This window comes from Carettochelys insculpta, chromosome 5 (genome assembly GCF_033958435.1).
Source record: "Carettochelys insculpta isolate YL-2023 chromosome 5, ASM3395843v1, whole genome shotgun sequence".
Lineage (NCBI taxonomy): Eukaryota > Metazoa > Chordata > Testudines > Carettochelyidae > Carettochelys > Carettochelys insculpta.
In genome coordinates, this window is record NC_134141.1 from 22,461,687 (window position 1) to 22,597,052 (window position 135,366).

General features: G+C 41.7%; 4 protein-coding genes across 8 annotated transcripts; 3 read left to right on the forward strand and 1 right to left on the reverse strand.

Annotated features, from left to right (window-relative positions):
- Positions 1-46,265: 46,265 nt before the first annotated feature.
- OSTF1 (osteoclast stimulating factor 1) lies at positions 46,266-67,454 on the reverse strand. Its single transcript, XM_074994066.1, has 10 exons — positions 67,223-67,454; positions 58,911-58,957; positions 56,600-56,650; positions 56,439-56,502; positions 51,784-51,837; positions 51,101-51,208; positions 50,517-50,566; positions 50,319-50,397; positions 49,754-49,852; positions 46,266-47,232 (listed from the first exon to the last, which is right to left on the reverse strand). The coding sequence occupies exons 1-10, from the start codon at positions 67,254-67,256 to the stop codon at positions 47,174-47,176; spliced, it is 645 nt and encodes a 214-aa protein (XP_074850167.1). The 5' UTR covers positions 67,257-67,454; the 3' UTR covers positions 46,266-47,173.
- A 166-nt stretch (positions 67,455-67,620) lies between these two features.
- NMRK1 (nicotinamide riboside kinase 1) lies at positions 67,621-88,944 on the forward strand. Of its 2 annotated transcripts, none has more exons than XM_074994760.1 (9): positions 67,621-67,755; positions 75,772-75,839; positions 76,608-76,698; positions 77,653-77,701; positions 79,316-79,469; positions 79,574-79,645; positions 82,888-82,994; positions 85,718-85,802; positions 88,456-88,944. In XM_074994760.1, exons 2-9 carry the CDS (start codon positions 75,811-75,813, stop codon positions 88,481-88,483), a joined length of 615 nt encoding a protein of 204 aa, XP_074850861.1. In that variant the 5' UTR covers positions 67,621-67,755; positions 75,772-75,810; the 3' UTR covers positions 88,484-88,944. The 2 variants fall into 2 exon arrangements, with proteins under 2 accessions (XP_074850861.1, XP_074850862.1); XM_074994761.1 differs by lacking the exon at positions 88,456-88,944 and adding an exon at positions 84,767-84,823 and having other exon boundaries at positions 85,718-85,747.
- Positions 88,945-92,729: 3,785 nt separating this feature from the next.
- Positions 92,730-120,949, forward strand: CARNMT1 (carnosine N-methyltransferase 1). 3 transcript variants are annotated; one of them, XR_012645636.1, is made up of 9 exons: positions 95,573-95,982; positions 96,977-97,172; positions 98,538-98,701; positions 105,588-105,728; positions 113,181-113,359; positions 116,376-116,489; positions 117,013-117,116; positions 117,415-117,588; positions 120,310-120,949. XR_012645636.1 is itself a non-coding variant. In XM_074994759.1 (8 exons), exons 2-8 carry the CDS (start codon positions 96,984-96,986, stop codon positions 117,529-117,531), a joined length of 1,008 nt encoding a protein of 335 aa, XP_074850860.1. In that variant the 5' UTR covers positions 92,730-92,857; positions 96,977-96,983; the 3' UTR covers positions 117,532-118,569. The 3 variants fall into 3 exon arrangements, 2 of the variants coding, with proteins under 2 accessions (XP_074850860.1, XP_074850859.1); XM_074994759.1 differs by lacking the exons at positions 95,573-95,982; positions 120,310-120,949 and adding an exon at positions 92,730-92,857 and having other exon boundaries at positions 117,415-118,569; XM_074994758.1 differs by lacking the exon at positions 120,310-120,949 and having other exon boundaries at positions 95,574-95,982; positions 117,415-118,570.
- A 4,051-nt stretch (positions 120,950-125,000) lies between these two features.
- C5H9orf40 (chromosome 5 C9orf40 homolog) lies at positions 125,001-131,575 on the forward strand. Of its 2 annotated transcripts, XR_012645527.1 has the most exons (3): positions 125,365-125,446; positions 126,319-126,421; positions 129,773-129,906. XR_012645527.1 is itself a non-coding variant. In XM_074994067.1 (2 exons), the coding sequence occupies exons 1-2, from the start codon at positions 125,057-125,059 to the stop codon at positions 129,929-129,931; spliced, it is 549 nt and encodes a 182-aa protein (XP_074850168.1). In that variant the 5' UTR covers positions 125,001-125,056; the 3' UTR covers positions 129,932-131,575. The 2 variants fall into 2 exon arrangements, 1 of the variants encoding a protein (XP_074850168.1); XM_074994067.1 differs by lacking the exon at positions 126,319-126,421 and having other exon boundaries at positions 125,001-125,446; positions 129,773-131,575.
- The last annotated feature ends 3,791 nt before the right edge of the window (positions 131,576-135,366 follow it).

Sequence of the window (135,366 nt, forward strand, 5' to 3'; positions counted from 1 at the left end):
CTGAGTCCCCAGGTCCAAGTGTGCCTCTGGGTGATTGCAATACTACATGGTTTTAATGCTGTACTTTAAACCTCTGGCACTTAAAAATCACAAAATCTTTTTCAAAACAGTGAATTTGGTGTTCTTTTTATTTGCCTTGTGTTTTGAGAGTCCTTAGGAGACCCTTTGGAGACCCTTGGTACGTACTCTCCAGCTTTTCTCTGCAGCTGTGAGCCCTAGAAATTTATGTATAAAAATGAAAGCTGAGATTTGCATCGGCCTCCCAGAGCTCTGCTTTAAGATAAACTCTAAATATTGTGAGAGTTGGCAACATTAAAAATGCTCATGTTAGCTGTTTTAGGAGTTTCTTTTGTCCTTTAGGGACAGCTGAATAGCTTCATACCGCCTATGGATTACTAATGGGCTAAATATTCACGGTACTTTGTATTCATTATCTAGTACTTTCTATTAGAGGATTTCAGTGTGTTTTAGAAAGCTGGTAAGTTTTTTATTCCTATATTACAAATGGGGAACAGACACACAGAAAGACAAAGCAACTGGCCCTAGGTAAAACAGTCAACAACAAAATATAACTGCAAAAATAATATATGAAAACGGCTTAAAAGGAGTCCTGTGAAGAGATTTGGCTGTGTGACTCCGCTGAGGTTCATGTGGGTCATGTGCCAAAATCCCTGGCGCAGTTTGTAAGATTTTACCCCCAAGAATCTTATTTAAGCAACAGTGAAGTAATTGCAAATGCTAGCATGTTTCCTTACATGCGCTGTGCCTATGTCCTGTTGCACACATGGCACAGTATATCAAGCCTTATGGTAGTCTGTAGATCCTTGTCCCATCCTGTACTATGGTGGATAAACTGGAAAAGTCAATATTTATTACACTCCAATATTTTTGCTCTTCTGAGGAATTTTCTGTGCTTGAAATGTACATCTCAGCAAGGTACCATGCCTTACTGGTGTAAAAAATGTTGACAACCTTGGGAGTCTTGCAAAGAGCAGAAAGGAAGCTTAAATAATTTCCTCGATTATTGTCCGTTGAAGTCTGGTCACTTAGATGTCTTACATTTGCAAAGTTTCCTCTTTATTATTTGATTTGTTCACAAGGACAAGAGAAACTAATACATGTTAATGTGTTATTCTGCTCTGTGACTGAGGTACAGCTGTGCTCCCTCCTTCGTATTGTACATACTCTGTCTAAATCGCCTGTTAGTGGACTGTTCATACAGCGGCTGTCAAATGCTAACTTTGGCATCTCGGATTTGTCTCTGTTAAAGGGCTGGCCTCCTTGGAAACGACTCATCGTTAGTGATAAAAGAGAGATTGTTCATGTGCTTAGTGCCAATTTTGCAATTACTGGATAACGTTGGTTTCTGACTTATTTATTATAGAATTAAAAGACCATTTTGTTGATGTATACACACTATGAACAAGCATCTAGAAGTTGTTCCCCCTCTTTTTAGGAGAGAAGAAAGCAAACTCAAACATAAAATACAGCCAAGCCCTCTTATGCGCTGTTCCTATTGCATATCTGCCACACTAGACATTTGTGTATAAATAGCCTTGGGGAAACATTCTGCTGTTTAGTTGCATGAGATGCAGTCCACTGACATGAGTAGGGTTGCACTGGATGTGTTTAACCAGAATTTAGCCTTTATGTGGAGGAAAGATCCTTTGTGTAAAGAAACATGTCACTTTCAGATCTGAGGTTTTATATTGTCTACAATACAAATATTGTACACAAACTTTGTCTGCATTAACCTTGTTTATATAATACATTTTTTTCTTTGTAACTTCTGTTCAATTCTCCCCAGTTCACTAACAGAACTAGATTGTCATTTTGTTCTTGTCTTTTTACAGGGCATGTTGTTTGCAAAGATAGCACTTGTTTTCTAACATTACAGGTTTTGAGAGTCAATTTCAAACTAAACGTGTGGCTTGATTTTGAGGGACTGAATGGTTCATGGTATTGGAGAGAGAATGTTTCATGTCTATTATCTGTTTAAATCAAACTTTGTTTAGCGTAGGTCGAACCTCTCTCGTCTGGCACTCTTGTTCAGCAACCTCCATAATCTGGCATGATGTCAGTTAACTGGATGATCACTTATCATGGGTGTGGCCAAGTTTCCTGCAGTCCCATAAAGCATGTTTATAAACATCCAGTCCTGGCTCTCAGTGTTCTGTGTTGTTGTTTAGCTATACTTTACCTCTAAATGTCTTATAAGGGCCCAGTAAGCAGAGGAAATGTTGATAATGATGCTAGACAATATTGACTTCCCATAGTCCGGCAAATACTCTTATTTGGCACCAGTCAGGTCCCAAGGCTGCCAGACTTGAGAGGTTCAACCTGTAGTGATAGAAAGTTGTTACTGTCTGATGGCTGTCCTTTGTATTTGTGTGTGTGTGTGTGTGTGTGTTTATGTTGATAGCTCCATATTCTTGTTTGACATTAGGGATGTTAGTGTCATTCCCAGCAGACAGGTGTCTTTTGATTGTTGTGTTTGTGGTAGCTCACAGAATGTGGTAGAAGCTGTTCAAATATGGAGGAAGATGTGGTAGAACGGCAAGTGCACCCTTTAACACCTGAGCAAGCTCAACAGAGAGGCTAAGAATGAATATCCGGATTGTGCTGTCCATTAATCCAGTGTAACTGAAGAACCTCGCCATTAACATGTATGGAAATAGAATCACCCTCTGCTCCAGGAGATGGCTTCTCCATATCAGAAAGTAAGCTTGTTGCAGGGAGTCATGGTCCGGTACCAGTTATGGACTGGCTATAGAACTTGCTTCTGGGCAAGAAACGTACCACGTGTTTGTAGTGAGACCCTTCCACGTGCTGCCAGGCATAGCTGAAGTTAGCCAATATATGGTATTTTACACAGTGTCCCCTATTGGTGGAACAGTATACTGTTTTAGTATTCCATTAAACAGCTACCCATCTTGCACTGGTCTGTGCATACATAGATTACTATACGTTGTTTGTATTAGAGTAGAGCCTCAAGGTGTCTACCAAGGTTAGAGCCCCAGTACGCTCAGCTCTGTACCATGATAAGAGACAATCCCAACCCCAAAAGCTTACACCATAACTAGACAAGAGAAAGTGTGGGAGGGAAAAATAGAGGCATGGAGACTTCTCTGAGGTAATGCAGCAATTCACTCAGTAGCAGAAGCCAGGGAACTCCTGAGTCCTAGTCGGGGGAACTGTCCCTTGGACAACGCTGTCCCTAGACAGGAGGTTGGTCTCCAGGGAGATTAATCTGACAGCCTTTTGAAGAATAAAGCTAATCTTTTTTTTTAAAGCTGGGCTGTAGGTAACTTGCTATTTCATTATACTAGTCGCTTGTTCAACAGTCCCTGGTGAGCTACAATCACGCCAGACTTCTACATGGGAGGGAGACAGGACTGAGTTCAGTAAAACATTGAAGCGTGTCTTTAAGCACTTGCCTGAGCAGGGTGGATTTAAGCATGTGCTTAAATTGATTTGCTGAAGTGCTACCATACTTGGCTTTCTCCCCAAGTGAGTATATATTGGAATCCTGTCACAGTTTATCAGAGAACCATATAAGGCACTGTGCCATTGTTCACAACCTCCTAGCCCCCACAATAGGTCAGAACTGAGGAGTACCACATCAATGAGAAGAATTTAAAATTCATTGTTAAGGAAGTTAGGCTTAAAGACATTTTGGGAGCCATGTTAAAAAGCTGTTTTGGATTGAATTATGATGAGGGTTAAATAGATAACTAGCCAAGCATTTAAACAACGTAATAAGCAACTGCTTTACTGGAATAGTACTTTATAAGTATGTCAACACTTTCATACATTGTAGAATCAGAATTATGTTATAGTTGGAAATACTGAATAATGCTATTGGCTAGCGCAAGGAACTATATCTGGAGTTGGAGGAGGCAATTCAAAGAAAAAGAGATAAGTAAGTTTTTAACTGGAACATTTTAAAGATCAGTCGCAAAACAGCTTTCCAAAGCTCTGGTGGGCCTGGGTTTATGCACTAACTTTGTCTGGATTATTTACAGCTCCATGTGAATGCACTATTTATATTCTTAGAGCTAGATTGTATACCCATTAAAATTAATGAGATTTTTTTCTATGGGCTGCAATGGGAATAAGTAGACACCTAAGTGATTAAGGAGTCCAGAATTTGATGATTAATTTATTCCTTAGGTGTTTTTTTTGTCTGCATTTATTTTTTGTATATTGTGGATTATATCAGTGTATAATATCTGTATTTCAAAACATGATGTAGAGTCATGGGACTTCTGGGTCTACACTTTTTAATACACAGGCTTCTCTCATTGAAGATTGTCGAGAGCATTTTCTTCTGAGTGTCCCGTTCTTTCTCTAAAACAATAAATAGTAGTGCAAACGATGCAAGTTCATATTGAAATAATTTGCCTATCAGTTCTAATACTTAATAGTGATATTGCTCAAAATTAATGTAAACCTGCCTGCAGTTTTTAAATTAATGTTCACCTAAGCATTCCTAATAATTGAGTAATGAATATAAATCCATGTTTCCCAACCTCTCATAAATTCATTTTGTTTACAAAAATATTTGGTGTAACAGCCTTCACTGAAGGCTAGATCAATATTAGCTAATGTCCATTGCCCTCTTAATTAATAGTGGCTATTGCCTTTCACTCTCAAACATTATTAACCTTAAGATAAAGTACTTAGTGCCCCAAAATAGTTTGGCAGGGAAGTTTCAATAAAGAACAGTAATATAACACAGGGCTGTGGATAAAATAATTCTATCAAACAACACTTATCTTTAAGTTGAAAGACGTTTTCCTTTTTCAGTGAACTGCGCACAACACTGCTGTATAAACCAGACCAACTAATACAACTGCTTCAGGCGAGAGTGACAGCAGATTCTGCTTCGAATGTATGCCCCATTGACTTTTTACTGTTGTATATATTGATCTAATTGTATACCATCAGTTCAGACGTTACAGTCTTATTTGCAGCCAGGACCAGGACTGTAGAGCTACGTCTACACGTGAAGCCTACATCGAAGTAGCTTATTTCGATGTAGCGACGTCAAAATAGTCTATTTTGATGAATAATGTCTACACGTCCTCCAGGGCTGGCAATGTCGATGTTCAACATCGATGTTGCGCAGCACCACATCGAAATAGGCGCAGCGAGGGAACGTCTACACGCCAAAGTAGCACACATCGAAATAAGGGTGCCAGGCACAGCTGCAGACAGGGTCACAGGGCAGACTAGCGCTTCCAGGGCAACAGCTAGCCGCTCCCTTAAAGGGCCCCTCCCAGACACACTCAGCCTGCACAGCACGCGGTCTGCAGAGCCATAGTCACGCACACCTCGAGCGACGCAGTCATGGACCCCCAGCAGCAGCAGCAGCAGCCAGAGGTCCACCCAGCCGCCCCTGTAGAAGCAGTGCTCGCCCTGCTCCATGCCATGCAGGAGGCAGCTGAGCACATCCTTGCCGCAGAGGAGGAGCTGCCCGCAGGGGAGGAGGACGCAACCCCCAACCCTGCAGCACCCCGACCCCCCCACCGCCTCATAAGCCACCGGCTGTGGAGCTACCCCACCAGCACCGACTGGTGGGAGCGGCTGGTGCTTGGGGAGTGGGACAACGACTGCTGGCTCAGGAACTTTCGCATGAGCCGGCAGACATTTCTGGAGCTATGCCAGTGGCTCACCCCCGCACTCAGGCACCAGGACACCGCCATGCGGCATGCCCTCAGTGTGGAGAAACGGGTCAGCATCGCTGTCTGGAAGCTGGCCACTCCCGACAGCTACCGATCCGTGGGCCAGCAGTTTGGCGTCGGCAAGGCCACCGTTGGGGCTGTCCTCATGGAGGTAAGAGGACCCATGGGGGGAGGGTGGGAGGCAGCCCTGGCAGGGCAGGGGGGCCCAGGCAGGGGAGGGCCACACACACCCTGCTCACCCGTCATTGGTGCTCTCCCATGTGCTTCCCCTGCAGGTCGTCCACGCCATCAACGCCATGCTCCTCCACAGGCTCGTGAGGCTGGGGGACCCAGATGCCACCATCACAGGCTTTGCCACCCTGGGCTTCCTCAGTTGCTTCGGGGCTCTGGATGGGACTCACATCCCCATCCGCGCCCCGGAGCACAGTGGAGGATGCTACATCAACCGGAAGGGCTACCACTCAGTGGTCCTCCAGGCCTTAGTGGACAGCCGGGGCCGTTTCCAGGACATTTATGTGGGCTGGCCTGGCAGCACCCACGACGCCCGGATTTTCTGGAACTCGGGCCTGTGCCGCTGGCTGGAGGCGGGGACCCCACAACTGGTGGGTTATCAGCCCTACTTCTCCACCATGTGCCACAACTTTAAAACAAAATGTACAATCCACAATTAAAAGTTGTGTCAGATGTGACAAAAACAGCCTCTACTGAATAAAGCGGTGGGGAAGCAGAAAGGAGAAATGATAGCTTTGCATGGTGTTGCTTAAATAATTATTTAGTGTAGATTTTGTAATCTTCTTGACTTAAGATGAAAGATGCTGTTTTGACTTTTGTGGGGAGTGGTAATACCTAGATTGGCATGTACAGAATAAAGCACCGTTGAAACTCTTTACCTACCTTAATCAGTCTTCAGTGGTAGTTAAGTGTTATCTCCAGGTTACACACAAGGAAACTGAGGCATGGAAGCAGTGGTGCAAGAAAACAGACATTCTTAATAATAGGGGATAGAGAAAACAGCACGTTCCCTGCCCTCCCCATGTGACTCCACTCAGCCTGGGATCCCCATGCTCTTCTCTTCCCCATCTCACATTACTTGGGGTGGTGTTCAGGGGTGTTGTGGCAGCCAGAATAGCTGCTGTCAATTCTACTTTCCCCACTGCCCCTCCCAGTAGGGAAAGGAGCAGAATTCTCCTGGCATTTTAACCATAAATAAATTTTAGTTACGTTTTGCAGAAGTACAGTAGAGTGAAAGTAAATTCAAATAAATACAGCAAATACAGGTTACGTTTACAGTGTACAATACTACTGTTGTTGGTAAATAAAGTACTCTGCATACATTTTTCTTGGTTTCTTAATATCTAATCTTGCTTTTATTTAGTGTTATGCATGGCTAGGTATACTTCTCTATTATCCAGAATGTTTGAATAGCTGGCAACACCCTGGTTCTGGGGCTGCTGGATATGAAAAACAACAAGAAGTCCTGTGGCACCTTGTAGACTAACAGATATTTTGGAGCATAAGCTTTCATGGGCAAAGACCCGCTTCATCAGATATCACCAAGTGAGTCTTTGCCCATGAAAGCTTATGCTCCAAAATATCTGCTAGTCTACAAGGTGCCACAGGATTCCTTGTTGTTTTTGAAGATACAGACTAACAAGGCTACTTCTCAGATATGAAAAAGTTTACTGTGTTATATTGTGTAACTTCAGACATAATAACTGACCATGTAATTAAACTCTGTAGTGTAATACATACATGTGGGTGCACAGAACTGGGGCTGTATAAATATACACACATTTTTATTAATTATTTGGATTATGGCACCACAGAAGAGCCCCAGTCAAGAATCAGGACCTGATTGCACCCAGAGCTTTGCTACTATCTGCCTTTTCAGTTCTTAACTGCAACCTTAGTGCCCTATTAAGTAGCTTTTGTAGAGAATACATATTGACAGTGTGTACACATTCATCTGACAAGCAGAATGACCTGGTTACAGAAGTAAGTGCTAAGATGAATACTCAGACCCTCATGACTTACAAGTAATCTGTGGTCTTTTGTTTCATACTTTGATACAGGATGATAGCTTCTAATCAAACATTAGTGCATGAGGGGGCCTGTGGTCAGAGGGGTGAGACCCTCTATGTGTGCGATGGGGAACGTTTTTTTTTATTCTTTTTTACAAGAAGCTTATCTGACAAGGCTTTGACCAGCTCTGTGGTGTTCATGTTCAACAATGAAAGAACTCCCTTGCCTCTCATAAATTGCACACCAGAGCAGTTCAGATTTTGAAAGTTTGAAACCCTAACCCTAACCCTTTGAAAGTTTGATTCAAGGAACCAGAAGTGGGGAATAAGTTGTAAGATGTCATTGCCATCTACTGATAGAAAACTGTGTGACTGTAAAAGGCATCTGGAAAGAGTGAAAAATAAATTTCAGTGCTTGGTTAACTCACTATCTCTTCTAAAATCTCCATTCTCTGCAAGGGGATAAGAACCGATAAGATTTATGGAACAGCTCATTCACTTTTAAAGGCACATGTAAATGGTTCATCATCAGATTGCTTCTTGGAGCTTATCTATATACAGAAATAAAACAGCAGTCATGTAGCACTTTAAAGACTAACAAAATGATTTGTTAGGTGATGAGCTTTCATGAGACAGACCCACTTATTTAGATCAATAGCATTGCCAGTCCAGACTGATGGTTATATAGCACAGAATCAAAAAAAAAATTGCAGTAAAACTGGCAGATCAAATCCATAGGACTGAAGGAGGCAGGTAAGGGTTAGGGGAGATTTGTTAGAGTAGAGATTTACCCAGCTACATCTCTGCTACTATGTATTGAAAAATACTGGTACGACTTTTTGTGCAGACACTTTCATTCCAAAGTACGATTGTCCACATGGAGACTTATACCAGTGGAGTCATGCATGTACATTTTCTTGCATAGACAATCTCCTGGAATTATATGTGCATTTGTAGAAATTCAATGGACTTGTGAGAGTTCACCCAAGGATAGAGAACAAGATCTGCCGTAGGCACAACTATCTGTCATCACTGTGGCACATGGTCCATACAGTGTCTTCTGGAAGAGGGTGCACAGGACACAGATAAGTATCAAAATAATATATATAATAGTGAAGACTTTTTGAAAATAGCTGCCTGTGGTAGGCTCCTGGCTAGGATCCTGAATCCTTTTTATCTAAACTTTCAGCATCAATCAAGAAAAAAGATCTTGGCCATTATCATTATTATGTCAATACTTATATAGAAGGCAATGCTCCTCAGTGTAAGTGCAGTACAAACATATGCAAGGACAGGGGGTGGAATTTTGACCCTATTGAAATCACTGGGAGTCTTTGCATTGACTTTCATGAGCCAAGGTTTCACCATTAAAATTTCTCCATGCCCCGTGGAAGCTTGATGCTCATACAGTGTGTTGAGCAAACCTTAAAACAGAACATTAAAAAGTATAACAACAACTTAGAAGAGCAAGTTATTCATGTGATGCTTCAATCCGTTCTTCATTGAACGTACCTGCGGTCATCCCAAGGCAGCTTCCTTTGCTTCTGATTAAATGTGATTACATTGGGCTTTCCCCAATATCATTACAAACAGTCCAGAAATAGATGCTGTGTTTAGATACTATCAGGGTGGATATGGCATTAACCCCCACAAAAAAACAGATGTGATGGGAAATAAGTTTCTTCCAGTATTTAGTAAGTGCTCTGGTGGTGCTGTTCGTGACTCATGCAATTATAGCTTTATTGAGCCCCAAGCATATTATCATAATAATATGCAATATCATAAAAATAATTATCTCCAAGATTTTCTTTTTTATTCAATTCTGACAGCCCAGCATGATGCATCATTGTCTTTTCTCTCCTCCTAGACTGAGAATCCATAGAAACCAAATTACAAAATTTCCATGATTCTTGATGAAGAATAATTCTTCCACATATTGGTCATGGTTGATATGGATGGTAGTTTCACAAATAAAAAAGTTGCAGCTTGGAAAACGTAGCAGCAATTAGCACAAAATGTATGCAATTAATAAGGTTGGGGATGAGGTGGGGAAAGCAACAGGGGTAGCAAAGGGAAATTGTCTCTTTCAAACTCTTCCTGAGTGTTAGTGTTATGAGAGAGGAAGGTGAAATCAGCCAGTTAAGTAGAATTTAAATGCCAGGCAGAAAACAGAAATAATAATGTTTGGATAGGTAGATGTGAGAATATGCTGTGACAGAGTGAGATACGTCTACAGTATCCTCCAGTGAAAAGTGACATACTGCTCTAAGATGGGAACAGAAACTTACAATTTTCCCACTGCAGTGATGGGGGAATTGTTTGGCTTTGATCATGCCTGAGTACAGGTTGTACCTCTCTCTTTTGGCACCCTTGAGACCTGACCAGTACCAGATGAGAGAATTTGCCAGACCGTGGGAGGTCAAATTTCTAGCACATTACTAACACTTCCACTGTTTACTGGGCTCTTAGAAGACATTTAGGAGTAGATTACAGCTAAATAACAGAACAGAACACTGACAGCCAGGACAGGTGGCTGTGAACAAAACTTTATAGGACCACGGGAAACTTGGCCACACTCATGGTAAGTGGTTGTCCAGCTCACTAAAATCATGCCAGATTATGGAGTTTGCTTGACGAGAGAGTTCTGAATGAGAGAGGTTCAATCTGTATTATGCATTTATGCTGAGAAGTCAATAGATATATGTATATTAAATATATTATTTTTATACCAGCAAATGTGTGTTTATAATCAACAACAAACACTTGTAAACAATTAAAACATATTAACAGACACCTTGCCTTTGAGATAATAGTGGGATTAGAAAGAAACTGCTTATATAATATGGGCTAATCTTGATGACTGAGGTTTATGTGGTCTTCCACTTAACAGACTGTTCAAACTTATATTAAGACAGAATTTGGATGTGTGGGTTGCTGTATAGTTTAGCTTTCATATTAAGCTGGAGGAGGAGGCATGAGTGGTGTGAGAGTATCCACAAACGGCAAATGGCTCAATTTTAAAAGATGGAGGAATCATCACATCCATTTGGATCTACCTTCTGGCTGGTTGTAAAGACCAAAGCAAAGTTCTACCTTTTTATATCTACCTCTAAAGAGGAGGGTGAGAAATTGTGGTCAGTGGTGTCAGATGGCAGAGCAAGGAGTAATGGTCAGAAGTTGAAGAGCGAAAGGTATAGGTTAGATATTAGGAAAAACTTCTTCACCAGGCGGGTGGTGAAGCATTGAAATGCGTTGCCTAGAGAGGTGGTGGATTCTCCATCCCTTGAGGTTTTTAAGTCCCGGCTGGACAAGGTCCTGGCTGGGATGACTTAGTAGGGGTTGATCCTGCTTGAAGCAGGGGGCTGGGCTAGATGACCTCCTGAGGTCCCTTCCAGCCCTGTGATTCTGTGATATCCTATAAGTATGGTCTGTGCTCTTTCAGTATAAGGGCACAGCAGCTTTTCAAAAGTAGTGGAATGGGAAGTTACACAAATGCATATTGTATTCAAATCCCTGCTCATTTCCCATCTCCCATCTGGAAAAGGAGAACAGGAATTTGGTTTTCAATTGTCCATAACCCACTGATTGTACTCTTATGTCACCATGTTTTAGGAAATGTATAGGAATGAGGGAAAACTTCTATAATATGAGCATGTAGGTATTATTATGTAGTCTTTAGGAATCTAAAAACTTATGTTTTTTACAAGTATTTTGTATCTATGCATGCTTGTAATGTTAACATGAAGCCAGCTGGTGACATTTCCCTGCTGAAGTAGTTTTCCACCTGGGATGCATGCCTTTATTTTCTACCTTACATGCATGAAATGTGATTTGACATCACTTACTCTATAAAATAGAGATTATTGGTAGAAGCTGTTTCTTAATATTTAACGTCATAATTTAAAACTTGACAACAGACAATTCATAAACACTGTACTGCCTACCCAAGGCATCGAAATTCAAAAGTAAGCCCCCCAAAACCATGAGATTAGATTTAGAATCATGAGGGATGTTAGGTAATTAATTTAGGTCTGTTTTTACGGACTCGTTGGTTTCCGAGTGTCTTGGATGCACTTGCTTTGAATTTTCAGGTTTTTCATGACAATCATAAGGGCTCAATATATGTGTTTTTAATAGTCTCAGGGGGTGGCCATGTTAGTTTGTAGCTTCACACACAAAAAAACCAAGCAGTCTGTGGCACCTTAAACACTAACAATTTTATTTATTGGGAAGAATTTTCATGGCTAAGACCCACTTTATCAGATTTGTGTTTTTAAGACTGCTCAGATTCTCCAGCAGATAAGAATTTAAAAAAAAAACCCAAATATAATGAGACTTGCAAGAAAGTTGTGAGAACTGGCAACACTGTTGATGGACAGTTGAGGGATTCGTCTATACTTACCCAGTCTCTCTCCCCTACTTGTCCTATTTGTTTCTTTAGCAGCTCCCACTGGAGCTGATTACTGTTGCTGTCCGTAAGGAGGATCAAATGGAAGAATTTAAGCCAGGCCTACAGAGCAAGTTCATTGAGAAGGAAGTACACCGGTGGTAAAGGTGTTACATCAAGCACAAAGCCCCTGTGTTAGACATAGCAATACATTAGAAACTATATATTCCCTTATGTAAACCTCCATTTCACAAAACTACATGCTTCCTCTGCTGCTCCCCCTGCCCCCAACCAGTGCCTATCTGGCACACAGGAAAAGGTAGTAGTAGCAGTAAGCCTCTTCCACTCCTATGTCTTGGAGCACAGGCCACTGATAACCATTTGCCAGCATCACCTGTGCTGAGTGATCTTTTCCAGCTCTGACATGGCTTTTTAGTGTCTGCCTTCAGGTTTCTATGCCAGGTGTTTCTTGGGTGCCCTTTTTTCCCTGTGGGTTCCAATTTAAGCCTTGCCTTGTGATGTTGGTGGTTGGTTTTCTGAGGGTATGGCCATCTTCTCTTCCTGAATTCTTCTAGTTATTGATTTATAGACAGCTCCCTTTCACTACTGCTCCTTTCTGGTCTGGTCAGTTCCCGCAAAGCAAGGCCTTGTCTGCCTTGAAAACGCTGTTTCCCAGTCCCATAACCTACAGAGTAGAGCATCACTAACTACTTCACTTGCTCAAAAACAGGAATCCCCACCACCACATAAGCTAACTAGTTTGATTCTTTATTCTTATACTACCTTTCTCCCAATGGAGTCACATGTCTTAAAAGCCTGCCCAATAGGTGTGTAATTACTGCACTAATTGTTACCTAATTAATATTTTAGAAGGAGCTAAAAGGACCAGTACCCAAAACCACCCCACAGCCCCACATTCTTCGATGATTCATTCTGGCTTTTGTGTGACATTCTTGCCATAAAGTTACCCTGAGCATTCAGGGTGGGCTCCACATTGGAACGTTTCATATGATAACTTATTCATATGATATTTACTTTTGCTCATATTAACTGATCAACAGGCCCACTGATGTAAAACAATCATCCCTAGAAACTAAGACAGTTTCCTAATAGCAGTTAGTTCACATGATTAACTAAAAGAAATAATCACAAATATAAAAATTAATCAGCTTTAATAACACTGTTAAATAATAGAATACTAAGTGAAATTTATGTAATGTTTTGGTTTTTTCACATTTTCAAATATATTGGTTTCAATTACAAAACAGAATACAAAGTACACAGTTTTATATTACTTTAATTACAAATATTTGTACTGTAAAAATGATGAATTTTTTTCAATTCCTCATATAAGCGATACAGTGCAATTTATTGTGAAAGTTCAATATAAAAATGTAGATTTTTCTTTTATTGCCTAACTGCATGCATAACAAAACAATGTAAAACTTTAGCGCCTTCAAGTATACTCAGTACTACTTCCTGTTCAGCCAACTGACAACACAAACAACATTTACGGGTGATAAGGCTGCCTAGTTCTTAACAACCTCACCAGAAAGTGAGAACAGGTGTTTGCAAGGAACTTTTGTAGCTAGCATTGCAAGATATTTATGAATCAGATATGCTAACCATTCATATGCCCCTTCATGCTTTGACCATTCTTCTGGAGCACATGCTTCCATACAGATGATGCTCATTTAAAAAAATTGTTAATTAAATTTGTGACTGAACTCCTTGGGGGAGAATTGTATGTCTCTGGCCCTGTTTTAGCAACGGCCATATATTCTGTATTACAGTAGTCGTGGATGAATATTTGTAAAAAAACATTAAATATAAAGTGAGCACTGTACACCTTGTATTCTGTTGTAATTTAAATCCATATATCTGAAAATGTAGAAAACACTCCAGAATAATTAAATAAATGGCATTCTGGTATTGTTTAATAGTGATGAATGTTTTTTAATTGTTGGACAGCCCTACTAGAGACACATTATGCTGATAGCATGGATTATTTTGTTTCATTGTCTGTATAGACAATACTCTGAAGTATCTTTTAAAAATATGTTTTAGAAAGGTATGAACACATTGAGTTGTTTTCACAATAAAAATCTTATCCACATGCACCCTTGACTTTACAAAATCAAGTGCTAAATTATCGACCTTAACAAAGTCGACCTGATCCCCAAGCATAGGTGCACTGTGAGCATGCTGCTCTGTTCGAAGAACGAAAAGAAAAAAAAAGCAAATAATAGGACTGTTCCTATTCTGCCCTGCACCAGGAACACCATGGCAGGCAGGCTGCTGCTGCAGGGGTGGAGTGAGGGAGAAAGACATCCCTCAGCACAGAGAGCTCACAGGGCTACCTTGTGTAGCCAGACAGAGCCCCCGGCACCTCTGCTATACTCCATCTTGCTTTCCTTAGGTGCTTCAGACACGAAAGGGTTAAAAGGAACAGCCCAGTCTTGGAACGCCCAAGAGTGCAGATGTGCTTATCTCCTAGCACAAGTCTTTGATGCTCCAGAGCAAGAGCCAGACTGACCCTGAATGGGCCGAAACCAGACAACAAAGGACAACGGACTAACAGACTGCCAGGGCTTCGGGCTGCCTTGGCTGGTACCGGTGATTAATACGCCCACTTGGTCCCAGACAGAGGAATCTCCAGCCCATTAAGAAAAAATGCCCTAAAATTGTCTCCACCTCACAGGTGCTAACTAAGCCCTTGAACTCCCTGTGAGAACCAGCATCACGGGACGATTTAATTCAATCGGCACCTTTTAGATAAGGAAGAAGCGTACGTGACCCAAGAGGTATAAGAGGAGGGTCTGGCAGACCCCTTTTTGAGCTCCAGTTACCTTTGCCTGCCGGACAGGAAGGTTTTTGCCTCCCGAGGTCCCAAGGGACGCCCGTTTCCTCAAAAAAAGGGAAAAAGACTTCTTCCCAAGGGACTGAGAGAAAACTCTGGCCATACCACGTTGGTAACGCAGGGGTGAGAATAAGACCTGCTAGGTATTTTACCTTTTGCTTTTGCGCACATTTAACAAGTATAGATCTATGAATTAAAGTATATGCTAGCTATTTGTAATCAAAGTATTAACCTTGTAACCTTGTAACCATAAGAGCTTAACTCGTTAGTTAAATAAACAAAGTAATTGATTAAGTGGTAACCTGACTCCTCCTGTTACTGTGCAAACCGAACACAAAAGAAAGAGCCCTGTTGCTTTTCAGCTGTAACAGCCTGGTCACTGGTGGGGTGTATTGAGAGCCAAGTGCTGAGTCGTGCTGCCTCCAAGGAGCAGGCTCTTGGGGCACCTGTCAGCCTTCCTGGCTGCCCACTGTGAAGGGACTCTGTCCTAGGAGTTAAAGACATGGGTGTAGGAGGCTCTCAGTACAACCTGTGGGGCACCCGTCAGCCTTTCTGGCTGCCCGCTGCAAAGCGACTCTGTCCTAGCAGTTAAAGACTTGGATGGTAGCACCCTGGGGCATCCGTCAGCCTGCCCAGGCTTCCTGCTGCGAAGGGACTTTGTCCTAGCAGTTGAAGACTCAGATGAAAACAAGGGCATAGGTGGTATCCCACCCGACCATCGGCTAACACCGTGATGCCACTCCTGGCAACTGAGGAGTCTGTGGGAAGACTCAGGGGGAATCCTAAAATGTGCAGCGATCAGCTCTGCCTTCCCATAGCCCGGGCCTGACTGAATTGCTGGGCCCCTGGGCAAGATGTTGGGGCACAGCCTGAGGAAAAAGAGGCAGAGCTGACGGAAGCCACCCCTCAGCACCACCTGGGCTGCACTGGGCTCCCTCTTCACCAGTCCTTAGAGTCACCCTCGTGGGATTCTGGCAGTGATTAAAAGGGGCTGGGGCTCCGGCTGCCACCACCAAAGCAGAAACAGAGATGGCCGGGAACCCCTGGTCGTTTTGAATTGCTGGGCCCCAAGGCAGTTTCTCTGTTGCCCCACTGTTGGTAAGCCTGTCCATAAGTCTGCACTATGAGATACATCCCTACAGTGGATTGCTCTGTCAAGAAAGAGAGCCAGTGTGAACATCATCTGGCGATTTTTGTTTTGTCAACATTTGGGTGCTGCCATAAGTTTGTCAACAAAACTTGGTAGTGTAGATAAGCCTTTGGTTATGACTCTGTTCCATCTGTGTGGCGTGTATCTGCAACAGGAACTGTCAGCAATGCTGGGTCCATATAGGTATACACACAGATGAGGCAATCAAAATTCATAGCACGTACAAGCAAATTCCCAGATGAGGAAGCAGCAATCTTTACAAGGTAGAGTGCCGAAATCTGACCTTTTTAACCTCGATGTGCGGGTCTGAGTGCTGGTAATAATTTTTAAGGTCACTAATAGTCCTACCTACAACAGCTTCATTAATAAATAAAGATGCAGAGCTTTACAGTTGGGGGGAGGGGGGTGGTAGCATAAACTGGTCTTTTATTAATCAACAGACAGCATGGCTTTGAGCAAGCTTTTGGCTGCATGGGAGAGGGGAGGTGGGGCTGAGCTCCTGCTTCTCATGCCAATAAAAATCAGCTCCCATGTCACTTTTGGCACCTGTGCCAGGGGTTACCGACCTCTTTTCAAGATTGTCACAGTTTCTGTTCAATCACTTAGCCATAGTCTTACTCAGAACTCTTACCTAGAAGGTTGCTGCTTGTTCAGCTCTCTTCAGTGCTTATGACTTCCGATTATATTTCCTAAAATGACTTCTTTTACATTTTATTTAAACTCATCTGTTGTTGTGCTGTCCAATCCTTCTGTTTAATTAGATCTGTCTGGATGTTCTGGGGATTTTTTGACATTTGGGTAAGTTCTTGGAGATACATCAGTGTGATTGGGTTTCATGTTAATTCTGCTAGATCCAAAAATATTTGTATTCAAATACTCATTTTTAATTACAGATGTAAAAACTTTGGCTTCTGTCCCATAATACCATCAAGAGAGGCAGATCCCAGAACCGGTGAGGATATCATTAAAGGTCAGCCCTATTATAATTAATATCATTTTAATGCTTTTGCTTCCCATGAAACATTATGTTCTACAGAAAAAACAAATTCCTGCATTCTAAATATGTGGCTTCAATCTGCAGCTGACCCAGGTTAATTTGGTAATATTACTTTACTCTTTCTGCTGCATTATTCACTTTTTTCATGTGTCAGCAGGACTGGAAAGCAGCTAGAAGAGATTACCTACAAAGTTTACAGGCTCAGATTCATCCTATTAGTACAAAGGTGCCTTTATCTTATACTGCTAAGCAAGAAACCTACATGCAATCAACTTGTTTAACTGCCCATTGCACATTCATATAAGTAACAAATAATGCAAATGAAACCTATGATAATGATTATATCCACCTATTTTAAAATAACATAACCTCATTATTTTAATCTAGAATGAATTCCTCCTATGTATGTATTCAGAGATGATGCATGGAGAGGTCCCTCCCTCGATATTTCTTCCAAAATTTATATGCCCTGCCATAAACCCTGCTTTATATCACCAGAACCTTTCAGTTGTCCTCCCTTCCCTTCCCAGCATCAACTGTTACACATTGTCTCTCTCAGTATTTGACCTTTTAGGTTGGCTAACTGAGCATTATGGTTATATATATATTGTCACAGTAAACTTAAATTTTACAAATTGTGTAAGTAGATAAAATCCTGGCTCCCAATGAACTTGTAATTCATTGAAGCTCTGCTATTGGGATAACTGGTGATACTGAAAAAGAAAGGGCTTCTGGGATGCAAAATTAAAGTAAAAAAATCTACAGGTTGAACGTCTCTTGTCAGGCATCCTTGGGACCTGACTTGTGCCAAATGAGAGAATTTGCTGGACCATGGGAGGTTACTATCATCTGGCCGCATTACCAGCACTTCCACTGCTTGCTGCGCTCTTAGAAGATATTTAAGGGTAAATTAGAACTAAATAACAGCACAGAACACTGAGAGCCAGGACTGGTGATTGTAAACAAACTTTATGGGACCATGGGAAACTTGGCCACAGCCATGATAAATGTTTGTCTGGCTAACTGAAATCATGCCGGCTTACAGATGTTGCCAAACGAGAGAGTTCTGGATTAGAGAGGTTCATCTTGTACTTACACCTAACTTCTCAGCTTTCAGAGTTGTAGCATGGTTCCAGTCACAGTAAAGCACTTTCCAAAGGGTCTTTAATCACTAAGCACATGTGTCATGAAGGCCAGTTTTGGTGCCCCACTCAAATTGTAACCTAATACGGTGACATCTTACAGTTTAAAAGTCGGATCCTACACAGCTTGCTCATAGAAGTAAGGGTATTGACTTCAGTAGGGTTACTTGTATGAAGAAAGATTATGAACATGATTCATGATAGCAAGACTGAGCCTCACCCCAGACATATAAAACAAATAGCATCAGCATGATATAATTCTGAATGCAATGCTACAGTGACGTATGGTTATTCTGAGACAGCTGTATACCGAAGGGATGCTGTAGTTCCATTCCAAGATCTTCATTTGTTTTTGGCTCTAATGCTGACTTGTTCTCCAACACTAGACAAATTGCTTAACTTCCCTCTGCATCAGTATCCTCATCTGTGAGTGAGGAAAATAACATTTTACATTACATTACAGGGATGTTTTGACTAAATAATTTCTGTGAAATGTTTTGAGATGCTCGTCTGGACAGTTTGGAAGTGCATAAAGTCAAAATATTAATTAATAGTTTTTATTAATTATTAATACATTAGAATACTAGTTATGAGTGAGAATAAATAGTGTTTATTAGTATATTTAATAACAAGATGAATTTCACTGTTGGCTGCCTCTCAGGCATCAGTTTCTATGAATACAGACTACAAAAGCAGAAGTAAAACTAAAATCTGGATTTGGCAGAGCTGGGAGTGCAAAGGCCTTATCTATAGGAAAGGAGTAGACTAAATGCTGGAAAGGGGAGAAATAAGTTGAAAGTCAGCTGATCTTCAGCCACTAAGTACTACTCAATGTCCACTGATATAAAGTGGAGTTGTGTTTGTGTAAGACTGCAGGATCAGCCACTAAAAAGTGCACTAATTCTCTCCTATGCTATGGAGCAAGCATTTAAGTGAGTTTCAGGAGAAATGGAAGCATAGTTCAGACAGGGGTATGTCCTGCTTTCTACTTCATAGGCTCTATCAAGACACAAAGAGTCAGTGAAGTTGACAGGAGAAACTCTCCCAACCTTCCTCAGTGAGGACAGACAGGTTAGTTGATTTCAGGTAAGTCAATTCTAGTTACACAGTTGTAGCTAGAATTGCATTTCTGAAATCGACTTCGTTTCCTCGTACAGACCTGGCCATAGATGCATATGGAGACTATACTCCTATGAAACAGCAGTGTAGAATCTTTCTATAAACAAGGAAATGGTGGGATGGAATGCTAGATTAGCCATCCAATTTGCTCCTAAAGTGTATGAAATCCCCTGATAATAGGGGGACGATTCTCTTTCTTGCTGTAGAGCAGCAGCCTGATCCAAAGCCAATTGAAGTCAAGGGTGTTTCCAGTTTGGTTCAGTCCCCCAAGGGCATCTGATCACAAAACTATGAAACCTGCCTGATACAATCCTTCCCTGTCAAGACTGGTCAGTGTTGCTGCTCACTCTTGAAGAACTAGCAGTGACTGAAAAAGAGCTTTGCAATAGATCAAATCTTCACAGTATGGCTTTATATTTAAATATTAATATAAATAAAATGATAGTAAAATAACAACAAAGTAGAGGAAAATACCCAGCCAAGCATAATAAATTCTCTTTTCTCCTGTGTAATGAAGTGCATTCAGATGAGTTTGAGGCTGCTGAGGACAAGCTCAAATGAATAGCATGTACCACTTGAATGTAGTGGAGCTTTAAGAGGAGAAAGGAAATCTACAATGTATAAATGGAATCATTAAAAAATTTCTGCCCTGCAAACAATTTCCTTCGTTTTCTTGTAGGCTGCTCAAAAATAACTCAAAACAATTTTAAAGTGATGAAAACTCTGTGCCCTTTAGTCATATAGCAAGTTAACTGGTTCTGTTACACAATATTGATAAGAAAACCTGCCTGGTTTTCCAACCTGTTCATCTTGAAAGATTTCAGGTGTTTTTAAGAAAGAGCTCTGGTTACTTTGTTCAGTTACTTTTCTCAGTCTTGAGTGTGTACAATTCATTAGATGATATCTTCACATTCCAGAGGTAGTAAAAGTGAAAGTTGGTGATCAGTACTGCAGGGGTGTGATTTGATGATCATATCAGAGTATGAATTGACCTCACTAAACATTCCTCGAGCTGAATGAAGTGATAGGAAGTAAGGGGCTGTATGGACATGAAATAAGGAAAGCAGAGATTATTTAACACATATAATGTCAACATTATCCACAGTTTGGCAGCCAGATATTGAGGATTTGTGCTCATCTCAGTCAGTGCAGACAATCTGCTTCTTCAGATTTTTGGAGGTGAACTGTGCCCTTCAGAAGAATGGCTGCACTTGGGGTTTGGAACCATTGGAATAAATTCCTAGTTCTGCACCAAACTTTCAGTGTAACTGTGTGCAAATCACATAATCTTTCTGACTCAGTTCTCCTCTTTGTAAAATGTGGATAAAACCTGTCTCCTATCTGGTCTGTTTGGGCTTTAACTATGCAACTAGCTCTGCAAAGACATGGGGCTCTGCCCATTCTGAGCCAGTTACAGGACTGTAAACTCCTCAGGACAGGGGCTGCTTCTCAATATATATATGTGTAGTATTTAATACACTAGAACCCTGATCTTGGTTGAGGCCTCAAGAAGTTACTGCAATATCTGTTAACAGTGAGTGGAATTTTATCTCTAAGTTGATAAACTTGACTTGCATGATTTTACAAGTGAGAAAGTTCTCGTGTCATAATCACCTTCAAAATACAGTAGTGCTGTAGATTTTGGTCTCTAATCCAGGTTTTTCAGAAGCTTTTCAATAGCTTCTTCATTCAGAAACACTCTGATCATGCTCAACACCCCGTAAAAATGGTAAAGCTCAGACACTGAGTCCAGATCTACACTTGCCTCCAGCTTCAAAGAGGGCAAGGTAATCAGGGTGATGGGAGATTACTAATAAAGTGCTGCGGTGAATATGCAGCACTTCATTAGGCTAATTCTCCCCCATGGCAACTTTGAAGTGTCAAACTTTGAAGTGCTGGCTTGCATGTAGCCACGGGCACTTCGAAGTGCCTTTATGCCCCAAAACTTTGAGGAGTAAAGGGACTTCGAAATTGCATGGGCACTTCAAAGTGCCCACAGCTACATGCGAGCCAGCACTTCGAAGTTTGACACTTCAGAGTTGCCACAGGGGAGAATTAGCCTAATGAAGTGCTGCATATTCACCGCAGCATTTCATTAGTAATCTCCTGTTACCCTGATTACCATGCCCCCTTCAAAGTTGGCAGCAAGTGTAGACAAGCCTTGACTGTGTCATAAGAGCAATTGAAAGACAAAGACTGCCAGCAGCCCCAGGGCTGGGAGCTGCTCCAGCACCTGGGACCTGGCTTGGGGAACCCCGGACACCCCAGGGGCTGATAGTCAGCAGTCCAGCCTTGGGTGTGGGACAACTCCAACCTCGGATCGGGGGTGGCCTCAGCCTAGAGAACCCAGGGGCAGAGCCAGCAGGGGGTGATGCTGGTTACTTAAGAGTTCCAGTCGCCCAAATACTGGATAAGAGGGAGTTTAGTGTATGTCTGGAGCAGGTTCAGCAGAGGGCAACAAAAACGATTAAAGGTCTGGAGCACGAGACCTGTGAGGGTAGGCTGAGGGATTTGGGCTTGTTTAGTTTACAGAAGAGAAGATTTAGAGGTGATTTAATAGCAGCCTTCAACTTCCTGAAGGGGAGCTCTAAAGAGGAGGGTGAGAAACTGTTCTCAGTGGTGTCAGATGGCAGAACAAGGAGTAATAGTCTGAAGCTGAAGAGGGAAAGGTGTAGGTTAGATATTAGGAAAAACTACTTCACCAGGAGGGTGGCAAAGCATTGGAATGCGTTGCCTAGAGAGGTGGTGGATTTTCCATCCCTTGAGCTCTTACGTCTTGGCTTGACAAGGTCCTGTCTGGGATGACTTAGTGGGGGTTGATCTTGCTTGAAGCAGGGAGCTGGACTAGATGACCTCCTGAGGCCCCTTCTATGATTCTATGATTAGACAATCGAAATGAAAAAAGTAAGTTTTTGATACAGTGATTCTAACTGCATATGATGAAACTGATATTGAAAATCTCTCTTTTGTGGGATCATTTGAAGCATGTGGAACCAGTTGGGGTGGTTACATATGAGGGGCTGTGTGCTGGGGGAGGGGTGAATATTTATGTTGGGGATGAAGCTCTGGTGGAATTCTTCAGGGGGGAGGGGCAGAACTGCTTATCTGAGTTTTGCTTAACAATATCAAAGGCACCCAGAAAAGACAATGGACCTCTTTATGTCATAAATGTAAAGTCAGAATGCATTCCAATGCATGAGTGTTGTGGATATCATTTGAAGTCTTAATAGTCCTAAAGCACACTGTGGAAGTTCAGTTGTTCTTCAACAACCACCACTTGCTGCTTCATGGTTGGTTGATACCTCAGCTCCCAATTACACTTGGCAAAACTCTCTAGGAGACCATGTTTGTGCATTAGCATCCAACTTTGAAACTTTGGAGTTGGATCCTTTGATCCAAAGGAGTACTTTGATCAAAACATTGCCTGCACTTTACATAATGAGACACTGAAACTAAAACTTTTAGAAAAGCCATCCGAAAAGATTTGAGAGAGACAGGACAGATTACAGAGCAATGACACTACTGTCACAGTCTCTGAGGAAAATCCAACTTGATCTAATAAAGAAGTGACAGCCTGCATGGACAAAATCCAGAAATTGTTTACAGTAGCTATGGAGTTTTTCCCCCATTTATCCTCTGGAGGGGTAAAGAAGGGAATGTAGTCTGACTGATAGGATATATTCCTGAGTACAATCCTCCTTTTTAGCATATATTTTACCTAGATTTGTTTGCAAAGAGAATTGTGACATAGTTCACTGTATCAAAATTCAGTAAACTCTTTCATATCTGGCATTCTATGATCCAGAACTCTCAGATAACCAGCCTTTTAACCATAAGTACATTTTAGTAATGTTTTTTGTGAGTACAGTACAGTGAAAGTAAATACAAATAAATTCAGCAAATTCAGTATGTTTACAGAGTACAATGCTACTGTTCTTGGTAAATAAAGTACTCTGCTTACCTTTTTTGTTTGTTTGTTTCTTAATATCTAATCTTGTTTTTATTTAGTGTTATGCATTGCTAGTTATACCTTTCTATTATCCAGAATATTTGAATATCTAGCAACCTCCCAGTCCCAGGGCTGCCGGATATGAAAACGTTTACTGTAGTGGAAGAATTTAGAGCTACAACCATGGAAGACAGAGCAGCTAAATTCAGAATTGTCAAATTTTACAAGACTTGCACTTCTGTCCATCCGTCTTGGTAGTAACTGATCATAGGTTTTAGTATATTTAGATTGGCGTGGTGGTAACTTTGCAATAGGCTACATCCTGAAATAGCAACTTAGTTGATATAAAAGATCTTGGTTGCTAAGGATAGCTATATAAGGCTTAACTAGCTAGTAGTCTAAGTACCTAAATATTTTGAATAAAATTAGGAATTTGAATTTCTGTTTGGACTTTTAAAAACTGACAAAGATCTTCCAAAGAGCTAATTAACGAAAAATGTTCTAGTGTTAGAGGTGAATCTCAAGCATAGTTTAGAAACTGGTTAAGAGAGAAATTGAAGCAAAAGAATAATTGACCAATTTTTTAAAAAAGCAAAATGCCAAGAGTCAGTGTTCCCGATAATTTTTCTCCATTCATATGTGGAATAAATTTTATGTGCACTGAGAATTGGGTGAATGTGCATCACCAGTAAAACACATGCTGCTCACTGTGGGCACTCTGCTAATCAACTGTGAAGCACCTGAATCTCTCCTGGGTGTCTGCCCAAGCCCTCAGCTTACAGGGAACACTGCTAACAGTAGCGTGCCCTAGGACCTGTACTAAGACTGGTTTATAGAGTGTCCATTAACGACCTGAAGAATGAGGTTGGAAGATTTTCAGGGGAGAAACCATTATTGAGGCTAGCATAGACTAAGGAAGTCTGCAGGAACTCAAAGCATCTAACAAAACTAGATGAGTAGGCAGCGCCAAGACAGATTAAAATCAATACTGACAGATGAAAGCTCCAGCAAAAGCTTTATTGCACCTTACACTATATATTTTCTATGAACATGAATTACTACAAATTCACACCATTCTACAAGTGGGACAATAACTGTACGGTGCCAGAAGACAGCCCTCACTTACTTAGAAAAATGAGTATGTGTGGACATGCATCCATATACATGTACTTAGACTGAAGAGCAAGACTAGAAAGGATCTCTCCAAAGAGCTTCATGGATAGGTTATTAACAGATGTTGCTGTCAGAGGATTGCAGCCAAAAATACTTTACCAGGGTAGTGCTTCATCAATACACTTTTCCCTAACAGCTCAGGTCAGAAACCTTAATCTTCTGATAGGCTTATTACGTCCAGCCAGTAAAAGCTTTAAAAACCTTTCCTTTTTCATAGAGCTCCTGGAACAATGTAAGAAGTGGGGGTGCTGAGACCCATTGAACCATACTGTAAACCCTGTATATAATGGAATCCACTTAAAGTCAGGGGCTACAGGCCCGAACCCTTCTGCCCCCGAGCTCCAGCACCTGTGCTTTTCCATGTGTGTAATCACATGCAAATTGATAGAAGTACTGCACAGAAAGACATGAAATCATGTTATTTCTTGTTCTACAGTTGGAACAGTTTCAGGTGCCATTGTCCTTGTTTTTCTTTATATTTGAATATTTTTAATTTTTATAGAAGTACATAGATCAAATGTTACCCAGAGAGGCTGGGCATAGCCAACAATATTAAGAATGCCAATATTCAGCCTTTATTCCCTAAACCTTCATAGACTAGGAAGGACCAATGGAGAAAACAAGGTGAGCTGGAACGTTGTAAGTGATATAAAACAAGTGAATTCAAAAGTAAAATTATCCTGGCAACCACAAGGCCCCTACAATAGAGAAGGACTTGGTAGCTATCAATAACTGGCTAAAAGTCATACAGCTTCAACTTTGTACTTGTAAATGGATAGCATGGCATGATTTGTTACCTGAATAAATACAGTCCGCAGTCACTTACATTGGTTTAAGTGGTCACTGAAGGTCGAAGGTATGAGTGTGAATTTATACCCATGTAAGTTAGCAGAAATTGGCTCGGTGAACTTTCTAGACTCAATGACATTCATAGACAAATTTACCATCGGGGACATGATATTTTCTTCATAAAAATAAGATTCTATCCAAATGGACTGCTGTGTTCAAAACCCAGCTTTCTGCAATGACCGGCAATCTGTCTGAAATCTAGCAGCTCACCTCTTCTCTGCTTTCCCTTTGGGCTTGTCTTTCCACCACATCAGGTGAAAATACTGCATATTAGCACAATTTATCCATCTTGTGCAAGAAAGATGCAGTGATGTTACTATAAATTCTGTCAGCATAGTCCAATGCTCGTAAGGTGAATTGATTTTTCCATTCTCTGTCTGAGAGGTGAGCTTATTTCCTTGAGAAGAGAAGTCTGGATGCAACCTTAGTAAGCACTAAATCCAAGAAGCTTTTTTTCTTGTTCTGCAGCTCGATCAGTTTCAGGTACAATTGCTCTTTTTTCATTTTTTTAAAATAAAAGTAAGTAGGCCAAATGTGACCCCAGGGATGGTGGGCATATCCAACAAGGTCAGGAGTGCCCATATTCAATGCACTACAGTTGAGGCTCCACATTAGAGACATAGCATGTTTTTATTAGTTATAGTTGACCATATAGACTCCTGCTTCTGGAGTCTTTAGGAATAAGATATGTTCTTCAGATGTTTGTTCTATTTTACACTTTTAAAATTTCTCATGAATATAAAGCTTATGATAAGTGTAATAAAAGTGTAATCATTTGCTAATATCTGTCAAAAAATAGGACATGAGCAGTCCCATCCAATTGTGAGAAAAGGAAACAGTAGCCAGGAATAGGAGCCCAGGATCAGAACTGAAGTTAGAAGCCATACATCAGAAATCAGAACCAAGTCAAGTTTCCTAGAGCAAGCAGAGCTGAGACCAAGTAACTACTTGAATCTTCACAGCCATATGACAACAATTTCTTTGAACAACCAGTGAATTGTTGCTGCTGGTCTTAAGGGCTGGTTTGCTGACTCTTACCACCAATCAGGCAGTGTAGCCAATTACCCAGCTGCATCTATTAGCTTGTCCATTGACTGACAGCTGCAGATCCTCAGTCCTGGCAATATGCAGGCACTTCAGTGGGCATAAAAGAAGGGTCTCTGACTCAAAGCACCTGCAATCTAATTCAGAGATAGCAAAGAGGGTGGAGTTACATGGAGTGATAGAATTAAAAGATTGTGGGATATGCTTATGTTATCTAAACAACTTGATAGTTCATTTTCTGATTATAACTGAGTTACCTGAATTTGGGGAATCGTACTCAAAAGTAGAAAGTAATTCTTGTATTGGGAACAACACTGGGTGGGAACTGAGGTCCCATTTATCTTACCAGAGGAAGATAAAGAGCAATCTCTCAGTTTGTTTAGCAGAAAAACTAGAGGATTTCTTGAAGATCTTGCAAAGTGGAGCCTATGCAGAGCTGGGACTTGATGTAGGAAGTGTTTGAAGGACAACAAGAATATCAACCCCAGGCTGCTTCAAAGTCTAGCCTAAGATATTCAGTTCCTCATATAAAATGTGATACCTTGTTCAGCTCAGCTGCCAAACATTTTTATTTCTGGGTGATTGTCAGCATAACTGAGAAGAGGGCTTGGAATTACTTGAACACCATGAAAATTTCTTTCTGTCTCTCTTAAACTTGGCTTTCAAACACTATTTAGTACGATATAGCATTCCCTCATGAAAGCCTCATTTCTGCAACATCCTCTGAGCCACCTGTTTTGTGCTGAGCCCCTCCCTGTATGAGTGGTCAGGGTGCAATTACTCTGGGGAATTTCAGCTCTCATATCAACTTTTCCACCTAAAAACTCTGCTCCCTGTCTCTTTTGCTTTTTCTAACATACTGCATTTATAATACAAATAAAACCTCTTCTTCCACACAACCCAATGAACAAACTAATCACAGATCACCAAAATATCATGTCCTCTCTCATACCACAGTTGCCTGTAAGATCAGTGTTACCAATCAGATACTTACATTTCTATTCCCATTAGCCAAATCAGCTCACAATAAGTTATTGCCTAGGCTGATGTACCTTTGCTAGAGAATTTGTATGATAACTAACTGAACTGTCAAGTATTGGAGGGGTAGCTGTGTTAGTCTGGATCTGTAACAGCAATGAAGGGTCCTGTGGCACCTTATAGACTAACAGAAAAGTTTTGAGCATGAGCTTTCATGAGCACAGACTCACTTCATCAGATGCTGGTCTTGGAAATCTTCAGGGCCAGGTATAAATAAGCCAGAGCAAGGGTAGGGATAACAAGGTTAGTTCAGTCAGCAAGGGTGAGGCTTACTACCAGCAGCTGATCTGGAGGTGTGAACACCAAGGGAGGGGAAGCTGCTTCTGTATTTAGCCGGCCATTCGCAGTCTTTGTTTAAGCCAGAGCTGAGGGCGTCGAATTTGCAGATGAATTGTAGCTCAGAAATTTCTCTTTGGAGTCTGGTCCTGAAATTTCTTTGCTGTAGGATAGCTACTTTTAAGTCTGCTACTGTGTGGCCTGGGAGATTGAAGTGCTCTCCTATGGGGTTTTGTATATTGCCATTAGAAACCCTGTAGGAGAGCACTTCAATCTCCCAGGCCACACAGTAGCAGACTTAAAAGTAGCTATCCTACAGCAAAGAAATTTCAGGACCAGACTCCAAAGAGAAATTTCTGAGCTACAATTCATCTGCAAATTCGACGCCCTCAGCTCTGGCTTAAACAAAGACTGCGAATGGCCGGCTAAATACAGAAGCAGCTTCCCCTCCCTTGGGCCGTGTCTACACGTGCCCCAAACTTCGAAATGGCCATGCAAATGGCCATTTCGAAGTTTACTAATGAAGCGCTGAAATGCATATTCAGTGCTTCATTAGCATGCGGGTGGCAGCGGCGCTTCGAAATTGACGCGCCTTGCCGCTGCGCGGCGCGTCCAGACGGGGCTCCTTTTCGAAAGGACGCCACCTACTTCGAAGTCCCCTTATTCCCATGAGCTCATGGGAATAAGGGGACTTCGAAGTAGGTGGGGCCCTTTCGAAAAGGAGCCCCGTCTGGACGCGCCGCGCGGCGGCAAGGCGCATCAATTTCGAAGCGCCGCTGCCGCCCGCACGCTAATGAAGCACTGAATATGCATTTCAGCGCTTCATTAGTAAACTTCAAAATGTCCATTTGCATGGCCATTTCGAAGTTTGGGGCACGTGTAGACGTAGCCTTGGTGTTCACACCTCCAGATCAACTGCTGGTAGTAAGCCTTACCCTTGCTGACTGAGCTAACCTTGTTATCCCCACCCTTGCTCTGGCTTATTTATACCTGGCCCTGCAGATTTCCAAGACCAGCATCTGATGAAGTGAGTCTGTGCTCATGAAAGCTCATGCTCAAAACTTTTCTGTTAGTCTACAAAGTGCCTCAGGACCCTTCGTTGCTGTAACTGAACTGTATTAGCTTATAAGCCTTCTGATCACCATACTTATTAACTATACTGGGCTAAATCCAGTATAGCAAGAGATAGAGTTGGTTGAAATTTGTTTTACAAAATTAAATTTTGCCAAATTATGCAGTTTTGTCAAGGCCAAAATGTTTCACAAGACACACCGATTTTGACAAACTTTTATTGGAGTAGGGAAAGGGAGAAAGAATGACTGACTCATGCTCCCTGGGCTGATGGTAAAGACACTGGGCTGAGGGAGATCCAGGGTCAGGCCCATCCTTGAATTTCGGACTCCCATATCCCAAGCCGCACACACATTTCAGTCTGAAAATGGATATGTCTCAACAATTCCATTTGTGTGAAAACATCTGAAAGGTTTTGTTTTCATTCCAGTGTGGAATAAAAACAAATTTCCAAACTTCTACAGTTATAGCCAAACTGAATTGTCATCTTCTGGTCAGCTCTAGTATCAGTCCAAAATATCTCCACTGAAGCCAATAGAATTGCTTAACACACATACTGAAACGAAAAAGAATTTAGCCTTTGGCATTGGGCTAGCTGTATTGTGCTAACAGAAACTGTTCCCTCCTTCGAGTGAGAATTTCTTAGTCTACTTTTTGGCTATGTCCTTGCAGATTATGCATGAGGTATTACAGTTTATGATTCTGTATGTTCTGTATGAAGCTATTTTGTAGATGGTATCTGAACAAACCTTGAGAATGCAATATCAGTCAGACAACACAGAGGTAAGGGGAAGCAATACATCTACTAAACTGCCACTTGGAAAATCTGAGCTATTTACTGTTGCTATGAGTGACCTCTAGTGGTTGAAATAATTAACACTTGCTAGCAGTTTGCAGTATTTTAGACACATTGATACCAGAATCTGAGAGAAGGCATGTGAAGTAATATCTTTTATTAGACCAACTTCTATTGTGTTCTGTTTCAGCTACGAGGTGCTCTTCTGAAATCTTGAGAAGGTTTTGTTTTTCCAACAGAAGTTCCTCCAAAAAGAAATATTACCTCACCCACCTTCACTCCAAAACATTTTTGTCAAACTAGAATCATAAGGACAAATTTTTCACTTGTTTACACTCTGTGGAACCACACAGAAGTCAGTAGGTGTAATTCACTGTATGATTTGCCACATGCACCACTATTCATATATATTATGAAAAATAGTTACCATTAAAGTCCAGATAGCATTTCCAATAGAAATATGTCTCAGTTTTAACCAGGGGACTTGGTCCTGCACTGCTTTGTCCCTTGTCTAGTTATTTATATCTATGCAAAGAGAGAGCAAGTCAGGTACAAAATGTTACTAAATCAGAATTCTCCTTTCACAGGGGTGACACACTTCACACTTTCTTTTCCTGATGCAAATTATTTACACAATGTTTGAAGCATTGGAAAAGCAGATCCCTTATTTAGATGCAAAGGGACCCAGTCCTAGCAACCTGAGTAATTATTTCTGTGCAGCTACTCTCATGAACAGAACAAGCCAATTTAAATGTTATGTACATTACATATGGAAAAGGAAGGTATAATGGTGAAAGATGCTCAGAGGATCAGCCCAGCTTTCTAGCACGAGTACCACATGCTCTCCATTTAGGAGCTGAGAGCTTTGATCCTCAGCAGCTAATATGAGAGAGGGAAAAGTTAATGTTAACATTTTACAGCCTCCCTAATCCTGGGGTCATCTGCGAGCTGAGTTGACCCTTCGTATCAATAAGGGCTAGAATCAGTCTGGTTTTCCAGAACCATTGAAGAGTATTGTGAGTATAAATAGATAACCTTCTTGTAAAGCTTTCTAAGAAGCCTTTAGCCTTGGTGATTATCACATGGCAATGAACTCTCCAGCTAATTAACCATGGTGGGCTTTTTAAAAAAGTTAACGTCTTCATTTTTAAATGTGTTACCTTTCAGATTGATTGACTGAATGCCTCCTCCTTATATTATGAGAAAGGGAGAAACAAGAGTGTTTGATTTACCTTCATTGGAACACCTGTTGCTTAGATACCTCTATTGTGTCCTACTAAAAAGCTGAGACTTTAGGAGGTTCAGGTCCCACTTAAGACACATGCTTGCATTCTGCCCCCTCTCTGCTGACTCACATGACCAGGTTAGTTGCAATATGTAGTGGGTACAAGAAAGCATGTTTTTGTTCTCCAATGAGTGGAACGGTACTTGTGTAGTTTGTCATTAGGAAGGAGATGGAGTGTTCTATAGTAACATGAAGGCAAGATGAAGAAGCTTGTTGGGGATCTGAATTGCTCCTTACAGGCAGGGAGTTGAGAACAGAATCTGCCATATTTCTCAGTTAAGTGACTGGGAGAAGGTGCAAGGAAACTGGCATTATAGGAGAAGCCTGGGGGAAAAATAAAGCGATGATTGCTTTTGAGTGAAGAGGGCAGCTGCTTCATGCTTTAAGATCCTTAGGTGGAAGGCTGAAACAGAAGAAGGAGCTAAGATGTACTATGTTAAAGAGGTGAGCAGATAATCCTGTGATGAAAGTAAGAAGGGCTGCCCAGTGTGTGAAAGCAATGCATCTGGATAACGGAGGGGTCAGACACTATCGCTTCTCCTCTCTGATTCATTACTGTTCTGAACATTCCAATTTTTTCTCACCTTTCTGTGCTTCTGTTCACAGGGATTAGATGTGTCTGGATTTCTCCTAATTCTATTAAAATTTTTTTGAAATGTGGTGATTGAAACTGACCTCTTCTGGGTTTTGTCTCTTAGCAGCTGCTGCTTACTCTAGAACCTGTAAGTATCTTAAGAGTATTTCAAGCAAACGTTTTCAGGTTTCATTACCTCAGTTGAATGAGGGTAAATGGGTGGGAACTCTTGAAAAATTTCTTTAGTGTAGACAAGACCTTGGAGATCAGCAACCTGTCTTTGAGTATTATTTGAAACCACCCCATGTGCATGCATGGTGCTTTACAGGCAAATTAACAATAAGATGCAAGCTATAAGATCACCCTGCAGCCTACAGGGAGAATGCAGTGAGCTCAGGAAACCCAAGGGTTATGGGCCTGTCACAGGTTAGGTAGTGTTGGACCTTTTAGTCTTTGTCTGCCTAACTCTATAGAGCTGTACTTCAAATTGTATGCTTCAAGCTAGAAGATGCTACAGGAGTTCTTGTTGTACTACAGAGAAGGAAGTCTCTGTTCTACAGCCTGGGTTGAAAGCAAGCTGGCCTTTAGCTTATGTGGTAGAGTACAGGGCTTTAGCACTTCAAGTTGAAGGTTCAATTCCTCCTGCCAAAGACCCAGGTTCCTCTGTGTTACAATTGCAAACCCTGATATTAGGTGGGGAGAAAACCAGCTTTCACCTGAACTCTGTGTTTAGGTTCCATGTTTCTGGGAAATGATTAAGAAAACTGTTTCCTTGATCTAGGGTGTCCTAAGCTGCTTGGTATGCAGAAACTGGTATGGCCCACTCTTTCTCCACATCCAGGTGCCTGATTCACGCAGCCTGATGGACCACATACTGAAAATGCAGCTGCTGCTATGTTGGCTCACTTCAAAAATATAATCATGTGTTTCCATTTCTAGCACCCCAAACACTTTTTTTTTTTTTAAACTAATGATGCTATTTCACCCTTAGAATGCTAGCTGGTTTAACTCTTGTGTCTGAGATCTTCAAAATTACGTATATTGCAAAATCCTTACTCCACTTTAACGGACAAGAACAAAGTTTTTTGTTATTCAGATGCAGTACTATGTCTTTAAATGAATTTCTCCAGGTAAATCATAAGAGGCCTGTCTCTAACACTAAGGAAGCTAGATTTTTCACACCCCACAGCTGTAGCTAATAATAACTGTTTGCTCTAATTGTGAAGTGACAAAGTAAGGCTCACGGCTTCATCAAATCCTGTTGTATTTCGTTTGAGTGCCTTAGGACTTCTGTGGAAACACATTGTGCTGAATGTGATGGCATATGTTGTTAACACCTGCATGTGTAATAGTCTCCCTTCTGAGACATTAAGAAGGGTGGGCCAGCTACTTGCTTACACATCCCTTCACACTGGAACAAATTTAAAAATTGTTTGACAGCAGAGCAGTACATTTGTATAAAATAAAGGTACTTCATACCAGCTGCCTGAAAAGGAGGCTGAAAGGAGGCCATTCCACCAAGAACCTGCTTGCTGTGAGGTAGGAAAGATGAGGCTTCTCTTCCATCTGAGAAGTCTGGACCCTACTATTCAAAAGACATTTGAAAATTGGGTGAAATTGACCCCTGTACATGGGGAGGCAGGAATGGCCTAATTTGCACAAGGGTTCCCGCCTGTTACAAAAGGTGCTACCAGTGTCATGTTGAAAATCTCTCTTGGAGCTGAGCACATGTACTCTCTCCTGATATGGATACCCAAGTCCATAGAAGGGAATGCAAGTCCAAACTGCCTCAGCTCTTTCCTCATCACAGAGCATTCAAGGAACCAAGAAGAGTAACTGCAGTTAAGCTAGCTATTATAGGATGCAAACGTCAAAGTTACCTGCCTCTCCTTATGCTGTAGAGCAAACAGTGGGTTAGAGAGAGTAACTTTCAACCCCAATATATTTTATCAATAACTTTATTTTGAAATATAATTTGCAATATTTGTCACTTTGCTGTCCTTATTGAATGTGAATAAGACAAAAAAAAATGTGCTAATGGGATGCCTAAATAAATCTTGTTGCTGAGGACTTAGCTGATCTCATGTGGGCTTGGTTTGCTCTGCTACAGCCTCATAAAATCATAACAAGTGACTAACATTATTCAAAATCCTGTATTGTCCAGTGGTGAAATCCTGGTAGCATTAAATCTGCCACTGATTTTGACTTACATGTGGCTAGGGTTTCACCTTAGATGTGTAATTTATGACTGAGTTTGTTCCTATGACCACTTTACACTACTAAGGAAAGTGGAGTGTCTGAAATTTTAAAAAAAATAAAAATCATGGAAAAAAACTGTTTGTGCTTTATCCCACGTCTAGCCTGGTGACACTGTTTGCTTTCTTAGCATGGCTGAAGACCTTCTTTTAGTAGCTGCACATGTGACTGTGTTTGCAACAACAAATACGTACTGTACACAAGGGTGTTGAGGGTAAGGGGACTTATTGCTGACATATTTCTCATGTCACGCAAGTGAAAAATTGTTTTTCCAATTGATAGACTGCTAGTGGAATTACAAAGAAAAGAGAGTGAGAAAATAAGAAAGTATATTTTGGGTACTAATGTTTGGGAAGGTGAAGGAAACTGGTAACAAGTTACTACAGAAGCAAAGCAATTAGGTTTTGTCCCCTTCAGTTTACAGTCAACTTCAAATGAGGGAAAGAAATCCTAGAGGTAACTGTAAGTCTATTAGCTAAAAGCAGATACCAATATTCAGCAAAGAGAAACACTACGGATATGTCTACACTGTCCTATGAAAGCTCACCTAATAAACCATTTTGCTAGTCTTTAAAGTGCTACTTGACTGCTTTTTGTTTTGATATTAAGGGCTGAATTGTGCCACCAGATGCCTGAGCAGGGCAACCCACTCTTGGCTGCAGAACTGCATACACGCCCCCAAGAGCATAACTTGTCCTTTCTTCCAAAATCTGGCATTTAATCCCCAGACCTGATAAGGCCACTTTCTATTTGCATTAGTCCTCCCTTTACAAGAGGAGCTTCCTGAACAATTTGTCTCAGTCCTGGCACCTGGGCATAATTCTCTGACTAGGTATCAAGGTTGTCCTCATTGTATGTATTTATTAGCAAGTAGCTTAAAAGGCTGTCTCCACAAGGAGGTGGAAATGCAACCACAACTTCAGATCAGTACCCAGGCTTCCATTTTGAACCTGGAAGTCTTGTCAATACTACAATAATTAAATTTCCTAATCAACAAACTAGTTTGCATCCAGTATAATGCAGGTTTAATCCAGGTCATTCTAGCATTACTGCACTGCTCAGCAAAGCCAACAAGTGAATGAGTTAGTTTTTCTAATAAAGCAGTCCACTGACAGAGGAAGTTCTTTGTTTTATTTATTTTGGAGTGCTGATGTTGTGCTTTTTCGAGGTTGACTGACTACTCTAAATTACCGAACTTAGATAAATTTGATTGCAAGACACAGGCTAGAAGTTGTTTCAATCAGTATTTGCAAAACACTTAGCATTCTCCAAGAGTCAAAGTTTGCTGTGATACATGTGCTTTACTTCCACTGACTCTGAAGAGAGGTATGAAGAAATATTATAAAGCACATATTTACGTGATAGCACACTAGCTAATGTTATGCTTAAAAGATCTTTTTCAAGGAGATAAGGCAACATGCAACATTTATTGATAATAACAAAATAGCATATGCTTTTACATGCACACCCTGCAGATGTTATAATTACCAGTCTGTTGCTCACCCTGACTTATTGATCAGATAAATTAGGTGCAAGGAGGAGGAGCGGGGGTCTTCCAGTCCGGACTGGTGCTCCAAGTCTTAGCAAGATAGAACTCAAGGAATAATACAAAACATCCTTTATAGGGGGTTTTTCCTCCATGCAAGTCTATGCACTTTGCTTTATCAGGCCTTTATCATTTACTCAGCATTACAAATACTATGCTGATGACCCCCCTGGGTGGTGGTTTATGGGAAAATTTTTATCAGTTGCCTATTAAGGGGTGCCTGTCCCTAACTTTGAGGATTGTCAGTCTGTCTGTCCGGTCTTCATAGTTATTTGGTGCCCCCGACTCTTCAGCCCCACATCTGGGTATGCAGTGGTCTTCATGCCTAGCTCTCCAAAAGGATTCTTTCTCTCATTTAGGGGTACACTGCATTTACATAACTGTAGCAAGGAATGGACAGTAACAAAGCTTCTTTCTAATACTATCATCACTATGCATTACAACTGAACATCAGAATACACCAACATTACACAGAGCTGGAACAAAGTTAACAAGGCTCCCTGGTTGTAAGGTGTACATTGTGTAGGTAATTAGTATCACAACATGCATTCGTAATAAATAACGTATTGCCTACAAAACTATAAGGTTACGTTGTTTATAGTGATAACTAAGTTATTGTGCATTATAAGACTACAATGTAAATAACTTCATTAGGCTTTACTATGTAGTTAACTAGCTAGAAATTGACAGTGGGCCATACAGTGTGGTAAGTAGTCTTGGAGAGGTGGTGTGGTGTCAATTTTCTTAACTGTGCACCTGAAATTGTATATTCAAAGATGTACTGGATTCTGTTCTACTTTGTGCATCACCAGGTGTATTTACTAGGTTCCAGTCAGTTACACCTGTGAAAACACATGAAAGAAGGTGGGGGTGGAGGGTGTTTAAAGGTGACAGAGGAGCAATAGTGGCTTGTAGAATCTTTTATGTTTAATGCTGATGCCAGAGGCTGGAAGTATACAGTGCAACTTTCAAAGCCCAGGTTTGTATTGTGGAGGATGACAGTTGAAAATAAAACACTCAAGCACAGCACATTGCATCTAGAAATCAATGAGACAAACATGGAGCCTCACAATGAGATTTTTACAGTCAATATTTTCAGAGTAGAACCCACACTTGAAACAACTGATTTTAATTACTAAAAGTGTATGTGCTGGAGCTCTGTCAAGCAACAGTAATTCTTACAAAAGCAACTTAATTTCCCATCAATTGGCATTCAAACACTTTACCGTGAGTGAGATTGTTTTAGTTACCACTGAGTGAAGGCCAAATTCCGATATCCTGCTTATTTTGACAGTGGGGTAACTGACTTCAGAGGAGATATACCTGGCACTCCCTTCAAGTGAGAGCAAACAATAAACAGATTCAGTGTGCTTTGCTTTTCAGAGGTGTAGCATACAATACAATGCTTCACAAAATACTAATTCTGTCATTCTAACTTTGGTAATGTGTAGCAATACACTCAGTTGTGTTGTAGCCATCTTGGTCCCCAAATATTAGTGACCTATGGAACAATCCTAAGGTGACAGTGAAAACAAAGATCCTAATCTATTAGGCATGTATACTGAGTATCCTGCTATACGGTTCTGAGGCATAGGCCACCTATTCAAACCAGGAGAAAATGAACAGTGTCCATCTTCGCTGCCTCCTCAGAATTATGAATATCAACTGGCAAGATAAAGTTTCAAATGCCGATGTCCTGTCAAGATCTGGCATACCCAGACTCATAGCGATCCTCAACAGCAGAAGATTATGATGGCGTGGTCATATGAGAAGAATGGGTGATGATAATCTTCTCAAAGAATTGTCATGTGGGTTGAGAACGAGAGAAACCAAAGCTAAGATTCAAGGATACATACAAAAATGCCATAGAAAAAATTCAACATCGATCCAAAATCCTGGGAATCTACATCAGCAGGTCAAAATACCTGGTGGTGATTGCTATGACAGGGCACATCATCCTTCAATAGTATATGTACAAGCCACGCAAAAGAATTTGGTCTTACAAGGAAAAGCTCTCAGACTCGAGAATTCAGAAACAGACTGACGTGGTTATTGCCATCGACTGTGCAAATCCAATATTGGACAGGTAAGCCACAAGAAAAGCTGCAGGCTCAAAGCACTGCCCATAGATCCTCACCACCACTTCTAACCACCGTCTCTTGAGATGAAAATGGACCGTAGACATAGACAATGAGGCAATATTGCTTATTAAGCTGCTAAAGGATGTTTCCACCCTCGTCCTGTCTCTTTAATATAAGTGCATCCATTTCAAGTGTGAGGGTTTTTTGTTTTTTTGGTTTTTAAATGAGCTCTAACTACTTTGTTGGAGAGCTCAGAGACAGTCACATTCCTCCTCTTCCCCCCGCCCCCCCAACATGTGTATCGAGATGTTTTGTAAGTCCTGCTTTTAGCGACAGTAACATTAGTTGAAAGTAAATTGCTTGGAGTCAGAAAATTATGGTTGGTGAGTGGGAGCTATGTACCTACCCACTTCTTGTGTGTGCCTGAAAATAGTGTATGCAGTCACGGTCAACTTCTGATCTTCAAAAGTTATTAGATTAGTTTAAATTATCTGTTTTGATCTCTTTGTTTGGGTTATTTACCTTTTGGATGCTTTTGAATCATCATTTCAAGCTCTCTCCTGCAGCCACAGTGGCTAAAAAAAGATCACTTAAGTAAACGAGTAAGCTCAAGTTGAGTCACGTGACTCCATGAGATGGAGCTTTACCATACGCAGTGTCTGTGAGAGTTGGAATAAAATTGTGAGAACTGGCAATGCTGAGCATGGTCTAATGCAGGGGTGAGCAAATTTTTTTATATCAGGGGGGTGGGGGGAGGCTGTTTTTATCCCTACAATTAGGAGGCTGTCCCAATAGTGGAATAGTTACTCCACTGCAGTTAATGCCAAACATCTTTCCCTGTGCAGACAAGCCCTAAAACCAAAATAAGTGCTCACAGCTAGGCTTGCACCAGTTGAGTTCAATCAGTTTAAGACAACGGCAGTAGTTCCACTATGTACACAAGACCTGAGCCTCTGCAACCCCTGTTCTGAAATCCCTTCCTTTACAAAAGCCTTGACCAGATTGTGCATTGGTGTAGTGGTTTATGTACAGGATCCAGGGAAAATAAGAACAGGAGCAGAAACAAAAATAATGTGGAAAAGTTGAGTCACTGGTGCATTTAGTAATACAAGGCCAGCTCCACAAGAGGTATTGAGGAGCTTACCTACCATTGCAAGTAATGTGAGTTAGTCTCCTATGGACCTGTATGTTGCTGGGTACTCTGAAATTTTTGTTTTTTCCTGTTCTGGTTTTGTTTGGAGACTGATGAAAGGCCACCAGAGCACTAAAAGATTTTTTTAGCAGAATAATATTGAATTAAGACATTACTGTAATTTTCAGCAAAAATTGGATTTCTTTCACAGTGATCTGTAGGCTGGATCTTCCTGGTCAGATCCCAACAAGGGAGTTTGCTGGACCAGGGGAGGTCAGGCTTCTGGTCTCTCCCAGGGGGTGGAAAAGGGGCTCCAGCTTGCTGGTCAGACTTGCCTTCTGGCCTCTGACTGGCCAACAGCTCCCTCACCCCTGGTGCTCCTGCTGGCAGCCTCTACTGCTGAGGCTCTCTGGTCCAGGATCATAGAACACTAGAACTGGAAGAGACCTTGAGAGGTCATTGAGTCCAGTCCACTGCCTTAAGGCAAAACCAGTTATGGCCTAGACCATTCCCAATAGATGTCTACCTACGCTGCTCTTAAATATCTCCAGTGATGGAGATTCCACAACCTACCTAGGCAGTTTATTCCAGTGTTTAACCACCCTGACAGGAAATTTTTCCTGTTGTCCAACCTAAACCTCCCTTGCTGCAGTTTAAGCCCATTGCTCCTTATCCTGTCCTCAGAGGCCAAGGAGAACAATTTTTTCCCCCTTCTCCTTTTAACCCTCTTAGGTACTTGAAAACTATCATGTCCTGTCGAAGTGTTCTCTTTCTCTAAACTAAACAAACCCAGTTCTTTCAGTTTTCCCTCGTAGCTCATATTCTCTAGACCTTTAATCATTCTTGTTGCTCTTCTCTGGACCCTCTCCAATTTCTGTGCACCTTTCTTGAAATATGATGCCAACTGATGCCTAATGAGTGCTGAGTAGAGCAGAAGAATGACTTCCTATGTCTTGCTCGGAACACTCCTCTTAATGCACCCCAGAATCCTGGTGTGTGGGTTTTTGATTTTTTGCAGCATCACACTGACTCGTGGTTGTGGTTCACTATGACCCTGAAATTCCTTGCCACAGTACTCCTTCCTAGACAGTCACTTCCCACTTTGTATGTATGAAGCAGATTGTTCTTTCCCAAGTGGAACACTTTGCATTTGTCCTTGCTAAACTTCATCCTGTTTTACCTCCAGACCATTTCTCCAGTTTATTCAGATCATTCTGAATTCTGATCCTAACCTCCAAAGCAGTTGCCACCCCTCCTAGCTTGGTATAATCTGCAAAATTAATAAGCTTACTCTCTATTCCACATCTAAATTGTTGAAAATATTGAACAGAAACAGTCCCCATGGAACCCCACTTGTTACACCCTTCCAGCATGACTGCAAACCATTAATAACTACTCTGAGAATGGTTATCCCATCCAGTTATGCACCCACCTTATAGTAGCGCCATCTAAGTTGTATTTGCCTATCTTATTGATAAGAAGATCATGCAAGACCATGGATGTTGCTCGACCAGTGAGGTTTAATCTGTATGCTTGTGAATGTCAGACTGTGAAGTATGCCTTACCCTTTAGCTACACAGAAACATAATCAAGATAAAAGTAAAATCTCTTGTCAAGCCCAGGATAAAATACTAATGTGGAACTACATGTTCTGTAAACTTTTGAACATCACGAGCCCATTAAAATCAGATTTAAATTTTTAGGAATTAATTATAACTTTTATGCTTGTCTGTAAAGAGCACTGGACTAATTTCATGACAGATGTGAATTAAAATGAATTGCTAGCACTGCAGTAAAGCAATGCACTAAGATACAGAATAAACAAAAATCAAGCAAATGAAATTTTATACTGCATTTGAAGTGCTACAAAAAAGTGACTTGGGGCCTTGTACTTCAGACTGCAATTTCTTTAGGCCAGAGATGTCTCTTGATAGGCCTGTGAAGTGTTCAGCATGCTTGTGGGTTCTGTAAAAGACCTGTCCATCACCATTTTGTGTGCTTACTACAAGATTTATCTGGCATTGCTCAGGTCCTTAACTCAATGTTCTTCATTTAAATCTTTGCTCTGGGGTGGGACTGGAGGGGGAGAGGTTCAGTACACAGGCTGCCTGGGGAAAGGACTAGCCTAGCCCTCTTTCACCATAGCAGTGCGCACAGCTGGGGGCAGGGTGCATAATGGCCATATGGGGCAGTTCCAGGTTGCCTGGCCCCCTGCAAACCCCAGCCAGAGTAAAGAATACACCTACCTGCACTTTCCCCTGGCTACCTGACCAAGGGCAACAGCCAGCACTGTTCCTATATGAATTGGGATGGGAGGGTACCGCAGCCCCTTCACCTTCCCTCAAGGGGTCCTGGGAAGTGGAATAGTTGGGGTTGAGGCAGTCCCAGATGCCAGCCCCTTTTGCCTGCCAGGTGAGTCTTTTCTATGTGGTTTTATGAGAAACAATCCCATTTTCTGGTACAACCAAACCCTTACCTTGCTCTAAATTATTATTAGAGGAATGTGTACTGAATTTAGTGATACTAGTGTTTCATGTTTAGGCATTTTGGAATGAACAGACGTGCAGGCAGGCAAACTCTCTCAAATACATAGCAGATATAGTCAAATCAAGGGTCATTGCAGCATTGGCAGTTTGACTATATCTTTGCAGAGGGATGGAGGGAGGAGAAGAGAGACACTTTGCTTAGGCTGAAACTGATCCTCCCCTACATAAGTCTGGAGCAATTCTGTGTAGATTTACAGATGCTGCTGGGAGAAAAATGACTTTCATATACTGTTCTTACCCCACTGCACCCCCTCCAAAGAGACTCGGGGGTGAGTGCATCTATGTATGTTCAGATCCTGTAAATTCTCCTGCATGTAATTGGAGCTGAATGAAACTCATTTCTCAACTAGCAGAGCAGGAGACTTCCATATGAACACAATTCCTCTCCTGAAGACTAGTGGACCTGAGTAGCACCAGGAGCGTTCCGTGATGGTGTAAATCCTTGCAGAACTATTCAACTATTATTTTTTAAAGACCTATGCTGTGCTCCATCCACAGAAGAAGGCCTAAGAAGTCTCCATAATCCTTATAGAAGTTAGAAAATAGTGCCACTGTAGCATGAATATTAGATTGGGCCCTGGTCTTTCTAATGGAGGATTGGAAAGCTCAGCAGGGGAGTGATCTTCAAGAGGCAGTTCTGTTAATTGCTACTGGATCTGTTGCAGATAAAACTCAACACTCTTATTTCTAGCTTCAGTGCTTGTTCGTGCAACTGATCAAATAACTTGATGAATTTTCTTAGATGTTTATGGTGATCAGATTCACTTCCTCAGAAGAATCATGTAGTACAAAGACCTGAAGAAAAAAAAAATGCTTCTGCTGGTGTGCACTGCTTTCCGCTGATCAGTTTACAGTGTGGTTGATCTCCTGTCTTGTGATACTTCCTCTCAAACTTCAGCTTTCATCTCTGGCCTATTTTTGTTTGATTTCAAAATGAAATAACTTGAACTTTTAAACTTAAGGAGTCTTCCAACACAAAGTACATCTAATTGGGAATGATGTGTGCTGCAGATTCTTTCTATGTGCCACTAGCTTATCAAAAGGCAGAAACTGACTGTAAAACACACAACTTGTCCTGGACTTAAAGAAAAAAAAAATGCAGAAAACTGCAATACCCATGAGATATCCTTTACATTTAAAGCTATTAGCAACTGCCAAACATTGCCCTGAGCTACAGATAATGTTAAAGGAAAGGGCTACATGACTGGGGTATTTAATGTGCCTTCCCCTTTCTTCATACTGTCTCTTGTAAATCATAAGGACACAAATTGCACATCAGGAAGAGAAGACAGTTGAAGATAAGACAGTTGAGTGGGAGCTTAAAAAAACGAAACCCAAACATTGCTAAGGTAATACAACAGGCATGTAGGATAAGGACTGGTGTTGAAATGCTTAGCAGTTAGGCATTTATGAGTTTACAAGAACAACACACCAATCCATCGACTCCTGTACAATGCATGGATATAAAGCTATGTCAAAGAATGTGGTCCACAAACATCAGCCTGGGAGTCAGGCCAGCAAAGAGAAGTACCCTGGGTTTTCCCTTATCCCAAGCAACTGCCCTAACCGCTGAGGAAAACTTTATTACGAAGGTAATACCTCTAACTCTGGCTAGATTTTGAATGGGCCCTGATCCAGTAGGCAAACAGAGCTCCACCTACTGGATCAGATTCCACATATGGGCTAAGCACACGCTTATTTTACCCCAATCATCCATTTTCTCTATGGCTTAGGTGCTTGAGCACCTACAGCAGGGGTGGCCAACCTTTTTTCAGTGGGGGCCATGTGGCAATTTCTTACTTTCCAGGGACCGAACAAATAGCCCCCAACTCCTGCCCCCCCCCCAATCCCCAGGATTAACCCCTCAGCCCCAAACCCAGGATTAACCTATCTCAGATGAGGAGCTCTGTGCTGCCGCTGCTTGCCCTCAGCCCCAATTCTCCTTCCTGGCAGCCGCCTCTGTCTCCTCTGCATGGATCTTCCCAGCTCTCCTACTCCTTCCACCCCACTACCTGCAGCGCAGGCAGCTTACTATCTTGCCGCACTGAAATAGTGGAACCCAATTTAATTGGTTTAACAGCCACCAGGAGGTACCCAGCTGTTAAACCAATTAAAATGAGTTCCACTATTTTAGCATTGCAGGGTAGGGAGCTGGAGGAGGAGTCAGTGGTGGCAGCATCCAGAGCCGCAAATGGCTCCTTAAAGCTGCTGGCTCTACGGGCTGGGATGAAAAGGCGTTGCAGGCTGGATTATGGCCCATGCGTTGGCTACTCCTGACCTAGAGGGAGGCGGCAGTGTGCATGCTCAGATGCAAAAAATTTATGCACCAAGGGAATTTCTCGCCTGAAAATTAAGATACTTAGTGAATGTAGGTGGCTACAGTGTTAAATACAAATTTTATAGATCAGTGGTCCCTAAGGTTCCCAAACTTGGGTGCCTAAGTGCATTTGTGGCCATGGGCCCTAACTTGGATGAAGTTGGGACTGAGCTGAAAATTTAGCTAGTTCTTAACTACTCATTTAGGATAGGTTGATTTTTAAATCAGCAATATAAGGCACCAAATGTAAAGCCTCTATTTTAAGTCAGTGTGCGTTATTTTTTAGAAAAAAAATTTCCATTTGTACCTTTTTTTTTAAAAGGTGAACTCTTGTTATAACCCTTTAAAACATTTAATTTAGTTGAAAAGCAACCTTTGCCTAAGCCTTAGCACATCTCTGCTACCTAGCAGAATACACGTAACTCTGTATCTTTATTTAAGCAGTTATACAGATGCTTAATTTTGTATTTTGTTATGTTACAATGGGTGGCTGATATATTGCTTATTTAGTAGATAAATGCTAGTGACATTGAAGAAAAATTAATTACAAAAAGGGCTGTATTTTGTTTTAAGGTTCACAGAAGTAGTTCAGGCCTATCATGGTTTGTTTAGATTTCAAAATAAAACTGTTTTTATATGAAAATGTAATAAAAATGCAATTTAACTTAAAAAATCAGTTTATCCTCAGAAGACAGATCTTCTAATATTTGCTGTTTTGAATTTGTGTGCTTTAGCAAAGGTAGGGGTCCTTTTCCTCTCATTCCTTTTGAGTCTCTGACGGTCTCAAATGAGCAAGGTGCTCTCAAAATATAGAGGATAAACTGTGAACTTTTTGTTTGAGGACCCAGATGAAGTTCTGAAAGGCGTATGCAATATAGGCAGACATGTCTCTCAAGAAGGCATTATGTTTTTGAGTTTTTAAATTCAGAGCCACCAGAGTATTTTTAAAAAAATGAGTTTTCTTACAAACCCAAAGCCAGGTAACTTTACAGCTGTTACAGATCTTTCAGCAAGCCCATGCTGCATCATGGTCTGAAGAAAGTTACGAAACTCTTTGGCCTGCTTTCACCCTGAACTCTGTCTCTCCCAGTTACCAGAGTTTTAGTCTCTGAGGCTACATCTACACTAGAGAGTTTTGTAGACAAAACTGGTGTTTTTGTTGACAAAACTCAGCATCTACACAGTTTTGTCAACAGAAACTGTCAACAAAAAGCTGTGTAGATGCTGTGGGGGCCCTTTTTGTTGACAGAGCAGATCAAAAGATCTGTCTGCTTTTATGTGTAGATGTGATCTGCCAACAGTTTTATCTCTTTTGACAGTAACTTCTGTAGACAGATGCTTCTAGTGTTGACAAAGCCTTACAGTTCATTCAGGCCCTAAAATTTTAAGACTTGGGGACTGAAGACCCCAGAGACTGCTTGAATATAATGGTTGCAAATCAAATCCTTTGGGTCTTGTATATATCTTGTGCAATTGAGCAACTGTGACAACTAAATGTGGTGCTGGTTGTTCCAGAAAAAAATGCAGCTCTTTTGAACAGTAGTAACAATTTGATCCCAGAAACAGTATTACATTATTAGTTGCTGCCTGACACACAATAATTTTAAAAAAGCATGATTAAGAAGGGAACTTTGACAATGCAGTTTTAAAGTTAGGTTTCTCAATACAATTTAATGGCTCTATCCATTCTCCTGCTCTCCTGTGTAACCCACACACCTATTTGTAGTTAACCTTCTCATGTAACGGCACCTAAACCACCTCATGGAGAGGGAATGAGTGTCCTCTACAGTCTAAGATGAGGGCTGGCTTTTTAGCTCAAACTATAGAGGTGCCTCTACTAAGCTCTAGAGGTCCCAGGTTTGAATCTGCCTGTGGGTAGTTACACTTCCACCTCACAAAATATTTCTTAATGGTGGGTTGCATGATAGGTTGCCACAGAGACCTGGAGTTTGAACAACCTGGCCCCTGCTTTGATAGGTGGCTGCTAACCTCATGTGAGTTGAAGCTGATTTCCACCCCCCACCCAGGCAATGATAACTTCTGCTGGCTGGCCCCCTTTAGCTAACATCAAGCAACTTACAGGGACAGGATCACACACAAGTTCTACTGGAGAAGTCCTGCTTCAGGGAGGAAAGAACAGCAGAGTTATCACTGTAGGAAACTCCTACTCCTGCAACATGCTAACTAAGGGTATGCCTACCCTACATAGCTTTTAGCAACATACCCATGTCGCTACAGATGTGTTGCTAAAAGTTGGGCAGTGTAGCTGTTGGATCTTTTGTTGACAGGAGAGTGCCTCTGCTGACCAATTACTGTTCACACCTGTGTTTGTCAGCAAAGCTCTTATTTTTGGAGTGGGGGTACCATTTTAACACCTCCCGAAAGATAAAAGATTTTGTTGTTCAAGTACCAGTTTAAACATAGTCTAATTCAATGTAGATGAGGGCTGTTGAGTATATAACAAGTTATCTGCCTGCAGTTAGTTGTATGGCTATTTAACCACAATCAGATATACAATGTGGAATAGGACAGTTCTTCTGAGTCCTAGTTAACCAGTATTCTCACACTGCCATTTCCTCTATTCTTCAAAGGAAACAAGATGACTCAACATTCCTATAGAGGTGGACATGTTCATGGAGTGACGTAGAGAATTTCACAATTAACCTGATTTATGTTCTTCCCTCTTCCCAATTTCTTTTGTAAGATATCATCAAAATTTATTGTGATACTGGAATTGTTTCACTTGCTAATAAACAATAAAATACTTATCCCATCTATTACTTTAAGACAGAACATTTTTATCAAGCACTTCTCATCTTAAACTACTGCCTTGATTACAGCTGTCTTAAAAGCTGCTTTCAACTGAAACACTTTCCAAAGAGTAATTTCACATGCCAGTGGAAAAGTAGTGGTTCAACTTACTTTTGCTGGCTCAATTTGTTATCATGGAAACAGACCATAACTTCAAGAGTTTTTTAAATGTTTATTGAGATTAGGCAACTTTCTCAAGACACTTTTGGTTTAATATAATACATATTTTAAGAAGCTTTTCAGCTCTGAGGTAAAGTACTTTAAAAAAATTAAAAGCAGAAAATCAATAAAATTCTTAGGCAGGATAAATAGAAAAATATTCCCTTCAATGTTCATAATCCCAACACCCAATACAATTCAAACAGCAAAATAACCCAGTCGCAAAGTCCATCTTAAGGCAAAATTCTCTGACTCTGAAGCAATTTTACCTGAAAGAAGGATTGGGCCCATAATAATAAGCAAACTGCTCAGGGTGGACTTTCCACCCCACTCACCCTCTCCCATACAGTGGAAATAAAAAGAAGCCTTACATTGTCTCTTCATGCTCAGTGACAGAGAGGATGAGCATTCGCCATACCATTATCTCATCTCTTACCTGGAAGAATTCACCCCCAGCAAATAATACTCACCCTGCCATTTTAAGCAGGTCCCCTTCCTACACATAAGAATGCAGTCTCGGGTTGATTCGATGGGAGTGTTGCCAGTAGGAGGAGAACTGTGCTGACAGTAGAACTGAGGTGCATATTCCAGAGATACCAGGTACCTGCAGGGATATCTTGGGACACCCTCATGTTTACAGGCCTAAGTGCCTTGCCCATTCAGGAAGCTGGGGAGAGAGGGATCAGTACACAACCTCCAGCCTGATGATTTCACGGGAACTTTGATATCAAACTTGGCAATTCCAGGCCTTTTTGGGTTCTCCCCATGCAAGTGTTCTCCCCCGCTTACATATTATAGTAAGAGATTGCAAGACTTCATTACAATATAATTTTCTTACAGTAGCAAAGATATGATTTGGGAATGAGAGGCAACAGAGGTTATAGTTCTTAAGACATTATGAAGTAAGTTAATCGGAGTCTTCATCATCGAGGTATTCTTCTGCATTACTTAATGTTCGCACAGTACCTGAAAAGAAACCATGGAAATTTAAGCAGGGATAGAATCAGCATACAACTTAATAGATTCACTGTAATTCTAAATTTAAAGAGGTGTTTGGGGAATTTCCTAGGGCTTAGGCTATTTATAGGTGAGCGACTGGCCAGGAGCTGGTCAAATGGTCACATTTCCTACAGACAAAATATTGCATATACCTCTTGGAGAAAGCTGAGGCATGGGGCATGCCCACTCAGTGCTTTTCACATGCAGGTCCAGAAGCCTGGATTCCTGAAAAGCTTTGTGTACCAGGAAGAGAAAGTTGGACACAATTTAAAGTGCCCTAATGGGAGTGCAAAGTTCTGAACACTGAATAGATGGCTGGTGAACTAGAACTAGACAAACTGTTTCCATAAGTTCTCTAAGCTGGTCTTTATCCTCTGCTTTTAACTCCTACGCAGGCATTTCCTGCCTCTTCTTCGTCACCTGTTTTTCTTCTTGTTGGCTAAAAGTTAGGTTATACATATCCATGTCTAAAATACTTATTTTTAAAAACAGCATATATAAAATATCTAAACCTTGCGCTTCTCAATGACTAGTAGAAAACTGGAAACAACCGAGAGGGAGGACATCAGCCCACTGGACACTGGGTAAGTGTCCTCCCCCAGATCCACAGTAATGCCAAGAGAGGCATCCTTGGCTTGTACCCACTAAGGAGATGAACAGGAGGGGAGTTCTTAAGTTGGACAAGAGTTCCTCTTCCAAGGTCATAGGGCAAGACCTCCAAGGCGGTCTCATTCATATTACTTCCAGTAGAGGCGTGGAAGGCAGTCCTAACCAATAACTAGCCCTTCCTCAAAGGTGACTCATTCTACAGAGTTAATTGTACAACCTATTCTCCATCAAAAGTAACTGATGCATGATTAGTTATATATGGGTTAAGAAAAACTGGTATGATAAAATCTAAAACTGTGATATTCAAAACCAAGTATCTTAGTAAGCCAGTCCATGTCTTTAGATTTTGGAATAACTGAAAAGTGAATCAATTTTAAACTGATTTCAGGAATTGCTATGCTCAAGATCCACAAAAAGGCTCACTTCAAAAATCTCAGAAACTGTATTTAACAATCGAGTGATAGTGGTAAATGGGGGATGAGGGGAAAATGGGGAATCTATGTCATAAGTACTTACATGAAGTACTCAAGGTTAAAGAGTTGTTAGATGTTCCACTAACATTATTTAAAGATGCATCTTTCCTTGCCTAATTAAGCTCCCGTAAAATTATCGCCCACACAAAATTGTTACTAGCTTTGAATAACACTTCCTCGTATCTCCTTAACTCATTCCCTGTCCAGTCTACACTCTTCATAGGTTCCCTATCTCAGCTTCTACTTCCTCTCACAGTCCATCTATGATGTTGAACAACCAGCTTCAAGCTTTTTAGAATTGCCCTGTATCAGTATGTGTATGTTGATACATACTGGTGTTTGAAAAGCTAATATGGATTCTGTATTTCAATACGCTTTCGACTGGAAAAACTTAGAAAAACTTTCTTGGCAGGAGGGTTAATTACTGGAATAAACTGCCTAGGGTTGTGGTGGAATCTCCATCATTTGAGACATTTAAGAACAGGTTGGACAAATATCTAACAAGGATGATATAATGGTGCTTGGTTCTGCCATCAGGACAGAGAACTGGTCTTGATGACCTCTTGAGGTCCCTGCTAATTCTAGTGTTTTATGGATGGGTTGAAGGAAGATTATATACTGACAAATGAGAGAGTGTTAGAGCACAACTCTCTTTTGCAAGCCAGAAGGCGGCTTGGGAATATGTGAGGAGAACAGAGTGGGATAGTGGTGACAATAAAAAAGAACCGTTTATTTTTCTGGGGTAAGTGCTTTCTGCCCTTCCCCTGCAAAAAAGGCATGGCATAACTTATAGGGTTAACCACATGATGTACAGAGTACAGCTACTCCTTGCTTGCTTCTTCATCCTTCAGAAATGCCCTGCTCTGAGTCAATGCCCACCTTTCCTTTGCCAGGACTCCCATCCTGAAAAGCCCTCTCCTTTCCCACTTTCCAGTGCCATCATTCTCCTAGCCACCCATGCTCCTCAACCTCCCTAGCCTCCTGTTGACTTGAGAAACTGATGGCAGGTCTATGTTACAAGAACAAATTGATCTAAGCTGTGCAATTAGAGTTTCATTAGTAATATAACCCAAAATGATGTAGCTTAGATCTACTTGCTGCAGATTCCATGCTGCAGGGGATCAACAGAAAATAACTCTCCCCTTGACTCTCCTTGCTCATCTTGTTCTGCTGGAGTATTTGAGTTTACACTGATCAATGGTTGATTTAGTGGGTCTCTACTAGACTAGCTAAGTTGACCACCAGTGGATCAATTTGCTGCAGCATTGACCCACCCAGTAGTGGAGCTAAGGCCTGAATTCTGAAGAGCTCTTTGCGGTTCATCAGAATGTAGTTGATCTGACAAACTCCAGGTCTGTCTGAGCACAGGTCCCAAATGAACAAAGAAGTGAGGAAACCAACAATACCTGTCCCTTGTTTCTTTTTCAGCAGGGAAGCACAGGCAGCATTGGTAGCCATATCCAGAGCCAATTTCTTCTCATTGTTTCTTAAATCTGTTCTTGCTCCTTTTACAAAAAGAAATTCCAATTATGTTAAATACTGCCATAGCAAAAGCTTCAGTTGTAGTATTATGAAATTGCTCCTCAGAAAAGTAGCTTGGTCAGTAGACCAATGGTGAAAGGTAATAGAGATCTCATTTAGAGATTTATACAGTCAGCTGAAAGATACATAGTGGGCATAGGATCAGATTCTTACTTAAAAGCTATGGAGCTGCCTTGCTGCTCTGCTGGGTCTATGTACCTATATCTGTCTCCAACAGCAGAGTGAAATTTTACCTTGGACAGGACAGTCTGTTGCACACACAGCTTCAAGGCTTTGCCTGGTTTACAAAGACATTGTTGGCTTGTTAGGAACCATGGCCATATTATAGGAAACAAATTTGTAAATATGCAAATTACAAACTCAGCAGTGATTTGTACACAGGAAGCAACTTTGTCCCCACAGGACTGAAATTTTGCTGAACGTCTTTACCCTTTGCCAGTAGCATCTCTACAATATCTGCATAACCCTTCCACGCAGCAGCATGCAAAGCTGTGTCTCCCAACTTGTTCTGTGGAGATACAGGGAAAAACAACAGGATTAAATGAGAAAAAAAAAGTTAATCTGTGCTAAGAAATGAACAATAATGGCATTGTAAATGTGTGAATGGATACAGGATCAACTTCCTACCTGTTGATTTAGTTCTACATTTGGCTGGGTAAATAACACTTCCACTATTTCTGTGTTTAAAAAAAAAAGAAGAAACTTTTTATGAAACCAAAACTTACTTTCTTGTATTCAAGTACAGTACTGCAGTCAGGATTGCACAGAGAAAGGATCCAAACCCAATCAGTTAGAGAAAATCAATATAGATAAAGCCTTTGAAGACGGCTGAGCAAGCACTATCCATAGTTTTAGAAGTGAAACATTAATGTAAACCCAAGTGACAAACACCATTTTTTGCTCTTCCTCTCAGCAGCCTGCATTTCATCTCACTTTTTTTTTTTAATAATCATACAATGATTAATCATGTCTGTCTGCTTTTACAGCAGAAAGGACTTAAAGATGTCCCATTTAAAAATGTATTATATCTGACAGTACTGGAGCCTTCTCTGATGGCTTGAATGTTTGTTTAATTATTGTGCTACCCTGAATTCCATAGGAATTCACACACTTGGTTCCTGATTGCAGCATATTAAGTACTCCTTGGTCCATTAGCCCACCAAATGGAGAAAAGTAGAATATAATCAGTGCAGTTGAATGTTATATTGTACCTTTGTGGCCACCATGGCAAGCCCAGTACAGGGCTGTGCTTCCAGCTTTGTCTAATCCATTGACACCAACTTGGTTATCCAAGCATTCTCTCAACCAGCTCAGGTTCCCTAAAACAAATAGAAAAAAACATTTATTTTTTGGTTTTGTTTTGGAAGTCACTGTTTTTAATATAGACTTCGTTTGAAGAATTGAGTCGCAGAATCATGAAGGGAATTTAGCTCTGTATATAGGCTCTGCCACATTAGTAGTTATTTTTATTGAGTTGAGAAACAAAAAGCAGTGGTGGGTAGTAATAGTTATTGCTCAAATTTATGGGGAAAAATTATGCTTAATGGTAAATGGATTATAACCTTATTGTTCAGAAAACAATTTTGCCCCACCTTTAAAAGCTATTTCCTAATGGAGTAGGGCATACACATTACATATTGGAGTCATGTGACAAAGGGATCTCCCTCCTTTTTTTAAAACTCAACTATTCAGTGCTGCAGAACTTAGATACCAAATTTATTCAAAATATTCAGGTTAGTCAGATATAATATGCAGCATATCAGTCTTTAAAAATCAAATCAAATGTTTTTGTTGGCACGTGAACTCACACACGCTAAAAGACTTCTCAAAGACAAAATCAAAAGTTCTCTTAATGAGAAGTCCAGGGGTGTCAGAATCTAAACCATACACCCACCTCTTTTGGCAGCTTCATGCAATGGGTTATCGATGGACTCTGCTTGCTCAGCCACTGAAATAAAATAAAATCTGATTTAGCGTCTGATGATTTAATTTTATTTTTTAAGACTCTAGCTAATTAAATCCAAGAGGCTAGTTTACAGAAGTAGACTTTTGCATTTTGTTCTTAAGTACTGAGGTTAGGTAGTTTTTCTGTCTTGTGAAAGTGGGTTCTAAAATGCTGGGTTAGCCACAGACACTATTCTACTTCCTGTGCCAATGAAAGCAATTCAAAAGATGCTGTGGAAGCTAGAGGTCCAGGGATGAAATCCTGACCCTATAGAAAAACTTTGGCAAAATTACCTTAAAGCTCAAGTGGGCCAGGATTTCACATTTGGTTCGTCATAGCCTAATGTAAGCTGGTGGAGAGGGTGTGTGACTGTAATGAGTTGACCACCAGCAACTTGTGATTGGCCCACTGAGGTTTGCATTTCCTCCGAAGTTCTTTCTAGTTAGGACTTTGAATGGGGAGGGAAGCATTGACTGGTATTGGTGAAGATCAGCAGGTGGTCAGGAGTGTGCAGCAGATTCCCAGGGTAAAGCAAGTGTGTACTGGTGTCCCTGGCAGTATACTGTTGCAGTGGGAAATGGTAAAGCTAGTGAAAACTTCACAGCAGAAAGTTGGCTTGCAAATGGAATGTTTCTCTTTGAAAAATTTAGGTGCAAACATTAGGCAACTCTGGGGATATGTCAGTGGTATTCTGAGAAACCTGGGACTAGTGATCCCTGCTAAACACTGATTTATAACTGCACTGTTTCATATGCTGAAGTATTTAGTTATTCCTGAGCAAAGCAAAAGTGCAAATCAGAAATTCTTTGATTACGCACATAAATGCTTTAAATAATACAGGGCAGGAGAAGCAGAATTTGATCGTTGCATCTTAGTCATTCTGTAAACAGAACTTTTTAATTATGCACTACAAGCTGATCCTCTCTAGTTTGGGACCTGACCGGTGCCAAACAAAAGACTTTGCCAGATCACAGGAGGTCAATATTGTTTAAAGCATTACCAACACTTGCACTGCTTTCTGGGCTCTTAGAAGAAATTTAGGGGTAAATTACAGCACAGAACACAGAGCCAGGACTGGTGGCTGTAAACAAACTTTATGGGACCACAGGAAACTTGGTCACACCCATAATAGGTGGTCATCCTGCTAACTAAAATCATGCAGGATTACAGATGTTGCTGGATGAGTGGGTGCTGGACTAGAGAGGTTCAACCTGTATGCTAAAAGCACTGCACAATGTGACCTAGAACTCTGCTTCTATATTTTATGTGGATTGTCCTTCTCTCAACACCTTCTCTGTTTCCCATTATTTCTGTATTATTTCTAAATGACCATTTTTTTCTCAATTCTTCATGATTTTAGCATTTTGACACACATCTCCCTCTTAATCAGTACTCTCAAATTTACATTAGTTTTCAGTTTGTGCTTCTGCAGATCAATGCTTGCTGCATCAGGGCATACACCCTGAACTGGCACTGGCTGTAGTTTCTCTCGCCTTCCCATGAAAAGCTTATATTGGAATACAGGCTAATGGACTACACCCGAGTATCTTAGGGATGGGACTGAGTCACTGTGGAACAGTTTCAACAGGAGAGACTGGGGAACCTCGTATCAGAATATCCCATAGCACAGTGGCTTGAAGACTCTACTGAGAGATGAGACCCCCGTGTTCATATCCTCCCCTGTCTCCTGTGGCAAAGACAGGGAAATTAAGAAAGAGTCTCTCCTGTCCCAAGTGATGGTATAACCACTGGGATGAATGTTATAAGGGGAACCTTGTCTAGCTGGATTTTGAATGGTACCCAATCAATCTGGTAGGCAAGTGCAAAGGCTGTGAGACTCAGGCGACCGAAGGTGTGCATTCCCTCCATTCATGGGCCAGTCTGGTGCTTAAATGAGAGAAGGGCACACACAAACCTGGAGAGAGGCAGTAAGATGCATCCTGGGGTCTGGGAAACTTTTACATAAGGAAAGCTAGGGGCCGAGTGGGTTAGGCAGGAGTTTTGTGAATGGCAGTAGTGCTACATATGAGAATGTGTTTGCCTCACTCTGTTGTTCAGATACAAGTTGTTTTTGTGGACTGCATCCCCTATTATTCAAGTGCATGAATCTACCTTAGAGACCAAGAGGGTGACTCAATATCTTTTATTGGACTAACTTGGTGAGAGAGAGACTTTTTAGTCACGCAGCTCTGTTTTCACATCTGAGAAAGGTACCATGATAGGGCTAAAACTACACTGGGGTTCTCCTGTCAGTGTTGGTAATCCACCTTCCCAAGAGGCAGTAGCTAGGTTGACAGTAGAATTTTCACTGACCTAGAATTGACATACCTGGGCTAGGTAAACTGTGTTGCTTTGTGATGTGAATTTTTCACACCATGAACAATGTAGCCGGGTTGAACTAATTTTTTTAGTGTAAACCAGCCTTGCATTTGATGCCGATGATCTTGTTTAACTATGGTCTTCAGCCTGCTATTCCTGGGCCAGATTACTTAAGTAACAATAAGCATCTTTTGCTATACCAGTTCCCTTTCCTGACTTTAGGCTAGCACAGAGAAGCACAACATCTTCATAGGAAAGGACAGATATTAAACATTAGGAATGCTGAGTACAAGGATGCAGCTCTTTTTCATCCAGTGCCCTCTCCCAGAAGATCAGCTGACTTAAAAAGAAGCCAAGAAAGCTTAAAAGGATGTTAACCTAAGAAAGAGAGACTGTTGTCATGCATTTGGTCATGTACCAGGGCACTGGACTGTTGGAGGTCACTCTTATGGCTGAATAGGACATTCACAAAGAAATCCTAGCTGGTAGAAAATGGGCTAATCTTTTGTTTAAGCAAAAGACACAGGAAGCCAAATACACTGATACTCTGCATTTTGTATTTCCTCCCTATTCATTATTAGAGCCACCTAGAAAGTCTATTAATTTATAGATCATTTTAAAGCAACAGGCTCATGTTATCTCAGAGCTATCACAACAGTAAATTGTCCACTACAATTTAACAGATGCATTGTCACAGTGACTGACCACTGCAAGAAAGGGAAGAGGGTTCAGTGCATCTGGACTGATTACCTGTTACTTGGTTGCGCTTAGAGGAAGGCACACAGACTTTACAAAAGGGGAGACAGCTGGGTTGTCAGTTGTCTGCAGATGCTTCAGAGAGGCCCTGCAGGGAAAAGGCCTAACTCCACACAAGAGGCACTGGAAGTACAGGAAGACAAGCCTTCGGGGCAAAAGGGCTGTGCCCACATTGTGACTGCACTGCAGGTGGGGCATTTCTTCTTGGTTTGTTTTCATATACAAACTGCTTAGACTTAAGAGAGCCTGAGTTAAGACAAGACACTGGTGAACTTTTAAAAAGCCTCTTGGTCAGAAGGGATTGCTATGGTGCAGGTATGGCCTTTGACTGACATGTATAGATTGAGGGCTTCAAGGTCAGCCAGCTGTAGCCTTTCAAACTCCTCCACAAAGGAAGACTATCTAAACTAGTTAATCCTACCACCACTAGGTTTAGCTTTTAAGATCACAGGTTAGTCACAGCACTTCCCAAAGAACCAAAACAAAACCTGACAACAGAGGTGGAAAAAGTACCCAAAAAGTTACTTGTGTAAAACAGAGTTGCTGGGGGAGAATGCACTTAAGTACAAGTCACCAGTGTCCCTTGGGAAAACTACAGTAAACCCTTGAAATGTGCAATTTTGAGTTGCACTTGCATTAATGTGAGTTAGGCACAACTCAATGCCTTGCTCCCCCTGGCCCCAGTTCAACCCCTGCCCCTGAGCATGGCTCCGGCTCAAACCCCCCCTGCCCTAGTTCAACCCCGCCCCTGCGTGTGGCTCTGGCTCAACCCCCCCACTGGCTCACCACCCAAGCATGGCTCTGGCCCACCACCCCCATGTGTGGCTCCAGATCAACCCTCCCTGCCCCAGTTTAAGTGCCCCACCCTACGGCTCTGGCTCAACTCCATCCCCCGCCTGCATCCCAAGGCCCCAACCCACCACCAGGCTTAATCCTCCCCAGCTGCCCCCCTCAACCCAAGGACTTACCTTTCAAAAGGAGCTCCAGGTGCTCTTGCTGTTTCCCCAGCTGCAAAACACGTATTCCACAGGGGAAAAAGCCACCTCCCCGACTTACGCGAAATTTCAGTTACACAACGGTGAGTGGGAACGCAACCCTTGCATAAATCAAGGTGCTACTGTACTTGTGTAAAAATACACACACACACACGTCTAACCTTTATTGTACTCAAGTGCCCAGAAGTGAAAGCAGCTATACTTTTACTCAAGTAACTTTTTCAGTATTTTTTCCACCTCTGCCTGACAGCACGCTCACAGCTGAGGAACCAATAGTTAAAGAAAGAAGTAGGACAGATATCCGAGTGCCTGTCTGGACAGTCGTACAAGTTGCTTGTTTGTATTTTTGTATAGTCTATGTATGGTGTCTGTCTATGGTGTGACATATACTTAAGAAATGCTAATTAAGTACTTTGATACTGGAGAACTTAACTGCAACAGTGTCCAAAAATTATATCTAGAAATTTCTAATTGTTTCCTTTATACCTATGACTGTTAGTGACATGTCAACTAAAAGAAGAATAACATTTTTACCGTAGTTGCTTGGAATAAGGCCAGTCCTGCCTTTGCAGGTTCCCTTCCACCAATTTGTGTCACTCTAAAGGAAAAATGTGGAAAAAAAATTAGGAAACAGTCTACTGAATTTCAAATTCAGTCAACCTACATGTGCCAATGCTACTGAAATTGTTACTCACCATATCTGAAATGTAGATAATATCCCCTTCTTCAAAATACAACTCATCTGGCTGAAAAAAACGACATGAATTTGTTGGAAGAGATTAAACAATTACATGAAAAGAGCACCGGTTTCCTGTGGTAATATCATAACATCCCAAAATCTCCAATGTCCAATCAACTGTTTGACAGTCATTACAGCCTTAGCAAATTATAGTAAAGTAAGAACTGGGACAGCCAGTACTGCATGAGGCATGTACACTGGAGGAGAAAACTGGCCATCTACGTAGCATAGATTGAATGCAAGAATTCAAGGAAGTGGGATGGAGAATAAATACAGTTACAGACTTTTTAAAAATTCTCACACCCAATAAATCTTTGGGCAAACCAAACCTGTCATCATTTGTGCATATAAAAGACAATCTTGTTTTTAATGGGGAAAAAAAAAGAGGAGAAAAAATCCTGTGTGGAAAAAGAAGCATTATAAATTCATACAGCTCAACTACTGATAGTTCCAGCACCCAAGGAAATGGAGGTGCAGCTGCATGAAATGGTTTCCATTATACACAAGGGTTACAGTTTTGTTCAGTGTCTTTCAGCACCCCCACTATAAAATAAATTCTCACAGCATGCTGGCAACAATTTGACATTGTGGGGGAAGGGAAAGCAGCAAGTGACATACGTGAAATGCAAAGGTGTTAGCATGAGCTATCATATCCTCGTCAAGGTTGGCAATAGCTTACTATGTAAGTTGACATGCACTGTCCTGGAAACTGATGGAGATCCAGGGAAAAATTAGGAATTCACAGTGTTTCTGAGCTGCAAAGCAGTTCTCCCTCCCAAGTCACATGACTAAAAAAAGGTATGGTTCTTAAACTTTTTGTGCCTACTTGGAGCTCACATTGTGGTTGTGATTCTCCTCAAACCGATAACGTCTGCTTGGGTTTGATATCAATTAAGATCTGGCACCCGCTGCCCAGTTGGAAAGCAACATTTTAAATAGTTACTTGGCATAAAAATTGGATCAGCAATTGGGTTTGAACCAAATTAACTAGCCACAGAAAATCATTTGTGTGTATGCTGCAGGCCGGGCCTCTATTGCAAATCAATGTTTGTGGTCGAGTGTGACGTCACTGTAAAGGGGACGTCTCTTTGAGTCAAGGTTAAAACTTGCTCAAGTTGCACTCATATAGGAGGAATTCAAGTGTGGGTATGGGCACATTTCTGAGAATGTGGGGTGTGGCTACTCATTCCTCTCTGTCTCCGCCTTACAGTGGCTCCTCTAAATTTTACCCCAAAAGCAAAAAGATCTGGTCTTCAGAGCCATTATTTCAAAGTGCTCTTAAAATGCACACCCATGCCTCAATTGTTTTGAAAATTGCTATGCTGTAACATGCTTGCTTCGTTTCAGTCTTCAGTATAACCACCCGCAATTCCAGAAAGATGCAAGGCACTATGAATGGACTTTAGTTCTGTCAGGTTTTGAGCAGTACATTGCACACCCATTAGCCTGCCCATACCCACACCCTCTCTAAAGGCATAGGCTTCACAAAGACAACCAACTCCGGTACTGTCACCTTCCTGACTGTAACAGAAACAGTCAGTAAGGTGCCAAGAGTGGCACATGAGCTGATTTTTTCCTCCTCACCCCCCCTTTTTCATTAGCATGCAAGGTGGGATCTCAGCCTTTCCCCTTCTCCTTCATGCAGCTGGGAGCTTGCTCAAAGCTATGCTGCCTGAGGATTAACAAAAGACCAGCCAATGCTACCAACTACCATTCATCTTTACTAATAAAGCTGTTGTAAGACTATTAGTGACTTTAAAAAGTATCACCAGCACTTGGACTGTATAAAGGTCAAATTTTGGCACTCCACCTCGGAAAGTTTGCTGACCCCGGCTCTAGGCAATAACACCAGTGGGCTACATCAATGCTCATTAACCCTCATATTTGGTTTGCATCCCAGTCCTTCCACCCCCTCTGTCCTGCTGAATATTTATGCTGCTTTGGAGAGAAGGAAAAATTAGTGAGCCCAAGGCTCAGAATCTGCTAATCCTCTACTGTGGACATGTGGTTCCAAGGAGACACTGGGATTCACAACATTGGCTAATACAAGTTTCACGTAAAGGGATCTGAGCTTGAGAAAGGAATGGACAGTGAATTCATATTTAGGGTTGGAAACTAGTTATAGGTCTGTTTTAAACCAATCATTTGTTTTTTATATATGTAGCAGAATAACAAGGCTGGTGGTGGTCTTTTTAGAGGCTAAGGCACTAACTCATGCGATTCAGGTCCCTTTGCTCTATGCATGTTATGAAAACATAAATACTTACAGTTCTGGGTTCAAATGTATACAGGGCTCTGAACACTTTGACCTGTCCTGAAAAAGAAGAAAACATTAATGACAGAGTAATGAAGATACTTCTCCTTCCTTAGGGCAGAGTACATCATCAGCATCACATTTCTAGCTCAGGAGTCAAAGTTGCACTTCCTCCTCCAGTAGTACTATGGCTAATTTAAAACTAACAGCCCTCGATGTGGTATGTTTGTATCTATTAACAGTGAAGGTGGGCTATGGCTCTACTAAATAGTAAGACGTTCAGAGTCGACAACAAATCTGTCAGCTAAAAAGAACCTGCCCTCTGTGGAAAGATACAGGGCCCTCATTCTGCACCATTACACTCTACTGGAATTTTAACCTTGACTTCAAAGGGACGTCCACAGAAGCAGGTTCGGAGTATGATCAAAGCTAATTGAAATCCATGGAAATCTTTCTCCTGACTCCAACGTTGGTTGGATCAGGCCTTAAAGCACTGAGGAAGGAATAGAGGAATTGAGTACCTAATACACTGGTCTCTGACTGTAGCACTTTTTTTCAAACAGACTATATAAATGGGAATTAGACAGCCACTTCATACCAATTTTCCTTCAAGAGCCCCCTTAAGTCCAATAATGTGTGTGTAGCTGCTACTACATATTTCTCCCATCCTGTATGGAGATTTAAATGGAACTTTATTCTATATTATGATTTTGTTTTAATAATATAGTTTTAGGACTGCTACAGAGTAGCTGGCACAGGTGATCTTACCACAAAGTGTCACATCTAAAAAAATAAATACTGCAGAGTAAGTTTCTGTGCTAGAGATGAACAATAATTTTTGATGTGGGGGGTCACTCCAAGATTATGGTGAGTGGTTGTACTATGGCTATTTTAAAACAAACAGCCCTCTATGTGGTATGTTTGTATCTATTACTGATCAAGGTAGGCTATGGCTCTGCTAAATAGTGAGACATTCAGAGCCCTATGGAGGAGATGCAGGTGCTATGATGGACGTTGGGTGTGGGACTGGGGTGCAGAATAGGGTGCGGGGTCTGAGAAGGAGTTTGGGTGAAGCAAGGGGTTAGACCTGGGGCAGGGGATTCAGTTGTGGGAGGGGTGGGGTGCCAGAGGCAGGCTCTGTCTGGGAGGCACTTACTTAGCTGGCTCTGAGTCAGTAGACCATTTGGACCCTGAGGCAGGCTTCCTGCCTGCTGCAGCCCCAGCTGCTGAAGGTGGTTGCCTGCTCCATGTGTGTCTCCGCTCTGTGCGCTAGTCGGGGGATGGGCATGGTTTCACATGCTGCTCCTACCCCCAGCACAACCTCTCTGCTCCTATAGGCCAGTTCCAGTTCTGGCCAACGGGAGCTGAGGGACTGAGCTGGGAGCACAGGCAGCACGCAAAGCCTCTCCTAACTGCCCTGGTGTGTGGCGCAGAGAGGCACGTGGAGCAGCCAGCTGCTTTGAGCCCTGGGCTGCTCCCTACCTGAGGGTCCTGAGGTAGGAAAGCCGCGGGCCAGATTAAAAGGCTTGGCAGGCTAAATCCTGCCCATCCCTGTTCTATACAATATGAAATATGCCTACGCTGCATTACTTCTAAGAAAACAAAGATCTACAAAATACATTATAGAAGTAAAAATGTTACGTAACTTATGAGCTATTTGTTCAAACCTGTAGAACTTGTTGGGGGAAAAAACTTACACAGACAGTTCTACAGTGCACATTTTATGTGCTTGAAGTTTTGGTCGTTAGTACTTCTGCACAGTATTTCCAGTTCCCAAAATGATGTTTCTTATGTGGTGACTCAGACCGACCTGCATCCAATATATGGTGCAGCAGGGGGTTATATGACTGGAAGCATTATATGCTGTGCACCCTCCAACCTAAAGCTGAAGTCTGGCTCTGTAAAATAAACTGCGTGCTTATACAGCACATTTCAAAAGTGGATCTTAAAACCACAAGTCAAATAGGAAGAGCTAAAATATGTCCATATGCCCCCTCAGCTTCTAAGGCTGCATCTACACTAGCAAGTCTTTCAGAAAAAATGGGCCTCTTCCGAAAGAACCTGCAGAGTATCTACACACAAAATACGCTCTTTTGATCTGAAATCGAAAGAACGCAGCAGGACTTTTTCCAGCGGCTCTCTTCCTCTCCCAGATGAGGAAGAGTGCCGCCTTCCAAAAGATTCTTTCAGAAAAAAAGGATGTGTAGATGCCCCGGGGGGCCGTTTTAGGGTGAGCAGTCCTCATGGTGCCAGATTTTTTGATCCCTGGCCCGTTCTTTCAAAAGAGCGGGGCTGTGTGGATGCGCTCTATTGAAAGAGCGGATTGATATATATTTTTTAAGACGGCTTCTTTGTGTGTAGATGCGCCCTTTTGAAAGAAATTTTTTCGGAAGAGACTTTCTGGAAGAACTTCTTTTGAAAGATTGCTGTAGCATAGACATAGCCTTAGGAAGGAGAGATTCTGTTAGGAAGAGTTCTTCATATAGATAATATATTGAAAGCCTAATAATAACTTTCCCTTCAAGTCGTGCTGATAGAATATAGGTGCCATGACACACTGCTGTACTGTGAGAACTGTCCAAGTGTGCCCTGAAATTCTGTGAATTTCCCCTTGCCCTGGCTCTTTGCAGAGCCACTGGGAGGGGGATGTGGGGGAAGGGAATTTCCAGTTCTAAGAGAGATGTTTGTATATCACCAAAAGTAGCTAATACCCTGATGTTGCAAAGGCATATGCATGCAAGAAGTCCCACTGAATGCATAAGTCTGGAAGAGTATTCTGTTTAACAGATTAAATGCAGATAAACTTGCAAAATGGAAAGCCATGTATCCATTTGCTGATGGTGGCCCGTCTGGAGAATACGTTACAGCATCTTAATTACAATGATACTGCATTAATCAGCATGTCAAGTACTGTAGGTGCCAGGAGTGCTTATCAATTGTCTTTTAGAAAAATAATATTTGGATATCTTCGAGGAAAAAGTATGAAATGTATTTAACGTAAGATTTCACTTGTAAAGTTGTTTGCATGTAAGTCCACGTATCCCATACTTTATATTGGGAATTCATTTTTTCCAGAGACCTTGAGAGTGCCAGTCTAGGGAGGTTCAGCCTGTACTCTGATTCAGAAATGTCACAGGATATAGCACAGTCGGAAATATCAATTCATTTTGTCAGGTTTATAATTCTTGTAAACAGGATTAATATCGACACACAAATTTAAATAAGCTAATAAACTCAAACCAGAGCAATGTGGTTTGATGCTAGAATGGAGCTACTGAAAAAATGAGGAGTATCCAGTATGTAGTCCTGACTATTCAAAATAACTGAGATTTTCATTTGAATTCCATTCACTTCATTTGAATTTCCAAGAACAGACATATTTGGAATAGGGCAAGTTTGTACCTTTCCTGCTTCCTAGCACATCCAGAGTAGAGCTAGCAAAGCTATCATAAGGGATAACAAATAAATATAACTGTCCCTTGTCCAGCAGAGATGCTTTTTCCACTGACTCAAGAACCAGGCTCTCTGCTTAACCAGCTGAGGAACATACAATTTCCCAAAGACCACAGATGCCTGAACACGAAGTCAGAGGTAACTGGGTAGAGGGAGACGGCACCAGATGTCACATGCTCATACACAACACTAATACCATGCAACAGGATTACTAAACATATAAGGCTGTTGTCCTAAATTTTCAGGTGTGGAACCAGAGATACCTATTTGCCTAAAATTCTTTTTCAGGTAACCATCATTTGTTCCTTCCTCACAGAAGTCTCCAAACTTTTCTCTTGCTTTGCACAATTCTTAATAGATTATCACAGGGTTCAGCCCACCAGCCCAGTTGGAATCTCATAACATCCCTGTGCAGACTACAGTTGTTGCTTGCATGCCAAACAGATACTACAAGACTTCTTATGTATTGTTAGATAGCTTCATGATTTTTCTTTTGTCTTAAAAAGGCCAGTCAACTATTTCCTGCTCCTCCCACCCATTTCATTTCTGTCTACTAATAGAAATGCTTCTCTATGGTGGTGTGTCTCTTCTTTTTGCTCCGCTCATCTGGACTTTCCTCTACTGTTGCTGGTTGCAATACTTAACGGCCGCATCTACACTAGCCCCTTCCTTTTGGAAGGGGCATGATAATGAGCAAGTTGGGAAGATGCTAATGAGGTGCTGCCATGCGTATGCTGAGCCTCATTAGCACAATAGCGGCCACGCGCGATTCAAAAGCGCCGCTTTTAAATTGCATGCTGCCCCTGTAGATCAGTCTTAGAAAGCCTCTTCTTCCTATCTGGTTTTAGGAAGAATGGGCTTTCGAGGACCAGGGTGTCCTTTTGAAAGGCTCTGTCTACATGGGCGGTGCACAATTCAAAAGCGGTGCTTTTGAATCATGTGTGGCTGTCATTATGCTAATGAGGTGCTGTATATTCATGGAAGTGCCTCATTAGCATCTTCCCAACTCACTCATTACCATGCCCCTTGCGAATGGAAGGGGCTATTGTAGACATAATCAAAGAGTGCTCCAGTTTTATTTTCTACTTCTGTAGGAGGAACCGATAGTAGAGGTAGAGGCGTGTTACCCTTTATGCCAACTTCATAGACAGGATGTCTAGCAGCTGTGAATAACAAAAACTGCTGGGTGCTCCGTAGGGAGAACAACCACTACAGAGTGTTCCATTGCCAAGTGAATTATATGGCATGGTCCCCAAAGCTTAGTATGTCTACTTCTTTGTAAGAGTGGGTACCTTTTTGGAACACTGAGAACCACAAACCAAGAGATGCATAGGACAATGATAATATTATAAGCTAATAAAAATTGCCTTATGATGAAACACACACTCCAATACAGCCTTCCTATAAAAATGGCTTCTGAGTTCATTTAAGAAAGACTGCCAGCCAGCCAAGCCACTTCAGGAAGACTCTCTATTACGGTGAAAGCTATTTGTCTGAACAAGACATTGTCTGAAGAATTGAAGTTTAGAAATGTATCTGACAGATAATTCAGTTTTTAACTTATCTGTAAACATAGGTCTGCATATTGCAAACTCACTGAAAGACCTAAAAAAAATTTCTAACTAAACTGATAAATTATAAGATTAAGGTAATTATGCTTAAGACCAAAAGATTACCCATAAACACATGGGTCAACTGTAATGGAAATCCTCTGTTTCACTCAGCTATAATAATTTACAGGAAGCCACAGTGATACTTCCTTTAGCATTTTTAATCTTAATTTTCAAAGGGCTTAGCATCCAGCAAGGGAGGGAACATCAGTCACAGGCTGAAACATGGCATTTAAATTTTTAGCTGATTTTTATTTTCTGTTGTTTTACATCATCTGACTGCCTGCTTGCCCTAGAGCAGTATGCAATGTGCATACACATCTATCACAGTTATTCTCTCCTTCTCTCTCCATGGAGAGAAGAGTATCTTGTTTTGGTAGGGCTTTTTGTGCTGTATTTGCTTGTTTTTTTGTTCTGTGCATTTTAGTAGAAAAAACAATATAACAGAAATGGGTCTTGCACTGAGAATGCAAACTAATGAGGTCTGTAATGCTTTCTACTTCCTGGGGGAGTTTTGTTCCTTGATTTCTGAACAAGTCCTAAAGTTCTGTCTCTCACACAGACAAGCTTTATTATTGTTGAGCTCCACTTTACCAGATGTGCAAAACTGTCAACTACAGTCCTTGTCCTGCATCTTTAAATTTGTTGGTGTTCTGTGTCCTTATCCTGGAGTGCCTTCAAGATAAATACCCAGGTCCTGAACTTAATCCAAAATTCGATAGGAAGCCAGTTTAGAGAGTGGAGGACAGGTGTGACATACTCTCAGCCTGCTTGGCTGAGGAAACGTGGCTATGCTTTTGAACTAGAGTTTCTTATGTACTGCCAGTTTCATGCGCAAATATATTATATATATATATATATATATATATATAGCATTGCTGCAGTCCAGTGAAGAAGGCATGGAATGAGTGTTTACCTCATGTGTGGTGTGTGTATTTATTGTGGATACAATAGTTTGATGGGGAAATGTCCATTTTCAGATCTTACAAAGTTTTCTTGTGAGACATTAGACCATCGAATTCAAAAATTATTTTTAAAAAGTTTAGGTTAAATTTGTATATGGATTAAAGATCTTCTCCTGCCCTGAGGATGTTCCTTCTTCTGTTAAATAGACAGGGAGAACAGAAGTGTCTCTGAACACAAGAACAAAAGGGATGTTGAATGAAAAAGGAGTGGCAAAATTAATACTGATAAAGGATATACTTTTTCAAACAGTTCTATGGATATGTATAACACAATTACAGGAGATCACTGATGCCAAAAATTTCACAAAAGTCAGAGGGACTGGACATTTGTAGAGATAAGAATATCTCAAGTATTAACAGTTAATGCTAAAAAGATTATTGAAGGGACATAAAACCTCATATTGCAGGGCTTACAGCACTGTAAACCTATTAAGGGGGCAGATTATCCCACATCAGTATTCTATGGTATTTCTTGCAACTTCCTGGAAACTGGCAGGAACTGGGAATAAATGCACTGGAAGTTAGGGATGTTAAATGGCTTACCAGTAAGCATACCAGCAAGCATGAGACTTACCAGTATGGTTAAGGGTTAACCAGCCCTTGCTGGTGAACTCTGGCTGCTTGTTATTTGTGAAGTTACAGACTATCCTGTCTACACCTTTGAGTCTTTTTTTTTAAACAGATGCTATCAAAAAGTTTGTCACATGATAACTTTCCTTTGTATAAGCATACAGACTGGTGTAATTCATTTCTTCCTCTTTTTTAAAAGAAAGTTACATGACTGAAGCCAGGTCAACACTAGAAGGTAAAATCAATTTTAGACACACACCTCTCCTAGCTGGATTTGTGTAACTGGAGTCAATATGTCTAAAATTGATATTTACTGCCATCTACAATGCAAGCTGATGGGAGAACCTCTCCATCAACTTCCTTTCCTCCTTGTAACTGTCAGGAGTAATGGGGTTGACAGTGGCACCAGGACAGTTTGATGCTGCCCATCCCCTCGCGGCACACTAAATGGAACCCCAGGAGATTGACCATCTCCCAGGTGATCTTTCCCTAAGTGTAGACACATTTTTTATAAAATGGCAATTATTCAAGACTAAAATGGGAGGTGGGAAGAGAATGTATAAAACCCTCAATCATTTAATATACTGTAGTTATTTTACAAAAACCATTGACCTAGTAAAGTGCTAGCATTTTTTAAACTGGTAACAGAGCATTTGCTACTTAACAGCAAATTGAATTTAGGCTCTAATCAGCTGAGTGTATAATATGGGGCCAGGCCCTGCCTGGGCACCTCAAGTCTTAGCATTTCAAAGCTTCAGGACTCTAGGCTTCCTCTGTCAGTTATGAAAACACAGTTAGCTAGGAGGCATCTTTTCCTAAATGAAAATTTAAGCAACAAGATATTGTCACACATTTGCAAATAAGCAATTCAAAAGTTCAAGGGTGACAGCTCTGAACCCTTCAAAAGTCATGGGCGCTCGATAAATCTTCCAACAATCCAGGACTCTTCTCAGCAGAGGACAAATGATGTACTCAGGCTTTGGAAAAAGATTATTCTGTGCCTTGGCCATTTCAACCTAGTGTAACCAATCAAGCCTTGCTTCTTCACACCAGTAACTGTCACAACTTTAATGCGTTGTTCGTCAGCACGACGAAAACAGTTTAAATCATGGGTTTTTTTAAGGGGTAAGTCACAGATGAAATCGCACAGTGCTACCGCTTCCCCCGACCCCCGTTAAGGAAAGCTGGTCTCAAGGGGGATGCGCGATAGGACCCCTCTTCCCACGTGCAGGCACCACCGAGACAATCCCCTCCAACTACCTAGCTCGACGCGCCTTGGCGACAGAAAAATTCTCGGGCATGCTGCAGACTGCTCAGCAAACTGCGCCTTTTAAGGGAGGCTTGGCCCCGTCTCTCCGCGGCTCTCATGCAGCAGCGAGCTCCCCAGGCAGGGCTGCATAACGATCGCAAGGTCACGACTAACTGCATTTGCTTCGGCTTCCTCCTCCTCGCCCCGGAGCTGCACAGGGGCTGTGAGAACTCCGCTCACTTCCTACTTCTCCGCGGCCGCTGACAGCGACCGCCCCGCCGCGCCCCGGGGAAGAGGAAGCCCCGCGCCCTGGGGCCGTCACCCGGCGATCCGCCCGCGCCGCCCGCACGTATAAAAAGGGGGCAAGAGAAACAAGGGCCACGTGCCGGGGGCAAGGCGGGAGGTGCGCTCGGGCCGGGCTGCGGCCAGCGCAAGGCAGCAGCTGCCGCAGCAGCGCGGGGACGGACCGCTCCCGTACCTGGCTTCGCCGGCTTCGGTGGCGGCTTAGACATCTCGGCGGCTCGGCTGGCCCCCTTCCTCCGCCTGCCGTCCCCAACGGCACGTGGCCGCTCTCCCCTCCTAGCGGCGGCGGAGCCCCCTCGGCAGCGGGCGTGGGGCTCCCAGCGGTGGGCCGGGCGCGATCGGGGGGCGGGAGGAGGAAGTGAGAGCGGCCGGCCGCTGCTCCCCCTAGGGACGGCTCCGGGAGCAGGCGGTCAGCCGGGCTGGCCCAGCGAGCGCCGGGCAGCCAATCCCTGCGCGCCGCCTCCTTTCCGCTGCCCGGCGTGGACCGGGCGCTCCCGAGCGGCGCAGCCAATCCGCGCTAAGGGGCGGGGCGGGGCGGGTGGCCTGGTGGCTGTCTAGCTGCTCGCGTGGTGGGGCGGTGAGCAAGCTGGCTGTAGAGGGTGGGGGGACTGTTGCGCTGCGGCCTGGGGCTTCTGCATTGCAGGGCAGCGGGCTGGGAGGCCTCGGACCGCCCAGGGAATGTGGGGCGCCCGCTGACCTGTTCCTCAGGTGCGTAAATGGCGCCACGAGCACGGCCTGAAATCCGGGCTCCCAGCAACGAGCGCCCTTCTCAGAATTCAAAGGCGCGGGCGGGGGGCTGCTGGGCGGCGTTCCCGCTCGCTTTTCCATCGGGGTGGGATAAATTTTGTGCTGTACACCACGGTAAGTGAGGACGCGCACCCCCTGCGGGCACACCTGCAGCTGGTACTCTGCTGAGCCGCTGGGTTGCACCTGACTATCCCCTGGGCAGCCGCCCAGGCGCTCATTTTACAGGGAACACTGCTGTTGGGGCATGTTTGTGTAATGCCTTTTTCCCGTGCCTGTCGTTTGTTGAATCCCTCTGTGCTAGTGACTGCTGCTGCACATGGACACTGCTGCCAAGTTGGCAGCTGAAGTCGAAAATTCTCTTGGAATTTTGTCTGTTTATTGTGCATTTCCTTACCTCTGTGCTTTGTAACCAGCACGTCAAGAATGTTATTTGCTCAAATGCTTTAATTATATTGGTCCTTTAAATTAATTAAACATAATTAAATGTTACACTTAAATTTGTTAAATTTTATTATTAAAAATTACCCATAATTAATAATTGCAGCTGCAAACTTCAGAACAAAATTAGGGTACTAATTGTGAACATCTGTGTTGGCAAGTTCGGTGCCTTAATATTTGGCATTGTAGGCCAAACACCTTAGCTATGTCTACACTACACAGATCTTTCAAAAGAAGTCCTTCCAGAAGGTCTCTTCCTAAAAAACCTCTTTCAAAAGTGTGTATCTACACACAGAAAAGCAGATAAAAAAAATGAGCTGCTTGTCTGAAAGAGAGCATCCACACAGCCCTTGCTCTTTTGAAGGAACAAGCCAGCGACTGAAAAATCCAATGACGACTGCTCTTTTGGAGGGGGGAAAAAAGGGGTCATGGAGCATCTACACACATTTTCTTTCAAAAGAAGCTTTTGAAAGAAGGCACTCCTAAAATGGGAGTGGAAGAATGCTTTCTAAAGGAACGCTGCGTACTTTTGATTTAATTTTGAAAGAACGCCTTTTGTGTGTAGACACTGCACTGGATATTTTGGAAGAGCCCCTTCTTTTGCAAAATATTTTGAAAGAACTTGCTAGTGTAGACAGGGCCATCATGTTCAGCTTGATGACAGTCTTATCTGCAATAAGCTGGCCTATTTAAAAAAAAAAAAAAAAAACTATTGGCAAGACTTTTCTCTTGGCAGAAGTGATACACATTGAAGGTTACATAGAGCTCTACCTCAAATTTTTCTTTCACCTGCAAAACAAAGATGCTATTTCACCCATGTTGTCATTCTGATATCTTGTGACAAACATGGGTAGTATTACACTGCAGAAAAAAATTTTAATGGTCAGTGTTGACAACCTAGTCTTGGCTTTCTGCTTTATTTTCCACACATACACAAATAAAGCTTTATTTACTATGGGATCCCTCCTTTTGGGACTGTAGTTGGTGCGGACGACGATATTCTTTAGGTATGTGTACGTGGTATCTGAGTTGTCAGCTAGTGCTTCTTTTTGTGTCAAAGATTACCTCTGCTGCAAACCCCTTATTGGTATTCATTCTAAAATATGTGTAGCTTTCCAAGAGCTTGTCTGCACTTAAAATGCTACATTGCATGGCTGCATTATTGCAGCACTGCTTGTATTTGTACCTGTTTCCTGTTGGCACAAGTAATCCACCTTGCCAAGAGATGCTAGCTAGGTTGATGGAAGACAAGAGGGGCGAAATTGGCTTAACAAGATGCACCAACTTTGTCAGTTCCTGAGTGTGCTTCTTTCCCCCCCCCCCCCCCCCCCCCGCAACTCCCTCTACCCATTTTCGCAAGGCCCCACCCTCTCTTTCCTGTCCCTGTTTCACCCTGTTCTGCCCCCTTCCCTAAGCAGGCCGCACCCTAGTTCCCTTCCCTCCCCATCCACTGCCTGCAGTAGGCTGCTGAACAGCTGCTCTCAGCAGGGAGGAGAAGGAGCTGATCACTGGAATTGCTAGTGAGTGCTGAGCACCCACTATTTATTTTTTCTTATGGGTGCTCTAGCCCTGTGGGTGTGAGTCAGCGCTTATGGGCTTAACTGTGTTGTTGATGGGTGTATATTTTTTAGACCCCTGAGCCACATACATAAGCCCACTGGGTTTTCTAGTCTATACAGGGCCTGATAGTGTCTGGTGTATCTTCTTCCTTGGTGGTGGTGGGGTGTGTGTGTGCAGTGGGGCTAGTCTGCAACGGGAACCTACATCAGCAAAGCTACATCTCTCAGGGATATGTATTTTTTACCTCCTGTAACAGACCGTGCTAAGTCAACAGAAGAATTGTTCCATCAGTCTAGCTCAGGGCTGGCAAACCTTATTTGCATAACTGGCCACTGAGTTACAGAAAAATGCAGTGGTGGGCCACGAGTTCAATTCTGCTTACCTGCTGGGGGTAGTGCAGAGGGTTGGGGCTCCCTACCACCCTGGGTGTGTGGCAAGAGGTCAGTCATCATGGCTCCTGCCTTGCAGAGAGATGCCAAGACTCGGGGCGTGCACACACACACACAATCACCCACACTTCCCTGTGGGGGCACACCAGCATTTGTGGCTTCAGCACTGCCTGGAGGCAGTGAGGCTCAAGGCTTCCTGCTACGGTGGGATGAGCTAGCACTCGTAGCTTCCACCCTGCGAGGGGGCTCCAAGACTCAGGTCGTCTTATCCACAGGGCTGGATCCTCAAGTTCTGGCTTGCTGTGCCATGGGAGGATGCCTCGAGTCTCTGTCTTGCTCCCCTCCGCTGCCAGGGCAGGTGAATTTCATGGGTGTGCTGCTCGGGTCCAGATGACAGTTAGCAATGGGATTGTAAATTGCCCCCCCTAATCTAGTTACTGCCTCTTGAGGAGGTGGATTAACGGATGGGAGAATCCTTCCTATCAGCATACAGTGTCATAGGTGCATCGGTGTTTCTACTGTAGACACACCCTGAGCTTATGGGAATACTGACTGCTAATGTATTGTAAATAATATCTTTAACATTTTATAGCACTACCTGACTACCTTAAATTTTTGTGTTCTGATTATCAAGAACATTGAACACCAACAAAAAAAGTCAGTAGGAGTCATGGATGTTCAGGATCACTGCGGATCAGGCCCTGATAAGCTATATTCTGTAATAGGTAAATATAGTTTGATTTTGCCAGTTGGGAAAAGCTGAGGAATAGAAAGATGAGGATGGCAGTCTATCCAAGGTGGGGAATGGAGAGCTCAGGGCAGGGGTGTGGGGCTGTGTGAGTCTGGGGCAGGGGCTTGTAGAGTGTGAGGGGGCTCAGAGCAGCGGTTCTAGGGATGTTTGGGGAACCTCAGATCTGGGAATGAGGCTGCCATGCTTGCACAGCTGCTGGGTTCCTGGGGCAGTAGGGATCGTGCTGGTCTGGCCACTTGAGCAGTGGGTACCGCCCTTCCTGGCCATTTGAGCAGTAGCACCCAGAGCCCCAACTGGCCAATCTCTGGCTGGGTGGGAGGGTTCAGGAGCAGGCTGGGGTTGGAGTCTGGCCAGGAGGAACGGTTCAGGGGTGGGGTGGGGTGGGTTTGGGTTCTGGGTGACAGGGAGGGTACAGCTGAAGGGTCTGGGCATGGGGGGGATGGAGAGTGCTTTCCTGACTCTGTGCTCCTCAGTGCTTCCAGGAACCATGCTCCACTACTCCCATAGGCCACAATACTGGGTTCCCAGCTAATGGTCATCCACTGGGATGCTCTGGTCCAGAAACATCTGACTCACGAATGTTGCTGGACCAGAGAGTCCAGATTTTGAGAGGTTCAGCCTCTAGTTGCTGATCTTTAAAAATCCCACTGTTGTGTGGGAATGGAGTGTCTCTATCATCGGAGATTTGTGGTGTTCAAAAGAATTCGTATGATGGAACAGGGGATCTCTTGAGAAATAGGAGAATTTCAAGGCTACAGAAGTACAACAGGTCTGTTAGACACATTTTAGTTTAGGCACAACATTTGCAAATATAACATTTAATTAAATAAGAATTTTGAAATATAACAGCTTTCTACTGAGACTCCAGTCAACTTTCATTCTGCTGTGACTTGTAAAAGCAGTGAGCAATAGTAGACAGGTTCACTGTCTGCAAAGTCAGGAAGACAGCTTTGAGTGAGCTTCCATTTGGTTTATATTTGAAGACTTAAAGCTTTGCTACTATAATAATTAGAAAGTGAAATTAAAACAAAACAAAGTTTAACTCTGCAGAAATTGATGGTACTTGTCCAGAAAAATGGTGTGTTCAAGTAGAACTGGAAAACCTAGTAACTCTTTTAGTTGCTAGAATTAAGTACTGCCAGTATTGGCTATGTAAAACGGGTATTGTTTGTAAGTTCTTTGGAGAAGGGACTGTCCCTTTTTGTTGTGTATTTGTACAGTACCTATGACACTGCAGTGTTGATTCATGTTTGTAATTATGATGACATGAGAGTATAATTTGTTTTTTTAATATTTCTTTTAACTGATTAAAGAAATAAGACATTAGACTAGACAATGGATTACAGAAAGTTCAAAATGGAATCAAGTACTCATTCTTGTATATTAAAAATAATTGAAAGTCTGTAACTAACAGCGCAACTACAAAACCAAATGGGAACTCTCACTTTTTATAAAATTATTAATCTCCATGCCTGGTCTGAGTTGTGGGGAAGGGTCGCAACATGTGTTCATTTAATTATCAAGCTAAATTAACAAGCAAAGCAAAACAAAATGAGAATAAAAACTGTGCTAGTTCATCTTAAATGCATGGGGGAGATGAATTTTCTTAACTGGATTATACAGTAAACCCTCGATGTAATGGATGAGTGGGGAAAGGGGTGTTTGTTAATGCCGAAAGTCCATTACATCTGAATGGTTATGCTGCATGGTTATGCACTAACCTTCCCAGCCCATCACTCACTCCTGTCCTCTGCCCCCTCCTTTCCTTCCCCCTCTTCTGACCCATTCTTTCCCTCACACCTCCATCTCCCTCTCCCAATTACCAGGAGAGGAGCTGAGTGCCGGCCTGGCTCCTTCCACCTCTTGCAGGTCAGCGCTGCGGCTGCTCCAGCTCCTGGCTCCAAGCCACCCGCAGGAAGGTAGAGCATGGCCGTCTCCAGCCGGCAGCAGCCTCCAAAACTATGGCTGCTGCACAGTGCCATTGCAGGCTGCGGCGGCCGGGTGCTGACATGTTCCACTCGGCCGGGCTGGGGGAGGAGGGCTCCTGTGCCCCAAGGCAGTACCCCCACTCTCCTCATGCCTCCTCTAGCCCTGGCAGCCGCAGCCACTCTGGCAGCTCCTCCAGCCCGAGCAGCAGCTCTGGTGAGTCTCTGGCATTTATTTGGGGGGCGGTGCTGGCAGACAGCGGCCATTATTTCCAAAGTCCATTGTATCAGGGTCCATTAAATTAAGGGTTTACTGTATTAATGAAAAACAGTTATTCTTCCCATGTTTAGATAATCCCAATGTTTCGTCTCCTACGAGGTCCTCTTACAAATGCCTGTATTTTTCATAGTTCTTACATAATAACTTCATTTGGCTCCTTAAATTAGATTGTTGTTACACACTTTCCATTTTGTTAAAATGTTCCATTAATCACTTTTCTTTCTTCAACTAGAATGGCAAAGCTGCCTGCAGATGTTTGGAGTCTGTCCTCACCTTTGATTTCTCAAAAAAATAAAAAAATTCTCTGTAGACTGGTAGAGAGATGTTGATGAACCATTGTCTGTAATGGAGTCTCCATCACTCTAAAACTTTAAAATCAAGATTGGCTGCTACTTGTGGGCATTGTACAGTCCACAGGAGACACCAGGTTGTTTGGATCGCTCTCCCACAGGACTTTTTGCCTCTCTAATAGCTTGCAACATTTTCCCCTCCCCCTCAGCACTGCTCCCTGACAATGTGAGTCCAGTGACAATGCTACTGTGTATCCTGTTTTTATTTTCTCCAATTAAATGTGGACAAAGCAATTGTCTAAGGGGTAAAGGGCTCCCTGATGTCTAGCAGGGAGTCTCATCAGGCCTGATAACATCAGTGTTCCCAAACACTCTGTTGTCATAATCTGTATCTAAAAGGTGTCATGTAAGGTAATACATGCAAACTGGTAATGTGCTGGTCATCAGTATGATTGTGTCATGTATGCAGGGCTGATGCGTGAAAAATTATAAAGATGTGCTGGAAATAGGTTCTGAAAACCTGTTTGGTAGGTAGGGCTTAAGTCACCCCACCCTAGACAAAGGAATATGGTCTTGCTTCCTTGTGTGAATCTGCAGTATGAATTAAGCAAGGGGACTGAATGAAGGTACCTTTTGTTAGTGAAAACAAAGCCATCAAATTAGCAAGTGAGGGAGATAGTTAAAAGATTATCATAATGAGGGCAGAGTGCAAAAATTGACATGGCATCAGCTCCTGGGTGGAAGCAGAAAGCTGAGCCCATAGTGAGAGCTGCCTGGCTTTGGAGGAAGATAGGTTTTGAGGATATAAACAGTGAGTGCCAGTTTGGCATCCTCTGCCTGAAAAACAAAGAAACAGAAGTGCTTTGTGCACTTGCCAGCCAGGCTGGAAGGAGGAGTGTGGAAAAAAAATTGCTCTGAACAAAAGACTCTAGTGTGCTAGGTCTTTGACTTTGTAACCTTTTCTGTCCCTGTTTCTTCTACTTGGTATCATTTAAATAGCTTTGTTAATAAAAGTAACCTTGCTTTGTTACTCAGCCATCTCCGTGCAGTGTTTTAAACTGAAGAGGAAAAATCCTCAGCCAGCCTAACAGGTTATTGCTGTGTACTTCTCTTTCAGGGCACAGCAAACTTGTAAAGGTTTTGGTCTCAGAGGGGCAGCCATGTTAGTCTGTAGCTTCACATATAACAAGCAGTCCTGTAGCACCTTAGAGACTAATCACTTTATCAGGTCATGAGTTTTCATGGGTAAGATTCACTTCTTCAGATGATTGTCTCTAAGATGCTACAGGACTGCTTGAAAATGTTTTGTGACTGCTATAGGATGAGGAGCTGAGCACTGGGTAGACTTGGAGTTGGAAGGGGTGCTTGTGCCTACCTGCAAGGAGTAACCAGGCTCATGGTAAGACAGGGTGAGATTGTGCTGAAAGCAGGCTGTTTGCGTTATACTCTAAGCAGCACAGAAGCCCTAGGGTGGCAGGTGATGACAACCTTTTATGATTCTGGGTGAGTCTCCAAAGTGCCACAGTGCCAGAGGAACACTTCTCAGTGTTCAAAAACTCCATCCAATAATTAGAAAGACAACACCTGAGATCTGTAATACTGTAACAAAAAATAAATAAAAGCTAAAAGCAGGAAAGGGAGCTTGAAGAAGAAATTTCAGGTCGTCTTTGAAATAAAACAGGACACAAACACATTCCTCTCCCCCTACCACTCCCCCAACCTTCCCTAAGTTACTTTCCCAGGACTCTCTGTTCAAAAACTTCCCTGTTAAGCTAAGTGGTCCTATTTTCTGTGGTGGGATTGTTCACAATGCAGTAAACTGTTCCATATGCGGCATTCTATTATCCAGAACTCTCAAATAATTGACATTTTAATCATAAGTTTAGTTACATTTTCCATAAGTACAGTATAGTGAAAGTAAATACAAATAAATGCAGCAAATACCGTGTAAGTTTACAGTGAACAATACTACCATGGTTAGTAAATAAAGTACTCTGCATACATTTTGTTCTTTTCCTAATATCTAATCTTGTTTTTCTCTAATGTTATGCATGACTAGGTATCATTATTCAGAATATTTGAGTATCTGGGAACCTGTGAGTCCCGGGGCTGACATATATGAAAGCGTTTATTGTATTCAGAACTGTGCTTGTAAATATGCAGTTGTGGCTTTAGGGATTAAAGGTGGCATCATGGTAAGTCTCAAAGGTTCTGAAGACTACTGAATAAAAGTGGTAGAGGTTGAAAAATTTTAAAGGTCTTCTTTGTGGTAATTGACGTTTTCTTTTCTGGCCATTTTGTTACTGGCCAAACTGTGTTCATTGACGGTTCTTATTTTAAACAGAGGAAAAAAAAAGAGAGGAAACTGGATTGAACACACACTATGAAAGTGTTCATCATAGGACTTGGAGGGTAAGTCCAAACACATTCAGTCTCTCTTAAAACAAAAATTAAAGATCGCCTCAAATTCCATAGTGCCATCTGTCAACCCTTGTGTTTGAATATAACTGGCTTGTTTAAAATTAAAAAAAAATTAAAAACTTAAGCTTAATACTGTGTGAATTCATTATATGTAATTTTTGATAACTTGTCCCATCCTCCATTAAAGAACAACCTTATTAGACATCAACTCTAGTTTTCCTCTTTTCCATAGTCTCATAAGCTGACTAAAATGAATTAGAACATGGGTGGAGAACGTTTTTTCAGCTGGAGTCCACTGACCCACAGGAAAAACAAGGTTGAGGGACACACAAGTAAGAAGGAGAACAAAACAAAGCTTACCTGGCTCCCAAGCTATGGCAGGGAGGTGACACCAAAGCTCAGGGTTTCCAGGGTGAGCTGGTGCTCATGTTCCAGCTCCACGGAGAGGCACGAAGGCTCAGGGCTTCTGGGTTGGGGCGTAAAGATTTGCTGTAAACCAGGGCTGGATCCAGCCTGAGGGCTCTAAGTTCCCCACACCTGAATTAGAATCATGGGAGTGTAATGAAGTTTGAGAGATCATCTAGTCGAGTCACTTACACTCATGACAGAACTTAGTATTTTCCAAACAAACATTGGGACACTGTGCAAATAGCATTTAATATTCTGAATAAAATTACATTTTTTGTAATTGCCCCCTGGACATTGCACTGCTACATTATTCATTATTTTTGTCCTGACGTGTTTCATTTTTTAACTCAGTGTGACAAATGGGGGGAAAACAACACTGGCAAAACGACTTTGGAAACAGCTTCCAAACTGCAGTATTCTCGCTCAAGATGACTTCTTTAAGGTAACAGAGTTGATGGAAATTCTTCAGACATAAAATTAGACTTTAAATGTAGTTCCTGTACAGCTACATTACTTTTTTGTGCTCTGTCAGTATGTGACTATTTAAAATGAATTCTGCTCCCAGCAATTTATATTGGCTGTATCTAGAAAAGGGGGAAATACAATTAAAATACTGTATTAATGTTAAAATATTCAGTTGCCAGAAAAGATTAGGAGCAAGACCAACTGAATAATCCTCTCATTTGCATCCTCCGATATTGTTAAAGGTGAGGTAGGGAGAGATGCATTTCAGGGAATATTTTATATTGCTGCAATTTTTAGTATTCTCTCTGCAGTTCCTTTTTAATTCTAGCTGGAAAACAACACATGGAAACAAAATATCATCTGAAAATTAAGTACTGTTGCTTGTTTTATCTGATTTTAAAATGCACAAATATAACAGTTTCTGTATCTATATACGATTGAAGAGCCAGGTCTTGTTCCTGATGTGGTTAGGTTTTCGGAGTGAAAGTCTAGTCTATTCAAAATCTAAAATGTAATAAATACTAAAATCCAGAGATGCTTGTGTTTATATAGTATGTGATATATTATCAGTTTCAGTAGATCAGTAAACGGTTTTACCCAGATTGTTTTTTGATTGAAGTGTAATTTTGGGGGACCCTGGTGATACCAAGTTTCAATCTTGGGCAGGAGGAGTACTCCTGTTACGTTGAAATCCATCCACTATTTATATGCGGGGGGGTACCCAACCCTGTGAATATTATTGTCTCCCCAACTCCACATATTTCTTTGGCTCCTTGTTTCTCCCCCTGCCCATGCTATATTTTCTGTTTCATATCCTAGCCATCTAACCATTCCCCTTAGGCAGCTCTCACTGACTTTCCAGCCTTTGGCCCATGGGGTTATTGTTGCCTTTTGACTTAATAACATCCTTCTGTACATATTTTCTCTCTAGCCCGAATCTGAAGTAGAAGTAGACGAATGTGGATTCAAACAGTATGACGGTTAGTAGATTGAGCATATTACTTATAAACAGTGTGTTAAAATGTCAGTTTTAGTTTACTAACTTTAGCTTCTGTTTCTCTTGGGTCAATGCTGTCATCATTGGGGGTGATACTACTTTTTTGAATTTAATTTACAAATGTTAGTGACATATGTCTGGTGGAAAAATAAAGAAAAATAACTTGGAGGATTTTTATGGGATGTTGGTTTAACACACAAAGTCTGTGTTTTAAAAGTTCATAGACATCATGCTGAGCTTGAGGGGTAGCTCAGTGGTTGGAGTATTGGCCTTGTCACCCAGGATTGTGAGCTCAGTCTCTGAGGGGGCCTTTCAAGGGTCTGGGACAGGTTAGATTTAAAAAAAAAAAAAATCTGTCAAGGATGGTGATAGGTCCTGCCATGAGGGCAGTGGACTGGACTCATGGTCCCTTCAGCTCTGTGAGATATGTATCTCCCATGTTTCATGTAGCAACAGTTTAATGTATTGCATAATGTACCCTTTGTTTGGATATTATGCAATATTATTACTAGGGAATAGCCATAATATTTTCACCTCCTGTATTTATCACTGACTTCACGTCTTTCTGCTTTGCAAATTATCTAGTCCTTTGTTTCTACAGAAACAGCTCTCAGCATAGCATATTATGAACATTTCTTGTGGTGACACCACAGTGGTAAAGATCTGAGGAGATGTGTCTCCAGACTGCTTCCGAGATGCTAGTTAAACTGTCTGCAGTAGACTTTATTCTCTCAAGTCCTGAATCTTCTTGGTCTTCTAATCTGTGGTGTACAACTGGCGGGGGGGCTGGGGGATGCACTGGAGGAGGGGGAAGAAGGTGTGCAAGGGCAGCAGGCGGGGACAGAGAAGAGTCCCAGCCCCAAACCTTGCTTGAGCCAGGTCTCGGGCCAGGAATGTTCTTGTTGCGTGGGCACCACAGGCCCATACAACTTGTTGCCCATGTGTGTAATATCCTGAACTCCCAGTGTGAAGTCACTGAAAGTCCAGACTGTTTAGCATCTCCCAGAATCAGATTTCAAATTGGTGAGATCAGACCCAAGGTTCAACCTTTTCCTCATGCAAGTTAATCTCGCTGCAAATGTGTTGCAGATTACAACTAAGGATAAATCAAAACTGGAGTCTGAGAGCTGCATCTAAACTTCAAATTCTAGGCTAACCATGATTTAGTTCAGGTCATCTCTAATTATACATCTGCAGAGTTTAATATCCAGCAGTGGATCTCAGATTTTCTGCAGTACCTAAGTATTTATGATATTAGCTTAAACCTTGAATTCTGTGTTTACTACTAAGGTTCATCAGCTCTGTAACTTTCAGTTCAACCTTTGAACTTCACTCATCTTGGACAGTGAAACTGCATGAAATCAATTGGATGTTCTGGTTCATGTGCCCTGGTTCAGTACTGTTGTTTAGGGTTCCAGGGATATTAACATTTCCATTTCCATGTCTTTTACATCAACACTGCTTCTTTTACATAACACCTACATTTAACTAACTTAAATTATTTGACAGGGATCCTACCTAACTCAGAAATAGTGGAAAAAAGTTTTAAAAAGCCAAAATAGAAATGCTTTAACTTAATCTTTTGTGTTTTTTCCAGTACTCGATGCCCTCTATATGGAGGAAATGGTGGCAAGCATACGGTCATGGGTGAAAAACCCTACAGCAGACCCTAAGAGAACATGTGACAGTCTGAAAAGTACAGAAGATGTTCACATTTTAATAGTTGAAGGCTTTCTTCTGTATAACTACGAGTAAGCAATGCTATCTTACAAATAACTTTAAAATGTCATGTTAATACAAACTGTAAGTGGGGGTAAATAAGGAAACAAAATGACCAAACACACTATTGTCTTAGGCCTCTTAATGAAGTATGGGATAGAAGATATTTTCTGACCATTCCATATGAAGAATGCAAGAGGAGGAGGAGGTAATGTTTTAAAATTGTTGCGCACTGCAGGTCACCATGTCTTATTACCTATAAGATGAAAAAACTTCCTGTGTGCCAGTATGTTCTCACGCATCCACAAAATGTGACAACTCTTAAATCTCCTTTGTGCTTTTTGTGTGATCTTGCTGAGGTAGTGGGCTCAGCCTGGTTGCTATTCCATCCCTGAGGGTAAAGTCAGTTTAAGCACCATCTGTATCCCTCAGATATGTAAATCTATTCCCTATTAGTACTATTGTAGTTGTGCATGGAGGCCCGAATCATTATTGAGATCACTAATGTACAAACACAAAGAAAAATGTCCCTTACCCAAGGAACTTGAAATGTTATTTAATTACATTGTAATGGCACTTAAGCACTGTTCAAGAGGGGACAGAATCAGATAAAAACAAAGCACTGTTCTTCCAGTTACAAGGAGCTGTGCCACCACAACGCTGTTCAGAACAGCCATTTTATTGTGTGTTATGTGAGTTAGGTATTGGCCCCTTTCTTCCTTCAGTTACTGTGGCAAATCTGCAGTAACTGTTGCAAATCTGGTTTTGAGAGTAGAAAGACACAAGTGTATCTAAGATCAGAATTTGGTTCACTGATTGCAGAATTCACAATAGCTTGTATTTTGAAAAGTGACTAGGTTTTGGGTGCCTTTCTTTTTAGAAGTCCGATTTAAGAGACTTTAAAGGTGTTTAGTAACCAAAAGGTGGGTGCTCTGCACTTCTGAAAGTGAGGCCCTATAAACAAGTGGCTCTCAATTAGAGGTGTGCATACCCTTGAGGGTACACAGAGGTCTTCCAGGGCGGCAGTGGGCCACATACAACCCACTGGGGTTCTGTGTGTGCCTCACTAGATATTTTCCTTGCTGTGGCCCACGCACAGGTTTGCTAGATTCTACTGTTTTCATCCACGTATTCTTTTCCCTACTAGTATTACTAAAATGACATTCACATAAAGCAAGGGAAGGTGAATTGGGGTGTGTGTTGATTGTACACAACATTGAACCACAGCAGTGCTTTGATTGGATGTAGAGAGTGTACCCTGCAAATTCTAGGCAGGCAAGTGCAGTTTGCAAAACTGTTCTGTCCCAGGTGACCAGTTTGGTTATAACAATCTTGCAGCCCATTGAGATGAAGGAGGGCCACGAATATGGTTCCATTCACTAGCCTAGGTTGTCCATCACAGTTCCAGGGGGTACATCATCTTATCTAGAGTTTTACAACAGGCCACATAAAAAGCACTAGCAAAGTCAGTGCAAACTGAAATTTCATACAGACAATGACTTGTTTCTACTGCACTATATGCTGAAACGTAAGTCTAATATTTATGTTCCAATTGATTTATTTTATAATCAGGGGTCCTACCAAATTCATGGTCCGCTTTGGTCAATTTCATGATCGTAGGATTTTAGAAATTGTAAATGTCATGATTTCAGTTATCTAAATCTGAAATTTTATGGTGGTGTAATTGTAGGGATCCTGACCCATACAAGAGTTGTAGGTAGGCAGTCACAAAATTATTGTAGGAGTGCTGTGGTACAGGTTAACCCTTTCTAAACTGGGACTCTCTGGATGTTCCTGGACCAGAGAGTCCTGGCAGCCAGGAGTCCAGTGGCAGGAGGGCTGGTGCCAAGAAGCCCAGTGGGGCTAGCAGCAGGAGGACCCAGAATGACCAGCAGCTAGGGTGAGGCCAGCTGGGGATGGGAACAGAGCTGAGAGTGGGGCCAGTCCTGTGGCCAGGAGCTCTGTCAAGTTGGTGGCAGTGTGGCCTGCAGCTGGCAACTTAGTCAGGGCCAGGAACAGAGCTGGTCTGGCCACACCTGGTGGCTGGGGGCCACTCAGCTTGGGCCGAAGTAGAGCCAGTTCAGTGGTTGGGGGAGGGAGGCTGGTGGCCAGGGTCAGGAGTGGAGATGGGCTGGGAGGGGGCAGTGCCAGGGGGGTGGAATTGAACTCCCCTGGGCCACAACTCTCCCTTGTTCGGGATTGGTCATGTCCTGGGAGTGCTGGACCCGGGAGGTCCATCCTATACTTCTGCCTTAATTTCTGCACTGCTGCTTGAGGCAGTGTTAGTTTTAGAGCTGGGCAGCTAAAGAGCAGAGGCTTCTGGCAGGGAAATCAGCTGTGAAGGTAAGGATGGCCTGACCAGCAGAGAAGTAAGAATGGCGTGATGTAGTATCAGTACCTTTACTTCTGTGCTACTGGTTGCAGAGCTGGACCCTCAATCACCAGCCTCCCTTCTCTGACTTCCCAGCTCTGAAGACTGCAGTGCAGAAATAAAAGGTAGAATAATATGGTATTGCCACACTTCTGTGCTGCTGCTGGTAAGGTATTGCCTTTAGAGCTGGGCACCTGGCCAATAACTGCCACTCGCCAGCCACTCGGTTCTGAATGCGGCACAGAAGGGAGGGTGGCTATCTTACAAGCCCCCTAAAATAACTTGTGATCTCTTTCAAGTCCCTTCAGGACCCCAGATTTGAGAAACAATGGTCTCTTCCTTCCTTCCTTCCCTCTCTCCCCTGCATGTCCCAACCAATGAAATCTGCACAGTATAGGGTAAAAGCACACAAGATCAGATTTTGTTGGGGGAGACCAGATTTCACAGTCTGTTTAAACATTTTTCACAGCTATAAATTTGGTAGGGCCCTTTTATCATGATAAAAATGAGAAAGCAACAATTTTTCAGTCATAGTGTGCTGCCACTGTTGTATATTTTTATGTTGGATTTTGTAAGAAAGTGGTCTGTGAGGTGAAACTTGGGATGTGCAAGATAAATCAGACGCCTGAAATGGGTATAGTAGTCCAAAAAGGTTAAGGGCCAGTGCTCGAAAGCATTGCAAGTTGAGCAGCCAAAATCACTACTCACTCATGAAAATTTGGACCAATGTGAAAAATGCTAACTGTGATAGCATGTAGTTTGTGTAGTCTTATATAATTTACTTATGCAACCAAGTTGTAATGAAGAAGTAACATGTTTCACAAAGAACCTGCTCATCCAAGTTCTGCACTTGAACTGATGGGCAGAAATGGGTGATTTGATGTAGATCATGTGCGGAATTTGATAGCTCCTGTTGTCAATAAGGAATCTCCTTTGCTCTAACCAGCAGATACACAGCCTTACTCCCCTCTAATGTGTTGGGTAGATATGTTCACAAAATAAGCAATGAAGGGGATGTGAGTGCACACTAGGTAAAATATGGAAAACTTGCATAAGATACCAAATGTATTTTTCTGTAGTACCAGAGTGTATCAGCCGCCAGATCCACCAGGATACTTCAATGGACATGTATGGCCTATGTATCTGAAACATAGAAGGGAAATGGAAGAAAATGCAAATAATATTGGTATAGTATACATAATCCTTAAACATATTTAAAAATTAAATGTGATTTTTGCAAATCAATATTTTTTTCAGAATTCTTTTGGCATTTATGCAGCAGTTTTAGGTGCATTCATCAAGGATAGGTGATCTTTATGCTGGAAAAATATCTCGTAGATAACCATTGTAAGTTGCAGGAATAATCCAAGAAGTACTGGTCATCTTGACTAATAATTCCTAAATTCCATGTGACAAACCTGTTTGCGTGTGTGTACAGGTAAATTGAAAAATTCTGGGGTGCCATATCACTTATGGGTTGATGAATGAGACTGTCGCTTACAATTCTGATTTAGATCTCAGAATGCATTAAATAAGAGTTCTCCAAAATGTACATATTGCCAACCAGTGACACAATCTGGCATAAGATGTGTCCAGATTTTAGTGCTTTGATGGAGCTACACAGGAGTGTTTGCATAATGCCAAGCTAATAGCGCTAATTAGAACCTGATCCTGCAACATTTGGAGTACTTCCTGCAAGGCAATGGATACCGAGCACCTTCAGCTTGCATTGAATAGCAGTTAGGCATGCTCACACTTTTCATTATTTGGTGCTAAGCTCCTCCTCCTGTTATTGATCAGTATCATACAAAAGATTTTTATTTATCAAAAATGTTAAGGATGAAGCTTACCCCTTTGGAGAGATCCTGTGAACCATATTTTATAGAGTTTCAAAAATCAGAGTATGAGAGATGGGATTGGGTAGCTTTCACATGGATTACGCAAGATTTGTGGGACATGTAAATCATAATTAATCTGTAGCTGGGTCCTTGTGGAAGTAAACCATCCTAACACTGAGTTACAAATGAAATCTATTCCATCAGTGTCTTTGCTTTTTTAAGATAGCTGTTACATTTGCTAAAGCTTTGTGTTCAAAAAAACTTTACTCTCTCTCCGGTAGTGGTTTACAGTCCCTAGCAAATCTGCTTGCTAGTGTTCCTTTTGGGAGTGCTGCATTGCTCTCTTGAATGAAAGGCTGAATTCTAGAACTTGTATTTTTTTTTAAACTATGAAATTGAGTAGAGACCTATGTCTTGTGCCCCAGGAGACCTACGTCCCCATTCTGTAGGCAGGAAATGCTGGATTATTTTCAGAACTCTGGATTTTTTTCTGAAAAACAGAAGAGAGGAGAACGAATGTAAGATTCCAGAAAATGAAAGCAGTTATTACACAATCTCTTGCAACATGAGTTCTTACTCAGCAATCTGAGAAAATGAGGTTCATCCATTTGACAGTAAGCTAGTTGAGGCCAGAGCTCTGATCATTAGGAAGCCTTTGTGTATGAGACTGTCCCCTGTATTCCCAGCTTTCATTGCTGATTCTTTTGCTTTCTTAAAGCTATGTTGAGGAATTGCTTACTACTGTACTGGCTGAAGCAGGAGTGTTTTTGTTTCTGAATTGTCAATCCCAATTCTTAAATTACCTGCATGTTTCACAGAGGAATCTCATCCATATACTGACAAACCTAGCCCCACTTTGTTTGAAATGTGACATGTTCAGACAACAGGTCTGCGAAAGGATACTGGGAGACTCAAACCAGCATTGTCATAAACTCTCAAAACATTCTGTCTGGTGAGGATTTTTAGTTTTTTTTAAAAATGACAGCATGAACGTCAGTCTTGCTAAAAGTAACAATGAAGGAACCAGGTCAGCTCTTCCTTGTGTCTGGTTTACATTAGAAATATTTTGCTGGATAGCAATGTCAGTAGGAAGTCTGATTTGCTTTTGTTTTGGTTGCAGGGTTTCTATGTGCTCCTGCTTTTGCCTGTGGATGCTTATTTTGACATGTGTTTACTGGTACAGTTTATTTTGCTTGCCAATCTGAGATAAGCACTTTCTGACAATTTAATAGGGTGCACCACACTAGAAGAATTTACCAATATAGTTATATTTTTATTATATGGACTTGGACTTCATCAGTCAATCCATATTTATAGTTGGGCAGGAAAATCGGTTTTGTAAAGTTTGTCATTTCTTTTAAGGATGGGAAAAGGAATAAAAGAGCCTGCATAGTGTAAATATTTAATCTTATTTTTCTGTCTGCTCAGTATAGATAGATAGAGGAACTAAACAACCAAGAGTGGGTCTTACCCATGAAAGTTCATTACCTAATACATAAAATTGTTAGTCTTTTAAGGTACTCCAGGACTGCTTGTTGTTTTTTTCTATGATGCTACAGACTAACCTAGCTACCCCTGTGAGACTGTAAACAACCAAGAGTATTAGAGATTAAAACATGTTCATCATCTTGTCTACCAGGAGAGTTAGTAGAGTTTTGCTGCATGTCCTAAATATTAAACTGGGCCACAGAAGAAACATCTTAATTTGCATTAATCTTCCACTTCCTAGTTGGCTGTGCAAGTTTTGGCAGTAATGGTTCCCAATCTCCTTTGCCAGTGGGCTTCTATCACAGGGGAACATTTCTCATCTTACTGTAGAACTAGGATGTCTATATTTTTTAAAAAGAATCTGGCATTTTGGGCTGGATTGATCCCCTGTTTATGGATCCTCTACTTAAGGATTTTTATGTGAGAGACTGGGAGAGGAAAGAAAGTATTTTGGATTTCTATTGTGATAGCACCTAAAGATGTCATTCAAGATTGTGCTGGGTCCTATAGAAACATACAGAAAGTTATAAATTCATTCTCATTCTTAATCTTGTGACTACGTTTCTCTTCTCTTCTTTCCCAGTTTATTTGGATGGAACAAAATCTGAGGAAGACCTTTTTTCACATGTGTATAATGATATAGTACAGGAGCTAGAAACATGGAAAAAGTAAGTCATCTTACAGGAATTTGGAACAGGACAGTGGAACTCATTAAAAAAAATCTCTCTACTAGTATTAGGGGATAATGTAAATGCTAGCATTTTAAGTCTAGTGTTACAAAAATTCTTATGTTTTCTTCCATTGGACGCAAAAAACTAAAGAAATAGGGTAGCTGTGGTCTTAACTTTAGATCTAAAATACTTGGTGTCCTTGGAACCAGTATTGGCTTAGTCTTTCACTCTTCTGTGGTAGGCTAATAGAATATGCTAATCATTTACTGCACGGGCTTTAAAGTAAAACTTAAAAACCTGAGCTTCTGTTGGTGCTTCTTGGTCAGCGATGACCTTATGGCACTCTGTTTAGAGCTGGATTTTTGACCAGTTTCTCTGAACCTACTGAAATTTTTTCCAGACATAAGAGGCTGCTGACAGAGGGGGGAGTTCGCTGGCAGAACCACATTTACACTTCCTTTTTTCTGTCAGCAGCAGCCGCTGCTGGCAAGTGAATATGCAAATGAGCATCAATTTGATTTTTGAGGCCACCTATTTGCATACTGCTGCCAGCAGTTCAGGTCAGTGTAACTGTAGTCATCGTCTTCTAAGATCCCATTAAGCAGTGGAAGTGTTGATAATGCTGCTAGACAATATTGAGCTCCTGTGGTCCAGCAGATTCTCTTGCAGCACCAGTCAGGTCTCGAACATGCTGGACTAGAGAGGTTCAACCTGTATATAAATGAGTTGCAGCTCTGAATTCACTTGTCTGTCAAAAATATGTCTACAGCAGTTATCACCAATTAATATTTATCTTAAAGAAAAAGCACAGTTTGTATATCAATAGTTGATCCCATAAGGCTCATCTTCCTACCTTATATAACATGTGCAGTGCTTTTACTGGCTCTTTGGTACTCATGTGGTGCCATGAATATACAAGTATCGCTAGTCAGTCTATATATATTTATTTTGTAACTCTAAGGCTGGGTCTACACTTGCCCCCACTTTGAAGGGGGCATGGTAATCAGGGTGATGGGAGATTACTAATGAAGTGCTGTGGTGAATATGCAGCATTTCATTAGGCTAATTCTCCCCCGTGACAACTTCAGAGCTTCAAACTTTGAAGGGCCAGTGTGCCGTGTACCCGTGAGCACTTCGAGTGCCTGCGTTATTTCAAAGTGCCTTTACTCCCCAAAATTTTGGGGAGTAAAGAGACTTGGAAGTAGCGCAGGCACTTTGAAGTGCTTATGGCTACATGCATGCCAGCACTTTGAAGTTTGATGCTTCGGAGTTGCCGCAGGGGAGAATTAGCCTAATGAAGTGCTGCATATTCACCACAGCACTTCATTAGTAATCTGCCATCACTCTGATTACCATGCCCCCTTCAAAGTTGGGGGCAAGTGTAGGCAAGCCCTAAATGTCAAGTTTATTTTTCTTAACCAGTGAATATTTTTAAAAAAAAAATCCATTAAAATTAGAATTTTCATAAAATGTACATCACTATATGAAATACATTAATAGACACAGAGGTGTGGCTGGTCCTTAATGGTTAAAAAAATACAAAATGAGATAGGGAAGATGAGTGAGCAAAACCTCAGTCAAACAAACCTCCTGGTTATGGTTTGTGCCGGTAAATAGCCAGGACCAGATTAAGACTTCTTGGGGCTGGGGCTTGTAGAATTTATGGGCCCCTAGGCTCTGGGGTGGCACCAAAAATGAGGGGTTCATTACATCCACTAGCTATTTAAAAAACTCTAGAGAAAGAACCAATTAATACTTATCTGAAAGAAAAGTTTGTATATTAATAGTTGATCTAGTCTTCCTATGGGTTTGGAGTGCCAGGGAGCAGATAGGGAGTGGGGATGTGGGGTCTGGGTAGGAGGTGGCATGCAGGAGCGGGCTAGGGGTGTGGAAGAGGGACAGGTTAAATGAGTGGGGTGGGAGGGGTCTGGGAGGGTAGAATGGTGTGGGAGGGGTCAGGGGATTGTCATGCATACCTGGTAGAACTCCTGATTGGTAGTTGGAAACTGGTGGTTCTGTGCTGCCCTGCATTTGCAGGCACCTCCCCCTGCCACTCCCATTGTCTCTGATACCCTTTTGGTGGTGGAGGGGGAAAATCCTGTAGGTGAGCACAGGGACAGAGAGAGTTTCCTTGCACTCAGGGCAATGCAGCATCATTCCAGCATGGGAGGGGAACCACAGCATTCAGAGTGCTCCCCCCCCCAACTAAACAGAGCCAGCCCAGAATGCAGCACACAGAGGCTTTCCTGGCTGCATCCCACTGCCTGTGCTACAGTCATCAAAGCAGCTATTATAGTGAAGCAAGGTTATATAATACAATCAATGATATTGTGTGCATATGCAAAATCCTTATGAGACAGATTGTGTGTCTTATTACATACAAACTAAATATAAATACTTGTTTTACAGCTGCTTAAAATCTGGAACGGATCAGTAGTTAATAACCTTGCAGAGTTAAGAGATATATTTAAAAGCTTTTGAGATAAAATGTTAATAATATATTGCTTTCAGAAAAAAAAAGTTTGTCAAGATTTGAAAAGTAGAGGGGCAGGATAACTTATTTTGGGCTTCAGGTGGGTGACGATAATTGATAGACATATAGGACTTGCCATGTAATATCTGTGAACTGATATCTATATTTTTTTTTAAGGTTACCAGGTTACAGCAAAGCCATGTGAGAAGTTAGGATTCTTTCCATTATGGATTAAGAGTCAATTTTTTGGCATCTGAGAAAGCAATCCATCCAATCTATTGTATGTATCTCAGTAAAACCAGTTTCTACAAATCCATATTGTACTTCTGTGACTGCTGTTAGATTTGTAAATATTGATGAACAGTATAGGTATAAAAATAGTGCAGTGTTTTCAAAATGATAGTTGCTCTGAATGGTATTTGTCACCTTTTGTCAGGCTTTAAATCTGAATTAATATTTAATAATGGAATATAAAGAATTTGAAAATTAATGAATGCAAATAAAGCCATGGATATTTTAAAAATGTTTTCATAAATATTTGCTATCCCTGTGTCTACACGTGCCCCTTCCTTTCGAAAGGGACATGTTAATGAGCGGGTTTGAAAGATGCTAATGAGGCACGGCAATGAATATGCAGCACCTCATTTGTATAATGGCGGCCACCGCGACTCTAAAGTGCAGCTTTTTGAATTGCACGCCACCCGCGGAGACGGGACCTTCCAAAAGGACTCCCCCAGTTTTCGAAAGCCCTTCTTTCTATCTGGTGTTAGGAAGAAGAGCTCTCGAAAACTGGGGGGGGGTCTTTTTGGAAGGTCCTGTCTCCATGGGCGGCCCGCGATTCGAAAAGCTGCACTTTTGAATCGCTGTGGCCACCGTTATGCTAATGAGGTGCTGCATATTCATTTTGCAAACTCAATATGCAAAGCCATTTTGGAACTATGTAAATAGAAATATTGGATCTGAGACAAGAAAGAAAATTTATTTTTCACAAGATGCTTGTTAGACTGCTGCTGGGGTATTGTGTATTGTTTGTGACACTGTGAGTAGGATATAATCTGAAGAACAACTACTAGGCTTTTAGTGACAAGTGTCAGACAGGTAGCCATGTTAGTCTGTAGCTTTGAGAACAACAAGAAGTCTTGTGGCACCTTATAGACTAACATATTTTGGAGCATAAGCTTTCGTGAGCAAAGACCCACTTCATCAGATGCATTTTTATCAAAAATACAGTAAACCCTTGACATATGTGGCTTCAAGTTGCACATAACTTGCTTTTTATGTGAGTTAAGCACAACTTGACACTGCTCTGCAGACCCTTCTCCGTGCCGCGTGGGTGGGAGAATGTGGGAGAAAGTGGGAGAAAGGACTTTTAGTTTGCCTAGCTATCTGCAGCTATGGGTAGCTAGGTGAGCTAAAAGCCCCTTTCTGCCAGCTGTGCAGCTGTCAACTGGACAGTCCTGCCACTGGGGGAAGCCAGGGAGAAGCAGCCAGCAAACTGACCAGCCCTGCTGAACTGTTGTTTCCCAGGTCTGCAAGCAGAGGGGAGCTGTGAACCAAGCTGCAGCCTGGTTCCCATCCCCCCCGAATTGCATGAAAATTCAAGTTACGCGGGGGTTGCAGGAACACAACCCCCATGTAACTTGAGGGTTTACTGCATGTGATTTAGATTAGCTAAGGAAGAGTGCCAGTTTCTCAAACTATACACACAGAGGGAGGACTTAAAACTATTTGAAAACAAACTATCTTTTGAGGATTGTCTGGATTGGAGAAAGTAAAATAGAAATTGTCATAATGTATTAGTCCTTAAGAACAATGATCTTTTGTGAATCATTTAGATTTTTAGCTATATTTTTAACTATATCTTTAAGATAACAATGTATTATACACAATGTAATACAATGTATTATGCCACAGGTCAGTGGTTCTCAATCAGGGATTCACATATCCCAGTGAGTGTGCAGAGGACTTTCAGGGTTACATCTGATCACCTAGATACATGCCTGCTTTTACAACAGGCTACATAAAAAGAACTAGTGAAGTCTGTAATGAAGCAACTAGTGAAATGTCATGCGGTGACTTGTTTATATTGCTGTATACTATAAACCAAAATGCAAGTGCAATGTTTATATTCCAATTGATTTATAATTATGTAATAAAAATGAGAAAGTAAGTGATTTTTCAGTAAGAGTATGCTGGGACTCTTAGTATTTTTGTTTGTTTTTTGTAAGCAAGTAATTTTAAGTGAAACGAAACTTGGGGTCTACAAGACAGTTTGGTCTCCCACAAGGGGTACAACAGTGTAGAAACTATTGAGGGCCACTTCCATGGATATTTTTGTCCTGAACTAGTTTCTTTTAAAAACATCAACCTCAATGTTGTCTGTCTTCTATTGTGCATCTGAGGGATCGCTTTAGACACCCTTGTACCCTGCATGTTCTTATATTTTAAAAATATCAATGCCACAGTGATATCCCAAAAGATAGATATATCATTTGTGCAACATGTAGGCTGTGTCTGCACTAGCCCAAAACTTTGAAATGGCCATGCAAATGGCCATTTCGAAGTTTACTAATGAAGTGCTGAAATACATATTCAGCACCTCATTAGCATGTGGGCGGCCGCGGCACTTCAAAATTGATGCGGCTCGTCCAGACGGGGCTCCTTTTCAAAAGGACCCCAGCTGCTTCGAAGTGCCCTTATTCCTCTGAGCAGATGGGAATAAGGGGACTTTGAAGTAGCCGGGGTCCTTTTGAAAAGGAGCCCCGTCTGGACGAGCCGTGCGGCGGCGAGCCATGTCAATTTCGAAGTGCTGTGGCTGCCCGCGTGCTAATGAGGCGCTGAATATGTATTTCAGCGCTTCATTAGTAAACTTCAAAATGGCCGTTCGCATGGCCATTTCGAAGTTTTGGGCTAGTGCAGACATGGCTGTAGTGTTGTATTGTTGCAGGAGCTCATGTCCTATGGTGATAAAAATAGTCAATTTAAAACAGGAAAGTTTCCTAACGCACCTTCCCTTTTCACTTATAATTTTGTGGGGGCTGCCTTTGCCATGCCCCTTATTACCACCTATTAGACTCAAGCCACTGCTTTTCTCATAAGCTCTCTGTTCTGACTTTTGTGTTACTGCCCATCCTTATGACTCAGCAATTCCAGAATGGGGCTCGTGCCTGCCTCTGTTGCAATTAACACTGCAGTGGCCCTGGAGTGAAAAAGGAGCAGACTCCACTAGTGTTATAACCACTTTGAGGCTACGTCTACACTAGCCAAAAACTTCAACATTCCCATGCAAATGGCCATTTCGAAGTTTACTAATGAAGCGCTGAAATACATATTCAGCGCCTCATTAGCATGCAGGTGGCTGCGGCACTTCGAAACTGACATGGCTCGTCCAGCTGGGACTCCTTTTCGAAAGGACCCTGCCTACTTCAAAGTGTCCTTATTCCTATGAGCAGATAGGAATAAGGGGACTTTGAAGTAGACAGGGTCCTTTCGAAAAGGAGCCCCATCTGGATGAACTTCGCGGTGGCAAGCCGTGTCAATTTTGAAGTGCTGTGGCCACCTGCATGCTAATGAGGTGCTGAATATGTATTTCAGCGCTTCATTAGTAAACTTCAAAATGGTTATTTGCAGGGCAATGTTGAAGTTTTTGGCTAGTGTAGACGTAGCCTCAAAGTGGCCATTTTGAAGTTTTTGGCTAGTGTAGACACGGCCTGACAATATAAACATTACTAAATAGTCTACTCATGCTCTTTCCCAGGCCTGATGAAAGCAAAGGGTGATGAGCTGTCCCAAGTTCAGAGGGATAGTGCTGATGATCAGAGGGGTGGGGTTGTTCCTCCCCCAAGGCACCTCTGAGACCCTCCCATTTCTCACTTTCTGTGTTACAGACCACCTGCGCGAGGGCAGTCCCCGCTCTCCTTCCAAAACTTCACATGCACGTATGGCTCGTTTTCAAACATCTCTTTCACCCCGCTTCCGCTTAGTTGCAAACTCTTGCCTCCTCCTGCACGCCTCCGCATTGCTGCAGCCGGGCTGCGGTCCAGCTTCTGCTCCGCCCCTCCAGCATCTGTGACACACAGTAGCGCTTTGGGTCCTACCACTAGAGGGCAGGGGTGACATAGCTCTTGCCCCTCTCCCCCCCGCGCCACTCGTGGTTGGGCTTGACCCTTCTCCTCTCGCTTTTCCTCACGAGAACTCGCCCGCTAGAAGGCGGGTCCCGAAGGGCTATTGTGCGGCTGCGCGGGCTGTGCCGGTTGCGTGTTGCCGTTGTTAGGCGGAGCCCTCTCCCCGCGTCGGATAAAGGGAGCGCGCCGGGGCCGCGTGTGGCGTGTCCTGGAAACCGCGGCTCCTGCTGCACCTCGGTCATGGCCATGATCCGGGGGCGCCGGCAGGCGGGCGGGGAGGAAGCTGGGGGGGAGCCGCGGGCTGGGGGGGAGGACGGGGAGGTGCTCTTCAGCAGCGAGCGGTGCAGGCGGAAGGCGCCGAGGCAGGGGGCGGCGGCCAGGCTGGAGGATGAGGAGGAGGAGCGGCTGGAGGGGGAGCATTTTCGGAGAATCACCAACGTGTTCCTATACTACGGGTAACGGAGAGCCGTTCCGCGGAACGCCAGGGACCCCCTCGAACCCACCCCCTCGGCTTGTCCCGGCATCCTGAGCCCCCCGCCCCTGGCCGGCCGCACTGAGGCAGCGAGAAGGTTTCCAGCCGCCTGTTTCCCCTTCCCCACCGAGGGACTAGCGCCCGCCCCCCCCCAGTCTAAGTAGGGTGATCAGATGTCCGTGAGATAAATACGGGACACGCGTGGGGAGAGGTGTCCCGCCAAAACGGGACAGATGATCACTTTTTGAGTCACGCAGTGGCTGTCCTGTCAGGGCTGCCACCCTGCTGGGTGGTGGGGTGTTCCTTGGCTGCTGGGGGCAGCTGTGGCTCCCAGCTGCCCCATGCCTTGAGGTATGGGGAACAGGCTGCAACCCAGCGGGTGCTCTCCCTGTGGCGGTGTTCCTATGATAGGTGGGAGCCCAGAGCCAGGCACCGCAGTGCTGGTCAGTTTCTCAGCTCCCCTCTGGTTGTGGGAGATGGGAAACTGATTGGTGCTGCTGTGTCTAGTTCTTGGCTGTGCTTGGCTCCTTGCTTCCATGAGTGGCTAGAAGCCCAGAGCTAGGGGAAGCAGTGCCAGTCAGTTTCCCAACTCTCTTCTGCTCATGGGAGCCGGGAAACTCTCCCAGCTGCTCCTGGCTCCTCTGAACTGAGGGGAGCCAGGTGCAACTGCTGGGAGCTGGGACCACAAGGGCCTGGCTGCTGCCTGGTTCCCAGCTCCCTGTCAGTCACTGGATCCAGGAAACTGAGCAGTGCAGCAGTATTGGTCAGTTTCCAGTCTACCATGGTGGGGAGCCAGGAAATTGCCAGTGCTGCATCCAGCTCCCAGTTGTGCCTGGCTCCCCTGGGGGTGGGAGCCAGGAGCCAGGCATTGCAGCACTGGTCAATTTCCCAGCTCCTGCAAGCAGAGGGGAGCCAGGAAGCAGGCACAGCTGCTGGGAGCCAGGAGCGCAGGGGCCTAGCTGCCACCTGGTTCCTGGCTCCCTGCTGCTCATGGGAGTGAGAAAACTGACCTTCCCTGCTGTGCCTGGCTCTCATGAGCAGCAGCTGGACCCTTATGCTCCAGACTTCCAGCAGCCGTGCAAATATGGGGCAATTAACCCCTTTGTTAAAATAAAACAGGAAGACATCCCAAATATGGGACTGGTCTCCCCCTCACCCTGTCTTGAGCCTGAGGAACCAGCTAGGCAGTCACTGCTTATGCAGTATCTCTACCAGATTGATTCCTTGCATCCCCTGTTCTCACCCCAGCATGTCTGTGCTTCCCAGCTCCCTCTCCCTATTGCTGGTTGTTGCTAGTGTGTCCCTTTAAAAATGTGGAAATACAAAAGTATTTAGAAATGTAAGTAAGTGCTTGTACTGAAGTGACAGAGTAAGTTGGTCAAGCTGGTTCTTTCTGAGCTGGGGAAATGCTTGGAGTGTTGAAGGGTCTGCATGGCTTACCCATTTAAGACAAAGTTGGTTAATTAGGGGCTATGAAATACTGCTCACTTCAGTTTCCCTTATTAAGCAGCTTTGCACTGAAAGGGTAAGTTCTGAAGACACTTCAGCACCTTGGCTAAAAAAAGTCAGAGTACATAATGAACAATTTCTACCTAAATATGTAGAACAGAGAAGAAACCTCAAATGAACCAAAAAGTTCTAGTGAGAGCGGTTTATAGCCACATGTGTGACATTATCTTGGAAATCACATCTTCCATCACTTTTCAACTTTTAGCAGGTCTAAATACATGAAGTATGTTTAAGATGTCATGATTCACATACACTTTTTATATTTCAATTGACTGATTTAACCTCTGGGGCCTTCAAGTGCAGTTGTCTAGTTTGCACTTTGTAAGGTGCCATTCATGATATTAACATTGTAGAACCAGTGCAAATTCTTTCAAAGAGCTTTAACTCAATTAAGTTGAAATGGACCCCACACACAGCTAATGTCAAAGTGTTTCAAACAGGTTTATTTTTGCATACTTTTCTACCAAAGTTATTGAAATTAAAGGAATATAATGCTTACATACTAAAATATGAAGCAGTCTCAGGCACCTACGTAAACTGTGAAGGAAGTGACTTCTAATTCACAGCACTGAATGTCTACATCAGGGTTTCCCAAGCTTAGAACATTGGTGTACCCCATCTCCCATGGCTGTGCCAGTATTTATCTCCTGGTTTGTAGTAACTTATTTGCTGCTGTGTACCCCTTGAAATCCTTTCACGTACCACACTTTAGGAAACACTGGTCTAAATAAGTAACAGTATTAGCAACCATTAAGAAAGGGATAGGTAATAAAGAAAATGCTGTGGAGGTATATGTGAAACCTGTAGTATGCCCATACATTCAATACTGTGTGTAGTTCTTGCCACTCCATCTTTTAAAAATGTTTTTTGAATTGGAGGAAATAAAGAGAAGGCAACAAAATCATTAGAGGATATGGAATAGCTTTATATGAGGAGAGATTAAAGATACTGGGAGTGGTCTGTTTAGGAGAAAGAGGACTAAGGGAAGGACCAGATAGTGGTCTCCAAAATCATAAAAAGGTATGGAAAAAGAGAACAAAGTAGTAATGTTTATCCCTTTATGTAAAACAGAGGTCACCCCGGATATAAGGAACCATAAGTTTGAAATAAGCTATGCAATTTGCATAGCTTATTTCAAGTAGGTGTTGAAATAAAGCCCCATTTTGAAGCATCCATGTACTCCTTCATTGAGTTGTACAGGGATGTCGGAATAGTGCATCTATTACCTTGAAAACTGTTTCAAAACAACAGGTGTGTTGCTTAGGGGTGGGCACCTATTTTGGGATATCTCTGTAGACATGGCCCCAGTGAAATTAATTTGCAGATTAGCACAACACGTAGTCAACCTGGGGAGCTTGTTGCCAGGAGCTGTTGTGAAGACTAAAAGCATAATTGGGTTCAAAAATAATTAGGTAAGTTCATGGAGGATAGATGCATCAAAAGGCTTTTAGACAAGATGGTCATGGTCTAGGTGTCCCTAAACCTTTGACTGCCTGAAGCTGGGACTGCATAATGGGATGGATCGCTTGATAAATTGCTCTGTTAATTCCCTCTGAAGCATCTGTCATCTAAGGCACTGTTAGAAGACCGGATGGTGGGGTAGGTGGACCATTGGTTTGACCCAGTATGTGCATTCTTATGTTGTCCTTTCTATAGAATACCCTTAAATAATAATTTAAAAACTGTACAGATTAGAATTTAAAATCAAGACAGCAATGTTATTTTATATAATTACTTTGAAATTATTTATGTTAATGAGGATTTCAGGTTAAAAAACTAAGGCCACAATTGTGTAGAAATTTATCAGAGGTTGAACTTCTCTAGTCTGGCACCTATATCATCTGTCTGGTGCAGCACGAGAGCATTTGCTGAACCACAGGAGGTCAGTGTTGTCTAGCAGCATTACCAACACTTCCACTGCTTACTGGGATCTTAGGAAGAGTGTTAGTGTTAAACATAAAAGCTAAGTAACGGTACAGAAAACTGAGAGTTGAGACTGGTGGCTATAAATAAACTTTATGGGACCATGGGAAGCTTGGCCGTACCCATAATAAATGGTCATCCAGCTAACTAAAATCATGCTGGACCAACGGTTGTTGCCAAACCAAAGTGCACTGCACTATAAAGGTCCAATCTGTAGTAATATTAAAAGTGAAGTGAGTTCCTTGTATTTTGTGTACCATAGTATATATTATTTTATATATAATGTATTTTTTATTTATTTTATCATTTTTACTATTTCAGTGCACAATTAAAAGTTTTTCAAACTTTTTCCAATTAATCTCTTTCTATGAATTTACGAGGGTATTAAAATCAGTGTAGACTTCTCTTTGTGAACCATTGCTGGGGACACTAACATATACAGTTCTAGGAATAGGTAATTGCGTAATAATTTGCGGTTTAAAATAATGATATGGTCTATACATTTTTAGGAATAGAGGTAGTTTGGGTAGAGGATTATTGTGAAATGAAATCTAAGAGTTTTAAATAAAGATAAGTTAAAATAGCTGTGATCTAGGGTACCCTCAGGTATAAATTCATTGCATTTATATTTGAAGCTACACACTAACAGATGTTAACTCTTATTTTCTAGAACTAATATGCATGAACAAGTGAACAGAACAGAGAGACAGTTTAAATCCCTCCCAGCTAACCAGCAAAATCTGCTTCCTCAATTTCTTCTTCATCTGGACAAGATTCGTACATGCATCGATCATAATCAAGAAGTCCTACAGACCATTGTAAAAGAATGCAAACATATGTTTGAAAATAAAGAATATGGAGATGATGTATGTTAAAACTGGACTCTTTTCAGATTTCAGAAGTGAAAGTTTGTGTACATGTTTAGTTTTTACATTTCTTTTCCTCACGTCAGGTTTCCATTCCATTCCATCCTTCACCATTTTTATGAATTCATATTTCCTTAATTTCTTCTGCATGTCTTTTTGTCCTTGATGAATCATATTACATAGTTTTTCAATAAAGTGATATCTGGCTATTTTTTCTGCATGGAGGTACTGTTAATCACTCAGGAGAGCACTACATGTCCGCTATGGCAAGTGTCAGTAATTACTGCTAGTAACAGATCAGTATGATATAACTACAATATAGTTTTAACTCTACCCAAGTTATTTTTAAAAGCTGACTTTTCACTTGGCTGCATTGATGTTAAATATTCTTTGCAGTACTTTTAGTTGTTCTTTAACACATAGGTGATTAACAATATTGTAAGTTAACTGTTTGTAGTGTTATAATTCTATAAAATTTTATCATAATTTCCTGTCTACTTGATCTGGTTTTTTTTCAGCATGCCATATCTGTTTTAATAAAGTTTTACATTTAGAAGCTTAAGGAACTGGCAGTGATAGAGAGTATCTTATTTGTGTTTTATATGTGGTGGGTTTTTTTTTTTTTGTCTTGTCTAGGCTGGGTGCAGTTATGTGTAGCTTCAGTGTCATCCTTTCCATGCTGCTTTACAAATGTCTTGGAGAGACCTCCCTCTCAAAGTGAGAGGTTGGTCTCCATACCAATTCACTCCTTGTCTTTTCCTGAATAAGGATTACCAGTTTTGCTAAATTACGTTATGCTATGTATTGGTTTTGTAATGTGGATCCTGGTCTGTTGAGGGCAGAGCTGAAACCACCAAACTAATTTCATACGGGTATTATAAAATGGATTGATCCCAGGTCCCAGAGTGAGGGACGAGTGCTTAATCAATTAAACTACCCATATGCAGTAAACTTTTTCATATCTGGCAGCCCCAGGACAGGGAGGTTGATGGTTATTCAGATATCTGAATAATAGAGAGAGGTGTTCATAGCCATGCAGAACACTGAAGAAAAACAGGATTAGATCTTAAACAAACAAATGTAAGCAGAGTACTTTATTTACTAAGACTATTAATTTAAACTGTAAATTTATGCTGTATTTGCTCTATTTGTATTTCCTTTCACTATACTGTACTAAGGAGAACAAAACAAATTTTCATATGGTTAAATTTCAAGTTATTTGAGAGTTCTGGATGATAGAATGCTAGATATGAAAGTGTTTGCTGTAGTTGCTGTAGCATGTCTATTTGAGTATTCAAAGCTAAGGTGTTTGATGTCTTAAATTTCTGGATAAATTTTTTGTCCAACTTACTTGATTTTAATCAGGAAAATGGGAAGATTGTGCCAGCCTCAACGTTTGATATGGATAAATTAAAGTCCACTTTGAAACAGTTCGTAAGAGACTGGAGTGAATCGGGGAAACCTGAGAGAGATGCCTGCTACCAGCCCATCATTAATGAAATTGTAAAGAACTTTCCAAAAGAGAGATGGTAAATAGTGCTTTGTTTTTGATTTATTGAAGAGAAAATGCATAGTCCTTACATGGTTGCACGTTACTTGCAGAAAGTTTGTAGATACTGGAAAAAGAACCTTGAATTTTAAAATAGATGCGAACAGTGTTGTGTTAATTGCATAAACAAAAATACTTCTGTGGTGAGAAATTACAGTAGACTACAAAACATAAAATCTAGGAATAGTGAAGTAGAATTAAGTAGTCTCTCTTTGTGGGCTAATATTGCTAACTCTAAATATGTTTTTTTTTATTATGTGAGTTTAATAATGGTGTAATATGGTTAAGACCAGTGATTCCTCAGTAGTGCGGTACAAGGAATCCAGGTTTCAGTTTAGCAGCTGCTGAGTGCCCTGTGATAGGATCCATGTCCAACTTGCCTTAGCTGAAGAGGCCCATAGTATGTGATCCCTTGAAGGGACGAAGAAGTAAAATGTGATTAGCCTTGGTGATGCAGAGAGGAAAGGAGTAAAAGATTCCTACCAACCCTAGTGTAGTTTTATTATATTTACAGTCTCATTTACAAGTGCTGAGGCCCAATATTGATTTCAGACACAAGAGGCAATGAATCTTGTAAAGTTCTCATTTATTTGTGTGCATATCTTGCAAATTTACTTTACAAAAAGTGAGGCATGTTTGTGTGCCTGAAGGTAGGATGAGGGCTGATATATGAACAATATTAAAAAAAGCAAAAGCTGGGTTATGTGGAATTTGGATAACTGGCAAGCTCAGTTAACCAGCATCTGCTCTTTTGTAGAAGGTCTGGTTTCTATGGGACCAGGGCAGCCAGCTGCCTGGCTGTGGCCTGCTGCCATGGAGCTGCGTTTCTTGCCAGTTCCGGCAGCAGCAGGACCAGCTGCAATGCCGGCAGCAGTGACAGTAGGTTTGGTGAAGTGGGGCCGGAGTTCCTGCTCCAGTATCCGTCACTTTTTGTTATCTGGTACCTCCAGTTCCCCTGGGATGCTGGATAATGCAGCTTGTACTGTAGTACAGTAGTAAATGAAAAACAACAAAAAATCTTAATTAATTATGTCCATGTTCTACGAGTATAAATGTGATTTTTTTTTTAAATTAATGAAATCAGTGCAGTTGTAATAAATGTACATTTCTTTCTGAAACTTTGAGGCTTTTTTACTAAGGGAAGAACAGGGCTCAGCACTGACACTTGTGTGTAAATTTAATTTGTGAATCTGATGTTTATAAAAGTGAGGACTGATAGCTCTGGCTAGTGTGTCGATTTTTCACAGCCAGTAGGTTCCTCATATAATACAAACAAATCACTCCCAAACTAACACAGATATGTACTCCTTGGTATCAGTTATGTGGTGGTCTGCAGCAAAGACTGCAGACCATTAGAGATAGCAAAGAGTTTTTGATGTGCTCAAACGTTCATGTTACAGAGAGCAGCAATTTTTTTTTGTTTGATTTGTCTTGAGATAAATGTCACTCAGTCGAGTGGCTCTCAACAGTAGTACACATATTCAGCTCATCCAGATCAGTGTTTCTCAATCTGGGAGCTTGGGGGTTGCAGCCCTTAGGGGGATTTAAAGGGGGAACAAGTGCAGGGCTGGCATTGAGGGTTAGCAAACAGGACAGGTGTCTAGGGTCCCATCTCAGAATGGGTCCCGTAAAGCTAGGGTACGTACTTCAGCCCTGCCACCTGTGGCGCTGGCTTCAGACAAGATTCGGAAGTGAAGAACAGGCTCAAATATCACACTGAAATTGCAGTACAGTGTTTATATTCCAGTTGCTTTATTTTGTAATTATATTGCAAAAATGAGAAAGTTAAGAAATTTTCCAGTAATTGTGTGCTGTGCTTTTGTATTTTTCTGTTTGTTTGGAAGCAGGTAGGTTTTTAAATGATTTGAAAATAGGCGCACACTAGACAAATCAGACTCAGTGGTCTGGTAACTTTTTGGAAATGGGTGACCTAGTCCTCTAAGGTTTCATTGGAAAAATGAGACTTGTGGAGCGCTTTCAAAAATATAATTTCAATACTCTTTCCTCCTTAGATGCAAGGCATTCAGGAAGGTCTTTTCTTGTAGAAAATGTACAGTAAGTTTAGTTTTTATAAGTTTATGTAAAATTATGCTTGTTTTGAAATTCCCCCATAAAAATAATATTTATGCATTGTTAAATGGTTCTAATTTTAATATGTAAGTGTGATTTAGGGTCAGTTTGTCAGTTCTTTTTCTTGTGACATGTGAGCCGTGGTGTAAGATTATATTAAAGGCTACTGTGGGTTTATATTTAGCCTCAGTGAAACCCTCTTCTAGTTATGCTTTGTAGGCAGGCTGTGCTGGTGTGTCACTGCCAAAACCACTTGCATTTTCAATAACTGAATTGGCAACAGCAGCTCTGATTGAATAGCAGTTTTCTGTCTGAAAACCAAATTGGATGAAGGACAGAGAATATTTATTAAGCTTTTCACATCAGATATCTTAAGTGCACTGTGTCCATCAGGGCAAATGATGCACAAAGAAAATTAAAATCTGTTTTTACTTGTAACACGCAGGTGTGTGAATATTTTGACTTGTAACACACACGTGTGTGTGAATCTATCCATGTACATTACATTTGGTAAATGGTGAAAAAAGGTTTTAATTTTCTATTAACTATGTACTTAGCGCAAGACCTATAATTTTGGGAACATAAATACTGTATTCTTCATGCGTAATGTAAGTTATCTGTTTCAAATGCAGAACTCACCCATACCTTAACTATGGGGCTATGACCAGTGTTTTTAAGTGAAATGGTAGAGGCAAATATATGTAACTGAAGAAACCATGTTCAGAATGAAGTGCTTAGTAGTATAAAATGACAGTAGCTGGCCATATTTTTGAAATACAATAATGATATCGACTTGAGCCCAGCAATTGAAGTAGGACAAATTTAGTTTAAAATTCTGAATCATAATATTCTTGATCTTTGCCTTTACTGCACTCTTCAGGTTATTGGAGCAAGTTAGTGTGGTCTTTGCTTTCCCTCCTACGTTTTGCTAATAGATTTTTAGAATTTTTAGATGTGGCCCTTACTGTAGTTATCTGTAGCTTTGTCTCATTGGATTACTTTAATGTGCTCTGCAAAAAGCTTATACCTGGAGACCTCTAACTGTAGACAGTTCAGAACAGCGATGCCTAAAGCCCAAGTTTTTTGCCTGAAGGCATATTTAGAGGACAGTGATGTTAGAGGAAGGTGGAAAACATCTCTAATTGGTATTGACAGGTAGTAAAATTGATACTAATTATTTTAAAATGGCATATGTGTAAAAGCAGTTCTGAGTAAATTTTTCTATAATTTTCCTGTTTCTTACCCCACTAGCTTCATGTAAGTCTAAAGGAGGTGAATAATAATATGGTTGCACCAAAAACATTTTGTAAAGAAACAGTTATGTAGAAGTTTTCAGACTAAAGCTTATCTTGAATTAGGAATTGGAAAAAACTTGTCCTTCTTAGATTCCACATTGTATTGTCCTGGAAAAAGTTAAAATTCTCCAGAGTGTCGAATGCTCTTACACATGCTTCCAAATTCCATCCAATTTGTACTTTTAGTACAGTATGTGAAAGAATAAACTTCAGTTTTCTCCAAGTATCCTTAATTTTGTTTGGCTCTTTCTAAGGCAGAAGCACTCTATGAATTGGATGAATCATGTTGTGTTTAATTGTAAGAGATTCAGGTTTTACATGAATTGTATGTGAATAATTGTTAGCAGGTGCACTAAATAAATGGAATCAGCCACTGGGAGTTATTTGACGTTTCTGATCAGATGTGTCTCCAGTGCAAAACTGAAGGAGGGATCCTATGCAAGTAACTTGAACATTAATTAACTTCAAAAATTAACTATCGCACCAAAAGTTAAAAATTAAAAAGAATTTAATCTGGCCTGGAAAACCTCGCTATATTTTAAGGTCTTAACACTTCATGCCTGAAATGGTGCAAGTTAGAACCTTCAGATTTCTGGGTCTCCTGCCTGCCCCATGAAAGCTCATCACCTAATAAATTATTTTGTTAGTCTTTAAAGTGCTACATGTCCACATTTTTGTTTTTCTTTTGATTTGTGATCATCTAACGGAAGTAAAACTTTATACTTCCACAAAGGAGCAATATTCTGGCATAGACTGTCTTCAGATATAGCTATGTGTTGGTTTTAAGGGTTATTTTTTTCACTTGCCAGAGAAAATATTTCATATCACTTTCATACTGGTGGTTATATTACTAAGATATTTGTTCTAAAATCCTGGTTGTATGTCTGGCATTGTTCTCAGTTCCTTTATTTGTCACTAAACATAATTGAACCATTGGCTTAGTTAGGTCACTCATTCATATCTCGGTTACACTTCAGCTGAGTTTCTGTGAAATAAAAGCACAAACATATTTTCTACATTTTAATACTGCATCTGGATTTTCTTAAATGCATACTATATTAAAAGAATTTGCCACATTTAAAACATTATTCAGCTATGGAAATGTCTGTGCTTACATAATTTCTTTTCTTTGCAGTATATGCTACATATGCTCCTGTCCTGATTGGTTTTATTTGCTAAAATCTGGAAGACCTCTGGCTTCAGAATATCATGCCTCCTTGGGGCAATAGATGCAGTACAGCATCACAGGCACCAATTTTCAAAAGTGTTAGGGGTGCTCTGTCCCCACCTTTCCAGCCTAGATTCTCTGCCCCCTCCCAACCAGTGTTCTACACCCTAACACTTCCCCCGAATCTCTCTAATGCTGCAAAGCAGCTGATCTCTGTGAGAGGAAGACCTGGGGAGTGAGGGGAGGCACTGATCCATGGCGTCTGCCAGAGGACAGGAATTGCTTGAGAGAGGAGCTGATAAGCAGGCTACACCCCCCATTTTTTCTCTGTGGCTGTTTCTGCCCCAGAGCACCCATGGATCAGCATCCATTTTGTATTTTCATCTGTCTCCTTGGAGTTTCCTAGCAGCATTCTCTTAACATGGTTGTGTACTTTGTAGAAAAAGAAATTTGTATGGCAAAAGAGGGTGTCAGGTAGGTGTGTTTTTTTTTTCTTCAGGATGATGGTAGGGAACAACTACTTCTCTTCAAAGGAGGAATCAGTTTGATATGGAACAGAATGTAAGGTTCATCTGAGCAGAGTACAGTGTTGAAGGTACACTTCCTGTTGAGTATGGGCCAGGTAGTGGTTCCCCTTCCTCCAGTCAGAGTTGGTTATAAAAGGTTGAGGAGTAGGAATCTTAGTGATATTGGAAGCTGAAAATTTAATCTTGTTTCTTTCTCTCTGTGGTGGGGAAAGCAGTTGGAGGATCTTGTGATCACATCAATGTGTAGAACTTCTGGGTAAACTTCAAAATAGGGCTATTATCTAACTATATAGAGAATTTATAGCTCATGAACTTTCAAGTATGGCCATGTGGTCTGTGTGTATTTTTTAAGACAAGGAAGGTCCAGTTGACTTTACTATGCCAAAAGTCATTCAGTCTGTGGGATGTGTGCATTGCCAATTCAGTCTACCTCAAAGCCTCTCACGTGTCAAGCGTGAAAAATGGTTTGGCAGACTGCGGAAGCAGATCAGTTACTAGTGATGATGAATGGTTTGCCGTCACAATATTGCCACATGCCTTTTGTAGCTGTAGATGACTCCCTGTGTAGACTTCTGTGCACTGTAAGTTAGCAAAAAGTGCAGTTGGTTTTGTTCCCAACAAGCTCACATTCCAGGATCCCTCACGAACACTTTCTTGTTGTCCTGGGCAAGCACTCTCCTGTACGCATTTGCCCCCTCTTCTACCAAGAATATTGATGAAAATGTGGCAAGCTCATGCTGAAGTCAAAGTTACAGCTCCAGCATGATGTCAGTAATGCTGGTTTTCCACTCGGCTGTCTCTATTAGTCAAAGATCCATTCATCCACCAGATCCAGATCTGGTCCCCCAGGACCACAGTCACTACCTCCTCCCTAACTTTCAGGCCCTCCACCTGACAGTCTGGATGATCTGTAGTTAATGCCCAGGAAGATGTCTGTCCAAAAGGCAGTCCATGATCCACTTTTAAAGAACAGAAGATCATACACTAGAGCCATGCTACAAAGCCACGCTATATCCGAAGATTGACCCACTGAAGGTCAATCTTCCAGGGTCTTATTTTGAGTATGCACAAAATGATGCTCCCAGGGGGTCAATGTCGACCCTTGTACTCGAGAGGTGAGAAATGCTCCCATTGATCTTCCACCATGTGAACAGACATTTAAGTCAACCGTGGATAAATTGGTTTTTAGCTACGCAATTTGCATAGCTAAAATTGCATATCAGTGGTTGACTTCTATGTCTACTGTAGACATAGGAGATAAAGACCTTATCTGGTGAAATGAATTCTAATCTTTAAAAACTCAATAGGTTGTCAGCTATCCACCAAGAAAAGCAAAAAAAGTACAAACCTATATTTTTTTCCTTTTGCAAGTCATCTTTACAAGCAAATATGATTTTTTTTACAGGAATAGTCAAAGTTAATTTTAAGGAAACTATTTGAAGACTAGCTTGTCTTTTAATTTTATATTATACTCAGGATTGCCTAAGTGTGAATTATTTTACCTTTTATTCAGTGTGAATGTTATTTTTCACAAATCAAGCCTATAGTTTTATATTATGTTGTAAGAGAATGCTCAGAGATTCTTATTGTAACTTACTCTGTTACAGTATAAGGTAGGATTTTTCTTTGGGACATCTGTTTACAGCTTGTCTGATTTGTCAACAGAGCAGTCATAGCATATAAATATACAGGTCTTAAGGAACTTCCTCTGTTTAAATATGTGAAAATCACAGAAATTAACCCAACCTATAGACATTATATTAAGATGTATTAAATAAAGGATTAACTGTTTTTGTTTTGTTGCAGGGATCTCTCCAGAGTTAATATCCTGGTACCTGGTGCTGGGCTAGGTAGATTGGCCTGGGAAATAGCTATGCTTGGTTATGCTTGCCAAGGAAATGAGTGGAGCCTCTTTATGCTCTTTTCTTCTAATTTTGTACTCAACAGGTACTTAGTTTAAATTTTACTTGCTAGTTGCAATCTGTATGTACTAAGGAGACAAAAATGAATGGCCAATCCTTCAGTTATTACTTGGTTAAACAAAATAAATTCCTAAATCCCAGATCTAGGTAATTCAATCTTTTAGATCTCTTGCTTTCATGAAAATTGTCTGGGAGAGGATGAGAAGGAGGAATGAGAGTTGATGCCGAAGTTTGATTTTATAATATCCTTACCTGTATGTCATAAAGTTGTAGAAGCAAGAATTGTGTTGTGGTTAAAGTACTCAGCTGGGTTCAGCCACAGATTGTATTTGAGTTCCAGAAAATGTATGCTTCATTTTTTTAAATCTGGTGTGTTTCCTGTCTCAGAAATATTGAGAAAACCTTGATTAATATATTCAGGGAGTTTTGATACTATGGTGATAAGAGTTGGGAATTTGGTTTAGAACAAGCAGAGGTACGAAACAGGAAGATCCTATGTTGCTGAGTATCTTCATCACGCACCTAGAGCGAGTGATGGGCAAAGTCCAGGAAGAGGTAGAAGAGGGACAATGGTGCATGAGTTGAGAATTAACAACTTGCAGTTCATGAATGGTATAGTTATCATCAAGGAAGATGAAGAGAAGCTAGCAAGAATGGTGCAGGTGCTAAATGAGGAAAGGAAGCAGTACAGACCGATTATGAACACCAATAAAACAAAAGCAATGGTTTGGAGATAAGGAACTAGGAAGGAAGATCAGCGTAGATGGGATCAAAGTAAAGAATTTAGAGAAGTTCACATGTCTGGGGAGCAACATGATGTATGATCTATACTGTAAGAGGGAAATAACAACTAGAATAGCGAAAGCAAGAGCGAGTTTGAAGGCAATGGATAATATCTGGTAAAGAACAGCGATTAGCTTGAGAATGAAGCTGAGTGTCTTGAAAATGTGTGTATTCAGCAGCATGTTGTCTCACATCCATATATGGGTGGTAATGAAAGATTCGAAGAGAAGGATGTTGGTGTTCATGAGTTGTTACAGAAAGATCCTGAGAATAGGATGGATGAACAAGGTCACCAGTGAGGAATTATATAGGAAGATACAGCCAAAAGAGAGCCTACTGCAGAAGGTTATACAATGGAAATTACAGCTGTTCGGGCATATCTGCAGAATGAATGATGTACAAAAATTCAAGACCCTGGTGTTTGACATAATGGACAGTTCAAAAGGCCAGACCTCACACAGAATGGGTAGATGATGTAGTAGATAGGTGCAGAACTAGTCTAAACCACTCCTCACTAGACAGGAAAGATGGAAGGAAATAGTGAGGGAAACACTGAACACCAACAAGCACTGAGCACATTGATAATGTAGTGCCAAAGAAAATTTAAAATAAGTTGCATTTATTGCTAAAAGGTCAATTTCCACAATTTTTTCTTTAAGATTAGGTATACATTTTTGAATGTTTCACACAAATTATTAATAGATGCCTCACTGCTATAAAAATAACAAAACACTTATTAGCAAGCTTTCTCATTGAGCACGTTTGTACACCTTCTAATTACTTATACATAGGTTCACGGTTTCAGAACCAACTTATTAAGGTTAAGTGAGACTATGATCAGAAAAGTAACCTTAAAGGCATTATACTATATATAATTAGAAGCATGACATATTGATGTCCCATATTCATTTTCCATTAGTGGTGTATGTTAGACATGTTGCTGAATGCAGTATTGGAAGGCAGCCAGATTCTGTAGCAACGAGTGCAGTATAAGAACATACATAGAATGGAGTGAATAATTTCTATAACCGATCTTCAGTGAACAAGTCAATAATACAGAATCAAGAGTGCCCTAGTCCAGTGTTTTCCAGACTTAAAAAAATTGTGTTCCTCTTTCAGGACTTCAGCCTTCTCTGCATACCTCCTCTCCCAGTACCATTGACAGTCTCTGGGTAGCTCCCCCAGAATTTTTTTTTTTTTTTAATCTAGTGCAGAAAGAGCAGTTTTAAAGTACCTTGGTATTGAAACTTTTGCTGACCATATCTAGCTTTTTTCTAAAAATTCCAAAATTCTGCCTCAATTTCAAAAATACATCTAATGTACCAAAAAAAGTACAGAAGCTTAGGAGCTTTATCAATATTGATGGTTAAATGCAAAGTGATAATTATTAAATTCAACTTTACGTATGCACCTAGAAATAAACAAGTTGTTCAGTGCGAGGAGTGGAACTGCTTGCGACCAGACAGTAGGACAAGGATCTCCAGCACGATGTTGGTGAGCTTACAATGAAGATGCATCTCCACATCAGTAAGGCTGTTTTGTTTTGATTCCAGCCAGTGCTGAGAATCCTAACTCATGCATGTATGAGGTGAGAAAGGGCAGAAGATACTTAAGTGCTTTGTCCGATAAGTCTGGATACTCAGAACTGATGCTCAACCAAAGTGATGTCGGGCATCTATTGCCCAAATGCTGTTTTCAGGAAGCCCTCTGAAGCACGCTTCAAGAGCTCTCATTCTTCTGAATATGAAAAGTTATTTGTCAACGTGGATAAGGATGAGGAAAGGGTTCGTTATCGACTCAGAGCTGCCATCCAGTTCAGAAAAAGTACTTAGGAGGATCTTTCTTCAAGCTTTCCAAATGCTCCTTCATTTGCAACACATCAGCATCGAGTGCTTTAACTGAGTTGATCACTAAGTCATGGAGGGTTGGAAAGAAATCCAGTTCACTGTAAGTAAGGTGTTTACCCCACAGCTTCAATTTTGCAATAATTGCACTCACTTTGTCTTGAACATGGAATATGGAGATGAGCTTGCCTTGCGGGGATAAGATTGAGGCTGTTCAAATGAGCAAAGATAGCTGCAATGTATGCAGATTTACATAGCCATATCCCATCATGCATACAGTCTCTCAGGTTGAGAAAAACTGGAAGTTCTTCTCACAGCTCAAACAGGTGAGTGCAGACTTTTCCACATGAAAGTCAATGTACTTCAATGTGAAATAGGAGCTGTGTGTAGTCACTGCCCATCTCTTCACGAAGCTGAGAAAAAAGCTGGGCATTCAGTGTCTGGCCTTTCACAAAATTGATAATTTTACAGCTTCATGAAGTACTTGCTGTAATTCTGCATGTATATCCTGGGTGGCAAGTGCTACCCTGTGTGTACAACAGTGAGTCGATTTTGCTTCTGGTGCAACAACTTGAATACGTCAACAGCTCCTTTCTCTGAACTGGTCATGGCTCTGACGCCATCCGTGCTTATCCAAACATGTTGACTCCAATACAAGCGACTGTCTTTGATGAAGTCATCAAAACTTTAAAAATAGCTTCCCCAGTTGTATGGGTTGGCAAAGGTTGGCAGAACAAAATATCATGGACTTCCTCATTCAGCTCGTATCTGACAAACAACAAGAGATTAGCTGAATTCACAATATCAGTGGATTCATCAGCTTGCAGTGCACAGTAATGACTCTGTCATACTCGTAAGAAGTAATTGCTGCATTATGTTTCCAGCCACATCTGTGTGGTTTTACTAGTTTCTTGCCAATCATTTCAGCAGCTCTGGACCCGTTGCTGTTAAGTACACCACGCTATATGAGACTTCCAGTCCTTTTGCATTTTCACCTCCCGTCACACTGTACACAGTTTTCTGGGGTGGTTGTTGTATAACTTTGGGCCTATTTGCGAAGAATTCTGCTGGTTTTCTGTAGTATTCTTTGTTTGCATTGTAAGTACTGCTCGAGGTTGGATGATCTCATATCATTTGTGAGAGCCTCATAACAAACTACATGTATGGCTTGTCTACACTTGCCCCCATCTTCGAAGGCGGCATGTTGATCAGGGTGACAGGAGATTACTAATGAAATGCTGCAGTGAATATTCAGCACTTCATTAGGTTAATTCTCCCCCATGGCAACTTTGAAGCTTCAAACTTCGAAGTGCTGGCATGCGTGTAGCCGCTGGCACTTTGAAGTGCCCATGCTACTTGGAAGTCCCTTTACTCCTCAGAATTACTCCTCCAGATTTCTACACCATTCTTATCTCCTGTTATTTAGTAATTTATTTTGTGCCGCGTACCTCATGAAATCCTTTTATGCGCCACCAGTAGTACAAGTACACACTTTGGGAAACACTGCTCTAGTCTTGTTTTGTACCTCGTCAACAATACATTATCTCAAAAATTATATGAGCAGGAATCTGGTCCTACTTTTAATCAGTTTCTCGCTAATGTTCTAGAAGGATCTCGCTGCAGAAGCTCTAATTTCAGAGTGTATTCCAGCAAGATTATAAAAGCTTCATGTATGAAGTGAATTGCTAACCTGTTTTTTTAAATCATTAAATATTATATATTTTGCTACTTTCATTTTTATTTACTGACCTAAAAACAAACCCAAGCCCACACCCTAATGCTTAATTCAGTAAAAGAAGGGTGCTTATGGATTATAACCAGATTTAAATTGTAGATCACTTTCCTTTCCTTTGTCCATTTCTTGTTTATAATATTTTGAAAAAAAAAAAGTTTTGTTAAATTTCAAAAAATATGCAGGCACTGTAGCTAATTTTTGATGGACACTGAAATCTTATCTAGCTGTTATGCCTTTAGCATCTATTCAAACCACTTGTAAACCAATATGGATTACTAAAGCGAAATTAACATCACATGCCTTTCTAGAAATGCTTGCCATCAAACGTTTGGTTCATATTTGTGTTCTTTTATTTAAGTGAGTGAAATCTGCATTTCATCCAAAAGTATGCCTATGTAAGAATCATGGAGATTTCATAGGGAAGCAGAGAGAGAAGAGTGATTATCACATCCTTAGAAAGAAAATAGCCAATCTACTACCAGTGGACTATTTAGAGGGAAGAGAACAGAAAGTGAACTGGGGGGATAGAAGAGCAAGATACAATAGTTTGTTCTTATCCTGAATTAGAATGCTAGCAACTGTTTGGGAAGACGTTACATCTGTTATCTCCCAAGAGTCAAAGGAACCAGGTTACCTCTAGGCAGGCTTAGATGTCTGAAGTTTCATATATCTGGGAAAGCACTTGATACCTTGCTTCTTGTATCCCCCCCCCCACCCCTCCCCTTTTCTTTAAAAAAAAAAAAAAAAAAAAATCTCAGTAATGTCCAGGAAGTCTAGTTATGGATTAGGATGCCACTGTGATAGCACTGTATGAACACAGAACAGAAAAATGGCTCTTACCACAAAGATCAGACTTAGCTTCCTCATGTTGAAGAGCTTAATGCAGCTGGCCTCTGACCCAGCTAGGGCCACAATGGGACTCTTGAGCAACCTATCACCAGCAATTCTCTAGGCCTTAAGAACCACTGATTGCAAAGATAGTCATCTCCCTCCCTAGGAGACCAGAACTTCAGGAAGAAACATTGAGGAACAGGAAGCCTGCCTGATGAAGATTCTCCACCAGCCAACCATTCTGGATCAGGCAGATATGCCATCCCTTGCATCCTTGGTGGATGACTTCAAGGAGTTTCAGGACTTTGTCAGTAGAATAGCGGATTCTTTGCAGATCCCTCTTGAAGGGGATTAAAGAGCCACATCATACGCTGCTTGACATCCTTCAGAATATCATACCCATGTTACTTTCTCTGTTAGAGCCCAGGCTGGACACTGCAGAGGTTATGTGGAAGGTTATTGGAAACACCGTTGCAATGTCTGTGCAGGGAGTCTCTTTTACCTGCCCTCTACTGATGGTGGTTATCATGATACAGGCTGTCCCATTGAGTGGGAGAGTGCATCTGAATGCACACCCAGCCCAGGGCAGGTGGTCTTCAGAGACCACTAAACATCAACGTCCTGAAAATTAGGGCAGTCAGTAATGCATATTTTTAGTTTCTACCACTAACGGGGAGCAAACGGATAAATGTCGTGTGGACAACGTGTGTTTTTATATCAGCCTGCAGGGAGGAGCAAGATCCCACATCTGCACTGAGGCGATGAGCTTTGAAACTGGTACATTCACAGTTAGATTGCCATCACAGCTTATCTTCTGAGAGTTCAGAATGTGGGTGCAAATATGTTTAGCTGGCAGCATCACACTTCTCCATATATGTCAGCAATGGGGCATCCTTGGAATATATCTGTGTGCCATGGCAAGAAACAAGAAATTTACCTAGTTCTCTTTAGGTCAAAGGCTATTAGCCAGGATGGGCAGGTATGGTGTCCCCTTAGCCTCACTTTGCCAGAAGATTGAAATGGGCATCAGCGGATGGATCACCTGTTCTGTTCATTCCTTCTAGGGTACTTGACATTAGTCAGTGTTGGAAGATAGGATACTGGGCTATATGGATCTTTTGCTATGACCATTCTTACATTCTTAGGGTGTTGCTGTTCCTTAGGGGACTGCCTTTCACTTTCAGTAGTTATCAATTCTGCTGTATGCATCTGATGTCCCCTCCTCCCCTAATGTCCAGAGTTCTGGGAAACAATTTTTTTTTCAGGACAATTGATATCCTCAGTTATTGCTGCACATTTCAGCTGTCCTCAGTTATGCCTGTGCAATTCCACTTCTTTTAGTGGGGATTAATGGATATAACAGACTGCAGAATTTTTCTGGAGAATGTTATTTGTGATATGTTGAATAGAATGAAAACAGCTTCTCATTCTACAGTGGGTCTTCACAGATATCAGAAAAGCATCATTTTTTATAAAGTGAACAAGTGTCATCTGGAGTCATTGATACAATGAATGGGTGGGAATCCACTGTTCTGTTTTAGTCACTTTACATAGTTGAACACTAGTCTGTAAGGGTTTCATGTTACTTTGTTATGTGTTTGGCCACAGATTGTGGTGTACAGAAAAAGAACTGGCATGTGACTGTAAAGATTAATTTCAGTACTGTAACTGTATGTGCAAGTATTATACCAGTGTAAAACTGCCCAGTTGAAAACTGACTTTACAGATCTATCGAAATATAAATACGTACTTTTATTTAAAGAGTACCATTTTAGAAAATATTTTCACTTTGCTGTACTGCAGTCACTTGTGTTCTGATTCAAGAAAGACAACTCTCAGCAAGAATTTAGAATGAAAGTAGGTATTCATAGGAAAATATAAAAACAAGAAAGGACTTAAGTCTTAACACTTTTCTTTATTTATGAAATAAACAAGCAATATCTGTTTTCTTTTAATCTAAACATACCTAAAACATGGTTGAAATACAAGAAGCAAAAAGAAGGACATTCACTAATACTGTTTTTATTTGTCTTTAAGAAGTTGCTTTTGATTTGTATTTCTAAATAGTAAAAAAAAAAAAAAAAATTCTGGTGAGATTTTAGGACAGTAACAGTTTTTTTTAGTAAGTAAAAAAACTACTGAAATCCAGATTCAGTTAAATTAATCATACACATTGTTGAAAATCAAATTATTTTAGACTTAAGTTTTATTGCAAAAATCTAGTTTTCTAAATAATACATCTGCAGTTAGTTGAAACAGTCATTCTCTTTTTCATGTTTTTCAGATGCTCTGAAATTAACTCTCATAAACTTTATCCCTGGATTCATCAGTTTAGCAATAACAAGAGATCTGCTGATCAGATACGACCAGTTTATTTCCCAGATGTTAATCCCCACAGTCTTCCTTCTGGTGCAAACTTTTCTATGACAGCTGGGGATTTTCAAGAAATTTACTCAGAGTGCAGTAAGTAGATAAATTAGAAGTCAGAATTCCTGGACAAACTAAATATATAAAACCAGTACAGAGGAACTGGATTCTTTTAACAATTAAAACTGTACTATGGCACTGAAGTGGTATATTACATCTAGATTGTTCTCAGGCAAAATGAGGTTGATTGAAAGAAAAAAAGTTTAATGTCCTCTAGCATATTTAAGAGTCTAAATTCTTTCATCATTGTAGGGTTGTATATACTTCCTTCTTTTAATGAAAACATTGATTTCCTCTTTTCTGTCCTTGAATTAGGAAAGTGATGTTAAAGAAGTGTGAAATATAAACAGTATGTGCTTTTCATTTATATAAATGAAGTCCAGTTATTTATTGTTGCTTGATTTAAAAATAGAAAATGTAGCTATAATTATTACTAAAATAGTTACTTACAAATAAAACAGAGATACTCATTAACTTTCAAAGATCAGTGTTTCAAAGATTTATTAAGGTAGTCTTTTTTAAACATGTTCTGTGGAACACGGATGTTCTGTGAACAACTTGCAGGTGTGCCGCATGAGTTTGACACTTTTTTGATATCACACACTGATGATACATATTTTCTATTATTAAAACTGAATACCGTGTTACTCCATTGCACTGATACCAGATTAAATTACTTCATTTTGTTGTGCTGTATATGTTGCTTTTTGTTTTTGTTTTTCTTTGGGGTTGGAGGCTGGTCTGACAGCAAGTTTTTTGAAGAACATTTTCATAGGTGTTCCTCATTAAAAATATTATTGTTTATTGTTCCATGCTCTCAAAAAGTTTAAGAAACACTGTGCTAAGGGATTGTATTTATCAAAGATCATTGTTCTTATCACCACAAGCATCTTTATTGTCATGATTGAAATCTGTTTGAAAAAATAACTTTTGTTGCAACTCATAGGTAGTTTTCTCCCCAATTCATTTACTTCCTGTAATTTAATATTTTCTATCACTGTTCCTTCTACTGGTGAAACTGGAAGTTATGATGGATTTCTTACTAGTAACCTGGAGGTCACTTGCCTGTACAAAATACTAAATGGTCAGCTGGGTCTGTTCCTTCCTTGGACTTGGCTTCCGTGGTTGAACCTACAGTTATTCTCCTTCAGAGCCAGCAAATTTTTGGCCTGTTTTTGTTTTGTTTTATGTTTGTTTTTTCTTTTTAGACGTTTGCTTTGCTAAATGCTTGTTTCTTAAGAAAAAATAATATATTTTTCCCACAGGCATATTAGCTTGTAGTCATTAGCTGCTTGCTACTGCTCAGTTGTTTGAAAATCAAACCAGGAAATGAAAGCTAGTGTAAACCAGAAATCTAAAATTAGAAGTTTTTTTAAAAATATTTACTTGAAGGCAACAGGGCCTAACCTTTCCTAAATTTCGAGAATATGGATGGATGGAAAAGGGAAATCTGTAGTTTAAAGGATTTTCCTTGTGCCTATGTGAGGCATTAATTTAAAGGAAAGATGAAACACAAAATAAGTATAGAAATACGTGGGTTTGGATAAAGATACTTCAAATGAAATCAAATATTTGCTTTTGGGCAGCTTTCTGGGTTTTAAAAGTGCTAAACAGGTCCAAAGTCAGTGTGCATTTTTGTTTTCCTACCTAGGTGTACACAGCTGTTGTAGCCATGTTCAAAAATAATTGTATGTAATTAATTAACTAAAAGTATCAGCTGTTGAGCCTTGCTTAATGGAAATCTGGTTTTAAGGGTACATATACACCAGTGGTTATCAAACTTACTTGACTGTGCCCTCCTTCTTTGTATCCCTGTTTACATCCCTGTTCCTGCCACACAAATACATGTACTGAGGCATGTGGTGGCAGGGCTTTGCTCGAATCCATTTCAGCTTCTTTGTTTTCTCTTGTTTTCCCTACCGCCCCCAAAATGAATGAGCCATTAATCTGATGTAGTAAGAGCACAAACAAATCTGTAGTTGTGGCCTGAGCCCTCATCAGCTGATCCAGGCCAGCCCAGGGTTTTTGACTCCAGCATAGGCATAATTTAAGGCTACGTTTAGATTACATCTGATGAATCTGATGAAGTGAGTCTGTGCTCACGAAAGCCCATGCTCAAAACTTTTCTGTTAGTCTAATAAGGTGCCACACAACCCTTCACTGCTGTTACAGATCCAGACTAACACGGCTACCCCTCCGATACATGTCTAGATTACAGTGATTTGTTGAGAGACATTTTTGTCAGAAGATACCTTCTAACAAAACTTCTGTTGACAGATCTCAGCCAGACTGCCAAGTTGATCCCAGGAGTGACCTGCTCTGTCACCAGAGGGCAGCTGGACTGCCTGGTCACTTTCTCAACCAAAGAGCCAACCGGAAGCACAAGCAGACAGGGCTGCCTGTGTCCTGGAAGCCCTGTCTGTCAACAGAGGGCACCCTGAAATGTCCAGACTGGCTTTCTGTGAGCAGAAGCGTTATGCCTCGTGAGGAGCTGGATAAGACTGTTGACAAAAGTGCTGCGTTCTGTTGATTTACTGTCGACAGAACACCTTGGAAATCTGGACAGTCCGCGGGTTTTGTCGACAAAACCCTCTCGTGTAGACATAACCTAATCGTCCAGGTTTTGCAATAAGACAATATTGTTGCTTTCTTTTCAATAACATATCATGGACTACTCCACTTCTAGCCTCTTCTGTTAGCTAAAACTGATTTTAGGATTGACTGAATACAGTAAAAGCTTGGTTATCTGGCACCCAGATACCTAGCACATTTGGTTAATTGACATGCTGTGGGATTGACTTACCAGCTGGGGGCTGGCTGCCTGGCTGGGGAGACAGGGCAAAGCTGGATGCCAGCCCCAGCTTGAATAACTGGCACATTTTATTATTCAACATCTCCAGTTCCCTGGCGATGCCAGATAATGAAGCTTGTATTATACCTATATATTTATTCTGATAGTAAATGGTAAATACAAGCCAATTCTGAAGACTTACAGTGAAGATTAATGTTAAAATTGTTAATGTGCATTCAGTAATGTATTTTCTTTGTACAGATATGTGGGATTGCGTAGCAACCTGCTTCTTCATAGATACAGCGCATAACGTCATTGATTACATTGATACAATATGGAAAATACTCAAACCAGGAGGAATATGGATAAATTTAGGTAAATTTTTCATTTCTTTGCTCTTAGGTTTATTGCATAGCACGATCAATGTCCCTAGTGAGTGGAAAGAGCAGTTTCAGGGGAAGTCTTGCTCAGCTTTCATAGCCATTGAATCTTCAGCATTTTTAGTTACCAAATTCTCTGACCTCTAATGAGTATGTGCCAATAGTGATTGAAAGTCTTCAGCCATTTCTTTTAAATATTTCAAAACAATGTATTTTTCTCCAGATCTTGTTCTGTCAGGTGTCTGGGTCATAATTTAGTTTGGTAAATCTTTTAAGCACCTGAAAATGGGCTAATAATAGTAGACAACCTAATTCGAGGCACTGCGGTCAGCTAGCTGTATTTACAATCTGTCTATTTTTTATGGTTCATGCTGTCATGTCTTTTTTTTGTTGTTGATTTCATAGTTATCCCAAATGGTGTTTAGTTTACTTCATATAAAATTTTAGATGAAAGTGTAATTCTAACAATAAACTTGGTATTAGTGTTCCTGAATCCCTTTTTTTTTTATATATTTTAGGTCCTCTCCTTTACCACTTTGAAAATTTGGCAAATGAACTGTCCATAGAATTGAGTTACGAGGATATAAAAAATGTTGTATCACAGTATGGATTCCATCTAGAGGTATGGGTAGATTGGGAGTAATACTTATTGGAGTACACAGGTCAACCAAAACTTTGCACATTAGGGCCTTACCTTAATTTAATTACACAGAGTTTTAACTTTTAAGATACTTTGTGTTTATGTTGCCAATTGTATTTCTGTTTTAGCTGTTTGGTTTTTAATTCATTAAGCAGTAATCAATACTGACTGTAATTATATAGCTGTGATGCCTGTTCAGAGGAGAAATACACATTTTGGAGGTACTTGCTTAATATGCTATTTCAGGAAATATTTTCAAAACTTCAATTTTTATTTTCAGATGGAGAAAGAATCTATATTTTCAACATACACTGTGAATGAACTATCCATGATGAAATACTACTATGAATGTGTGTTGTTTGTGGCTAGGAAACCAGAATTGCAGAATTCCAAATAGGTTCTTCAGAAAAAAAAATTCAGAAGATGTCAAAATTGACAACACACAATGGACTAGGTAATGATGGGATACAATCTCAAATCAGTGGTGCCTTTGTTTATTAGGAATTTAAGAGTGTCTATTTTCTTAATATCGGTATTGCTATCCAGATATCTACTGTACCATGCACATTTGTACTGTACTAGTGAAAATAGGGAAAAAAGAACACATATGCTGCCCTCATTCATCAGAATGCATAAAAACATCCCATTTTTGGGAGTTTTATACTTGTTTTACTGTCTGCCATGAGGTTGTCCTGTTCAGGCTGGTTTAATAGAACATAATTTCCATTTCACTTGCAGCTGTCTAACATGCACAATCTGTAGCTCTCAGGACCTGTTGGAAAGAATGTACAATTCTGTGTCTGATATTGGAACTGGGAATATTATTTCCACTGTGCATCTGAGGTTTAAAACAAAAGTTGGCAATGTAGTCTGCCTCAATTTTTATTCAATATTATGATTGTTTTCATTTGTCCTTGTGGCTTCATACATATTAAGTTCTGGTGGAAACTCAGCCACAGGTAAGGGAAGGATTTCTTAACATCAATTGAAAAAACAGAAAATGTACAAAATCTGAAAATATTGAAAAGTGTAAAATGTTTCTTAAAAGTTGCACTCCCTGGTCCCTTTTCTGTAGCTCACAAGGTAAAATATTTTAGAAACTCTAAAATGTAATTTTCTGTACATGCTAAATTTAACAATCTTGTCTAATTGTTGTTTTGGTAATTTGGAGACTGGTACATGGAAATCATAGTATGGAATGAAGCAAAGCATCATGTCACAAAGGAATAAGCAAACTTTGAAATAGAAATAAAACTTGGTCTTCTAATGCAGGAGCTGCATTTTCACTTTCCCTATTTGAAGTTTCAGTGTAACTTATCTGTTGCTTTAAATAAAGTTTTTGAAGCATTTATTTTAAGAATTGTTAGACAAGAGAAATATCCAGATCATTTCCTTTCCTTTTAGAAAATATTTGTATAGTTGGGACAGCTGTGCCAAGAGTGTACAGATATGATGCAATAATGGGGAATTGTTATGTTTAAACATGGCAAAATCTTATGTGTAATTCCTTTGCTTTGTCCAGGGGCTGCCCCTGTCCTTTGTCATTGTGGAACTTCTCCCCCATCACAACTATGTTAGAAAGACAGCTGCTGCCTACTGCCCTAACCCAACTGTTTCCTGTTGTGGTTAAGGGGACATTGTGCACTGGCCCAGGAAACCAGCAGAGCTGATGGGAATCTGAGGGTTTTGTTGACAAAGCTGGCATTTTGTCGACAAAGCCTAGGGAACGTCCAGATTATGAAGCACATTCTGTTGACAGAAAGGCAGCCAGTTTTGTTGACAGCTGTAGCTTGCTTCCCACGTGGAATAGTGCCTTTGTCCACAAAACGCCATTCTGGACACCGTACAGGTGCCCTAAGGGATACCCTGCCCACAGCAATCAGCATTCTCTGGTTCTTGCCACTGGCCCCTCTTAAAGCCACAGGGAGTGCAGGAAACCCTGCAGTCCCCCATGTCCTCACAGCCACATTGGCGCCAAGAGCCACACAGATGGCTGAGCAGCAGCCACCCCTAGATCCTCCTGGGCCCTTGAGAGAGCAGCCATAAGGGTAGCAGGAGCTCTAAGAGGTAGGTTCTCCTCCTGGACCAAGACTGAGAGCCAGGTCCTCTTGGACCTGTGGGAGGAAGATAAGACCCCAAGGTAAAGTGCTGCTATGCCCCTGCCTATGCTGGATGGCCACCACCCTGGCAGACTGGGACCACAATTCACACCCCTGAGCCATAGAGCATGGCTAGGCTAAAGTCAAGTGGCTATGGCAGGGACACATCTGGGCCCAGGATGCTGTCTAGTGCGGGTGCTGCCGCTTGCCCTATTACAAGGAGCTCTATGACATCTGGGAAGTGGGGCGGGGGGGACACATCACCTTCAACCTGCCTTGTTGACATGGCGCTGGAGACCCCTTACTCCAGCCAGCACCTCTGGAGGAGGAGCAGGCCTCTGGAGTCCCAACCCCTGCCAGAGCCGGTGGCAGACACTGCTTTGGAGATGAGCAGCAGCACTTGTGATCAGATTGGAGCTGCTCTCCGCCAGCCAGGCCACCTCCCGAGTACCCTGCACATCACATACCCCAGGGCACGGGAGGTGGGCACAGACAAGGTGTGCTGCCAGTGTGAGCTGGCTGGATTGGTCAGGACCTTGTGCTGCAGTCTCAGCACATGGAACCATGCCCAAGGTAGTGTGTACAACCTCAACCTAGCAGGTAGACTGCGAGCACAGCCGCTAGCCTGCTGCCAGCCTCGCAGGAGGCCAGATGAGCCCTAGGGGCAGGGACGGGCCTCCCAGCACCTGCCATAGCTGGAAGTGGATTAACCACAAGGGTACTGTCCTGACCCTAGATACACAGAGGGGTGCAGCATGCAGGTAAGTCTGCAGGTGCGAGGCAGCACCTGTGGACAGCTCTATGAACCTCAGGTGTGCGTGGGGGCCCCAGGAAGGGCCAAGCTGCTCCTGGCTCACCCGCCACGCATAAGGCAGCCCCTCTGTGGCCAGACATCCCCCTTGAGGGGCAGCAGGGTCCTGTGCAGCAGGAATCCATTGTGCAGGCCAAATGTGGCTTTGCTCCCAGGTCATTCCCATCCCTTGGCCAGGAGGTGTTGGTTGTTGCTCACGGTAGAGGGCAGATCTTCAGGGGGTGCATTGCATGAATGGCTCACCATCTCTTTGCCATCTGTACAGCTGTACCTCCACCATCTGAGGGCTGGGCCACCTCCACCTTGCCACCAGGACAGGACAGGCCTACCCCATCATCCAGGTGAGCCTACAGCGGGAGGAACCAATGCTGCATGCAGGAGGATGTCCAGAGGAACCACAATGCCATTCTCTGGAGGGTGACTGAGATAATGTAGTGGCAGGTGCAGGACAACAGGGAGTGGTAGTTGCCAGCCTGGAACCATCTCATGTGCCATTTTGATGTTGCCACCGGCATATGGAGGCACATGATGGCCCATCCGCCCACAGCTGCTGCCTCTGCTCCCTATCGGCCATCCTTCAGGGCAACCTAGATCTGCAGTGGCCGCGAGCTGTGCCCTCCCCCACATCCCCACTCTGCCTGCACACCCAGAGCCTGCTGAAGCCCCACCTCCCCCTGCTCCCAGCCCCAACAAGGGACCCAAACCCATGGCAGGAGAGGATTGTGAGGCTGGCACAGCTGAGGGTTCTGCTCCCCCTCAGGTTCCTGTCTTCCCCCACCAACTCCTGCTCCAAGACCCACCCCATCCAAGGTCTGATGCCTCCTATCCCGGTCCCAATCCCTCCCTCTGCACTATACATAGTTCAGTGGTTTTGCACTTCACTTTACTGTAAATAGTTTAATACCTTTTCCACACATTTGTATTTGGTTCAGTAAACTAGTTCTTTGTTCACTACACATGAGTCCATGTTTTTTGGGCAGGGGTCAGGGAGGGACAAAGAGAGGCAAAGGGGAGGGATCATGGTATGAATGGGGTGGGGCTGTGGGGCCATGGGGAGGGTTACTGGGAGCCATGGGAGTCCTTCAGGGCCTCCCAGATTTACACCCATCTGTATGGGCCTGGCGGATTGGAGCTGCACCCAGCTGTTCATACTTGTGGCCAACGGCCACCCCCACCCCCCACCACCCTAGGAGGAAGACCTCCCTACCCCTCCACTTTGTTGTACAGGGCACATCATGTGACTACAACACGGGGGACATTGTGCTCCCCCAAATACAGATGGATCAGCAGGCACCTACAGCGTGGCTTGAGGCAGCTGAAGGCAAACTTGGTCTGCTTCCGGGCCCAGTTGAGGTGGGCATTAAAGATAGTCTGGCTGGGGTCCAGCTGGCCAGTGTAAGGCTTCATGAGCACCAGGCCATGTCTCCCATGGTGTCCAGTGGCACCTGTATGTCTCTGACTGCCAGCTCACAGCAGAGGGATTGATGTGCCCTCCTCCATCCTCTGGCACAGACTGGAGTTGCGGAACACCCAGGCCTTGTGTGCCCAGTCTAACAACCTGGTGTAAATGTCTGAATTGTCCACAGTCTTTGAGCAGGGCCTGCAGTACTATGGAGAAGTATTCCTTTTGGTGGATGTACTGGGCTGCGGTATGCTCTGGACACAGTGCAGGGTGTGGATCCCGTGGACAGCCTTGATGCAGTTTGGGAACCCCAGGTTGCCAAATCTGGCCACAACTGTGTCCGCATCTCCCAGACGGACAACCCTTCACAGCAGAATGGGGGGTGATGGCATTCATGACATACGGGGGAGGGGACCAAGCATACACATCAGGGACTGAGGGAGGGAGTCCCTGGACCCTGGGGCTGTCCCTCTCGAGTTGTCTGAGGATGCTTTGACAGCAGGGTTATGTGAGGATAGGCTGGCGCAGTTCCCTAGGCATCGGGCTTCCCCCCGCCAATCCAAGCTCATTCTTAGCATTCCTGACATTGCTTCCTTAGGGTCTCCCTTTACAGGACACCATGAAATTTGGGCAAATTTCATGGTGCTGCACCCAGCTGTATGTTTTGCATATGGATCAGGATAGGGTAGGCTTTGTACTCCCCAGGCTAGCAGAAATCTGAAGGTCTCACGGCAGTGTGGATAGTCCCTTGAGGCGGGTTCACAGGGCATAACATCTTAGAACAGTGATTGGCTTGCTTTGTTCCACCATGTCTCAGTGTTTACACTCTGCATTGCTGGAACTGACATGGGGATCCCTAATTCTACAGGGGAGCCTTGCATTTAATCTCATGCAGCTGTGCAGGTCTGTGGGCAGGGACTACACCTGAGCATGGCAAAATGGTCCCAGGGCATGGAGTGCATCAGAAAGCAAGGACTAGAATCCAGGCAGCTGTGGCCAAAGCCCAGGCTGGACTAGGAACATATGAAGAGGTGGGATGGGGGCATCCAAAGATTTGAGAATTATAGTTCTGAGGTGCTGAGAAACTGCTCTGCATTGTACTGAAAAGGATTCACCCTGCAACAAATGACTGTGAATCCACTAGGCTATATGCCAGGTCCTCCCACCTGCATGAGTTGTCTCCGCTACCACAGTTTACGCCAGAGCCCTGAAATTGTACCCCAGCAATATCAGCAGTTATGAGTTGATCCTGCAGCAGCCCTCATATTTCTCACGTTCTGATGTGAATCCTGGCAGAAATGATCCTGTGTCCCTGTCCCCGCACTATGGGTTGCCTCTGGCTGTTAGGAAGAGCTGTATTTCAGCATACCTGCATTGGATACTAGTTGGAACTTTTAGGACCGTTTACCCCAGTCCTATAAATTTACCTCCAGTATTGTTTCTTTGTCCTAAGCAAGTACTTATTAAATTATAAATTAGATTGTAATTTAATAGAAGAGGAGACAGATGTGTCTGTCCTAAGTTACACATACTTTCTATTGGAGTAATTATTAAATGGTTTGTATTTAGAGGTAGAATCAAATTAACTGCTTTGTTAGCTTTACATTAATGGTTAATTTAGTTACACTATCATCCCTTTTGAAATTCCTTTTAAAAGTTAAAGTATGATGGGGAATCAAGCCTTTTCAATAGACAATCCACTGGATAATGGGTTATAAATTTTAAGGTGTTTTAAACTCATGCTTGCTCATCTAGCCATGGTCCCTTGGTATTGAGAGGGTCATTTTTAGCTATCTATTTTTCAAGGCAAGTATTTCACACTTCCAATTGTGCTTCGATTAAAAGTACAATTTTAAAAATCACATAGATAAAAATATATTTACTCTTTTAAATCTTGAGTAGGAACATAAAGCCTGTACCTTTTTAAAAACTGTACTGCTCTGATCCCTATCCAGAAAAAAAATACTGCTACTAATAGAACCTTTTTTAATAAAGGTTTATTTGCAGTTAGTCTTAACTTCCTGTTTTTTTAAAAAACCCACTAGAATTAATGAGTTTTGCTTTACTAATAAAATAATCCAATGTCAAAGTTTAAGAGCTTAGATGCTACCATAAATAAATAAAAATGAATCCTTGCTGACTTTTAGGAGTCATCTGGTAGTCTCCTGTAGTTTTTTGTTTTGTGTGAGAGAAGATTCCTCAGCAACTCCCTGCCCTGCTGCCACTAAAACAGCAGAAATAAATTTAATTGGTTTAATGGCCAGTAGGGTGGCAGGAGGGATCTGGCCATTAAACCAATTGAATATAGTTCCATTATGTCAGCAGGGAGCCACAGAGAGCCCTTCACCCTTCCTGCTACCCAAGTGGCTACACCTCTCCAGTGAGTGTGGCTCAGCTGACCCCTGCCAGGGGAACACCTCCACACTCACCTTCCTTCTGCTGGATGTAGGTAGCTGGCATAGGTTCCCTAGCTAGCGCCGTGGGTAGGTTAGTCCTGGGAGCCAGTTTGGGGCTGAGAGGGGTGAAGCCTGGGGTGGCGGAGGGAGTTTAGGGGGCCAAGGTTCATAGAGCCTGAAATGGAGTTCTGCAAAATTCTTTTAAGAGAGTTCTGTGGCCAAATAAAATTGGGAAACGCTCATCCACTGTAATCCTTTATTGATGGATGTTGTCAAAAAGCTGAGTTTTTCATTTTAAAATTGCTTGGCAAAAGGCACTTTTAGAGTAAAGTGTGATTATACGGCCCTTTGCACCTCTGTTGTCCAATCACTTGCATTTCAGATTGCACCTTTTTTCAAGCTCTCCGCATGGTGTGTGGCACTGATTTCATGTAGGTAATCATTCCTAGAAGCAACCGCTTGTGGTAGCTAAAGCCTAAATCTTAAAAAGTGGATTTGTAAATGGGACAAAACTACCAAAAAGGAAACGCACATCTGAGTTTCATCCCCAGAACTACTATGACTCCCAGCAGGGAGGTGGTAAACCTGTCGTTATGGGACTGTGGTTTGCCCACAACTGGCCGCTGATGGTTAACTGTAGGTGCCACCTTGGGTTAAGAGAAACAGTGATTGACGTTATCAGAGGAGTAGTTGAGTTAGTCTGTCGCTGCAAAACCAACAAGAAGTCCTGCAGCACCTTATACTAACAGAGATTTTGGAGCATAAGCTTTCGTGGGCAAAGCTCTGTTAGTCTATACGGTACCCCAGGACCTCTCCTAGTGATTGAGGTGCAGCTGCTGGGTGGGATTAACTCAGCACGGCGGAGCTCTTGGTTTGTAGCAGGGGAAACAGGGCGGAGCGTGGTAAATTACAGGGGGGGAGCGGGTTCTGCAGCCTCGTCTGCCCTCTACCCCGCAGGCCGGGAAAGGGAGACGTGCGAGTGAGCTGCCGGGTCGGAGGGTCACGTGGCTCTCACCGGCCCGCTGCGTCTGTTTGGAGCCGGCAGCCGGATTCCCGCCCACCGCCCGTAGCACAACCCCCGAGACGCGCGCTCCCGCTCGGGGCCGCCACGAAGCCGCATGCGCGCCTAGCTCAACCCCGCCCCCGCCCCGAGAAGCGCTTGTCCCCGCGCGCGCGGCGCTCCCGTGCTTGAGCGGCTCGCCCTGAGGCCCCGGATGGCCAAGCGACACGCGGAGCCGTTAGTGTGTCACGTGCCCTGGAAGCGTTTCCTACCCGAACCGCCGCTCCACGCGCCCGGGCACGCCAGACGCCCGCGGGACGAGCCCGAGCTCTGGAGCGCGGAGCGCGCGCCCCCCGGGGGCCCTGGCAAGAAGCGGAAGCTGGAGGAGGCCGAGGCGCCTCCGGGGAAGCGGCCTGGGCCCAGGGCTTGCAGCCCTTGTGGGGAGCCTGGCGACCCCGCTAGCCTGGGAGGGAGGCGGCGGCAGCAGCAGCAGCAGCGCGGGGGGGACGTGGGGCCTCGGCAGGAACAGGCAGTGTGGGGAGGCGGCGTCGGCTTGGGGGTGCGAAGCCCGGATCCTCGGGGGGAAGAGCGGGGAACTGAGGAGGTAAAGGCGGGGGTGGATGTGTTGATGGGGGCGGGGCGGTTGTTCGGCCAGGGCTCCGGGCCAGGAGCTGCGGGGAGCCTGGGTGTGTGCGTGGGTGAAAGTCGGCAGCGGGCCACCAGCCCAGTCAAAGCAGCACAGACAGCGCAGGCTGTCGGCCCCTGCTGCGCTCATCACCAGACTCTCTTATGGGGCCACGTGAAAAAGGCACACCCCATCCCCGAGTGGGGCAGCTGGGGCTGGGCTGTTCCGAAAGACCCCGTGGTGTTTCAGTGCTCAGATGCAGCTTCTTTTGTGTAAATCGTGCCTGCGGTTGAGCCGCACCATCTCTTTATTTAACACTGCACCTTTAGTAGCTGTACCGACCCGACTTTCTCCTCTGCAAGCGGCTCCTCAGCTGGGCCATGCATAAAGATGGTTGGTTACATTAGTGTCTAACCGCAAAACCTTAGGTGCGGGAACTAGGGATTTTCCAGCAGCCCCGGGCTTGAAGTAGTTTCGGTATTGGTCAGGGTTCACAATTGAGTGGTTCTGGGCACCAGGGCAGTTCAAAATTGTTCCTGTGCCACTGCACAAAACCTAGAGGTTTAACACAGCTTGCACACCTCACTGTAAATTTAACTAAGATCCCTTGCTCTGTATTTCAAAGCTTTTTGTGTGGTTTATGCCTCCTCTAAATAGGGTCTTCTGTGGATTACATATGCCTTCTTCAAGGGGGCTTTTGTCTCACTGGGACATTACAGGGCCTATATCAGGCGTGTCCAGCCCACGGCCCTGGACAGCTAGTAATGCGCCCGCACAAGATCGTAAACTTTTAACATTATTATGTGATTTATATACATTAACTATATTATATATTTTATATGCGGCCCAAGACAATTCCTCTTCACTCAGTGCAGCCCAGGCAAGCCAAAAGGTTGGACACCCATTGCCTATATCATCACTCCCTTTCTGTAGTGCTTGTTCTCCAGGCAGAAGGTAAAACCCAATTTTTCCTGAACTCATGACAGTTTAGTTTGCGTTCACTTAACCTTCATAATATGTGCACAGGGGAGCCCTAAACATTTACCATGTTAATGGCTGACATAATTTCTGAGTTAAGTCCACAGAGTTGATGTTTTTCAGATGCTAATTTCAGCACAGCAATTTCTGAATTTTTTTTTCTGATGCAGTTATTCTGTAGTGCTGCCAAGGTGACACACTTGAAGCAACAGGTCTAGTGGGAAGATGTTGCAAATAAGAATCAGTTCAATTATTAAATGATTGAAATATGCAAGTACAATATTGTGATATTGCCCAATATATGCTATATTATGACGTAAGAAAAAGACCAATTAGAAGTATGTACTTAGGTTTAAATAAAAAATAAATATATAAATGCAGATTTAAAAAATGAAACCAAATGGCAGTGGCAGGCAAGAGTTTTACAACAGGAATTTCTTTCAGCAAAAGTACTTACTAAAATAACTGTAAAACCTCCCCAAGTATAAATAATAGAATTTGGGGATGGAAGAGATCTATTAGTTCATCTCCCTGCCAAATTAGATGTTTTAACTGAAAATAGATACCTTGATCAAATTTCTTGGAGACTTAGTATTTTGAAAATCATGCCACTTAAATCTCTAGTTCAAGGACCCATTTTTGAAAATCTGAGTCCTTGAACTATATTCAACTGAGAGCTGTGTTGGACTTTACATAGTATCATGATCTCTTCCCTTTCTTTCCCTCATGGTCATAAGTGTATATATGAAATGTATAGCATTATCCCACAAATAATGTGCTCTCTAATCTTTTCCATACATATGTGGATTTTTCCATCCATGTGTGGAATAATGTTATGTGCACTGAGGCATGTGCAAATGTGCGCCACCAGTGGAAACAAAATACCTTGTGGTAGGCATTCTGCTGATCAGCTTGGCAGCATTTGAATCTCTCTTGAGTGGCCATGCAAGGGCACAGTTTACAGGGAGCACTGCCCACAAATAAAGCATCTTTTAATTTCACACTGATGCGTGGCAAATTGCATAACTGCAGCTGTGCTGGAGCTGACTGCAGATTCAGGAAGACAGTCTGTCCTATACAAGAGTTTATCTTAGTGCTGGTAAAGTTTGAATTTTTTTTTTTTTAAACAAAAGGTTAACTTCTACAGAAATTAATGGTTTAAGCAGGGCTGGGGAAAATATAGCTCGCTGGCCAAATCCAACCCACCAAACTGCCAGATCTAGCCCACAGAGACAGCTTAGAGCCTCAAGCACACTACTCAGAAAAGTGGCTGCAACCCTCCCCCCCAGTAGTTGCAAGCTAAGAGAGAGGTGAGAGAAGAGGCTTCACAGTCCCATTGGCTTGTTTCTGGCCAATGGGAGCTTCCTCTTTGAAGCGTACCTTCCTTTCCCTTCAGGCTCTTAGCTGTTGCATGTGGCTGGGCAGGCAGGCAGCCTTCCTGTGAAATCAGCTGGGCTGCTAGAAGTCCCAGTTAAGTCTCCCAGGCGGAGCCTCTGGTACCCCAGAATCCCTATCTCTATATAATCCTAATCTTTTGCCCCCATTCCTCCACCCACATGCCACATAAACCGAAACTCTGCACCTCTTCCTGTGCCCAAACACCCGCATACCCCTGCACCTCAGTCCCTTGCTCCAGCCATGTACCTCAATCCCTTACTGCAAGCTTCCGTCTAGACCCAAGCTGCATCCCAGATCCCACATGTTTTCCATTCATATGGAAGACTGTGGTTCTTCACCACTTTCCAAATTCTTGAGTGCCCTCTCCATCAAAAATTACTGCCCACCATTGGGTTAAAGTCTAGGCTTTCCACACAGCCTTTAGAAGTGGATTTTTGAAACCTTATGAAAATACACCAAGGTTATATGAAAGGTCTGACTCCTATACATTCTTTTTGATAGTGTTTGGAACTGGCAGATGTGTTTTGTGGTCCAAACTTATCTTTTCTCTGGCAGTGTATGTTGTGCATGATACAAAGGGGCGTTTTCCTTTTGTTGCCCTTTTTTTTTTCGTTTAGATGCATAAGCTGGGGTCCTGACCCTACAACAACTTACACAACATACTTAAACACGAGTGGTCCCATATCAAATAAAGCATGTGATTTTTTTGTGTTGTGGGCATACATTGTAACTAGGAACAGGGATCGTCTACTATATGGTCATACAGTTCCTAGCACAATGGGACTGTAGGTTGGTGGAAGTTTCTAGAAAGGTTGACAGTGTAAATCATTACTTTTTATGTGCATCCTTGATACTATGCCATATAAAAATTTAAATGGGAAAGATTTTGATACATACGGTCCTCTACATAGGTAATTTTGTCTTTCAATTAAAGTGTAAATAGCCTTTCTATTCTACATTGTGCAGCCTTTGGTAAAAAATACCATCTTCTTTTAGTCTGTTTCAAAAGATAGTTCTTGCATAACTGAAAAAACACAACTTGCAATATTAAGCACAATTTTGTGATCTGTATTTCTTCAACAGAAACACTCTGCATGGCGTGCCTTGCTCCGTTAACTTTAGTGCTGCTTAATTGAGTAATGTTCTTTGACTAAAAACAGCAGATTGCCAGCAAAAAGGGATACAAAAATATAACAAACCAGTCTGTAGAGTAAATCAGTAATGAATTTGTTCCTATATTATCAGTGTGCACTGCATGCCTTATATCCTATTGAAAAATCAGGTACATTTTTTTGTTTGTATTTGCATATATATTTAAAAAAAAACAGAAAATATTGGAAATGTTTTGAGGTATTTTTCTTTCAGTGTAGCTATAGTTCTTTAAATAACTCTGGCATAGATTTATTCAGTTCTCTGTCAGGGAACTACTTACGATTTTTGTGACAGGTATTGAAATGTTCTTGATATTCCTTAAGTAAAGAAATGCCATGTGAATCTCAGATTTTGAAAGTGTCCATAGTGTTCATATATATAGTGAAAGGCACCAAAAGAGTGTTTACAGTGAAAATACTGATCTGTGTGAAATTACAGAAACGTGCAGAAATATTGCCTCTTTAATGTCTCATTGCATGCATGAACGGTGAGCTACAGTAGACAGAGTTGTCCACAAGATACTGAAAGATAACGTAAGGGTCATCAGCAAAAGTACTTAATTATGCCAAAATCAGAAGAAAATTATTTGATTTGAAGTGCCTGTTTTTTACTGTATTACATTTTCTTAAAACATATAAGAAAGTGAAATATATAACCCTAAAGCCATCTGGGGAATACTTCTTGGCTCAGTTTGTTTAGAAAGGGGGTTGGGGGGATATTGTTCTCTTCTTTCTACTGCAGTGCCACGTATTAACACAGTGTATTTTATTTTCAAAGCATGGGGAAGAATTTTGGCAGTACAACTCATTCCAGTACTGGAGAGCACCATTACCTGCTATTGATTTGTCTTTCATTGTGGCCTTAGAGGGGGAGAACGTGAGAGAATCAAGAACTACTTCCAAGACTGAAATTTTAGAGACTGAAATGGAGACTTGAGTAATTAATTCCTAATAGCAAATCTAGTTTGAGGAGGCTTGTTTCTGTTTGGAGTCAGGTTTTTCCTACTTTGGAACAATAAATATATTTTTGACATTTTGAAAAAAAAGGATGTTATGCTTTTATGAATTTGCAGAAGAAAGGCTGGGTTTGTTTACATTGAAGGATCATCGTTGGACACTTGCCGGTAAACTCTGTAAAGATGAAGTTATCTGTGCAGTGAAGAAAAGGCTACTGACATGGGACTGGCAGAAATATTAGAAACCTCGATATGTAACTCTGTAGAAAATCAGAATTTATTGCTGGATTTTCATAGCCAGCAAACTGAACAGCTTAGAGTGGTACAGGTTGATGACTAATACTAAAACATTCCTCCTGCCATGAACAGAAAGGATGTAGCTGACATACACAAAAATGAGTTTTTATGCCACACATTTATTTTAAAAAAATTACAGCAAAACAACCACCTTTATAGTCTTGTCTTATGTTTTTCCTTCAGTTGGTGAACAAAAACAAGGTCAAGTAGAAGGATTTCTGTTTAAACCAGAAACATCTATGGTGGGATGTCCTTTTCTGTTCAGAGCTGCCTGACGTTATTACACTTTGCTAGTAGTAACTCAAAGCAGTAGATAGCTTGCAGGTGTTCCGTTTTCTTTTTCACATGCTCAGATTAGTGCTGTTCCCATTCTTTGTGATGTTTTGTGAAGTTGAACTGCCTGAGATGTACATAGCTGACAGGAAGAACAAAATGAAATGATGAGACATGCTTTCACGGGGTCAAGTGATATAGGTCCTGATCCTGCAAGGACTTGAGTGCATACATAACTTTTCACATCTGCATAGTCCCATTGAATTAATGTGCTGTTGCAGGATTGGAACCATAGTGCTCTTCTTTTATTAGATAGACTTTTGTCTGTAATAATTGGCTGAAATTCAATGTTTTATCAGTGAACCTTGATTTCATGCAATTTGTCTCCAAATATGGTGGGAACAAGAGATTTTTGTTAATTTCATATCTGCTTTGAGAAGTTTTTTGGTGATATATTTTTAAAAAATATTTAATTCACAAACAGTGAAGTATCCAATGTATATTTGAGCATTTTTGTACTTTATTTAAATTGCCCAAGTTTTCTTCTGTCTTCAGAATGTTACTCACACTATTGTAGTTTATTTCTTGAATATGTTTGTTTACAGTACTATATGGATGGCCTACTTAGTAAACATTTAGAAAATCTTTTTTAGTGTCTGTGGTTTGTCTTCAGTTTTTACACGGTCTGCAAATTGAATCTTTTTAGTGGTGCACACAAAAGTGAGGAAAGGGGGCTAGACCAGTGTTCCTCCTAAATTTTTCCATCTCTGTGTGGCTTTTTCCATCCATGCATGCAATAATATTTTGTGTGCATCAAGGCATATATGAATATGTACTGCCAATAAGAACAAAAATCCAGTTATGGGCACAGTGCTAATCAGCTGGTGACATTTGAATTTCCTGATTGGCTGCACAGCTACAGAGCTTACAGGGAACACTGGGCTAGAGCTGGGCATGGCAGGAAACTTTCAGTTAAAATCTTTGTTACCAAGCTGCTTCAGTAGATCCTGGTTTTTTTTCTACTGTGTTCCCCTAATTAAATTTTTTGAACTCAAGTGTCCGGTATTGTTGGATGTTTTTCAGATTGTGTTGATGTATTTATTTGAGTAGACTTCAGTTGCACTATAGCAAACCAAAATAAATTTCATTTCAATGCATATGTGATGCTACATCTCCAGAGGGTTAGCTGGTACACTAATCATTGTTGGTACATAGAGGTCCACTTTTAAACCCATTTATTTTGGCTGTACAACTTTTATTGAGTGTTGTTACAGCATCTTGCAAATCATGCTATAATAAATCATTGCAGAAAGTTGAGGATTGTTTCTTTTCTGAGGTAAAATGAGTTCCCCTAATACTACAGGGATGCAGTCAAGTTTAAAAAAAAGCTTTGTTTTTAAGTATGTTTACTAGAACTGAGAAGTTAGTAAAAACAATATTTTTTTACTTTTTTCCTAGCTTATTTATTTTATGTATTTGATGACATCTTTGTTTGTGCTCAATCCCCTTGTTTCTATAGGTTCTTGTGTTTTTTTAAACAAAAAACAAAGTAGAAAAATAATTTTTAATAGAGGACAACACTATGAAATCACAAACCATCAAGGGAGTCAAGTACAAGCATAATGCCTGATACTAATTTAATTAAATATTTTAAATTGACCTGATTTCTGGTCATGTATAAGATTCACATTCACAATTGTAACAGTCATACTCCACGTTTTCTTGAAGCATCTGGTCTGGCATAGTTAGGGACAACATTAGATTGGATGGGCAGCTTGTGCACATAGTAATTTTTATGTTACTGAGGTGATATTAAATAACACTTAGACCAAGCTGTACATTTGGCTGAATTAAATATTTATGAGCATACAGGTATGACTGTGACACATCAGATGACAGTGTACATACACATGCACAATACGTTATTGTAAACTATAGTGGAACAAGATAGTGACTAGAACCAGTTACTACTTCAAAAGGAGTCACAGTTATTTTCAAAATTCCAGGTAAGGAAATGGAGGTAGACAAGTAAGAAGAGACCTTGGGTGAAAAAAAAAGTATATGTGAAATTAAACATCTTACATTGCATATGTAGAAAAACCATATTTGGTTACTAGAATAGTATACTCTTCTGTATATCATCTGAATAGTATTCTCCTTCCTAAGTCATGTGTTCTTTAGTACAAGATTCATAGAACTCATTGAGGATTTTGTAGAAGGTTAGAACACAAAACACACCCCTTTCTGGTTTTAAGTACAACACCCCTTTAAATGTCTAGTTGGCCAGGGAGGTTTTTAATGAGAGGCATGTGCAACAATATTAAAAAGTCTTACTAAATCTACCACTTTCCCCTTACACCCAACTCTTGTTTCACTGTCAAAGAAAGCTTGGTTGGTTTGACACAGTTTGTTCTTGACAAGTCAGCAGGGACTTTTTTACTTACCACCTGCTGGGTGTTTATACTTAGCTAAATTATTTGCTCCATTATCTTTCCTGGTACAGAAGTTAATGAGTGGTCTGTAATTTCATGGTTTTTCTTTATTCCCATTTTTTATCCTTTTCCAGTGGTCTGGAATCTTCCATGACTTTTTGAAGATAATTACTAATAAGTCACGTACGTGATATGTCCTAAGTGCAAAATGTTGTGCAGGGAATGTTTAATTTTTTGGCACAATTCCCTCAGGAGTGTAGAAAGATTCCTGGAGTGAGTTCATGGGGCATGTTAGATCATCATTCTTGCATGTTTTCTTGAAGCATCTGGTATGGAAGGGGTGTGCAAACTGGGGGTTGGGCGTGTCCCCCTTTGGGGGGGTTGTGTAAAATTTCACGGGTGGCTGCAGCACAATCAGCTCCCCCTCCACCCCACAGGAGCCCTCTGCTGCCTCTCTATAGCCTTTGTCACTCAGCTGGCCTCCCTACTTCTGCAGTCTCTGCCATCAGTGTGGAGCCAGCTTCATTTCTGGTCTCTCACCCCACACCCCTATGGGGGCCTCTGCAGCCTCCTTGCGGTTTCTCTGGGCTAGGTTAGGCTGACCTGTGCTGCCAGCCCTCCTGGCACCTAGGGGTCCGCCATTTGCTGCTAGTGCTGGAATCTTTTCTGGTCTCCCAGCCTGAGCAAGCTAGGAGGCATGTGTAGCAGAGACAGTTGGGTTGGGGGTAAGAGGTGTGGGCTTTAACTGGGACAATCCCTTCCATCAGCTTCCTGATTAATAAAGTTTTTACATTCTACATATTTTCTTATATTCCTTCAGCTTCCTGAAAGAGTTCAGGCTTCTATTTAAAGCACAATTATGTTGATCTTTTGTTTTGTCCTTTTGTTTAATTTTCCTGGGAGGGCTGGGGTTGTGCGGAGAAGTGGGCTACTTGAACAGCCGGGAGCTGTTGATTTTTTGTTTTGTTTTGTGTTTGACCCCAAGCTGGAGAGCAGGTGGGATGGGCTCTTGAAACAGCAAGATATATATGTTTAAATAGCCCATTTTTCCCCCCACCCCCAGCCCTCCCAGGCAAAGTTAAACAAAAGGACAAAACAAAAGATCAACATAATTGCGCTTTAAATAGAAGCCTGAACTCTTTCAGGAAGCTGAAGGAATATAAGAAAATATGTAGAATGTAAAAAGTTTATTAATCAGCATATAAATGCAAACATATATGCAAACAGTAACATTTCAAACATTTTAATGAGATGGCGAGTGCTTTTTATATATATATAGATATTACAATGTTACTCTTTGCATATATATTTGCATTTATATGCTGATTAATAAACTTTTTACATTCTACATATTTTCTTATGTGCTGAAATTTTTTTTTCATGTGAACATAACTGAAATTTCAGTTGGTTTGGATTGTATTAGACAAGTTGGGGGCCCCTGGCTAATTGCAGGGACTTAAAGCAGGGCCCGATGTAAAAAGTTTGCTCACCCCTGTGGCATGGCATAGTTAGGAACAATAGTAGATTGGATAGACAACTTGTGCATATACTAATTTTCATGTTACTGTGATGATGTTAACATGTAGACCAAGTTGTACATTTCCTTGGGTTAAAAGTTTCTGAGCATACAATTATAACTGTGACACTGTAGGTGGCAGTGTGCATACACAAACTCTTTCAATAGGAAAATTTTGTTTTCATTGGAATGTTATCCTGAAATGCTGATGAAAATTGAAGCAAGCGAGGCGGTGAATGTTAATCATTTCTTTACTGTGAATCACAACTGAAGCCAGATCAAATCACAAGTTCCTGATTATAAGGTAACACAAGCCCTTCAGTTTCATTACTGTAAAAACATTTCACCAGAGTTTTCAGAGTCCATCACCCTGTTTCTCTCTCTCTCAAAGCTTTCCAATTTAAGCACATGGAAATTTGTAGTAATTGTTTCTTTGCACTGTTTCCATTAGCTACAATTGCAAAGCAAGCTTTATCTGATTGTGTGAATGGAAACTTCAGTCTAAAATTCAGTGACTGAAGGCTACGTGAAGTTTGTTTGTCAGTCACAGGAATGAAGAAAGTGAGTATGTTAACTCATAAGTGTTACTGTTGGGGTAATTAAGAATTTCAATATTGATAACAGGCATTTGTAATTTATGATGAAATTTCGAATGTAACATGGTTTTAATACACAATTCTGCTTTTCAATAACCAGTGAAAACTACTGAAATGGTTGCTGTTTAAAATGATCTTGAATTAAAAGTGCATCTTGTATTGTGGAAGTTGATTTCAATACAGTAAGCTATGTAATTTTTAATCATCAGTGTTCCTCTGCTTAAGTGAACTGTTCTGGTAATATGAAGTTGATTTGAACACTTTTGTACAATGAAATGGTATCCAAAATTATGGAATAAATA

What these genes read in the sequence shown, in the direction of transcription:
- OSTF1 (XM_074994066.1), bottom strand. Translation starts at nt 67,256, where the DNA reads ATGTCTAAGCCGCCACCGAAGCCGGCGAAGCCAG. An exon ending in CCTTATTCCAAGCAACTACG is followed by an intron (nt 51,838 to 56,438) that starts GTAAAAATGTTA and finishes ATTTTATTTCAG; the next exon opens with TGGCTGAGCAAGCAGAGTCC. An exon ending in GAAAAAGAAACAAGGGACAG is followed by an intron (nt 47,233 to 49,753) that starts GTATTGTTGGTT and finishes GTTTCTTTTCAG; the next exon opens with GTACTGTGCGAACATTAAGT.
- NMRK1 (XM_074994760.1), top strand. Translation starts at nt 75,811, where the DNA reads ATGAAAGTGTTCATCATAGGACTTGGAGG. An exon ending in TGGATTCAAACAGTATGACG is followed by an intron (nt 77,702 to 79,315) that starts GTTAGTAGATTG and finishes TGTTTTTTCCAG; the next exon opens with TACTCGATGCCCTCTATATG. An exon ending in AGAAAATGCAAATAATATTG is followed by an intron (nt 82,995 to 85,717) that starts GTATAGTATACA and finishes CTTCTTTCCCAG; the next exon opens with TTTATTTGGATGGAACAAAA.
- CARNMT1 (XM_074994758.1), top strand. An exon ending in AGGAATATGGATAAATTTAG is followed by an intron (nt 116,490 to 117,012) that starts GTAAATTTTTCA and finishes TATATATTTTAG; the next exon opens with GTCCTCTCCTTTACCACTTT. An exon ending in AGTATGGATTCCATCTAGAG is followed by an intron (nt 117,117 to 117,414) that starts GTATGGGTAGAT and finishes TTTTATTTTCAG; the next exon opens with ATGGAGAAAGAATCTATATT.
- C5H9orf40 (XM_074994067.1), top strand. Translation starts at nt 125,057, where the DNA reads ATGGCCAAGCGACACGCGGAGCCGTTAGTGTGTCACGTGCCCTGGAAG. An exon ending in AAGAGCGGGGAACTGAGGAG is followed by an intron (nt 125,447 to 129,772) that starts GTAAAGGCGGGG and finishes TTATTTTCAAAG; the next exon opens with CATGGGGAAGAATTTTGGCA.